Source organism: Schistosoma haematobium, chromosome 1 (assembly GCF_000699445.3).
Source record: "Schistosoma haematobium chromosome 1, whole genome shotgun sequence".
Taxonomy (NCBI): Eukaryota; Metazoa; Platyhelminthes; class Trematoda; order Strigeidida; family Schistosomatidae; genus Schistosoma; species Schistosoma haematobium.
In genome coordinates this window covers 52913950-53052672 of record NC_067196.1, presented here as the reverse complement: position 1 = coordinate 53052672, position 138723 = coordinate 52913950, and the positions used below count along the sequence as shown (strand labels likewise).

Genomic DNA, 138723 nt, shown 5'->3' with positions numbered 1-138723 from the left:
GACTAAACGACGGGCCAAAGTTCATTAATTTTCGTATCCTATGCATTTTTATATCAGACGTATTTGCTTCTTTGAATACTAACGTGGTATCAATGTTTCTCTTCTCTCCATCTACGGTGGTATGACATTGATCTCCACTCTGATTTCAACGAAAGTTTGTACGCCTGTTGTTCGGTCTTGTATATAAGATAGACAATTTTTCTGAGCCTCAGCAGTCATCATCTTTGCTTTAGGTTCCTGAATCTATAGGGTGGTGTATTGTTCGTCTGTACTTGACTGAGATGCTGGTTGATGGTTCGATAGTAAGTTACAGAAGCGGCTTTGGTCACTGCCTCTCCAACGTCGTATGACTTTTCGTGGTTTAGCTCAAATATTACGTAACATATGCAATTCACAGCTTCATCTGGGAATGTGAATTGGCATGATCGAATTCATTTTTTGAAGATGAATACTATTGACCATTAAGTAATTTTTGATTCTGACGAACCAAAGTTGTTGGTCTGAGGCCCTAAAAGCAGGAAAGGAAAGGTTAACAGCACCCATGGACGAAGTATGGCAAAGACCTATCAGCCTTTCAAATATATTTCTATAAATGGTTAATAATACACAAATATATAAATATATATGAAAGAAAGTTCTCTACAGCCAGTAACACTGAGAATGGTAAGTGATACAATATTATAAAATGGAACAGACTTAGCAGATAGCACCAATATATCAATCTTTGGTATAATTTAATTATTTATAATCTTTAATACGAAGAAATTATGTCCAACAGTATTCATGAGGTAATATATGAGTGTAATAGCTACGGCAATGATAATCATCGAACAGTAACAATCTGAATTAGCACGATGTTCACTGATTTTCAATTTTCAACAGTATTATAGAAAGTTGTGTTCTTTTTTATGCTCAACTAACCAATTTCTGTTGAAGAATATCTTTGAGACCATTTCTATACTTCGTAAAATTAACGAAATGAATACACGTTATTAACATAATTTCCAGGAGGAAAAGTAAAGTTGTGGCAACCATCTATTTTAAGCACAACTCACATCGAATATATATTGCTGCAGGTTAAAATAAAACTGTCTTTTCCCTGTAGGTCGATTGGAGGGCTTAGTAAATTTGAACCTTTACAAACTCAAGTGAGAATTAGATACCATTATGGAAATTTGTTTACTCAGTTTTCTGCTAAATAATCGAATGTAACATTGTTTCAAATAAACAAAGATGGATCTTTGCTTATAATGCATATGACTTAATTCAATACGCACAGTATGCACATATACCAATAGGAGACTGATCAATTGCAGTCCTAAAAATCAATGAGAAGATTCAAGAAAATAACACCATGTTTCAAATATTTGTATCTTTTATAATAATGCATTGTACTACTTATTCAATATGCATAGTACAATTACTAATTACGCAATTTTGTTGTAATATTTTTCCAATGCAATATTTCATCTTATGATCACCCAATTTGTTACACGACATTGAATGTAAAATCTTGACGTAAAAATTCTGTGACTATTTTAAAGTATTTAGTAATAAAAAGTTATCTTATTATGGCCTAACAAGATACCACATTCTAATATTACATTCCATGATGTTTTTTGTCAATGTACACTGATATTTTTTCTTGTTTGGACATTTTCATAGGATCCTCTTATTCGAATGAATATATGCAGTTTATGGCTATGAATGTCGAAAAAGATGAATGGGAAATAGAATAGTGACTAACTATTATTTAATAGATGAATTTTAGCATTTAAGTATTCAACGAAAAGCATAGATAATTATTTTGTTATCTTGAATGACAAATTCTTCGATTTTAATTTACATATTAACTGTTAATTATCTTTGTATAGTGGTGACAAATTATTCTATATTCAGTCAAAAGATTAGAAGGTTTTAATGCAGAAATTTTTCCCCATGATGTCATTTGCTATAGCATTAGGGTCGCATTCATTTTTGGTTTTTATACATTGTAGTGTTTTATGTAACATATGGTATCATTTAACAAATTTATTTATCATTGTATCAGCTCGTATATTAGTCTTCTTACTCGTATGTAGTAACGTGCATTGGTCACCTAAGTCTTATACTTTTCAAACGGATATCCGAGCATTATCTTAATTGGCTATCTAAAATTGGAAATAGAAGTAAATCAGCAGCTCAGTCCTGGAATACCTCGTTAACTCTGGTCATTTACAATCACTGTAATTACATTTTGGTATCATTTTTGAATTCAAAAGTATTGACTTAAAGGGAGGAGGTTTGGGTTAGGAGCTTATGTATGTTTGCGGCTAAAACAATATACTGAACTTTATGTTGGAAAGTGTACAATTAATTGCGAAATAATAGTATTGTTTTACTCGATTTTCACTGATTCTTCAACTGACATTAGTTAATGACGAAAAATTTGTAAAATGTTTATCTAAATTACTGTCCATTTTCTAAATAATCTCTCATATTGGAGTTAAGTTAATGTTTCTAATGCTACATATAGTGAATTGTATACCATAAAATTATTCGCTAAGACTTATATATCAAAGATCCAATTGAACATGTTATGTTGATTGTATAGTAGTATATCTTAGAAATTTAATTAGGAAATTATTTTGACAGAATTAATGAATATATTTTATAAAAGTTATTTGTTTCACACAATGTTTTTATTGGATACTCACTGAGTTTTAATATTTAGTTATTGATTAATCGATGAGACTATAATTTATGGACGATCTTTAAGCCGACACTAAAAAGACCTAGAGATTGTCTACGTACATACTACCGTCAAATCAGGATTATAAACCAGTGTGAGGAATTAGGGTTTATATTTACAATTGATAGTTAGGGTTAGGAATTACATTTAGGATTCCCATCACAAACTGACATCAGCTATAATGCCAAAACTCTATTTCGCCAAATAGATAAATTAAATTTGCGCAAAAATTCAAAACATGTTATCGTAAATCTAATTGGTTCGTCCATAAATATAAGTTTCTCCAATTAATGTTAGGAAACGTTCCATGTGATCACTTCCTTTAATTAGAAAACTATTTAATTTTTCAGTCATAAATGTTTGCGTTTTTAATCCAAAATCTTAATAAATGTCTAAACAAAATAAAGGAAAATGTTATTCATTGTCTGATAGCCTGATATGACATAAATCATTGAAATTATATTTGTTCAAAGTTCAAAATTATTTTGTTCCAAATAATTACAATTAATTAAAATTTATTATATTAGGATTTCTTTCAAGTCCGGTATAAGAAATGAAAAAAACTATAGTTGATTTCACGGAACAACTAACTTGTGTTAAGGAATCTAAAGAAAATATAGTCGAAAGTGAATATGAATGAGGGAGAATCAATGCGATAATAGGGACCAATTTAGTCTAATCGTAAGCGTATCAACAACAAATATAATGGCTACACTTAGGGACTCTATTCTTCATTGAGTCATAGAATATCTTATAGCATTAATACGTAGCAAAAATATACATATACATTTTTATGCAACCTAACATTACAATGAAAAGGCTGTTGAAGGATGCTGATTAGTTTATATGAGGTGGTTTTGTATTTCGCAAAAAAATGTGTATGACATCATGATCAAGCGCTGCACATCGATTGCTTTCAAGAGTTTGGGGCCAAAAGTGGTGATAAGTAAATCGAAAACTAGCTTGAAAGCATGATACAGTCCCCGAGTTGTTTGTTAAAGTTATATTTAACGAACGAATTAAGGTTACTTATCCAATTTTCTTGAAGTAGTACAATTAGCATATACTTCAGATTATTTTTTATGTAAATTATTTCAAGAGGAATTCTGTCACGAGGACCTGAAGGGGCTGGTACAATTTCAAGCCCATATAGGTTATTCTAGCCTCCAGACAGACTAATCTATTCATTCTTCTTAAATAATATTCTTACCTTGTCATTTATTCACTTAATAACCCTACCTATTTTTATTTGAGTGTATATATGTATTAATTACTCACTCTAATCGTGATGTGTCTCTAACCTCCTTTGTGGCACGTTATCTGATTTCATTCGGATCGTATGCTGATTGTCATCGAAATATAAATACCACTAACCCTCATATGATTATTGACCTGAATCGCTTTGGTGAATAACGGAAATAAATAAGTCAAATAATTCTATCTTAGTCATAATTCAGTTCATATTCTGTTTTCAGTGGAAGTGATAACCTTTGTTTCATTGTAACTCAACGATTTTGAACCAATAGCGTGTGATATTCAATTTCATTTAGATATTCGGAAATGTAGTATGGGTAGGACACACTCACACAAATTCATGTATATTCAAATTAGTTAATCTATCAAACCTACGTGTTTGGAAGATAGACTGTTAATGCATAATAATTCGTCTATATTTTCGTATATATGTTCGTGCTTGTATAAATTAGATGTATGGTCTAATACATGAATTAGCTTGTGGACTTTCTTTCTCTTATACGCTTGAATATTAATTTCTTAAATAACTGAGAGCTCATTTATTTGCACTTAAATATTCGTTCAACTAAAATATTTTTCCCATTTCATTTCGGTTTATGGACTTATATTAATAACAGTCATCAGGTCGACTGATGTACATAGTATGAACATAATTACAAAAATATCCTCAAAAGATCAATTTCATTTGATTTTTGGAATCCACAAAGCTAATATAGTGATTTGATTGATATCACTCTTTAAAGTACACTGGAAAAGATAAACTTTTCAATAATATGTTCATTGAAATGTTGATGATCAATAAAGCAATCAGATTAATTTCTAGATATTTAGAATAACATTTTATATATGAAGGACAATAATGAATGAAATAGATAAATTAGTTAAATACGGATGACGATTTACTAATGACAATTATGACGTTTAATATTTGACGCCTCTTTATTACTAATGATAAATAATAATCATTGTAAAATTTCTCAGAACCAGATTTAGAACTCATAGAAATCATTGTTGCTATGCATATTTTTAACAAAAATAAAACTGAAATTTACAAACAAATTTCACTAGTTGAAATCATGAGTCAATTGAAGCTAGACCACCATGGAAAACCAGGAGGCACTGGACGGTCGTCTCACCCTAGTACGGGACTCTTCACCACGATCCCGCTCCCCGCGAGTTCCGAACCCAGGGCCTATCAGTCTCGCGCGCGAGCGCTTACCTATTAGATCACAAAGCCGGCCGGCATTCAACAGTGTTAATGTCTAACTTCAACCAATCCACAAAATTGCGATACCGTCACCATTGTCCTCAGTGAGCTGATATCTCACAACAGACCTGGTTGAACTCCACTGGTCACGGCTTCGCACTAGAAGTCCAGGTTTTTCATGGTGGTCTAGCTTCAACTGACTCATGATTTCAACTTTTGAAATGAATAAAATCTCCACAAAACCCTCTTCTGAAAAAAAGCGTTTTCCAATTTTTCTTTTTTAAAAGCAACTATATTTAACAAACATTTGCATTACATTTGTTATTGAAACTGAATTGAAGTTTCTTCTAAATATTGAATATTAATAATAAACATTATAGACAATCTTGTACTTTAAATTGATATAAAATGCAAATGTTCTTATAGATTAATTAATTAATTATTATTATTAGTTTATTATGGAACTAATTAAAAATTATATTCATTATGTAAACTTGTTTTAAACAACGAAAAGAAAATGCACATTCTTATTTTGTTTATTTAATTTAAATTAATCTGGATAATTAAAATTTAAGGTAAAGTACTAATTATCAATATAGAAAAAAGGAACTCATCAGTTGTTAGTTCTTTTTTTTTCTTTTGTAAAATATTGAATTACTAAGTATATTGTACGCGTATAGATTATGAATGGAGAAAGTGTGTGTGTGTGTGTGTGAGAGAGAGAGAGAGAGACAGAGAAAGATCTTTAACAATCCTGATAGTATATGTAACACTAACTAAAAATAAATAAATTGGTAAATTCATTCTTTAATATTCTTTTTTTTGGTTAACCGTGTCAGATAATGAAGATTGTAATTTTATATAATAACGTAGTTTTCTATCATGGAATACACTAGACAGCTCTAAATCAATTTGAAGATTTGGACTTCGCAGATAACGTGGCCCTTATATCCCATATACATCAATAAATACAGGACAAGATAAACAGTGTAGCAGCAGTCTTTGCAGAAATACATACACAAGAGAAAAAGCGAGATCCTCATATACAATATGGAGAACACCAACCCAATCACACTTCATGGAGAAACTCAGGAGGAGGTGAAAACGTTCACTTACGTTGTCAGGAAGCATCATCGATGAACTTAGGGGATGTGATGTAAACGTAAAGGCGAGGATTGGCAAAACAACAACAGCATTCCCACAGTTGTAGAATATATGGAACTCAAAACGATTGTTAACCAATATCAAAGTCACAATCTTCAATACCAAAATCAAGACAGTTTTACTGTACGGAGATGAATCTTCGAGGACTACCACAATTATCATCAAAACAATACATGTATTTATAAACAATTGTCTACCTAAGATACTGAATGTCCGTTGGCTGAATACCATCGGAAACAACCTTCTGTGGGAAAGGACAACCCAGCTGTTGTCTGAAGAGGAAATTAGGAAAAGACGTTGGAAATGGATAGAATACACATTGTGGAAATCATCAAACTGCATCACGAGGCAATCACTAACTTGTAATCTTGAAGTGAAGCGTAAAAGTGGAAGGACGAAAAACCCACTGCGTCGGGAATTGGAAGAAGGTATAAAAAGGATGGATAGCGACTAGAAACAACTGGAAAGAATTGCCCAGGGCAGAGTTGGATGGAGGATGTTGGTGAGTGGCCTATGCTCCTTCATGAGGGGTAACAGGCATAAGTAAGTAGGTTTCCATAGTTATAGAAGTTGATTAGCAAACCTTAACAGAAAAAGAAACTAGAGTATCAACCATGAAAATAGAAAGATTTTATGCTTTATTCGGTGAATAGATGAAAGATAACTAAATAACTCTGGAATTATTCGATATACATACACATAAAAACTGATATCAAACTAGACTTTAAGTGTCACAATGCATCATGGATTCGTTGTGTCGAATAATTAACTGAACTTACATAATTAATTCATACCATTTGCGTAATGTGATGATAATATCAAAGAATCACAGAATAGACCGAGTTAATCAATGTTCATACGTTCTCGACACAATATTTGAAAACCAAAATACCATATATATGAAACTGAAAGATACTAATACTATGTATGTCACAGACATGGAAATATCAAAACATTACGTAAGAAACCTGATAATGGTGTCACTAATGTACTAAATAGGTAACCAGTGTGAGGATTAAGTAAAAAAAAATCGAAACAGACTGAATTATTTCAACTTCATACAAAGTGTATTTCATCCTATAAATGTGATGTTATTACGTAATACATAGATTAGTAAGAAAATTCAATTACTGAGTGTTGAAAAAACCATGTTTCTATAAATAAACTCGAATGATTATATACGATAAAAAGTCAAAGAGATCGATGACTTCTTTGTATTTCAGTTCAGTTCTTAATAGTAATGATGGAAGGTCTATCGATCCATATTAATCCTTGCAATTTGTAACACTGTGGAGGTCCAATCTCGTTTTGAATGCATCAAGAGAAGGTGCTGATATTACGTGTTCTGACAGAGGATTTGACTACTTGGTACGAGGAACGGAAACCCAGGCGTAAACAATTTGATATCGGCTTTCGAACTTTCTTAGAATGTCCTCTCAGATGGTCAGAACTAGGTAGAAGGAAAATATGAGACACATTTATACCAAGGTCGTCGTTCAGTGTACGATAAACCAATATTAGATCACTCTGTAACTAAGTTGATGTGTCTCAGCCTGTCTTCATAAGATAAACCACAGAGACCTTTAACCATTTTACTGCAAATCATGACAATTTCATTCTATTCCTGACCAGACGATCTATGTAAACTGTTCAAAAATCAAGCATAGTATATAAATAAGTTAATTTTACCAAAAAATATATTTCATTATCTCTTCTTCATTAGACTTAAATATTTCTCAAATAATTTTGGTTTTTCTTGTCACCATAGATTTTACTGTTTGTTTGACAATGCTTTTTTAGTTCACCATTTTTAATCAGAGGGGAGCTTTTTGGATATTATGGCAATTTTAATAATTGAATTCATGAGTCAATTGAACTAAACTACCATGGAAAACCTGGAAGCACTGGACGGCCGTTTCACCCTCAGCAGTGCGCATCCATGATGCCACCTCGTGAGACTCGAACCCAGGACCTATCAGTCACGCGCGCTAACGACTAACTTCTGGACCGCTAAGCCGGCATCCAACCGTGGTAATATCTAATTTCAACTAGTCTTCGAAGTTGCGCCACAGTCCATCATTATCTTCTGTGAGTTATTATCTCACAACAGACCTGGTTGAATTCCACTGGCCATGGTTTCTCACTAAAACTCCAGGAAATACCTATTGGAGACCGTCACTAGTGAGCATATGATTATTATAACCAGAGAGGAGCTTTGTGGATATTATAGCAATTTTATTAGTTTAATACATGAGTCAATTGAATCTAGACCACCGTGGAAAACCATCATTTTTGTTATCTAGAAAATTATTATTTCATTACTTTCAAGTATTCCTAATCTATTTATTTTTCTGTATTCTTTATATGTAGTTTATAACTACCCTAACTAATATTCAATATTAGCATCATTCATTTTCAGTTTTAGATTTTTTTTCAGAACTGCTTTTGAGTGCAATCATTTATTGTCAAGTAGAGCTTATTATTATTAAATATAATGTATTAACATAAATAAATAAATTTCGTGGATTAGTTGAAGTTAGACATTAACACCATTGGATGCCGGCTCAGTCGTCCAGTGGTTAAGTGCTCGCGTGCGAAACCAGTAGGTCCTGGGTTCGAATCTCGCAGGGGGCGAGGTCGTGTATGCGCACTGCTGAGGAGTCCCACAATAGGACGAAACGGCCGTCCAGTGCTTCCAGGTTTCCCATGGTGGTCTAGCTTCAACTGACTCATGATCATAACCATTGAAATAAACAAATAATTCGTTTAAATAAATTATAAACTCTGTTCTTCCAATAATCGCTGTATTACAGATGGATTCCATTAATCCTTCATCTAATTATAAGATTATATCATAATAATTTTCATTGTTTATTCTGTATTTAATAGTAAATTTTTGTGTTAAACATGGTTTTTTTAATTGACAGATAATTCCATTTGAACATTAAAGACTACGAAGTTCAGAGAAGAGGTCTCTTTTCAGGGAGTTTATTATCCAGCTGTACAATCGTATATATATATATATATATATATATATATATATATATATATATATATATATATGAACAAGGAATAGCCAAGATGACGTAATAGATTACGTAATATAAATAATGACAATAGACTTAATAAGTTAGTAACGAATTATAAAGTAAATGTAGTAAGATGATTAAAATGTTTTTGTTGCAATAATTAAAGGTTATTAAAGATCATAGAGGTGTAAAAAATAAATAAAGTGATATCATGAGCAATTATAAATAAAGTAATGAGAATATGAGACATAAGTAAAGGGAGAAATGCAATAGCAACAATAATAATAATTAAGGCCAATGTAACCATAACGATAGAACGCACTTCTTTTGTACGCGTTGTTATGGTTTGAGCTCATGGATGGTAAGAGCTCCGGCTATTTTTAGGAGTTGAATAAGAAGAAATCTAAGTAGATTTGGAAGAATCGTTTATACAACCTTAAAATAAGACTGTGGATCAATAGAATGATTACAGTCGAGTTGATGTTCAAATATAGAACTCCTAACTATTTTCCTCTCAGCCTTGTAGAACTACACTGGGACATGTTCTCGTATCCGAGTTGAAAACGAGCTCTGGCTACGGTCAATGTACCTTGCTCCAAAAGAGCAAATGAACTAGTAGATACACTTATATTACTTCGTCTACATTGTTATCTCAAGTAGAAAATGTTTTAAAATCTAAAACAATTAGTCCCTTTGATAAATTTCGATAATGATATTAGAAGACGAAGATTATCAGAACTATGTGATATATTAGCGCAATACATTTCGAACAATCTGGTCACACATATACTTGTTAAGAGCATTTATATATAAAAATAAAAGGTCAACTAGACAGGAAACGGGGTAAGAGGAGATAAGGATAATGATAAGAGTAATAATAATAATAATAATAATAATAATAATAATAATAATAATAATAATAATGTGAACACAAAGCGAAACCTAATCACTCTGGATAATAAGTCAATATTACCAGGGTAGGTTTAAGGTAAGAACAAACTGTTTTTGAACACATAAAGGGGGTTTGAATTTTCGTATGGCTAAGGCTTCAATGAACCTTAGTGTACGCCCCTTTACACTTTTATACAGCACTACAAAAGCTGAATTTAGATCAATCTTGTGACCTGTTTCAATTATATGTTTAGCAATAGAGGATGATGGATGTTTATCCTCTGCTCTTATTGGGTCACTTGATTGTATTTGTTTCTGAAGCCATTTGGGTAAATGTTCACTCACCCTAATGTTTTAAAATCTGTTTACAAAATACGATTGTTGTTCATTTGAAAATATCCTTGATTACTGTCTATCAGAAGATGGGTTTGTGATAATAAACTTTTTACTGAAATCTTTATCATGTATTTTACAATGTCTAGGGGTGCAATCCAGGATGTATTATGATGTTATAAGTGTTTATCTTCAGAAGAGTTTTATAGAATAGTTGGTCGTTTGTGAAATGTTTTATAGAAGTGAATGACAATGATTTTCAGTGTATATTACAGTGAATGATATTAATTCCTGTTAAATTGTACATGAATCTACTTAGTTTAAAGGAACAAAATCTGTCGAGATTTCACAAGAATATTAGTACTAAATTTCCTTACGACTTGATTAACAACAAATGGAGACTCAACTGATCAGTTTGTAGGAATAAAATATTGAGATATGAGAATCTACATAAAACACATAAAATGTGTAAGTACGTTGGTCTTCATACAATACAGACTACTAATACATATTTCTGTGTGTTTAAAGGTAAGTCCTGAACTTATAGTTTATTATCATCACTGAGATTTTAAATCATGCGTGTTCACCTTTGAAATCTATACAGCAATATTTTAATGCAGTTTCCACTGCGCTTGCACACAGTTGATTATTCAAGATTTGTAAAACACATTTCACTTTTAGATTTCACTGATCTAGTGATTCCAGATATAAATGAGCTCAGTTAGTGGTGACAGTTTGTAATAGTTGTTCGTTATGATGTAGAATATAGTCGTGTTAGTTAACAGATTCTTAGTAAAAACTGAGGTCAGCACCTACAGTTTATAAATTTTAAGCTGTTCATAGATCTCTTCATTGATCTTAGTGCATAAACCAAAAGTGGTCTGAACCTTTAACTTCTTATCTACAAGGATATTTCAAAATCCCCGTTATTGTCTTACACATCATAAAGTTGTAAAACAGGTTTTGTCTCAGGCTATTAAAGGGATACCACCAGTAGGTTATTTTCAACGTGATATATTTATAAGGAATGGTCCTGATAAAGCAACAAAACTCTTGAGAAACTTCAGATAAAAACGAATGGATTTCTGATCAGATATTGTGCAAGCCTTTTAGGTAAATAAAATATAATTTTTTAAATACCAAGTGTTAACCATTTGCTTCTAAAAAAGATAACTTTATAATTTGCAGAATATATATACAAGAAAACAACTTACCGAATGGCAGTTTTTCCCACGAATTTACGTCAATTGAAGAATCAATGAAAATTTGCGAGAACTGAGCAGATGTTTTATCCTGTTGGAGGACTTCTCTATTGGATAGAACCGACGACTTTCAAGTCTCATTAGCCTTATTGTAAAATGTTTGACGTTATTTGTTTACTGGTTTTACGAAGCTATTGATATAATGTTACTTACTTACTTACTTACACCTGTTATTCCCAATCGAGCATAGGCAGCCGACCGGCATTCTCCAACCCACTCTATCCTGGGCCTTCTTCTCTAGTTCCATCCAATTCTTGTTCATTTTTTTCATGTCTATTTCCATTTCTCGGCGTAATGTGTTCTTTGGTCTTCCTCTTTTCCTTTGGCCTTGAGGATTCCATGTGAGGGCTTGTCTTGTAACGCAGTTGGGTGCTTTCCTCAATGTGTGTCCTATCCACTTCCAGCGCTTCTTCCTGATTTCTTCCTCCGCTGGGATCTGGTTTGTCCTCTCCCACAGTACGTTGTTGCTAATAGTGTCCGGCCAATGGATCTGAAGTATTTTGCGTAGACAACTGTTAATAAACACCTGTATCTTCTGGATGATGGATTTCGTAGTTCTCCAGGTTTCTGCCCCATACAGTAGAACTGTCTTGACATTTGTATTGAAAATCCTGACCTTGGTGTTGGTTGACAGTCGCTTTGAGTTCCAGATGTTCCTCAGTTGTAAATATGCTGCTCTTGCTTTACCGATCCGCGCCTTCACATCTGCATCAGATCCACCATGTTCACCAGTGATGCTGCCCAGATATGTAAAGGTTTTTGCATCTTCCAAATCTTCTCCGTCAGTTGTGATTGGATTGTTGCATGCTGTGTTATATTGGAGAATCTTACTTTTCCCTTTGTGTATATTGAGACCTACTGCTGTTGAGGCTGCTGCTACACAGGTCGTCTTCTCCTGCATATGTTGTTGCGTTTGGAATAGAAGGGCCAGATCATCTGCGAAGTCTAGATCATCTAACTGCATCCTAGATGTCCATTGTATCCCGCGCTTTCCTTCAGACGTTGACGTCTTCATGATTCAGTCGATCACCAGGAGAAAGAGAAAGGGTGAGAGTAAGCAACCTTGCCTAACACCGGTCTTCACTTCGAACGACTTTGTCAACTGTCCTCCATGCACAATTTTGCAGTGTAATCCATCATATGAGTTCTGTATGATATTGACTATCTTCTGAGGCACGCCGTAGTGTCGAAGAAGTTTCCATAGTGTTGTTCTGTCCACGCTATCAAATGCCTTTTCGTAGTCAATGAAGTTGATGTAGAGTGATGAATTCCATTCAATTGATTGTTCCACAATGATCCGTAGAGTTGTGATTTGGTCTGTACACGATCTATCCTTACGGAATCCTGCCTGTTGGTCACGAAGTTGGGCGTCTACGCAGTCCTTCATCCTGTTTAACAATACCCTGTTGAAGACTTTTCCCGGTATTGAGAGAAGAGTGATGCCCCTGTAGTTATCACACTTGCTGAGATCGCCTTTCTTCGGTATTTTGATCAGTAGTCCTTCTTTCCAGTCTGTTGGTACTTGTTCCTCATCCCAAATCTTATTGAAGAGAATGTGGAGTATCCTTGCAGTTGCCGCTACGTCTGCTTTTAGTGCCTCTGCTTGAATGTTGTCTGGTCCTGCTGCTTTGCCACTCTTGATTTGTCTGATGGCCATGTTGATTTCTTCAATTGTTGGTGGGCCAACATTGATTGGGAGGTCCGTGGGTGCTGCTTCGATGTTGGGTGGGTTCAGTGGAGCTGATCGATTCAAGAGTTCTTTGAAGTGTTCTACCCACCTGTTTTGTTGCTCTTCAATGTTGGTGATTACCTCGCCTTCCTTGCTTTTCACTGGTCGTTCTGGTTTGCGGCGATTTCCAGAGAGTTTCTTTGTTATGTCATACAATTGTCTCATGTTTCCTTCTCTTGCAGCCTTTTCCGCCGTCGTTGCTAAATCTTCCACACATTTACGTTTGTCGGTTCTGATGCTCCTCTTCACTTGTTTGTTTACTTTTGTGTATTCAGCTTGTGCCTTGGCTTTTTCTGCTATTGTTCGACTGGTATTGATTGCTGCTTTCTTGTTCCTCCCTTCTTGAATCTTATCCAGTGTATCGACAGTGATCCATTCCTTGTGATGGTGCTTCTTGTGGCCCAGAACCTCATTGCATGTTGAAGTGATTGCCTCTTTTATCACCTTCCAGTTGCTCTCCATAGTAGTTCCTTCTCCATTGAGTAGATCATGAAAGGCCTGGAACTTATTGCTTAGGACCATCTAGAATTTGTTGAGTTACTTGTCATAAATCAAGGAATCATTGCACTTTCAAAAATGTATTCTCTGAGTTGTATAGTTTTACTTTCATTGCCGCTCTGTGCAGAATTATTGAAACACTTACTTCAATTTTTCCGCAACTTTAAAAACAGTTCGTTCAGACAATTCAGAAACTCGACACACAGACCAATCAGTAATCGTTAGATTTATTGAGATAGTGAGAAAAAGGAATAACCAAATACAAGGTCATATACAAGGTCCGGTTAAACCATGATTTGAATACAAGTATCAATAGTGACAATACAACAACTGACAGTAAGTGATCACATACAATAAATACATCAAAACCTTCTTGTACTTGTGAATAGGTTCTAGTAGGTTACTTCTTTCTGAAGTTTGTACCGGTAATGTTGTTTAGAAAAATTATAAAAGCATTAAGATTCAGATATCATTCTCATAGAATGTAATACCATATTAACATTATCCATGAAAGTAACCGTAGTTTACGTTTCATAATTCACGTTGGCACTAGCTCTACACAGAACTTTGTCGTAATCAGTACACAGTTTATGTATGGGAACTTTTAATACAAATTATGGCGATATATGATCCAGAATTAATATTTATTTTTTATGATTGACTTTTATTAACATTAATAAAATTTTCAATGTCAGCTTATAATTATTATGACCGAAAACCAAAAAATAAATTCACAGTTTAGGGGTTGTGGAGATTGTTAAGTTTTTGATTGAAATCATGAACCGAGTGATGTTAGATCACCATTGAAAACCTGGAAGCACTGAACGGTCGTTTCGTCCTATTGTGGGTGACCAGTGGAGCTAATCCGTGTCTGGTAGAAATAGGTGACTATCTCAGTACAGTGGAAGATGGTAGCACAACTTCGTGGATTGGTTGAAGTTAGACATTAACACCATTGGATGCCGGCTCAGTCGTCCAGTAGGTTAAGCGTTCGCGTGCGAGTCTGAAGGCCCTTGGTTTGAATCCCGCGAGCGGGACCGTGAGTATTCACTGCTGAGGAGTCCCACAATAATACGAAATGGCCGTCCAGTGCTTCCAGGTCTTCCATATTGGTCTAACATCAATCAGTTCATGATCTTAATCAAAAAATAAATTCACTTATGAGGTCGTTACAAGAAGAAAACCTACAATATATTTTCATATTATTATGTTAATCATGGCTAATGATTTTGATCATTTGAAATTATGAGAATATTCTAGTAAAGGTAGTCGATTATCATCATAATGATACTGCTGAAATTTTCACCGATGTAATATTATAAGACGTATATCTTAAGCTGATAGATATTGTTTGAATATAAAACATTTTAATACTTTTCTCCAAATTTATCGTGAGCTTTAAAAGTAGTTTGAAAATTTCAAGCACGTAAATTTTATGTTTCTGAGTGAAATACAAATAACTTGCATAATAAGTAGAAGTACTCTTGTATACTGCTCAAAACATTTCAAATGATAGTGTAAAGGTATTTTTTGCAGTCATAGAGTACAGATGGTGGTTCTGAACTTACTACATATTTAATTATGCTTCTTTAGATTGTATGTAATAGAGAAATATATACTATTTTTAATCTTTTACTATGAAACCCTAATTCTGAAACAAACCTAAATTTGATGACACCATATTTTATGGATGAGCAAATTAGATAGCGATTCTTATATTTTTGAGAAAAACTCATTCATTCTTATGGCTACAGAGCATTTTAACACATTAGCAGGTGTCTGTTCATGATCAAAATCCATACCTAATACTTCTTATTCTAACCCTAAATACCTAATCCTTATTAGGAACAAATTGAGAACTTTTAAAAATCTGTTTAGGTTCTTTTAAAGGTTCAAGAATACGGACAATACTATCGTTTTCTTTTTTATAAGCTATCCATTTGCACAAGCTATTTTCTGTTGAATAAAACGTAGCTAGAATTTCGTTACTCAATGTATTTCACCAATTTTATGTGCAATATTATTCCTCTTCTTATCTAACATAAACTGATTTTATATGTTTTAATGTAATTCAAACAACATTATTACTTTATAAACTAAGCTGATATTTTATTTTAAACATGAACTACTGATAATTTAATGGTATGTTTTATACTGTACAATTTCATGTAAAAAAATTTTTTAGTTTTATTTCAAAATAAGTAGTGGGTTGTAAGAAACACCGTATTTTTATCACTTACTTGTATAAGTATAATCTAGCTAAACAGTTTATAATATCAGTTTGTTATTTAATCTATGAAAAAATAAGAGTATTTGAAATAAAATTTTAATTATATAAATAATAGTGATTTCATTTTAATTACAAACGCGCTTATTTTATTTCGTTTTTTTTTCTCATCTACTTATCTAAATGATTTAAGTAGTGTGATGGTTAAGGAGAAAAGTGAAAAATTGAAGATATACAGATGGAGTGCAATGACGTGATATGAAATAGTTAAAAGAAAGAGAAAAAAAATGAACACACTAGAAGGTTATAGAGAAATACTATTTTTACTGAATATAAAAAAATACGTTAAGCAAGCTATAAACTTGTGTATAACAAACAAGTGGTAACCAAAAACAATCATATAAATAAAATGATTATTGATTCAGTTTTGATATGAATAGGTATTCATTACCATTGTAAAAAACACCCATTTTTTTGCTAGACATAAGTGCATCTTATCATGTTTACTGATAAAAGACCACCATGAGTTTATTGAGTTTTCTTTTTTTTTTGATCATATATATATTATATATATATATATATATATATTACTTATTAAAATGTTTTTCTACATATATCTTTCAGATTAACAATTGAAATCTCGGATATTTTAAGGTCACTATTCACTTTGAAGATCACAGAGATAGACTACATAGAGACTAGTTATTATTTTAATGAAAATAAAACAGTTGTTTAAATAGTTTTAATAAATGTTTTCATCATAAAAGTGTGATCATTTTGGGGTATTTATGGAAAACAGAAATGATCTCATGATTGTTTTGATCTAAATAGTAATATCTACTTGCATATATAATCTCACAATAGATCAAACAAAGGACATTTAGATTATATAGTGGTAACAACACTTTCAGATAATAAATTGGAACTAATTGGTGTATTAGATATTCAAATTTTAGTTAATTTGCATGATCAGCACAGTTTTGGCTGAATCATCAAAAAACACACAATAGATATTGAATACTGATAATCAGTAATCACTTTCATTAATCGAGCAGTATAAAAAAGGATAATTAATGTAGGGATCACTAAAATAAATGTGTTTGTTGAGTTATTATATAATTTAATAAACAGACACTAAATAAGGAAATTATACATATATTTTTTCACAGATTGAAATCATGAGTCAGTTGAAGCTAGACCACCATTGAAAACCTGGAAGCACTGGATGACCGTTTCGTTCTATAATAGGACCCCTCAGCAGTGCGCATCCACGACCCCGCACCCCGCGGGATTCGAACCCAGGACCTACTGGTTTCGCGCGCGAGCACTTAACCATCAGACCACTGAGCCGGCATCCAATGGTGTTAATGTCTAACTTCAACCAATCCACGAAGTTGCGCCACCATATACCATTGACGAAACGGCCGTCCAGTGCTTTCAGGTTTTCAATGGTGGTCTAACTTCAACTGACTCATGATTTCGATCTGTGAAAATCTCCACAAACCGCTTCTGATATATATATATTCAAATCAGATGAAATATAAACACTTGTTTCAAGAGCAGCTTCAGATTACTCTTAGGATCAATGGGATATATAGAAAAAATGTGATGGCCTGTTTGAATATCTGGACTACCTGTTCCTGTCATCTAAATATTTCAACAAGTTATCTGTTTTCTTGTTTATGTTAACAGATAATTAGGTCAATTAATTCTATAACCTATTCAGGTGCGTTAGTGAAACGTTTACGATCTTTCGCAGTTGTAGTTACAATAACGTACAGTCAAAGAATTCGTGGTTGCTGGTAATATGAATTGAAAACCATAAAAATTACTCAGATGTCGGTTTTTGAATTGCTAACATCTAACTGGTGATCAATAAATATTTATCATCAATATCGATTAGGAAATAACAAACGGAAACTTGCTGAAGTAATTTGTGCTAAGAATTCTATATTGTACAAAAATGTAATATTGAATAGAGCTAATAAATAATAATGATTATATAATAGTTTTTTGGCATTTTTTAGAGAGAATCAAGTGATACTGGCTATTTTCTGGCAGGAAATTTAGTTAGATTTAAAGATTAAAAAAACTTTAATGTACTGCTTGAAGGCCTAGAAGTATATTTGTGTTTTAAATGGGAGACATGCTATTTCAGTCTGATATATTAGTTTCAAGATAGTTTTCATCAAAACCCATTATAAAGTAATGAATCAATACAAACCGAGAGATAAATGTTAACTCTATATTAGTTAAATAAATGCAGAACTTCGTAAAGTAATGGTTATATTAAAATACCTAACTCATCTTTTGTTCAGATAGACTTCATCTAATAAAAACTTTCGTCTAAATTTGATTGAATAGTTTCATAGTATTTGGGCGCCGAGTTGATATGAGACATTAAAGAGGAAAAATATATTTGTAAAATCCCAGCGAGTGGATTTGAAGTAAATCCAACGATTTGCCTGGCAATCTGGTCCAAGTTTTTTTCAAGGAAAAATCTGAAAACGGTAGTTATACCAGTTGTACATTTTCTTCGATAATTTGATGCTATTACAGAACAATAAATAAGAACTTTCGTTTAAATTTGATCGAATAGTTCCACAGTATTTGGGCGCTGATTTGATGTGAGAAATTAAAGGGGAAGGAAAAGCTTGAACCAGATTGCCAACCAAAACGTTGGATTTACTTCGCTGAGATTTTACAAATACGTACTTCCTCTTTAGAGTCCATCTAAGTTTTATTAAATTGAGGCTTATAAACTGTTAGTAATTTTAGCTTACATTATTAAGGCCCTCTCGAATATCAGTCTTCTGTAAGCTGATATACTACTTTATAAAAATTTCTCACTTCACTGTCTTTACTTTTTCTCTTTTCACCATAAATAGTCGTCTATCATATATTTAATCTTTTTAAGTTTCTGTTCGCATAACTGAATTTTTCTTGATCAAAGCCTATTAGAAACAGTATTCATGTACAAAGTAGTCATCCTCAGTGATTAGTGAGAGATTCACGAAATTATGAAACATCAATATTTATATACAACAACTTCAAAACCCTTAACTATAATCTTATTCCGAGCAAATGTTTTTCTTCCCTCAGTTAATTGAAATCCACCTTTGGAAAAGGAGAGACATACTCTGTATTTTTAATACAATCCTATTGTTTATAGATTTATTCATCCTTATGTTTAATATTTACATGATAGACATTTGAAATAACCGTTAACAAGAGGAAAAGATTCATTTACAAACTAGGAAAGATCTTGTACAGTGAATTTATTGAAAACTGAATGTACACCAATACGATCAAATTCAGAAGAAACTGATAAGTGATCAGTATTATTTTTATTTTGCTAATCTGTTCCTTTATTTAAATGAAATTTTTAATAATTGACTCACGGTACAATCACATTTATATAAGTCTTTTCTGTATATATATTATTGTTTTATATGTGTGCATGTATTGTGATTTATGAGATTGTCTTATTTTATTGTCACCAGTGTATACATTTAATAAAGAATGAATTAAGAAAGAATCACAGTTTAAAGATCATTAAGATTATGGATAATAAAGAAGAAAAACAATAACATACAGTAACATATCAAATAAATCCATATTTTTCTTTAGTGATTATTTGTTTTTATGATGTTAAAGGGGTGGGGTGGGGACGATTAATGGATCGGCTGTAACTAACTTTAATCTTCTGAATATTAATAATTTGTATCATGTCCATTATTTTTCACTCAACTGAAATTAATTAGAAATATATTTTACAAAAAAGAATATTGTGAAAAATGTAGGTGAAGAGAAGAAAAAAAAGACTTCGATCTGTTTCAGATAATTATTTAGGTATTTATATACTTGTACATGTTATTATTGTATAAAATAGAAATGTTTTAAAGAAAAGGGATTTAGATAAAGAAACAATTGAATAATAAGAGAAATAAGTGTTCCATGTTCTTTCTATCTATTTATCTATCTATCTATCTCTTATTACCCTTGACTTATTTACGCACTTTTGCTCTCCCTACCTCTTTTTATTTTATTTTCAATTTTATCTTGATTATTAATTTATTACATTTGACAATGAAAACCACAAAAGTAAATATGTTGATCATATAAATCATAAATGTATTTGTAAATTGTATGTTATAATACACCTAAATAAAACTAATTTGACATGTATATTTATGTTTGCTAATTAACATTTTAATGATTATATAATCGTTTTCGTTGACTAAAACTAAGGAATGTATTCTTATTATTCTTATTATTGTTATTATTAACAAAGTATACATTTATATGATGAGTATTGATGATATTCACAGTGTTTCCTTTTTTTTCTTTTTTTACTGTTTTTTCTTTAAAAATAGAAAGTGTTAAAAAAACATGAATGAATAGTCTAAAAATCTATTTGAATCATTTAAGGCGCTTTAATTACTGGTTGATTCTTATCATTTCTATTCCTGAACGTAGTCGTGTTGGTGTTTTTTTTAATCAAGGACTTTAGAAAAAGAAAAGAAGAAACAAAGATGAATGAAGAGAAGGAAATGAATGTTGGATGCATGTTGATAAATGATCTTTCATTAGGTTGAATTAACACTTCCCTTTTTTATTACATAATGAATTATCAAGGAATTGTGTAAATTATTTTGAATAAAATCTGATTCACATCATGATAAAAGAAAACGGATAACAAAAATAAATCATTATGGGAAAGTTGAATGAATTATTTGTCTGTTTTCTTTTTTTCCTTTTCTCCTTTTTTCTCTTTTTTTCTCTCTCTTTTAGGCAACCATTTAAATCTAGTTTGGATGAATTAAGGAAAATGATTTGAATGAAATCAAATTTTATACTTTATCATAATAGGAATTGGTCAACCTATTATTTGTTTCTTTTTCTATTCATAATTAGTAATGATTTGTTTTATAGTAACCATTTGATTAGAATGTGTAATGTAATTTATGCCTTAGTCATATGTTTGATGCATAGAATGATGTATATTTGAATTAGTTCTATCTTTTTTAAATGCTGTCAATTTTGTTTTTGATTGTGTTATGTTATCATTGATATTTGATGAAGTGAATTGATAATAATTAGATGTACTAGTTGATAATGTTGGATAATGTGATTTTCTACGTGCTGCTGGTGCACATATAACATTAATTGGTTTAGACATTTCAGTTACTATTTTATGACATTCATCACCATTATCTAAATGACAAATACATTTACATGTTGATGGTTGATGACCTAAACAAAAAGGAAGAGTCAAATTATTGAAAAGAAATAAACATTCAAGTAAATAAATTAAGTATTTATTTCACACGAATTTTGTGATTTGTTTAATATTTATATTCAGAAGGGGTTTTGTGGAGATTTTTAGAAATTTCACTGGTTGAAATCACGAGTCAATTGAAGCTAGACCAGGTTTTTCATGGTGGTCTAGGTTCAATTGACTCATGATTTCAACCAGTGTAATATTTATACGATAACATAATAAAAAAGTAACTATGGATGAACTATTATTTCTACATTCTTGATTAGAAATGGAACAATGACTCTTATTGAATGTTTAGTTTTAACTCACTGCTATTGTGAAGGAACGATGTAACAATTAAACATGTGATATGATTTCATACAAAATATATCATAGTTACTAATGATACTTTAATGGATAGTTGAACTCATAAAACATATTTTTAGTAAAGAATTACATGAATGCATCTAATGTCTGTTTGGATTTAAAATAACAGACTTAGAATAACGTAGAAGAAATGTGGATGCTGCTTCGTTTAGATAAGACTATTCAAATTTAAAGCATAGACATTCATGCAATAATCGGTATACACAAAGTAAACTTTATAAACACTTGACATCAATCTTCAACGTTTTTTATGCGTGTTAGAGTCTCAAGAAATCAGTTTGTGTTGTCAAAGATTAAACTAACCTAAAACCGATAGTTTACATTAACCGATATTGGAGTTAGTTGTTTTATTTAAATATTATTTTGTTTGGTAAACATCTGAATTACCATTATTTATTCACTAAGAAGTGATCAATATGATATTTGCCTATCCCTCTAAATTCTGACCACACTCTATCAAATAAGTGGCAGTTTGTCAACTATTTCAGGTGACACGATATCGTGTAGATTTTATCGAGATGTTAGATGGTTGGCGGTAGTCAACAGGAAAACATGTCTGACTTGGGCTTCATGCTATTTGGTACTTGGCTTAAATAACTCCCTGATTTCTCTTAAAATGTGAAACTGTGTGACGTAGGTTTGAATTCCCAAGAGGCAATCACTTACCTCAAGATCACAGGAATAAGCTACTGCTAAGTTTCAATTAGTAAGAAACCTAAGTCAAGTAGGATTTTTAGTTAAATAATTTCCATCATCTGACGTCGACCGTACATATATTTTGCATTTAATAAAATAACAAATATTTAACCAGCTTCTGAAAAATGCTATAGAATTCTTATGTTAACAATTTACTTACCAGGAGATGCAGCACATCGCAGTAAATGGTATACAGGATCACCAAATTCCACTGTAATCAATAAACAAGTCATATTTATGTACGTTTAATAATACTATGATATAAAGGAATAAGTTAACTACCAAAATGTTTTCATTAATTAAAAGCTATTTGATGTAATAAACGTTTATTGCTAATAAGAAGGATTTTTATCACTAAACACTGAGTAACACTCCGTCACTTCATATGTAACTATTTACCATGATGTTAATATATATTATACTTCCTAATTAATTATTTTTTAAATAAAATTGCTTCAGACATTTCATTCTATAGTGATACAGTGAAATATATTACTCAATAACTAGTCATGGATATTTGATAAAGTCATAACATTTTGCGAAATACATAGTGAAGTAGAGTGAAAATAGTTAGTGATTTAAGAAAGATAAAACATACAACGACTGATGAAAGCTGATTAAATTAACTTGAGTAAAATTTCTTGTTTTGTTCATTAAAGACATCAAAGCATGTTTTCTATGCCATAGTATGCATTGCTAAAGAAAAACCTCAAATTATGTGATTATCTCTCATATTGTTATTATTATTATTAATGGCTTTATTCAATATCATATATTTGGTACAATATAGAATTCTCAGCAAAAAGTATTTCAACAAGCTCCCTTTTCTTATTTCTTGATCGATCCTGATGATAAATATTGAGTGATCGTTAGTTAGAAGTTAACAGTCCAGTAAATCGATATCAAAATAATGTACATTTTTCGCTGCATATTGTCAACAACCACGATATCTTTGATTAAGTTTTTTGTAACTTGTACAACGACATGTATGCTTTTCAGAAACGCATGTGCATAAGTTATGCAACTGATAGACATAATGATGTATTAAAACAAACAAAAATAGATAGCTTGTTCAAATATCTAGATGTCAGGGACAGGTAGCACAGATGTTCAAGCAGATCGAATTTTCGTTTACATATTGAAATGAAATAATTGTCCAATGCTTCATAGTTTTCATTAATTCACTGATTTTAATTTTTTATTAAAGGTTGAATTTGACTATGTAAATCTCTCTACAAATATATTTTGGAAGGTACAAATGAATAATGAATAATACAGAAACATATTCACATAGTCTATGAACTTACTGCATTCATCTGATCTCTTCATTTGTTTTTTGAATAGCAACTCTTTCTGTTAAAATTATTTAAAAGAAAATAATTATAAAATAAGAATCAACTTCTATTTACATATTTTAATATCTTCTGAAGTGTGAAAATTTTATGTACAAACCATAATGGTTATACAATAAATTGAATTGTATGTCGTTATATATATATATATTGTAATACTTTTTCAGCAATTTGTGTTTGTTTAAGACCTCCCTAATGTAACGGTAAACAAATTCGATGATCATATAAATACTTAGTTTTAATTGTTTATTTAATAAACTGTTTTAACCAGAACCAATAAATTGTCTTGTTATAGAAGATAATTCGTAGTACAAAATTCAATAAAACAAAGACATGGGTTTACAGTGTGGAGTTGTGGAAATGATTGGATTATGAACCCATCAATGTTAGATCACCTTTGGAAACCTAAACGTACTGGACAGGCGTTTCATCCTATTATGGAACTCCTCAGCAGTGAGAATCCACGATCCCACACATGGGGTTGGAACACATTACCTCGAGTCTCACATGAACACTTAATCTCTAGACCACTGAGAAGGCATCTAGCGGTATTGGTATTTAATTTCAATCAGTCCATGATATTTCGTGACCATCTTTCATTGTCTTCGGTGGGTAACTGCCTCATACTTGACACGGTTGAACTCCATTGGTCACGACTTCTTTAAAACTGTGAGAATTACCTCTCAAAGCTAGTCACTAGTGACCAAATGATTATTTTCAGTGTGATATTGAAATCCTAAGTGAGAGTATATGATTCAGGTAATGAGTTTAAATAGTTTCGTATCTTTTGAATTGAATATCCTAAATGTAAAGCTTTTATCGTCATTTAAGATAATATTAACTTTTAATTTTATTAAGGTAAGACAATTTCACCGATTTCAAGGATTCTCAATAAAAAAACAGATACTTCCTGTCTAGGTACAACTTGTAAATACAAGAAATCGAAGATTCATATTTATAAACTGTGTTCTATTATAAACATAAATGTGTATATTTATTTAAAACTGAAAGCAATAGTACAAAGTATATTGGACATAATTTAATTTTTAGTTCTTAATACTTTTAATTAGGAATAACTTTACATCTTTCATTAATCTTCCCTAGTTTACTAGTTGTTAGGTGGCCACTTTCATTTGTGGAACGTGTATGAAATCTAAGAAAAAATCTCGTCTAGAATATTTTCCTTTTTTTCAGACATACTATAAGAAGAAACATCAAAACATCCAAGAATACGTTTCACGGTTAGGTATTTATTAGTTCAAGTAGTTTGTCAGCAGTTAAATTTTGTGATTTACTTAAATCATGGACAGTTTATGTGAGGTTTTAGACTGTGTTAAGTATAGTTTACAACAAACGAATTAGAGAAAGCTTCAATTTGAAAAAAAAGTTACTATTTTCGCAATAGATGTGAATATGTTTATTTTAAGGATTATTTATGAAACTGTCGATAATGCACCTAAAAAATAGGACGAGACTATAATTTATGGACGAACCAATCACGTATAAGATAACAGATCTCGGATTTTGTTGCGAAATTCACTCAACCAATAGGTTAAATAGAGTTTTGGCATTATAGCTGATGTCAGTTTGTGATGAAAACCTGAAATCTAATTCTTAAGCTTAATTATCAACTGTAAATTATAATTCCTCACGCTAGTTTATAACCCTTATTTACTCCTAGTTATTAGATGAAGACTATCAAGGTCAGTTTAGCGTCATTCAAAGATCGTCTATAAATTATAGTCTCATCGATTAATTTGAATTCATGCCAACTAGTTAATAATTAATTTTATAATATGGTGACGTAATCTGGCTAATGTTCATTTTATGTCCCAAACTTATTATTACTATTATTATTATTATCATTATCTTTACACTTGATAACCTTTTGAGGAATTTATTCAATATCCAACCCTAAATCTACTATATCTGACCTAATTCATATTATTTTACATAATACGTAATTTCTGATTTTTATTCCATTATTCTCTCTCTTACCCCATGTTGACCATATTTATTCTGACCATTTATCGCACAATTTCATTTCACTTATAAACTGATTCAAGTTAACAGTTTATATTAAACAGCCCCAACATTAACAATCTGAATTGATTTTATATAACAAACAACAATCCTTAATTCACATATTACAATTCCTAAATGATGTACCCTGCCTTACATCTGGCCAACTTTATGGATTATTAATTTGGATTTATAATTGTAGAACCTGATGAGAAATTATTGAAAAGGGATATTCTTCATTCATACAATTGTGTTTCTAATTCCCTTTTTGTTTAATCTCATTTTTAAGGATCATTTTAGATAATATTTATTCGATTGGTCATTCATTAAATTTTTATTATTATTTAACAACAAAAACAAAGCAAACAGATAATAATAGATGGAATGAACCATTTCTTTAAATAAATAATTTCGATAATATTTCAAATGAAAATAATACAATTCATTTGTTTATTTAAAATATTGTCAAATTTTCAGTGTTTTTTTAATATTTGGCGGGAAATTAGTAGAAATAATTATAACCACTTCAAGTAATTAAATATTGTACTATATATATATATATATATATAATTATGAATAAAGTACACATTATATATAGAATGAACAGTTTTTAATGTCAAAGAGATGTACTTAGCATAGTTTTAATAACCTACTCAGTAAATTATATATGACGCTATATTATGTACTAAAAGGGCACAAATTCATATACTACTTATAAACCTTGATATAAAATAATCTGTTTACATTGGTTAAATGAAGTACAATACAAAAAATGAGAAGTATGGTACTAAATTACTAACATTTAGTCCTGTGAATATATATATATATATATATTTATATATATATGTATATATATGCGTTGTGAAGCAAATGTTCCATCTATTTAAATGATTTACACCAAGTATATCTTAGTTTATCCGCTTAATTAATATATATGATTGTAGTAAAATGAAAATTTATTAGTAAGGTAGGGTTTTAGAAGGAATGTTGATTTAACTCTTTCCTATATATATTTGTTTAGTTAAACGATACTTATTTAATGTTCTATCCACAATTTATTCACAATTTACTTTTATCGTTTAAAAAACAAAAAAAAATTACAAACACAAATCAAAGTGTATATTTGATTTAGTGTAGAATGAGACAAAAATAGAAAAGATATACAGTACTTATTATAATAAAATATACTATAGTATGTATTGTTTTGCTTGTTTTTGATCTGAATAGAAAAGGTTACATTATTTGATATTATGTTCATGAAATGCTGGTAAATGAAACTATTGATTTTATCACATTTTATAAAAGATCATAAATATCTCAATTAATAATTAAAGTGTATATGGTGTACATAATGATATATGAATTAAGAATAAACATATCAAATCTACTTGTATATGAACAGAACATGAATACGTTTAGTTTTATATATTCAGTATATAATCAACTAAATTATTCTACTAGGGAATAGTTTCATGAATCAGTAGATGTAATTGAATTATGCACTTCCATTCTTGAATATATTCATATGCTTTACTCAAGTATAGGATTACTTGATCATATTTCATATGGGAATTTATTAAAAGGATACTTATCAAAATCGAACATCATGTATATTTCTTAAAATGATATATATCCAGGATAATGCTGTCTACAAATTATTAAAATAATTTTGTCAGTACCCTTTCAACCTAAAACTTAGGTGCCAACTTTAAGAGTCTTCTATATTATAATAACTAATGATGTTTTTTTTATACTACTGCTTGGATAAATGAAACGTGTCTACTTTTCTTGACAACGTTTCATTTAATTCAAACTGGAGTCAGTATTTTCAACTAGTTAGGATTAAAGTGACTTTATATCATACGGTTTCGAAATCTATATAGTTATCATAAAAACTTCAGTATTATTTCCAATGATACCAGTTTAAATATATTTTCTCTTTTGAGATTAGATTATTATAAAGTGGATGATATCCCACAATTAACAATTCATAGATTTAGTCCGCTTCTATTTCTCATATTTTATTATTTTTAGACGATAATCACCAATAAATTTACTATTATTGGAAATTTGTTTATGATGTAGACTATACATTGAAATAATGCTTGGAGTAGATTATAAGATATGTCATCATGTATGATTAATATGCTCTGAAATTTAACAATTCACCAGGTCGAATGAAGATTTTATCATAATATACCTAGAATTAGTTAGAAACTAGTTAATAAAATTATATATATATATATATATATATAATTTTTCGTACGATGAGAGTACTGAAAGACCTCATTTCATATATTTTAAATGGAGGTTACATTAAAGGTAAAATATGGAGTACTTATAGTGTCATATCTGTTGAAGAAAAATTATTTTTGATTGGGAAAGATGTGTACTACAATGTTTCTTGAAAGTTAAGTTGAAATAGGAAATCAAATAATTAATAAATGAGAATGCAATTCATAAATGATGGCAACACTGTTGATATTTTATTATTGACGAAGGTAATAAATCATTACTATGCAAAAAACTATAAGTTATGTGGATTCTAATGAATTTGATGGTTTTTTCAAGTATGAAACGTCGATTTCTTTCCAAGAAATCTGTAAGGTATATTTGTTAAGTCAAACTTGTTGAAGTATAATTTATTTATACCTATATAAATCAAAAGAAAATTTCATAAAGCCATAAAAAAGAAAACTTTATATTCTTCATACAGATGTTGTATAATGTCATGCAGTCAGTTGTGATACTGATTAATTCAATTGTCACCGTTGGAAATTTTCATAGAATACAAGTTCAGCAATGAATAAGCTATTCAATATGTATTCAGAATAAATTAAAACATAGGAATCTGTTAACAACTGTCAGTGTGAACTGATTAACTTATTTGGCAGGTTAATGAAGGATAAATAGTGAAAAATAGCAATACGTTTTCCTTCACTTTCCACTAATATTAAATTTGAAAATGCACTTCTCACGGAATATTCATGTATTCATACATAAAACGGTTTTACGGTAGTTTTATACATCAGACTTTATTAAGTCTGATTAGAGGAAAAATAATGAAAGTTTTAGAACAAATAAAGACAATTCATTTTAAGTCAAAGTATCTCACTAGCTACAAAACAGCCCGGGTTTATAAAGAATGACTGGATCAGAAAACAGTGTTTGTCATATTTCGGTAGGTCCCGGATTAGATTATTGCAAGGCGGGATCGTGGATAAGCACTGCTGAGGAGTCCTGTACTAGAACGAAACGGCCGTTCAATGCTTCCAGGTTTTTCATGGTGGTCTAGGTTCAACTGACTCATGATCTCAACCATTGAAATTACTATAATATCTATAAAACCCCTTCTGATATTATTCAACATATGCTCAATAGTGACTGGCTTCAAGAGGTATTTCATGGAGTTCTAATGAGAAGCAGTGACCAGTGGAGTTCAACCAGGTGTGTTGTGAGATAGTAACTCACTGATGACAGTGGTGAATGTGTCGCTCAATTTCGTGGATTAGTTGACGTTATACATCAACACCGTTGGATGCCGGTCGGCTCAGTGGTCTAGTAGTTAGGCACTCGAGTGCGAGACTGGTAGGTCCTGGATTAGAATCTCGCGAGTCGGGATCGTGGATGCGCACTGCTGAGGAGTCCCGTACTAGGACGAAACGGCTGTCCAGTGCTTCCAGGTTTTCCATGGTGGTGTAGTTTTAATTGACTTTAATTGAACTCAACTAATAAATTACTATAATATCCACAAAACCTCCTCTGATCCCAGGTAATAGTTGAACTTATTAAATGAATAATCATGTAATCAGAATTTTATCCATTTATATAACAAAATATTTTGTATATAATCAAGTATTTTGATTATCAGTATTTTTTCTCTGTTCAGCAAGATTGCGCAACCATTATTTTACGTTGTGGTAGTTCTATATTGTCAAGATCGTTACTATGGTCACCTTTTATTCAGTTATACATCGTGAGCTCACTTTACTGATCAGCCGTTACTTTAACATATTTTTCATTCAATGTCGGATTATAAAAACATAAACTTTCTATGAAGGTGTTATTTAAAGTTTATAGAAATCGAAAGGAAAACAGTTTGAATATCATGTTTTCTGTGAGTCAACCAACGTATTATAAACCGTACAAAAGTATGCAAGTATAATAATTTAAAAGTTAAATTAAATAGTACAATTAACATAATTCACTTTTAATTATTAAAACATCTCTAAAGCCAGATGCATAATTCATTGTATATTGTAGAAACTGGCAATGAAGTAGTCAGTTTCGACTTTCGAAATAGTATCGAATTCTTCTTGGGATAGACAATGTGATTGTAAGTGGTAGTTAATTAACATGATAAAAATTTCAAAAATGAACGGTGTATTTTAATTAGTAAAAAATATAGCTGATTATTATCCACATATAAAAATGAGTATTTTGTACAATTGAGATATTTTCAACGTTGAAATTGATATGTGAGATTTTTACTCATTCGATAAAAATTTTTGATTGAGATCATGAGTCGGTCAATGTTAGACCATCACTGAAAACCTGGGAATACTGAACCGTCGTTTCATCCTTGTATTAGACTCCTCAGCACGACTTACCAACTCATTCGTGCTCGAGACCGAATGTCCTAGGTTCGAATCCCGCGTGTGGGATCGTAAATGCGTAGTGCTGAGGAGTGCGATACTAAGACGAAACGACCTTCCAGTGCTTCCAGTTTTTCAATGATGGTGTACCATAATAAATCACAAGAAGTGTTGTACGTATTTATATTATTTTAGAAGATAAAGATGAATAACAAAGTGTCCAATTTGTGTGCATTTACAAACTATCTTTGTTTGCTTGTTTAACTGGTTGTGTAAAAATGTTATATCTAATAGAGTGTGAACAAAAGACATTTAGATTGTGAACAAATGAAGAATCAATGTTATATACAATTACTTCGTCAGTGATAAAAATAAACATAATAGCTTTTAATAGAAAAATATAAAAACTAGGGCAATAACACATTTCATTATCTTTAATATATATATATATATATATAGTAACGTGTAGGAGAAAATGGGACTATAAAAAAATCACCATGAATAAACTTCCCAATATATTGTTGTGTGATGACATTATCAGGAGAGTTAAGAAATTTGCACTGTTCAAACCAATATGCTTATTAGCGAATATAGTGTCATATTATTCATGTTATGCATAAGATCAGCCACATTGATTTTTAGGAGTGTAAAACATCGGGGTGTTCATCACACGCGACTGTGTCGTCGGGTTCACAAGCTGCAAGCTAAATTATTTCAGAAAGTAGTGTGAAATATATCAAGATAACTAAGGGTTTCTAGGCAAAAGGTTTTTGACACAGTGATCATAACGAACGCAATAAGTACTTGTGTACTAATTTCGTGGTGTTCATTTAGATCTGTGATAGGCGTTAAAATTGGTTTCTTCACCGGTCTTGCCGGTCTTAAACCCTGATAAAGGAGGAGGGTTGGGCATGGGGTTAGTGACCCCATCCCGTAAAAAACTAACTCGTTGAAAAACCATCAACGAGAAAAAATAGTCCAAACCATTCAAATTCTGCCCTGGGAGTTAAAAGGTCTACATTTAGAAGAGTTGTGTCGCCTCATGGTGAAAGTCGAGTTCTTTCAAAAGCCACGAGGCTGATACCCCTTCTGACAACCGGAGCAACCATTAATTTAGGTACACGGAATGTTCGTAGAACATGGGAGACTGGGAGAGTCATCCAAGTTGCTGCAGAAATGAAAAGATACAACCTGGATGTTCTTGGAATCTATGAAACACACTGGACGAAATGCTCTCACATGGCTACGTGCATACAACCACGTTCAGGGAAGTCCCACTCACTGCACTCTCGTAGCGGAGATGTTGGTTATGAAGTTCAGAGGACAAAAATTGAATTTCCAGCGATTTAACCGGGTTAATGAATACGGGGGATCTACCTGGAGGAGTTAGAAAACCCTGATTACAAACCAATGATGCCCATTAGCTTCAGGATCCTGAAGGAACAAATGACGTGTGAACCAATCGTTGGTCACTGGCTACCATGGGACTTCGTTTCTTTACGTTGCTCTACTGTCTTGTGGATCAGACCTTCAGGCCGGTCTTCGGGCGTGGCCCCCTGAGCAAACCACCTGAGCACCCGTGCAGCATCATAGCCCACACAAAGATCAAGTGACTTGTGTGGTGCATATGTATTCGGTGCCCCTTTGTACCAATATTTATGTGTTCATATAAATAAATGAATAAATAAATAAATAACTAGATTCTCTACTGAAAAATAAGATCAACTGATTTTAGTTTACTTAAAAGATGAAAGTATTACATTCATAGTAACTCAGTCGATAGATTTTTATAAATCTTTCAATGGTAATACAATCTAATGTGATAATGGAAATATGATAAATATCTTATCATCAATATGAACATAGTCTAGTTCCAAAAAATAGACCACTGCATAAATAATTGGTTGAAATTCTTTTGTTGTTTAAATGTCTTCTACGCGTATAAAAACATGGTTTATTTTATTTCAGAAAATTTTCTACTGATTTGAAATTTCTAAGAAAAATCGAATGGTAGGTAAGGAAATCATATTGCTAATGATACTATATATATCAGTGCAAACATATCGTATATATATGATGTGCCTTCAACAACAATGTTTCAACTAGTTAGACTTTGTCGGTTGAAGTATTTTAAATTTCATGTAGCCGCTGGGTATTCGAAGACTATCGTCATAATAAACATTATAATTAAAGTCTACCTCTCTAATCTCGTTTTGAAACGATTTTAACAGTGCTTTTATCGTTTCATAACTGTTCAAGAGAATCCTTACGCAGCTTTTTTAATAATCTCTCACTCCAAAGTGTATTGTTTTTGATCATGAAAGAAACAGTTTAGAAATATTGATTTGAATTATGTAAATCTTGCTATTCCCGTGACTACCTGTCCATTTGCATGGAAAATTCGATCCTTAAACGTATATTCTAAAACAATTAGATGAATAGGTGATACTTCACAACAAATTTTATGTTTAACTGACTAGTTTTATGGTTTAAAATAGTAATGAACACAAATGCACAATTTTTTGAGCTGGGTGAAATATCTACTATGTGATATTTAATTGTACGTTATGCCATAGAAACAAAAACCAAAGACATAGTGCTTGGACAGAATGATTCTGAAAGGTAATTTAAAAAATAGATCTCATTGATTTTATACATGGTAGAGATTTTCACAAATAACTGGTTAGTCAAAAACCAGGGAACACTGGACTTGTGCTATCCCTGGCTACCGTATAAATGACACAATAAACGCAATCAGTGAATAGAAATATATTGATCCATATTTTTTATTCATGTATTTATTCAGTTTAAACCAGTTACTTACATAATATAACCATAATAGAATGTGATGAAACGGTAACTCAGTAGTAAAAGAAAATGATTTTCAGTCTCTAAGTAGCAGGTTTTCAACCTGCCACCATCAACTTTGCTTTAAGCTACCGGGTAGTTTTAGGAGCTTGAAGTAAACAAGCAAGTGAAGAGGAGCATCAGAACCGACAAATGTAAATATATGGAGGATTTAGCGATGACGGTGAAAGAGGCTGCAAGAGAAGAAAATAGAAGACAATTATATCACACAACAAAGAAACTCGCTGGAAATGATCGCAAACCAGAACGACCTGTGGAAAGCAAGGAGGGCAAAGTAAACCAAACTGTATCTGACAGGTGAGTTCAGTCATCATCTGTTATAGATAAGCATAGAATTCATTCTGCATTCTGTTCATTAGTAACGGAGCTAATTTTTATGATTTTTGATACATTTTCATTTGTTAGTCTAAATTATAATGATCATAGTGCAACTCGACACAAAGAAGTCAGTCACCATTAAAGAAAAGACAAACTTGTCAATGTTTGTTACTCACCAATAAATCAACATAAAATCAGTACTTACGGAAATAACAATCACCTATGGTTGTCACAAGTTACATTATTAAGAACAAATGATCTCAGCACCATGATGACTGAACATAGACAATGCTAATTTCATTGATTATTCAAAAACTAAAGAATTATAACAGGAAAATTTAATTGACCCTTAATGAAGCATGAATAAGTAAAAATTATTTGCATATAAACACTGAGCTAAAAGGGTATCGCTCAAACTTTGACTGTAAATAATTATTAAGTTGTAATGATATACCTTTAATCATAGTGAAATTAAAATGGAATAATAGTTACATAATCTAGGTTCTTTGATCATGAGTAAAATCAATCAAGAAATGAAGTTGTTTGAACTGTGTAAAATCATGAATCAGAAGCTACAATTACATTTAGTCAAGCAAACAAAATTAAAATATTAATATCTAATTAAAGTATTTCATATGAATGATTATTGTTAACAAATAGATCAAGCATAACACATCATGACTAGATACAATTTGTCCAATAATTCACAGTTATTTTGGAGGATATAAACTTTAGAAAAATAAAACCGTCATTGTAGATAGTAAGAGTTCTTGATTAAATTTAAAGTTACTCTTACCAGTACATAGTTTTTGCGAAACTGTTAAACAGTTCGGCGAGACTCTAATTTATGGACGAGCCAAATAGAGGCGTTTTAGAGATTTCAAGGTTACGGCGCCAACTTCAGTGCTTACTGCTAACGTACGATCGGTTCACAGGGAATTTTTTTTACAAAACGTGATAATTGAGCGGCTATAACAAATAAAACGGCGGGACTATAATTTGTGGACGAATCAATCAGGTATAATATAATAGATCTCGGGTTTTAACGCGAAAGCCTTTCATCCATTTGGCTAAATAAATTTCTGGAATTATAGCTGATGTCAGTTCGTGATGAAAACCAAATATATAATTCCTAACTAAGGCAAATTACGACAATTATTGTGAAGTGGATAGTACAAGCACCAGTAACACTGGCTGCAGCCAGGTACTACAATACATACGGATGTTTGGACAGCGTACAGACTCCTACATAGGCATGTTTATGTGCATCGTGTAGTTATCCACAAGTAGCATTTTGTGCACTCAACAACCGGAGTGCACATAATCAATATTGAAGCTATGTGGTCGAGGCTGAAAGAGTTTTTGAGACTTTATCATGGCTCCAGAGGCCGACTATTCTGTAGCCGTATGGATGATTTCCTCTACTGCATGCATTACAATTTTAGAACCTCTGAACCTCTCTCTAACCTTGACAAGTTGTTGAACCACGTATAAGAAATGTATCCACTTTATTTCCATGGTTTTGTATAACATCTTTTTACTCTATACTGGCTGTTTGCTGATTGGCTAATATTTCTCAAGGTTACTTAAGATTCGTTCAAAGGTCGTTCATAAATTAGAGTCTCGCCAACACGTCTATCCAATATGTATAATATATTATTCAAAGATTCATGAACATGGTCAAAAATATCTATATGTGATATTTTTGTTTAAATATTTAGCGGCGAGGCTATAACTTATGAACGAACCGATAAAATATACGATAACAGATCTTGGATTTCAGCACGAAATTCTTCAAATATTTAGCTAAATAGCATTTTAAATTATCTCAGTTAGTGATGAAAACTCTAATTCTAATTCCTAATTCTAACCATCAACCGAATATTATAATCCTTATTCTTGACACAGTTTTAAAACCCTCATTTAGCCCTAGTAAGTAGGTGGACATTCTTAAGGCCAATTCGGTTTCGTTCAAAGGATGTCCATAATTTTTAGTTTTACTTTTTTAGCTGTAACACAAATCTACCTTATAGTAGTTAGTGTTATTTATCAAATGAAATACAGTTTATCCACAATAAGCAATTCAATATACATAAATTTGTTTGTATTTTATGTCCATAATGAATACTTGTATAGTTGATGTTAAAATCCATGAAATGATTTGAAAGTTATTCATTTAGAAGTTACATTCAATTACTTACAGATTTATCATAATTAAAAAAAAATTATGTACAAAGAAAATACAAATTACTTCGTTTTAACAAACAATTCAAGATACAAATAATCAACTTCCTTTTTTTGATTAATATCATGAACCAACTGATGTTAGACCACTATTGAAAACGTGGAAGTACTGGATGGCCGTTTCGTTCTATTATGGGACAGTGCGCATCCACGATCCCGCTCGCGGGATTTGAACCCGGGGTCTTCTGTCTCACGCGCGAACGCTTAATCTCTAAACCACCGAGCCGGCATCTAATGGTGTTAATGTCTAACTTCAACCAACTTCAACGAAATTGTGCGACTATCTTCCATTATACTGAGGTAGATACCTGTCTTAATCTGTTCATAGTCTCAATAAAAAAACCTAATAATCTCCACAACCCCATACTGATAATCAACTTTCTGTTTAGTATTTCTATCATTCTAATTTAAGCTAATATAGTCAAAATCAATAATTTAAGCAAAAATAAATTTAAGGAAAGAAAGAACACAAAGGAATCATTTAACAGCTAATTTGACCAGCTGTTCAACATGTTGTTATCCATGTAGGCAAATAAAGAAGTGTTTGAAAATTGTGCCAAAATTTTTTTGTTTTAAACTTTCTTCTATAGTTGGCTATATATACATAGTATTGTTAAAAGATTACAGGATATCGTCAAGTGTAGCATTATGTTTTAATCTTATTATTACACAATTAATGTGTTGAAATGTATGATAGGCTTTTACAAAAACAACATTGTTTTCTCTTACTATCCTTTATTTTTCAATTGAAATAAAAGAACTTTGATTTTAATTTATGATAATGAGTTTTGAATAAGGAATAATAGTTGAAGAATGAATAAAATTAAGATTAAAAGGGATAAGGATTGTAATATATACAATTAATAAATTGTACATAATTGATTAACATGATTGTAACTTTTGTTCGAAGACAATATCGTCGAATATATTCTGAGGATATAAATCAGTAACAAATGATGGGTTTTATTGAAATGAGATTGATCATGCACCGATTCATCAGTGTATATTTTTTCATAGTTTGACAGTAAATTGAAATCTTATGGTTAGTGTATTTCAAATTTGTTATGAATAGTAGTTCATTGGAATTGTCGCTTATCACAAAATCAATCAAAAAACTTTCAACTTAGGGAATATAAATATAAAATGCCATAATCATTTACATTTAACAAGATATTTCGCTTGTAAATGTACATTTTCATTCATTTAAGTTGCTCATGTTTTCAATAGAAAAGTGTACCGATATTCAGTTTATTAATTCAGTGAATTATTCCGATTATATTAACTACAAGTCTTCAATGGAATGCATCTTATAGTATATTGAATTTGTTTATCACTTGAATAAAGCTAAAACAACAATTGAGGCAGAATAATATAAATTCATCATATTTATCATCCGTTGCTTATCACCACTGAAGTATGACATAATGAAAAACAATTGACATTGATGATGGAAACAATTAGAATAGTAAGGATTATCAATATTGACGTTATATATATCCCAAAGGATTTAAGACTGAGGGGCGCAATGGCTCGGTATTTAATTGATACCTGATATATCATTGACATTCCATAATCCTTCAAAATCATTAGCAGACAAAATTGCGTCTCCAGTGTAATGAAACAATAGCAATAACGTAACTCAAACCTAACTTGTATGTCCAGAAAGAGACAATAATCGACTTGTCCCCACATTGATAAATTATGATTTTATGTTAGTCTTTGTTATTATTTTATTAGTGTTCATTTTGTTATGTAGTCTTTGCCAAACTAAGATTTATTTTATATATACCAAAATTATCTCTTCATTCATCGGTCATTTCATTCACTTAATTCACTGGACTTATGTAAACTGTTCAAAGCCTGTTTAGTTATTACGTAACTCATCGACTTTTTATTCTAGCGCTAACCTCGTGATGCAGTTTGATGGTTTCCTAAATATACGACCAATCCATCATCTTTTATTAATTTCCTTTTCAGCTGGAAGCTGGTTTGTTCTTTCCCACTGTGAGCTGTAGCTCTTCCGGAGTTACCGCTGGTTTCAAGCCCAGGTAGAACCGGAGGGTTGAGCATGGGGTTAACAACCCAATCTCATAGAAAACATCCTTGCTAAAAGTATACTATCCAGAATCAACAAATCAAACCACTTAAATTCTTCCTAGGAAGTTGAAGGATCTTCATTCAGAAAAACTATGGTGAAAGCTGAAATTCTTCAGAAATCAACAACCAGAGAAACATTATATATATATATATATATATATATAATCTTTGCTATTGTAATTGTTTCCGTTATCATTGTCAATTATTTCGCATTATATTATACCTCAATGCCATGTCTTAATGCATAAATGGTTGTAAGCAGCAGATGAGAAACCACGAAATATGATGAATTTATATTATTCTGCCTCAACTGTTATTTGAACTATATTCAAATTCATAAAGGAAAGGGTTGATTTCCTGTTATTTATGATTGCATAATGACTAAAGAAGTATTTGCAATTATAATAAACACCTCCTTCGAAACCTTTCATAACTGATTTCGGGTTACTTACGATCCATTTCAAATTAACTTTTCGTTTAGCATTTAATCTCCAATTAAACAATTATCTTGTAGTCTTATGTTTAATGAGTTTATGAATAGGTCTAAATATATTTTACTCAATATTAACCCTATTTGCTCGTAACTCTGTCAGGTAGTAAGACTTCATCATTCACATATTGTAAAACGTTTAATATGTGATATTTATCAAGGAAGTTATATAAATAGCTTATTACATAATATTTGAAAAAGGAATAAATATGATCATGTATTAGTTTAATATGCCAAATAACAGATTAATGAAAGATAGAAACAGTTTAAAATGAAGTGCATTTATTGATTAATCTTCAACTCCGTATGCACATTATTTTGTTGTCGCATATTTTTAGTTAATAAAGGATATATTTATACAAATAATGTTTGTATAGGTTGTTGTCGGTTTATATATTTTTATCAAAAGACCGACTATACGAAAACTGAATTATATTTATTTTATTAAGTGACTAAAAGAAAAGTATACGTCAATATCTATCAGTTTATGTGATTTTTCGGAGCCGGTTATATTAGTTGTACGAACAAAGCTCTTTTGAAACCTATCTTCGAATAACACCTTGCCTGGTTAATTAAAGAAATCCAGAAGTCTGTTAAAAATCTAATCCTGGAACACCTCATTAGTTTTAATCATGATACTTCACACGCATTCCATTTCAAAAAATCCATATACTTAGAAGATAAATCGAAAACTTGTATTCAGCAGATGATTTAACTGTACACTAATTCAAGTCTAATCTTTATATACAAAATCAGTTTGTCCAGTCTTGTAGACTCAAGGGCTATTTAGATCTTATCATTTTCCATAAGCCAATGAATAACTAACTATATAATTGTCTTGAACTATTTTATTTCTAACAAACTATTCGTCATACAATACCAGTTCAAGCTTTACTGTTACACAAAATCTCTTTATTTAATCACGTACCGTAGTATTCGATATTTGACACTTTGATTATCGTTTGTTTATTTTTTGTTTCTTAATGATACAATACCCTTCTATCTACCTATAAATTATAATTTTAAGTAGATAAATTATCGATAAATATGATTGTATAAATTACTCAAATGAAAGAATTGAAAATCAAAATTGTCTCCGAACAAACGTTCTTATTTCTTCTATAAAAGGGTTACTATGATTAAATGTTTATAGTTTATATAATTTTCGTTTTACTCTAAACATTATTTTGGTAAACTATAGATATCGCTATCGATTTTTAACATGCGAGACCGAAGGTCTTGGGTTCGAATCCTGACGATGTGATCGTGGATGCTCATTGATGTGGAATCCCATAATAGAATGAAACAACCGTCCAGTGCTTCAAGATTTTCAATGATGATCTAACATCAGTCGATTCATGATCTCAATCAAAAAAAGTATATTTCCACACTATTGAATTTCTCATCTAATGATAACAGATTATTATTATTATTACCTGTATATTTAAGTATCATAATGATTATAGTCGTTATAAAACATTCTCAAACAAATACTTTAACTGTTCATGATGTTTGCATTACATGTTTGCATAGATTCATATTATTCAAATGACAGAAATCAGGAATAAAGAATAATATGCTATTCCTGGTCCTACAGTAATCATTTCTTGAACGAACTTGTGGAATCAATTCAATGATTGTCCTTGTAAAAATTAAAAAAATCTATACTTTTGAAGATTTATGAAATATTCATGATAACTGTTTCCACAATATTTGCCTTATAGTTGTTAAGCTGTAAAAATATTCTATACATTTTTGTTTAAGTAAAATGAATCAGTAGTGTTACCATAATGTACTAATAAGAGTTTCTATCAGATTTTTACACATTTTCTGGGTAAATTTTTATTTAATTTGTATAAGTATGCTGTTTTACAAATCATCTTTAAGATCAAAGAGAAAGAATGTATTTGTAAAATATCAGCGAATGAATTCGAAGTAAATTCAACGTATCGACTGGTGATCTGGTCTAAGCTTTTTCAAGGAGAAACATGTACCTAATTATATTTGATAATTTTGATGTTTGATTATATTTTGTTTAAGGAATTATCAGGTGAAACGTTGGTTTTACTTTAAATTCATTCAATGAAACTTTACAAATACATTCTTCCTCTTTAATGTCTCATATGTACTCGGCGCCTAAATACTGTGTAATTATTCGATGAAAGTTCTTAAGATAATTGAATCTTTCAAAATCAGATGGGTTTTGTGGAGACCTCGACCCCTGCGAGGTCGTGGATGTGCACTGCCGAGGAGTCCCACAATAGGACGAAACGGCCATCCAGTGCTTCCAGGTTTTCCATGGTGGTCTAGCTTCAACTGACTCATGATCTTTCTTTTTACTGTTACGAACTCAACAAAATAGAAATAGGAAATATCTTGAAATAATGTAATGAAGAATTAGCTTGAATAAGGTCTTGATGAGATTCAACAAAATGTCTGATTTAATTTATGAAATGAAGTAATATAATGAATTGCAAATTAGTTTTCACACTATATGTATGTTTTATAGATTTTAATGAGGAGAAAGTTGACATAAGAAAAATAATGAAATAGTATGATTTTATAACGAACATATTTTATGTGTGCAGAACCAAACATTTTTAGGGATTTTATTTTTGTTCATCTAGTAGGTGACTGTTGAATATTAGAACGTAATTTTCAGTGAGGATTTCAGTTCAAATTCTAACTTTCAAGTTATTTTCTTTTTGACTTGGCATGCTGATAGAAATCAAGTGTAAGATAGTTTCAGATGATTGAAATCGAATCCCCAGTAGAAATAATACTCTTATATGTAGTGCACGTACATATATTACACACTGCAGAAGGGGATGAATCAATTCAGACAAAAACTGTTTACTTTTACATACGAACAAACTTAACAAATAATCATGAGATAATATCATGAATTATGTTCCATATAACAGATTTATTTTCATTTTCATGTTTGAAGAAAGTTCATTTACACCTGATACCTTAATTTATATAACGTTATACTTTGCTCCGAATATCAGTCAAATATTCGTCTTAGTAATTATTTCATTTATTTGACCTCATAAACTCAAATATGATAATAAACTAATTTCATAAAAGTTAATAATTAGAGTATCATCTTAAAGTAATTGGTGTTAATATAATTACAAAATATAGTTTAGATAATGAATGTAAACAATAACAAAAGTTATCTTACGAAAAGGTACAAATCTTAATAAAAAAAATGAAATCTATTCAATGATAACCATCTTTTACTGTTATGGAGGAAATAAATGACTAGATTACAAGTATCATCTTTATTTCATTTCAATAAATTAATAGTTTACTTGTGTAACCATGATTTAATTGATTAAAATGAGACTGTAATTGTTTATTTGATGGCAAATATGTATTCTGAACAGATTACTTTGATATTGCTGTTACACCACAAATTTTTAAGTAAACATAGTGAATAGTAGTGAGATTCAAGACTCACGTTTCGTCCTAGTCGGGACTAGTTGAATAAACGTACTTCCATACTAGCGTCGTTTTTTATACCAGGACTTCAATTTGTTATACAATCTATTTGATACCTGGATCAAGATAAGTGAATCACCTGTTGGGTGTTCGAAGCGTAAGGTATAAGGTTCAAGTTTCAAAGCAATTATCAACAATGGGATGTAGGTGGATCCAAATGATGAGTAACAAATAAAATTAAAAAAAAGTGTCTTAGATACTAATAATAACCTCTATTCATGTTTAAATTAATATGTTTTGTTGAGAGATTTATGACGACAAGTTTATTTTTTATAATGTAGTGTGATGATAGTAAAACTGAACCTTATTTCAGTTTCATAATGAATTAATTTAATAATTCAAATATGTACGCAAAAATAATGAATGATGAATAATTTACGAATCTTTAAAAGAGGTTCTATAGAAATGAAGTGAGTGAATCAACTTGAAGATATTATTAATTTATGACAATAAATGCAAAGAGATTACTTTGATACACTTTCGAAATTCGAGACTAAACAAAACATAAAACCAGAATATAGTAAGCAGAGATGGATGGTGGATAGCAGTGGAAACCTGGATGCGTGTCTCGTTCTATTTAGGACTCGTCGGCTGCATGTATCTGCATCCCAGAGTTACTGTCCACTTCGGAGCTCGAACTCACTATCGTTCGCTCCAAGCACCATCGTATTATCCACTTAGATACTAAGTCCAGATAGGCACTAGTTTGTGTAATGGGGAAAATTTCACCTCGATCTCGTATCGGTTATTTGGGTCTTCCCATTGACGCAGGAACATCAAGCTGATAAGTACCAAATGGGATGAGACGCACGTCCTGCATTCCACTGTTAGTCACCATCCATATCTGCTAATAATGCTTGTGAACTGAGGTGATATCGAAGCAATCTGCATAGGATGCCTATATACCAATAAGAGAATGATCAATTGAAGTCCTAAATGTCAATCGAAGGATTCAAACAACCATTACAAATATGAAGTACTGACAGTCATTATTTGCTGAAAGTAAAAATGGTAGATTTCAGAGATAAAATGTTTTACGTATAATACATGAACCTACTTTTCCCTTCAATGTGCATAATGCTTCTTTCCAAAATTTCTTCTTTTTTTGATTGTTAACTGGAAGTTCTATTTTACCAGTGGCCATCTATAAAAATTGAAAATTGAAAAAAGAAGTTTATTAGAGAGTAATGAAGAATAGGAATTTTGTAGCGAAAATATCAATTCATCTTGTTCCGGATCATAGAACTAATATATAAATCATTTGAAAAACTATTTTTATGTATAGGACAAAGATATAGTTAGCAAATCTTGAAAATTAACGCACTAATACACATGTATCATGAAAGAATGCGTAATGTCAACTTGTCTAATTGAGTTATATATAATAGAAACAATCCGATTTACATAAGAGCATACATTGTAACAAAAACAGCGGGGGGGGGTTTAATAGAAAAATAAATTCTTTATAATTGTCGAGTTTGTAATTTTTTCTACTGTCACGACTTACGACTTAGTTGCAAGTCGACTAATTTAAAGTGCAAGTTATTATTTATGCTTCTTATCCAGTAAAGTCTTTTCAAAAGTAACTATCGTTCAAAAACTTGGAACGTATGTTTTGTCTGTTTTCATGTTTTAAGTTAAAATAATTCACTTTATAATGGAAGTCATTTATTTTCTACTTTGATCATCACTAATTTTTAAGTATTTTACCTAGTGAGTAAGACATAGAAGCCATTTCTTTGAATGTTTGACGATACAAACAGATAAGGATTTTAACTAAACGGTGAGTTTTCTATGCTTACGAGAATGTTTCTTCAACTATCAACCTACTAAGGTGCAAAATACGTCCAAGATAGGTAAAAACCAAATAAGTCAAACTATACTACTCCTTATATTTAAACAACTGAATGTTCCAAACAAATCCTAGACTATTTCAAGAGAAGGAAACCCATAATAAACATTTGTGTAATGTTGATAAGGCTTGAAGACGACTATATTTAAACAACTTTTTGGGCTTTGATGGAAGGTATACTCGGTCAATGAGAAAATTCTTAGTTATATATGATATTTTTTGCGTATGTGAACTTTCAGTTTAAACTCTGATGAACAGATTTTGTGTGCTCGTCCGTCTACAGGTCACTGGGTTTGTTTCGAGTATCAGTCAAGGACACATGCTTCAACAAGATCTCTCTGTAGACTAGGTTGAATCCTAATATCGGGTTAAAAGATCTGGCTGCAGACAGACATCTATAACTTTGGTTGTATTCCAATCCCTGGAAAATTAGAACTTCTTGGTAAGAGATAAATTTTCATGTTTAACTGAATAATTTTTATTCGTATGAGGTTGTGGATATAGTTAGGTTTTTGATTTAGACCATGAATTGGTCGAGGTTAGGCCATCATGGAAAACCTGGAGGCACTTGACGGCGGTTTTGTTCTAGTATGGGACACTTCAGATACGGGCATTCACGATCCCGCATGCAGGATCCAAACCCGGGGCCTTCGATCTCGGGCGCGACTCATGTGCTCATCGATGACTAGCTTCGTGAGTTCTAGTGAGAAGCCGTGACCAGTGGAGCTAATCCATATCAGGTAGAGACAGGTATCTACTCCAGTACAATGGAAGGTGGTTGCGCAATTTCGTGGATTGTTTGATGTTAGACACTAACACCGTCGGATGCCGGCTCAGTGGTCTAAGGGTTAGGCGTCCATATGAGAGACCGGAGGTCCTGTGTCGTTATCCCGAGTGCGAGATCGTGAAAAGTCTTGGAGTACAGTCATATTTAGGTTCCTTTTATAGCAACGAAAGTCATTTGACAGGTTATTATATTCAAACTTTGTTACGAAAGTAGTCCTTCAATTTTGGTAATCGAATCATAAGGCTGTTAGAAATTTGCACTGAACATCTTTATATGGTGAAAATCATTTACAATAAACTTTAATGTTTGTTATGTAAAAAGCATATCAAAAAATACTTGTGTATTCTACGTGAAAATGGTTAAATTGACTTTTTCTGGCTAGGTTTTTTAGCAAGATTCTCTTCTATGAGCTGGGTTGCTAACTCTATGCCCGACCCTTCTATCGTATTCGCGTTTGGGACTAATAGTAATCTTAGAACGGCTAGTCAGTGGTCTTTGATCAACGAAGGTTAATAACAGTAAGTAAATGAGTTAATGAGAGTATTTTCTTAATAACTATGTTCAATGCATGTTCATTTTCTCTGAAATTTATCTTCATAAATTTCATTTTCAGGTTGTTTTAGCTTAAATTAAATCGTGTTGCCAAAATTCATCGACCCTTTCCAGTTCATTATTTCATGATGATAACATTCAGCAGTTTAAAGATAAAAAAGAAAAAAAGTACATCTTTTAGATTCGGAAAAAATTCATTGATCCTTATTTAACTGCACATGATAATGTGTATTAAAAAGTTAGTTTCATTGTCTTTTTGACTGAAATAATACCAATCAAAAATGTACGGATTAAGTACTATACAATTTATCTAAAGAAAGACTCATTATTTTGAAAACAGATTTTTTTAAACATTAAAATGATAAGTTTACTCAAATTAAAGTAAATCGTAGTCTTATATCAGATGAAATTATTTTTAAAAGTTAAATATTAGGATTTTTCTCAGTATCTATTTCATGAATTTAGTTTCATTTATTATCTTGAAGAGAGAGAGAACAAAGAATTGACCAGAATAATATGAATTCATTTTATTTTGTTAGTTTATCATCAGTTGCTCTTACTTACTTACGCCTGTTACCTCTCATAGAGGAGCATAGGTCTCTCACTAGCATTCTCATCCAATTCTGTCCTGGGCAAGCCCTTCCAGTTGTTTCCAGTCGACATTCATTCTTCTCATGTCTGCTTCCGATTCCCGATGCAGTATGTGTTCTTCGGCATTCCTCTTCTCCGTTTCACTTCACGATTCCAAGTTAGCACACTCCTCTTGATGTAGTTTGATGATTTCCGAAATGTATTTCCTATCCACTTCCAACGTCTTTTCCTAATTTCCTCCTCAACTGGAACCTGATTTGTTCTCTGCCACAGTAGACTGTTGTTGATCATATGCGGTCAATGGACATTAAGTATTTTACGTAGATATTTGTTTATAAATACTTGTACTAAATTGATGATGATTGTGCTAGTTCTCGAAGTTTCATTTGTATGTTGTAGAACTGTCTTGACGTTGGTGTTGAAGATTGTGACTTTGATGTTAGATTGTATACATTTGTTTTGAGTTCCATATATTGTTCAAGTGTAGAAATGCTGTTTCTGTCTTGTCAATACTCTTCTTTACGTCTGCATCATATCTTCCACATTCATCGGTGATGCTACCTGACAAGGCAAGTGAACATTTTCATCTCCTCCAGAGTTTTTCCGTCAAATGTGATTGTGTTAGTGTTTTCCTTATCGTATTTGAGGATCTTGCTTTTCCTCCTGTGTATGTTGAGGCTTACTGCTGCAGAAACTGCTGCTACACTGTTTATCTTCATCTGTATTTGATTATGTGTATGGAATAGAAGGGCCAGGTCATTTGCGAAGTCGATCTTCATCAGGTGCTCACAAGCTATATAATTTTAAAATCACAGTTCTCGTGAAGTGTACGTACTCATAAAAGTAAAAATGAATATATGTCATCATGGTGGATGAGTGAGATTGAAGACACATAAAAAGTGTCCTAAGTAAAAATAGTATGTAAGAGAAGATTCTGCATCATCTGACATAGGAACAAGAGATAATAATGTTGAAATAAACAATTGATTATATGATGAAGAAGATCAACTCAAATTAAAATTAAGTAAGAATAACATAAGTTGCAATCAGTCAGTCAGAAGTGTAATTATGAGTCTGAATAACGTGACGAAATTAAAATAAGAGAGAGAAAATTCTGAGAACGATGAAATAAAATGACGATAGAGTCTCCGTGGTGTAGCTAAGTTAGAAGTCAGTTTGTAGTTAGCCTTCACTTCAGTATTGTTTTAAGATTGTGTTTATTCAGAAACTGAATTAAATAGATTCACCTATATTTTTGCCCCCAAATGCCCTGGTACGGCTGAGAGTGGGGAGAGTCCGCTCTCCCTCTCGAAATGCTCTCACATGGCCACGCGTATATAGCCTCTGCTAGAGAAGTCCTACTCACTGCCTTTTCGTGGCGGGGTGTTGTTTACGAAGATGAGAGGACGAAAAGCGAATGTCCGGCGCTTTAACCGGATTCCAAATCAATGGTGCACATGGGCTCCAGTATCCTGCGGGAACAAATGGCGTATGAACCAATTGTTGGTCACCGGCTTCCGTGAGATTGCATCTCCTCACGATGCTCCACTGCCTTGTGGGTTAGTCCTATAGGTCAAAGGCTCGGGGTGTGGCCCCCTAAGAAAACCACCTGCTTCAGTCTGGGCACCCGGACAGTATCACAGCCCTCACACATATCGAATGAGATTGGTGTGGCACATATGTATTTGGTGCCTCTTTGTACCAATATCTATGTGTTAAAATAAAATTCAAAAAATCTATATTTCTAATAAACGGATAATCTTTGACAACTAGGTTTAATCATAAGTGATATTTTGTCTTCTTGAATAAATAATAAGGACTTATTAAATATTGAAAAAAACTCGTTGTATACTATATTTTAAATGTATACTTTACTTCGAATTAGTGAAACAGTATTAAAGAAGTACCAAATAATTTGTAAATAAGGGGTGTATTTAATGAGATATCGTCAAGTCTAAATTTAACTGATATTAATTTTCAATGTGTATTTATTCTAAAGTTACTGCGAGTAACAAAGCAGGATAAAAAAAGAGTGTTGGGCATGAGCTGAGCAACCCAATCCCGTAGAAAACAACATTATAAAAATGTTGCTCAACAGAAAAAAATATTCAAGCTATTTAAACTCTTCCCACCGAGGAGAAGGACCTTCATTTCGGAAGGTAGAAGACTGGTGCCCCGTCTAACAACATAGGTACATGGAATGTGCGGAACATGTTGTAGACCGGGTGGAGCAATCAAACAGTTGAGAAAACGAGACGATACAATTTGGCGGTTCACGGAACAATTGAAGCCAATTCGACGCGAGATGGACAAAAGAGGTTAGATTCGGGAGAAGTGCTGTAGTATACCAGTCATTAAAAACAAAATGCTCCACACACTCAAGACATTGCTTTGATACTATCTAAATAAACCCGTAAAGCGTTTATCGGATGAGAATCCCATCGATCCAGGATCATAAAACCATCCTTCAAAATAAATATGGACGAGATCAAAATGAATGTTATCCAGCGGTATCCACTACCAATTAAAACAGCGATGTTGATAAAGATCAGCTTTATGGGAGGCTGTGGTCGATCGTAGGGGAATGACCAGGAAAGGACCTGACGATCCTGATGCGAAATATAAACATATACGTCGAAATGGATAACAATGGATCTGATGATATTTTAGGACGAAATAGACTGACTGGGAGAAGGGAACGAGAATGGTAATAGATTTGTAGACTGATTTGCATTCAACGATATGGTTATAAGTGTTACCACATTCCCTCACAAACACATGCAAGAAGCTACACGGGTCTCACCAGGACACACCACAGAGAACCAGATAGATCATATGTGTCTCAATAAAAAAATTCAGAATGGAAATGGAAGACGTGACAACCAAGAGAGGAGCTGACGCTGTTTCATATCACTATCTGGTGGTTGTAAAGATGAAAAGGAAGCTAAAGAAACAATGGACAGCTGGGGAAGGTGCATTGTGAATGTTTAATAAGCCTTCATTCAAAAATCTGAAAAAACTCAACGAATCCAAGATATATCTCAACAACAGGTCCCAAACCTTACAATGTCTGATCAGAGAGAAGGAAACCACTATGGAGTCAAGTGGGAAAGTATCAAAGAAGCACTAATTCCAACATGCAAGGAAATACGTTGATAACCTAGTAATGACAGCGGAAAAAGATGCAAGGTTAGGAAATATGAAACAAATATATGACACGACGAAGGAAGTAACAGGGCAATATAGTAAGCCAGTGAGACTGATCAAGGACAAAGAAAGCAATTCAATCACTGAGATTCAAGAGCAGTAGGACAGGTGGGTAGACCAGTTCGGCGAACTCCTGAATACACCAGAGTCACTGAACTCACCAGACATTGAGGCAGTACTACGGACATTCCTTTAGACGTCATTCCACAAGCGGAAGAAAAAATCAGACTGGTCATTAGATAAATCAACATTGGGAAAGCAACACTACCTGACAACGTACCAAATGTAGTACTGAAGTTAAACACAAGGTTGGCTGTGAAGATATTCCACATTCTCCCCAAAAAGAACCGAACAGAAGAACAAGTGCCACAGACAGACCAAAAGTAGCATACTTTATTATGAAGCTAAAGAATATAGATCTGAGAAATTGTGAGAAATACACAGGCATCACACTACTGTCAGTAGCATGAGATGTTTTCAACAGATTATCGTTGGACCGACTGAAATATTCAGTTGACGCATAACGTCGAGATCAACAGACTGGGTTCCATAAGGATCGGTTGTGCACAGACCAAACCGTGACACTATGGATCACCGTTGAACAATCAATTGAATGGAACTCGTCACTATACACCAACTTCATTGACTATGAGACAGCATTCGACAATGTGTATAGGAGAACCTTATGAAACTTTTTTCGACAATATAGAGTGAGTAACTGAGAACATCATCATCATCCGCAATTCACACGACGGACTACACTGAAAGGTCGTGCATGGAGGACAGCTCACAGATACCTTCCAATTGAAAGTCAGTGTCAGATAATTATGCTTACTCTCGACCTTCCTCTTTCTTCTGGTTTTTTGCAGACCTTGACATCTGAGGGGAAGCACGAATTAAAAAAGGATTTTTTGGATACACGTAGATGATCTGGACTTCACAGATGACCTAGACTTTCTATTCTATACTTGTCAACAAATGTAGGTGAAGACATATCTGGGCAGGATCATCGATGAACGAGGGAATCTGATGCTGATGTGAAGGTAATGATTAGTAAGGCTAGGCAGCATTCTTAAAATTGAAGAACATATGGAACTGAAAACAACTGTCATTGAACATCAAAGGGAAAGAGGAAGACTAAGTAAATTTTTTCGTCGGGAATTTGAAGCATACACAGAGGAATGAATAGTAACTAGAAACAAGTGGAAAGGATTGCCTAGGACAGAGTTCAATGGAGAATGCTGGTGGACAGTCTATGCTCCTCCTTGAGGGTTAACTGAAGTTATGTAATATATTATGATTTGAAATTAAATTATCACCACATATGAAGGTTGGAATTTTGATGATCCAGTGTTATATTTAGAGTATATTAGAATAAAGGTAAAACTATTCTTCATACTATTGTTATTACTCACATAGTTTCATCGTGTTTATCATAATTCGATTAACTATAAATGTATTTTTCATCCAGGTAATACATTCTCACCTACCAGATACAAAAATTTGTCTAATTTGTCTAAACGTTTCAAGAAAATTAGATTTAGGAAGAACATTCTTTCACACTTCATTCAACGATAAAGACATAAACACTTTCCTTCAAACTCGTTTGATTTCTGTATATTAAATAAATTGAATTTTATCCCCATTTGTTAAGTAGCAGCTACCATCAGTTAACTATTCTTACAATACAAGCTATATAAGAGAGAATTTCAGTGTAAGAGACTTATCATGTCTATATCTGATTGTGATCATTACTTAAAGTATAAGAAGAATTACTTACAAACCAAAACTTGTATCTGTATTCAGAATTTAATCATAATTTAGAGTAGAACTTTTTCAGTTTGCAAAAAGTATAAGAATTTTGTCTATACTTCAGTAACAATTCTTGTTGACTTTTTAACCATTATGAGTGTTTCTGTCATTTTACTAGGTTTTATCTTTACAATTAAATGTATAATTAGTGAAGTAAATAGGTGTATATCACAACTGTTATGATTAAACTATCACTTTCTTAGAAAGTAGAATAATATAATGAAGAACATTTCTGACAGACACCGTTACCATCATTATCATAGTGTCCCAATTATATTTTATTCGACATTTAACAAAAATGTGAATTTAGTTCATTTCATAGATTTAACAATTAAAACTAATGTGATTGTAACAGACAAGCTGTCTTAAAATTAGACTAACACTCAGTGAGCAGACACATAATTATCAGGAAATCAAGCAAAAGATATTCAAGCATAGTATCCATGAGTTCATATTTCTTACTTTAGTCAATTCATTATATTACACAATCACAATTTGACTGAATAAACATTTGAGACATTAAAGAGGAAGGATGTATTTGTAAAATCTCATCGAAAGAATTTAAAGTAAATCCAACATTTCACCTGATAATCTGGTCCAATCTATCTCAAAGAAATATAACATTTGGATTCACTTGGTGTGGTTTTACTTGTATCTTCTCATTGTTATTTAGGACTGCGATTGGTCAGTCTCTTAATGACATATGTGCATCCTGTGCGGATGCCTCAATATAGCCTTAAGTCACAGGCTTTTTTAATGAAAGATGGATAGTGGCCAGCAGTGGAATTCAGGACGCGTGTTTCGTCCCATTTGTGACTCGTCGGCTGGACGTACCTGCATCTCAGAGTTAGAACTCTGGGACTCGAACCCAGTACCGTCCGCTTCAAACACCATCTCGTTATCCACTTAGCTACTGAGTTCTGATAGCCATCTGCTTGTACAACTGTGATATGCAGGCACATCCAGCTGACGAGTCCCAAATAGAACGAAACTCGCGTCCTGGATTCCACTGCTAACCGCTACCCATCTTTGCTTACAATATAACATTTGGCTTATATAGTTATACTTTTATTTTATTATCCCATATATTAAATGTATATAGCCATTCTATACATTAGTTCAACTATGGTAATTGTTGGAAAAAAACTAATTAGACTGTTTAATAAAATGTATTCGTACAAGTAAAATATTCTTATTTGGATAAAAATCTCCCTTCTATTACACCATAAATATTATTAATTGGTTTTTGTTCTGGAAAAAAATTATAAAAAGCATTTTATTCAAAAGAATTATTTACTAGATACATAATTCTTTTGGAACAGTTGTCTTAACTTTCAATGATATTTCAGAAATATAAGATTTACCCTATTTATCTGTTTAATGAGAATTTCACTTTGTGGTCACAGGTAAACATGATGGATAAACACAAAACTGATATTATTTTATATATAGAACTATTTGAAAGTATTAAAACGTTTGGTTTGAATTATACATTTGCTTGATATACTAAAGTCTGTATATATATATATACTTATACTTTGGTATGTAATAGTATAATTAGTTCTGTGCTTATAATATCGAATTAGAATTGATGTATTGTATTAAGTAATCTAGTAAACTATGAGAAAACAATCATACAATCAGAGGTAAGTTCAAAGGAAAAAAACTGAATAAACTAATGGCATAAATATTTTGTCGATTTCTATGTCGAAATGTGTTGTTGAAGACCGTAAACTTACGCCTATTACCCCTGATGGAGAAACATCTGTTCTGAGCAATCTTTCCCAGTTGCTTCCAATTGACATTCATTCTTCTCATGTCTGCTTCCGATTCCCGATGCAGTATGTGTTCTTCGGCATTCCTCTTCTCCGTTTCACTTCACGATTCCAAGTTAGCACACTCCTCTTGATGTAGTTTGATGATTTCCGAAATGTATTTCCTATCCACTTCCAACGTCTTTTCCTAATTTCCTCCTCAACTGGAACCTGATTTGTTCTCTGCCACAGTAGACTGTTGTTGATCATATGCGGTCAATGGACATTAAGTATTTTACGTAGATATTTGTTTATAAATACTTGTACTAAATTGATGATGATTGTGCTAGTTCTCGAAGTTTCATTTGTATGTTGTAGAACTGTCTTGACGTTGGTGTTGAAGATTGTGACTTTGATGTTAGATTGTATACATTTGTTTTGAGTTCCATATATTGTTCAAGTGTAGAAATGCTGTTTCTGTCTTGTCAATACTCTTCTTTACGTCTGCATCATATCCTCCACATTCATCGATGATGTTACCTAGATACTGTAAACAATGATCACTAAATCTTACTTCGAATACTTAACCGTTATTTTATTTTTATTCAGTAAGAACTCATTATATTAGTAAATAATGTTTTATTCATGAATTAAACAGTTGAGGTAGTTCTTCCAATAAACATAGACGTATTGCTTATTTCACAAATGAACTTCCATCGACTTACGAAAAATTTGAATTTCTTCTTAAATATATGTTGATCCATGTGAAAAAGCATTGTAGTCAAACAAGTAACAATTAATCTGTTTGAGTCATTTCGATTCTCGTGACTGTAGTGGATTTTTTATACACATCGATCACTGAAAGATTATAATGGTTAGAATCTAAAGTGCATTCTTTAAGAGCTATACTACAAACAGTACGGAAACATGTATCATTCAGTGATCATTCCTGATTGCTAGCTACTATTTAAAAAAATCACATGTTATTATTCCTTAATGAATTAGAGTAAACAAAAATTGGTTAAAATTCTAATGTTCATTATCATTTTATGCTTCAATCAATGTAGTTTTCGATAGTTAAATGTAATGCTTTTTTTCAGTAGATTTGAACTCTGAATGATAAGATATAAAGATAAGTCTCATTCTTCATACGTATATATATGCATGCACCTATATTTGAATGAGTATAAGTATAAATACATATGTATGGATCCATGTATGCTGATCAGTCGGTATGAATATATTCAACCAATTATACATACGTATCAGTGAATAGACATGTTTATGTTTGGATGTATCTAAATGAATTTATGCATGCTTGTATTGACAAATGATTGACAGTACTGTTATAGTCTAATTAACAATATTAGTATTTCTCCACAATATATAAATTTATTATTGATACAGTATGAATGAGGTCAGTATTAGTTATAACATGTATTCAAAAAGTGACACCACAATGTCAAACATATACTTCCAATGAGCAATTATTAAAACGCTAACTATATGTCCTAGTTAATTATAATGATTGTGAAATACTGATATGTATCAGGGTATTAGGGAAAAACACAGTTTCCTTACAGGATATGTAATTTGTTATTTATAATGAGATTCATAAATAACGTTTGCAGATAAAGTTTTTGGTGACGATTGCTATCTGTACTGTTTCATGATAAAGTTGTTCAAATCGTATTCATGATACTTAACTCATATTAATAGATTCACTTAGTATTGTTTACTTGAATCTTTTCGTTGATGTTTAGGACTGTAACTGATCAGTCTGTTATTGGCATATTTGCATACTGTGCGTATTGCCTCGATATTGCTTTAATTTACCCGATTGAACAGGAAAGTGACTATCTGGACTCAGTAGCTAAGTGAACATCAATTCTGAATTGCAGATACATCCAGCTCACATTAATAGTATTTTAAGCTTGTGGTTGTGACAGTAAAGGCTTTAAGAATATTAATTTTTCTATTTCACTTGATCTTTTACTGTTAACTGACTCTACTTAACTGGTTAAACTTGAATCCATTAAGCGCATATAAATAATAATTTAAACACTCAATAAAAATTAGCCACTTCATTGTTCTAGCCTTGTAGACTGATAAACTTAGAAATCCTTCATAATTGTTGGGGTTCGTCGATTCCTAGAAATCACTTGGTGAACGTCTCATTTTTTGTCATTTTATTATGGAAATTTGAATTTCTCATTTTCTCACCAAAAGTGCCCATTTTTACCCTCAGTTTGTATTTTACACATAGAAGGATCCTAATTGTAATTGATTCGTTTCCTCTTTTAGCGTGTGTGACGTTTTCCGAGGACGTTTTTGTATATATATATACATATGAGTTGTGTCAGTGTTCTTCATGCTTCCAGCTGCTTGTGGACTATATACCTTTTCCTGCTGAATCTGGGCTTCCCCCTCTAGTTAACAGGTCTGGAGATCAGTTTAACAGCTTAGCTCGTCCTGTTGTTGTGTTGCTGGCTTTCATTCTGTTCGCTAGTTTCAGGTGATATCGTAATGATTTCATATATAGTAATAATAAAACCTTTTAAACTTGTCATTAGTTTAATCATTTATTTTCGGCATGTAAATGTCGGCTTCTGTATATTCCACTCGATATAGATTTATGTTATATGGACACAATCACAATGGATTTTATTAATCCCATTATGCATGCAAAGTCAAAGCATGATAGACCAATAGAAATAAGCACCTGGAATTACTTTAAATGTTTTCAAGTTAAATCGACCACATTAATATTCACTCGCAACTATTCATAAAGGTATAGTTAATGAGATTCTACTTTCACATTCTAGAGTTATGTATAAATTTCGGCTAAAATATATAGCAGTTATGACTTTGACCGATGAATCCCATGAAGAAACATAACTTTTCAAGAATATTAAGAAGCTGATGTTCTATATATGTTTGAACAAGACAAAAGCGATATAATCTGAAGAATAAAATACGTTATTCAAGTACTGATGTTTTTGAACTGCTACCAAATAGCTTAGAGTTATAAAGAGTAACATTCCTAAGAGATGAAGACTGGCTTCAGGAGAACCTCCTGGAATTCTAGTGAGAAGCCGTCACCAGTGGAGTTCAACCAGGTCTGTTGTGAGATATCAGCTCACTGAAGACAGTGGTGTTCGGTGGCGCAACGTCGTGCATTGGTTGAAGTTAGCCATTAACACCATTGGATGCCGGCTCAGTGGTTTAATGGGTAAGTGCTCGCGCGCGAAGCCAGTAAATCCTGGGTTCGAATCCCGCGGGAGGCGGGTTCGTGGATGCGCACTGCTGAGGAGTCCCATACTAGGACGAAACGGTCGTCCAGTGCTTCCAGGTTTTCAATGGTGGTCTAGCTTCAATTGACTCATGATTTCAACCTGTGAAATTATGAAAATCACAGTTTATTACACGAAAAGATTTTGATGGAGTTTTGTTCTCTGAACTGGATGTTTTGGTCGTAGAGCTTTCATCGTTCTTTTGAACGATATCATCAATACAACATCGAGCTCAAAGAACAAAACTCCATCAAAATCATCCACCTGCACTACAAATCTTCTCCATCTGAAGAAAAGATCACATGATTACGTAATTGATATAGATACACATATATACAAAATCTACTTTTACAACTAAAACGTCACGAGAAATAGAAATTAATTTGTGCTATTAAGTTTGAAATTAGTTAAGAATAATAGAAAGAAGCCATTGAATCAGAAAACAAAATGATGTTTTTTTACTGGAATAATTTATAGCTGGTTGATAACTTAGAGTTTAATCATGTGTTACATTCAATATAAACACTTGCTATTTAGCTTACTAAATTGACAGAATGAAGTTCACATTAAAAAAAACACATTTGAGAATTATTGACCTAATCTTGAACATTTAACTGATTCTTGTTTAATTTACTTTGTTTTTTTCTTATATACCTAAGACGTGTTAACAGACAGATTGATTATTCTTTAAGAATTTCCAATTAGATATTCAAGATTTATTCTTATGTTGTAATAAATAAGCTTCCTGAACTTATTGTTTTGCATATTGAAACTTTTTCTTTTTGTTTAAAATTGCGTTTTGTTTAAGAAAGCATCAACTTCTTCCTTCATTTTTTTTATAAAATTTAATTAATGCATAATATCTGCATGCAATACAGTTACAAAAGGGCTACATTTTACTCAACATTTACTTCCGGCACATATGTAATACTAATAATGATTCAAACAAATTAGGTTAATAATTTTGATTTTATATAAGATCATAAGTTTTAGGTCAAAAGGTTTCAATGTAAACTTAGTTGTTAAATTAGTGATAGAAAAAAAATCAGTCGATATTGATAATAATACGAACAAACAGAGATTGTTTTTCTTATTAAAAAGTTAATCCGTTTCATTGATTCAGATTAAAAACATTTTGTTAATAGTTTTAAAATGAAAACGCTTTTTTTAAATAAAGAAACCATGACGCATGAATTAAAACTAAGTTAAGAATGAGACGTTTGCCTGTCGTTAATATCGAGTACTGGTAATGTGGTGTGTGCTACTTATATCGACATAAGTAGTATATGACGTTAGTCGTGGACAGAATGTCTGGCAACAGAGAGACAAGAGGATCGAACAGTAAAGAATGGAAATAGAATGCGATTTGTATGAAAATTCAAGAACATTGACGTCTGAGTCATTTTGAGACGACTGATGGACATTTTGCAAATTAAGTATTTACTATATGATATTATATATTATATTATTTTATATATTATATTTCCCTTGAAAAGGCTTGGACCATATTGCAGGCGAAACGTTGGACCTACTTCAAATTCTTTCGCTGATATTTTACAAATACATTGTTCCTCTTTAATGTTTTAATATATGATTGTTCAATTTTATTAACAAGTCCTGTAATTTTGTGTCAATCATATTCGATTGTCTCCACTGGTGTTATTGTTCACTACAGTAGCACTATAATAATGAATTTAAATAATTTCTAGGGTGAAATGAAGGACTTCAGTGTAAATGTCAACATGCTGGTCACGGAATTCGGATATATCATACATCATTTCCGATTAAATATTTATAACTGTAAGTGAGGAAAAAACATAATAAGTAATTAGCAGTAAGTGAATAACAAGCCATATGTATTCATTATATGTTAAGGACAGACAAAAACAACAATTTAATATATATATATGGTCAATGTTTATCTTATTTATACATGTGAACTGATTTCAAGGGCATACGCGTCATTATTAATTATCTTCAAGAAGTAGAACTAAATTACTTTGATTAACAGAACGCTCTTCAGGGTAATGAAAGATAGAAATTTTCCTGAACTTATGTTAATAGTTTATTCATTTTAGTCTGTAGAGAAATGAGAATAATGCATTTTGGAAAACTCATTATTGAGATTCTACATTGATTTATAATTCAAGAAGATAAAAATACGCTTAGATATTACTCATTATACACTTCATGATCATAATCTCACGACTAATTCATTGAAATAATTATCATTCCGTTAAATATTTATACATTTTCATAAAGATTCAAAAAAATTTACGAAAACTATGGATGTATTTTTAGCTTCTTTTTTAAATTCTGGTTAGCGTTTTTTAGCGAGTTAGTTTTTTATGGGATGGGGTACCTAAACCCATACCCAACCCTCCTTCTTTACCCGAGCTTGGGACAGGCAGTAACACTGGAAGAGCTACAGGCTACTTATCATCCATTTCATTCAATCTATAGTTTTATTAACAAACATTAAAATTGATCATCAAATTCAATTCAACGATTGACATTAAAGATGGCAAATATAATCGATAAAAATATTTCTCTCCTACTAGGGTTATTATATTTTACATAATCATTCATATTTCCCATTCTTTCACTTTTTTTTAAAAAAAACATACATCGTTGAAATGTACTTCAAATAATTAACGGAGTTTAAGAAACGTTTTAAATAACAAAAAGAAAATACGAGATTTAACATTGATAAGATCTATGAAAGTGAATGAAGCAACAACAAAAAAATAAATAAAAGACAAGATAAATAGAAACTAAACTCTGGAGAAATAAAACAGCAACAAAATTTGTTGAAGTTATAACATTAGAAAGAATTAGAGACGGTATAACAAAAGGGGAAAACATTGAACTAAACTAGAAACTAAACAAAATTACATGACATGTAACCTTTTGTTAAATGTTTATGGTAATAGAAAGAATATAAAATGATAATTCTAGTTATTTAGGTCAGCCTAACTATTCTTAGTTGACCATTTTTATTGTAAATACTAAACTAAATACATAGTGTTTGAAATTTTATATGCGTATATACGTGTATCCTTTTCTTTTTTTAAAATAAAAAAACTGGAGTACATCTTAAAAATAGAAAAAAAAGATTTAGAAAATTTGTCGAGTTTCCGAATAAAATAAATTTAAGCATAACTATTTAATATCAGAAGGGGGTTTGCGCAGTTCAACCGGGTGAGTTGTGAGATAGTAACTCAATGAAGACAATGGTGGATGTGTCGCTCAATTTCGTGGATTAGTTGAAGTTAGATATTAACACCTTTGGATGCCAGCTCAGTGGTGTTATGGCTTTAAGTTGGGTCGATTTTTACCCTGTGCTAATTGTTGTGTCCTTGACTGGAAAATTAGAGAGCAGCGTACTTATTGACCGATTACAGTGACACGTAAACACGAACGGACGGCCTAGAGTCCCGATTGGTCTCGCTTCCCTGTCTAGCCCAGTCAGTTGAGTCCAGAACACAAGCCACAGCCTCGGAGATATGAATCATTATATTTCAAACATACTCTATTTATATACTAACCAAGCATACCACATCGTACCATAAAATAGAAAACAACATTTTGTACAATATTCAACAAGTGAACAGATATCGACCAATAGGAAATGTCCATTTAAAGTCCAAGGACACCATTGGACTTAACATGATAATTATTGGTCTATTCCTCCGCATCCACAACAAGTGGTCTAGTGGTTAAGCGCTTGTATGCGAGACTGATAGGTCCTTTGTTCTAATCCCGCGAGGCGGGGTCGTGGATGCACACTACGGCCGTACAGTGCTTCCAGGTTTTCTATGGTGGTCTAGCTTCAACTTATTCATGATCTCGACTATTGAAATAACTATTTAAACTAAAATTTTATTTATAATAATAAAGTAATTCGATAATGTAATAAAGATCTTTATTTTAAATGTTCCTTACTATAATTACAATTCGTAGAAATAATTATTATATTCTATAAATTAAAACAAAGTTTATGACGTTGTTTAAAATTAATGTGACATTGTATTATTTTGTGATTGCTGTCAACTATTAAGGAAAATCAATAGGCTCTAATCAACACCTAGTTAAGCAGTATAAATGAGATGAATAGATACTCGTTGATAAGAGTTCATTTTATAAAATATAACTTCAATTGTTTTATCAGTTAGCAAATTTAGGAAATATAATAATATTACAAGTCTAGAGGTCTTGGATAAGAAATTGTTAGGAGTAAAGTTTGGACTATTTCTTAAACTGGTCTATCTATACAAGAATATACGGTTACAAGTGTAATGATGTTTGTTGGTAAATGTAGTTGTGTTATAAAAGTTTTTAAAAAAAAACGAATGCGAAGTTAGTTATAATAAAATAAATTTTATTCTAAAAAATACGTTACTAATTCATTATTTAAGGGGTGTATTCATCTCTCTAAAAGTTGATCAAAATTTATTATCTTTAAAGTAAGACCATATGGAAATGATCAGGCTAGATGAATTTCCATCTTCTTGGACGATAAACTTAAATTATAATTCACCGTCAACTTTCATTTGACTACATGATTCATTAATAATGATCGAACTATGACGACTGAATTTTTTGAAGTACGATGTGATGGTGATTAAAACTGAAAGTTTGGAGTATTCTAAAGGGAAAAAATACAACTTGTTAATTAGTACTGACTTTCAAATTTCAAGAAAAACACCAAATCCTAGAGAAAACAATCTTGGTGTTTGTCCATACGATACTCAGATGAATATGGGGTTAATAGACAAGAAACATAGAACGTAGGTACTTCATGAGTAACCTTTATAAGTGTAACGATATATGGCAAAAATTCCATTCTCCGTGGAAACTTTAATTTACATAATGTTTCGAATGAATACGCTGAAAAAATGTTTATAAGTATGATACTACCTTTCCTAAGGAGTTGGGTTTCTTCCTCACAAATGTCTAATGAAGTAATTAAAAAAAAAGTTTGGGCTTAGTAATCATTTTATCAAGAGTTGTGCATAAAGTATGAAGGTTTGGTTAAAGTAGTGATTCAATTGGGAGTACTTTAAAATAATTTTAAATGCTTTTTCCACACAAGAATTTTTGATTTAATATTGACGGCTTACGAATTGTACCGAGAGTACCTTAAGTAGCTAATTATTATTTCCACACATGAGTCCAGAAAAATACCATACTTCTGACCAGTTAGTTATACCTTAATTTACTAGTAATTAAGCTATTTTTTCGCTTTACAGTAAAGATATTCCAATTTCAAGAAAACATAATTTAACTTCTAACTTCAGCCTTAGCTTGCAGTGTATATGATCTCTACGCTCAATGGTAAAAGTATCAAGTTGATGTTTTGAAGTTTTTATCTTCATTGTTTAAAAGATATTTTGAAATTCACATTTGCATTTTGACAATAATTGAATTTTGTTTATGTAGTTAAAAGTGATGTAAATTACTCCTGATTAAAGGGCTTGAAAAATGCTCTAGGATTGACAAGTTAAAGTTATATAGTTTCAAGCATATCTCCAATATATGAAATAGTATTATCATAATGACTCCTGAAATGAAGTAGATATAACAGGTTATAGGGTTGTTACTTATTAGATAAATTAGAATTCTTTAACAAATAAGCCCAAACTCCAATTGAATCCCTTTTAGCTTAATTGAATCAGAAATCTTATTTTTCTTTATATTTTGTCACAATTAACTTCACTCAATTGTGTATACGATGATTTGAAAGGTGATTCTTTAAAAGGAACATTGATAAAATGATAGCCGGAAATAGAAACATTTAGAGAACTAAATTCTTTTTATTAAACAATGAAAAAAACCCACTAGAATAAGAATAGCAGAACTTATTAGTTGTATTGTGTTATACTATGATACAAAATCAGAGGGCCTGAAGAATTTACACTTTTTCAAGAAAAAAATGTGTAAAATGTCAGACTTAAGTGTACAAAAAGTGTCACGTATTTGTTCTATTAGATGATTTTTTCTTCAGTCTTCCAAAAGGTTCAGCGAATAAGATGGCCTATCTTTCCCTACATATATATATATATATATATATATATATATAACGTCGACCGCTATGTTGTTTATGATTTCTGTCTTTGTCAGAAAAAAGATAGTAGTGATATACGCTAATTTTGAAAGTAATTGGAACTAACATTCATTTCATTGTTCAACAACACTTCTAAATGAAAATGAATTTAAAAAAGAGCCTTTTTTAGAAATTATTTTACTTTAAATATGGTTCCATCATAGCTACGTAATTGAAAGTGTATAAATGATTGTATAAATTTCTTTTTTAAAAATTACTAAAATGTAAATTCTCATGTTTATTAAGGTGACCAAAAATCAAATCAGTGGGAGATTCAACCGAAATAAAAAAGTAAACAATGATAAGTTCAAGGTCAACATGGACCGATCAATATCGAGATCTACAAGATAAGCTTTGACCCATATATGGATAAATTCGAACAGTTCACTTCTACCTGAAATTTGTGCCGATGATGTTGTTCAGAAGAATGATGAAAGCTACATTAGAGAACAAAACTCTATCAAGAACATTATGGGCTATTCTACAAATTGAGAGTGGAATGCTTGCAAACAGAAGATTTGATTAAAGAGAACAAAATGGTAAACAGAAAGCGATTGCAATGAAAGAATGAAGGAGTTTGTATAGGAAAATTGAAGGAAGATGTGCAAATAATGTATTTAATGTATGGTTTTGAGGTTTTACGAATATACTCTGTAGTTTTGCATAAAACAATAAATTGGTTTTCACCATCTGAGTTCTCGTTCATTACATTATTATTAATTGTTGAAATAGTTTTGTGTATATTATATAAAATATGAGAATCTGTAAACTGTGTTTATCTCATGCAGTTGGAATTTTAGTATTTAATAGATGAATCCATGAGTTGATTGAAGCTAGACCACCATGAAAAACCTGGAAGCATTGGTTGAAGTTAGACGTTAATACCATTGAATGCCGACTCAGTGGTCTAGAGGTTAGGCGTTCTCGCGCGCGAGACCGAGAGGTCCTGGATTCAAACCCCGCGAATGGGGTCGTGGATGTGCACTGCTGAGAAGTTCAGTACTAGGACGAAACGGCCGTCCAGTGCTTCAGAGTTCTCCATGGTGGTCCAGCTTTAATTGACTCATGAATTCAACTATAAAATTACTAAAATCTTCACAAAACCCATTTCTGATTTTAGTATTTTTTTAGAATGACAACTCTAGAAAACTCAAGATGATTTCGTTAGATTTATAGGATATAATGAAAAATATAGTGAGCTTTGAAACAAAAAGATGTATGAGTTCATTTTTATGGGTTGTGATTACGTGTATTTGAGGATAAAAGGGTCAAAATGTTTAGTTTTCTAAGGTTACCAAGGCCGTTGAAGGATAATCACTAACTCTTTCTGAATAAAAAGGTTACATTTAAGTTTCCTGACTTGGGTCTTTCTAATATAAATAAGCTAGGATTAAACCGTTTATTGATCAGTGTGAATGCGTTGATTTAGTCAAAAGTTTGGTGCATATCTCGTACATGGATTCCAATAAATCTACGAAGGTTATTTTGCCCTCAACGGTATACAATCCTGGGTATATACAAGATAAAAGAAGAAGCATGTTTTTCAAGAATAAGCAGCGATGTGTAATGGATTTATGGTATTCTGCAAATGTTGTTCTTGCTGTGTTGAAACTAATTTTTATGTTTTCATTGAGGAGTAGGAATCTTATTTTTAATGAAGTTCATCTGTAGTCGTTTTACTTAAATCAGTAAAAGAATAGTTAGTTAAGGAGATCTCTTATGGCCGTTAAGGTGAACTCATCATTCAACGTCAAGTCCTAAATGGGTAGAAAAGTATAAATAACAGAAAGTCGTCATGTGTTAATTATGTATAATAAAGGAATTCACTAATCTTATCAAATTATGATCATTAATTCGATTCTTACAAATCATTGTTTTCCACCTGTCAACATCGTGCCTCAGACAGACTCAAGCCAGTTTACCTATCGTTTCTCAATACTTTTCGCTGTTGAATTTGTCTAAGAATGCTGAGCGGCCCCCATTTTTCACAATTAAAAACCTTTAATCAAATTTTATAACATTTACAGATAAATTTGAGTTTCATAACACTTTCTCTTCTCAATCTCTTGATGAGATTATCGTTTCCATGATGTGACAATGTTTGTTTGTTAACAGAACATGTTTTATAGGTAAACATTTACGAAATCCCTACAGTAACAATTTGAAAGATACCAAAATCACTAAATAATGACTTCCTAACTGAATAATTCTCTCCTATCTTATATTTTCACTGATGATTTTCACTTCATCATTCATTAAAAAACTTCCAAATACTTGAAAATACCCTTCATGATCTCTTTTATGATATACTAAAATAACTTCACTCTGAATGTCTTTTTTTGAATCTATTTTATTTGAATTACAGAGAACCAACTAAAATATCCACTTAATATCCTAATTAAGATTTTTGATTGAGATTTTCTATTTATAAACCTGTTTAGTTTTGTTAATCTACCATGATAACAAATACATACATTGAATTACTATTAGAGTTTATCATTAAATTTATGTTCAATGACCTATAAAATGTTTTATTTAATTGTATTACAGTTACAAATTAAATTATGTAACCATTAGTTTTACATTTAAAATTCATATTATATTATGTAAGGGGAGAACTTGAAGGGATCATAAATTTGATTAGAAATGAGCAAACTAATTTTTAAGAAAAGTTATTAAGCCGCCAAAACTTACAACATCTCACATGTGTAAAATTTAAACTTTATGCTTGATTTGAAAAGAAATAATAAGATAAAGGAATATTGAAGTATATTTTCGTTTTGGTCACTGGTTTAATTGTTGTAAACAAGCAGTTTTCTTAACAAACTGAAAAAATATAGAATCATTTAAGAATAAGAAAGAATAGATAGGTTTCTTGTCTTGGTTAAAGACCCTATGTATGTGCATTTACATGATCTCATTCAGTCTAGAGTCTTTATCGTTTCTGCTTCCCGCCTAGCCCTGCCTGTTAAGTTCAGAACATAAATTCTAGCCTCCGCGATATGAATCGTATATTTCAAAAATAATGGGTTTATATACCAACCAAACAGACTACATCGCACCATAAAATAGGAAACAACATTCGTACAAGATTTGGCCAAATGTGGCTGTGAATATGAGAGGTAGTAATTGATAGACCAGACATAACTCAAGAATGGTAAAAGGTAGTAGTTCATAGGTCAAAATAAAGATTATAATAACAGAAACATGAATATGAATAGTTTAGTTATTTAACAATCATGCGATAAAAATATACGTATGGTATTGGTCCACAAATGGATCCCGAAAGTCACCATTCATTATTCTCATCGGGATATAACAAAGATAGAACGTCATTTATTAAACACAGTTGAGTAAATACCTTTAGATAGATATTTACAGATTGAAATCATGAGTCAGTTGAAGCTAGACCACCATTGAAAACCTGGAAGCACTGGACGGCCGTTTCGTCCTAGTATGGGACTCCTCAGCAGTGCGCATCCACGATCCCGCACCACGCGGGGCTCGAACCCAGGACCTACTGGCTTCGCGCGCGAGCACTCAACCACTAGACCACTGAGCCGGCATCCAACGGTGTTAATGTCTAACTTCAACCAATCCACGAAGTTACGCCACCGTACACCATTGTCTTTAGTGTGTTCCTATCTCACAACAGACCTGGTTGAACTCCACTGGTAACGGCTTCTCACTAGAACTTCGGGAGTTTTTCCTGAAGTCAGTCACTAGTGAGCAGTTGATTATTATCAGAATGGGTTTTGTGGAGATTTTAGAAATTTCACAGATTGAAATCATGAGTCAGTTGAAGCTAGATTGAAATCATACCGTTGGATGCCGGTCCAGTGGTCTAGTGGTTAAGTGGTTAAGTGCTCTCACGCGAAGCCAGTAGGTCCTGGGTTCGAGCCCCGCGTGGTACGGGATCGTGGATGCGCACTGCTGAGGAGTCCCATACTAGGACGAAACGGCCGTCCAGTGCTTCCAGGTTTTCAATGGTGGTCTAGCTTCAACTGACTCATGATTTCAATCTGTGAAATTTCTAAAATCTCCACAAAACCCATTCAGATATTACTTAGTTTTATGTCACACGTTGTTGCTTAATCTTTATGCACTAATTTCTAGGCTAAGAAATTAAAATCACATTATAACAGATCCGTGATGGCTTTGATTGATAACTTGATTCATCATTTAATCTTTAATTTCACTATTTTCACTTTGAATATAGAAGTCTCTGTTCGTGTTATCGCTAAACTATTGATGAGTTAGTATTTGCGATTTGAATTTTTTTTAATTTGAGGAACTTAAGTGTAACACGTATTATAAAGGCAGTCAATGAAATATTGTATTAGTCAAAGATATATTCAGTATCTTTAAATCATGAACCGACCAATGTTTGATCACCATTCAGAACTCTAAACCATTGGATATCCTTTTCTGCCTAAGTTTGGGATTCCTCATCAGTGCAAAACCCCAGACACGCACTTAAAAATTGAACCCAGGACCTTCGATCTAACGTTGGTGGGTTCATGATTTCAATGAAACTTATCAATATCCAAAACCCTATACTTACAACCATCATGTGTTCACCAATGACTAGCTTCGAGAAGAAAATTACCGGAGTTGTAGTGAAAATCCATGACTAATGGGGTTCAACTGTATCAGGTGCGAGACAGTTACCTGCAGAAGACAATGAAAAGTGATAGCCTAATTTCGTGGGTTGGTTGAAGTTAGAAATTAACACCGTTATGTACTGGCTCAGTGGACTAGAGGTTAAACGTTCACCTGGGATCGAAGCTCTTGTGTCCAGTTCACATGTTTGGGATAGCAGGTTCGCACTGGTGAGGAGTCCCATACTATGACCAAAAAGCTATCCAATGCTTCCGAGTTTTGAATGGTGATCTAACATTGATCGGTTCATGATCTCAATGAAATTCAATAATCCCCACAACCCTGTACCTTTTTAATACTTTTATTCACTGAATTTCTCGCTTACGTGTACGAGCGTTTTCCTGAACGTATTTGGTCCCGTCTTATGAAGGGAAAGTAAAACATAATTCTGATTGCGCTACTAATTAAATCAAAATGTTTTTAAGACTCAGATAATCCTCTGAAAGCGAAAAAAATTGACTGTGCTACCGCAGTACATATGTAGCAGACTAGTGATATCATTTGGATTTTGATTTGAAAGAAATCAATCAAAGACATTCGTTATCCCACTTATTTTAACAGCTAGTGAGGTAAACAGCTTCACAGATGCTTTTGTAATTTGAGTGTTAGATGGTTTTAAGTTGTCAACAAGAAACCCTAAATCCAGGTTTTATACTTTTATAATTCATAATCACTACTTCAGTTTTTAAGCGAATAAGCATTCAGATTGAAAGTATGATATCGGCATAGTTCATCACTAAATAAATGATAAAATGCTGAGATCTATCAACTAGAAATAGATAGGTAACATATAATCCATAACATACCAAAATTATTTTCTTATAACAAAGAAAGGAAAACTTATTCATTATCATCACTACCCAAGCCATAGAGTGTGTTCAACTGATTTTCTTAAGAATTAACTTAGTATTCTTAAAAATAATCTTTTTAGAAGGTTCATGTATGTATAACGCTGTTTAGAGAAATTACAGAAAAACAACCTTCTAAATTCTAATACACATACAATTAAGTAAGAATCTAAAGATATGGATTTTCAATATAGCTAATTCATAATATAAAATTAACTTAATCTTCAGTTTAGTTTTGTGCATCTATGAATCTTCATTGATTACTATATTCAGAAATCAAGAACGAGTTTACTGAAACACATTATGTTTGACGTAACGCATCAGTCATTAAAAAAAGAAAGAACCCTGAATTTTTAATATGAATAACATTGACGTTTCCTATCGCATACACACGAACAAATGTAGATAAAGACAGCTAGTGCAGCAGCAGTCTCTGCATCAGTAGGCCTCAACATACACAAGGGGAAAAATAAGGTCCTCAAATTCAAAACGGAGAACGACAATCCAATCACACTTGATGGCGAAACTCTGGAAGATGTAGAATTCTTCACATACCTCGGAAGCATCATCGATGAACAAGGAGGTTCAGATACAGACGTGAAGACGAGGATTGGCAAAGCGAGGGCCGCATTCCTACAATTTAAGGACATATGGAACTCAAAACAACTTTCAACCAATATCAAAGTGAGAATCTTCAATACGAACGTCGAGGCAGTTCTACTGTACGGAGTCGAAACTTGGAGAACTACAACAACCACCATCAAGAAGGTTCAAGTATTTATAAATAGCTGTCTACGCAAGATACTCAACATCCATTGGTTGGATACCATCAGCAACAGCCTTTTGTGGGAGAAAACAAACCAGCCTCCAACTGAAGAAGAAATTAGGAAAAGACGATGGAAATGGATAGGATATAGATTGCGAAAATCATCAAACCGCATTATGAGGCAAGCCCTAACTTGGAATCCTGAAGGGAAACGGAAAAGAGGAATGCCAAATAACACACACTACATCGGGAAATGGAAGCAGACATGAGAAGAATGAATAGCAACTGGAAGGGCTTGATCAGGACAGATTTAGATAGAGAATGCTAGTGAGTGGCCTATACTCCTTCACGAGGAGTAACAGGCTGATTCCGTTCCGTCCGTAACAATGACGTTGAAAGCTGTATCCATTTTAAAGATAAGAAAAATAAATTGAAGTAGTAATTCTTCATCAGAACATATATACTTATATATAAACTGTCTTATAGTAGGACATAGTTGAAACTTTTATTATTGACTTTGAAGACTTATCATTAATAAACTATTCATTAATTATATTCTTTCATAAAGTATAATTAATGGATTTCATATATATAGAAACTTTTGATCTTTTGATTTTTTAACTCTGTTTGATTAGTATTATGAGCTGACGTCAGAAACATGCTACATTACTCCTTTAATTTAAATTTTTCTCTTTTGATTTTCTTTTTCTTTTTCTCTTTTTTTTGAAACAAAAAGATCTAAAACTTTAACTTTACAAGTTTTGTGGTACATTCGGGAACATATTTATATGTACACATATATTACATACATGAATATACTTTGGAAAGGCCAAAATACTTTCTAAACGAAATTTTTTTAAAAAAGATTCGATGAAAAGATAAAAATTAAAGACATTCTATTCATACTGCGTTTTTTTTTACTTTCATTTGCTTTTTGACATGTCACAGTGTTCATAATCTCCGCTAATTCTATTGATGACATAAATCATGAGACATAGTAATAACTCTTAAGATAATCATGACGATTTAATAAGAAGAAAAGAAATAGGAAGATACTGAATGCTAAATATCATGATATTGAGTGAAAATTGGATATAAATGAAGATGAAGAAGTACCTGTTAAAATCTGTAAATATTCATTAATTTATTCTTAGAAATATAATTTACTGATTGAAATCACGAGTCGATTGAAGCCAGTCCACTATGGAAAACCTGGAAGCAATGGACGGGCGTTTTCTACTAGTATGGGGCTCCTCAGCGGTGCGTATCCACGATCCAGCACCCCGTGAGATTCGAATCCAGGGCCTGTCAGTCTCGCGCGCGAACGCTTAACCAACTAGTCCACTGAGCCGGCATCCAACGGTGCCAATGTCTAACTTCAACCAATTAACGAAGTTGCGCCACCGTACACCATTGTCTTCAGTGAGTTGATGTCTCACAACAGACCTGGTTGAACTCCACTGGTGATAGCTTCTCACTAGAACTCCAGGATATACCTCTTAAAGCCAGTCACCAGCGAGCATACGTTGATCAATATCAGATGGGTTTTGTGGATATTATAGTAATTTCAATGGTTAAGTTCATGAGTCAATTGAAGCTAGACCACCATATAAAACCTGGAAGCACTGGACGGCCGTTTCGTCCTAGTATGGGACTCCTCAGGGGTGCTCATCCACGATCCCGCCCTCCATGAGGTTCGAACCCTGGCGCGAGACTTATGGGTCCTGGGTTTGAATCTCGCGGGGTACTGGATCGTGGATGAGCGCTGCTGAGGAGCTACACACTAGTACGAAACTGCCGTCCAATGCTTCCAGGTTTTCTATGGTGGTCTAGCTTCAATTGGCTCATGATTTCAATCAGTGAGATTTCTAAAATCTCCACAGAACCCATTCTGAAAATATAATTTACACATAGTAATTGTAATTAATGATTATATATTTGAAATACATATTAGACAATTGAAAATATATGCTGAATCGATCGTTACAAACCAATTGTACATTGAATAGTATTATTTAACCCCTAGTTTAAAACATCATATATCAAAAGTGAGCACCGTTATAAAATTCATTTGAAAGTATCTTAGATTGCATTTTGGTTCAGAAAAAATTGATTGATTAATACCATTGATATGAGAAAGTATAGGATATTTGTTATATTTCGTTAATCCAGACTATTTTGGCCCAATATGCAACTTATATAAACTGATTCATAGAATAAATCTTGTTCGGTAATTGGAGAGCTAACAAATCTTTGCATTTTATGCTAGTTAAAATTAGTTTGATAAGTGTCGGTATGGATAAACGTACTGTAATTATTAACTCCGAAGAAGTAGCTTACATTAAGTTACGAAACATCGGAAATTTAATTTTTCTACTCATTGAGATATAACAAAAATATATTTATTAGTAATGTATTATGTTATTGAACTACAATCCATCGATTTTTATTACTCTCTCTAATATGTTCTAGGTAATGCCTAGATATTCACAACATGGGAATGCTGAATTATAATGTTCACATCAATTATGAAGAGGACCATTCAAGGAAACATTTGAGTAGTTGGGTGTTGTTCATCAAAGAAATCTCATTGCAAATCGGCTAAAAATGGTTAAACTTTATCAGTTGTATGGCAATATCTATTGCATCATTTCATTGTCATTACGTCTGATCAATATTCAATCAGATCGTCCTAAATAATTATGATTAACCTAATTGGATATAGTTTAATGATAAGTTTGTAAGATTAAAATTTAACTTAATATTTACATGATTAATTCAGATTTATTTTTTTCCTACTATTCAATAATAATAACGGATCTATGTAGTTGCTATTTATGTCTTTTGATTTCAATATATGCTGGTCTATCTAGAGTATTTATCTTTCTGTTTGGTATACTTTAATTATTATTCACTTTAATGTCATACCAAATTGTAGCAGTTCCGTATCACTTCATATATTCCATAGTTATATAATTATAGTTTTAACTAACGAATGCGTTGTTTATAGAGAAAAGATTATACATTTCCTTGTTAAATGAATGTAAGTTGTATGAAGTCATGAAAATTATGAATAGAATGGGTATTCGATTATTTGTTTAAATATATTGAAGAATAGAATAATTTCTAAAACAACATTTTAATTCAATGATACTGATTTGTAATTAACAAGTTTATACTGGTGAATAAATATAGATCGTTTATTTCACTTGGTATTGTTTACTTGTATCTTCCCATTGTTGTATAGGACTGCAATTAGTCAGTCTCTTATTGGCATATATACATCCTGTGAGTATTGTCTCGATATTGTCTTAATTCACAAGCATTATAAGCAAAGATGGTTAATGGCCAGCAGTGGAATCCAGGACTCATGTTTCGTCCTATTCACGACTCGTCAGTTGGATGTATCTCAGAGTTGATGTTCACTCTGTGACTCGAACCTAGTACCGTTTGTTTCGAAGATCATCGCATTATCCATTTAGCTACTGAGTCCTGATAACCAGCTGACGAGCCTCAAATAGGACGAAAAGTGCGTCTTGAATTCCACCGCCAGTTTTTATCTATCTTTACTTGGATCATTTATTGTTGGAGTAACATTTAATTTGACATCAATTCCCTTTATGTTTAAAATTGATAAACTTCCTAATAAAGTGCACTGATAAGTATTGTACCAAAAACTAAAGTTTATAGATTCATTGTGAATTGTTAAGAACGAACTATTTATCCTAAATCATTGAATAAAAGTTTATGTCTAACTTAAATTAATTTTGTCTATAGTTTGTATCAATAAATAAATAAAAATGGGATTATAAATGATTGGTAGAACGAAATTATGTTGTTTCTTTGAGTAATAATAATAGTAATAATAATAATAATAATATAGACCAAGAATTTATCAGATAAAAGTTACCCTATCTACTTTTTAAAATTCTTTATGATTAAAACTATTCAACGAAATGTGTTGATCGAAGCTGAAATGCAATTGAATCAATAAACTGTTAGTTTATAAAATATACTATACAACTGACCATTATCTAACTATAATGGGTTCAACAAGGTATTAAAAATAAGAAATATTTAATGAAGAGAAACATTCGTTCATATATATATATATATCATATTGAAAAGTGTAAAGTTCGGAAAGAAAACAAGGGTAGCATTTTAAGTTGAACTGATAAACTACTGGTATTGTATTGTTTTGGATGATGAGCAATGAATAGAGTACTCATATGTCGAATAACTAACTGTTGCGTTACAAATGTTTTGGTTTCAGAGAGAACAGAATGTATTCTCTAAGTATTCTAGATGATTAGTCTAAAAAACATTACTAGACAAATGACAATAAGTACTAAAGAAGAGCTAGAGATTGGTTGGACTTTATACATAGGTTATATATAAGTATATGTATTAGTAAATTAATTTGTCATGCTAAACAATGCTCAACATGATTTTTTGTGTTCAGAGAAGTAGACATTTTCAAACGAAGATGTAAAAGTCAACAAAAAGAGAATAAAGATTTATCAGAAAAATATATTGTGAAGCAAAATTGACACCATTAGAAAATGTAATGAAATTTCAAGGATTTAGAGGACATGAAAAAATCCCCAAATTGTAAATTAGAACAACACATCTACGTGAATAAATTGTTTTCAATTAGATTTTCATTAGGATTAACCCTAATATGAAGTACTATTTATACGCATGTCTCACGTTTGAATCAATGTGTCGTAATAGGAAGTAGATCAAAAATTTGTAAGTACATAGACACAGAAATACCATTTGTTAAAAATGATCAAAATTACGCATGAGGACGGCATAGAATATGTTCGAAAAAGACGTAGAAAGAATAAACAAACCAAGTATAATAATACAAAAATTCGGTTGTCAAACCTTATTTCGCCAAGGAGGAGCTAACTGTGTTACGTATTTCTAATGGATGTGGGTATATAAAAGGAGCTACTTTTCCTTATGGGGATGGACCTTGTCTCTTAAATATAGCAGAGACCATAAGAGTCCAGACCCCTTACTCTAGTTTATATGTTCGGAAGAAATTCATGACAGTCCTGTTCCTTCCTTTTCCGGATATGACTTAATAAATGATTCTACTAATTTTTTATAGCCTTTATTTGGTCGTCATTCTTCATCTCCTTTGGTTTGTATTTTCCACAACCCGATTACGTACATTTGTTATTACCTTATTTTAAAAATAATTTTTAGGCATTTCTCTTTCAATGTCTACTTTCTATGTCAAAATGCTGATAAGACCGTTGATTACTTGATTATTAGAACAACACATATAAGCGAACAGTATTGTTTTCAGCTAGATTCTCATAAGGCCTCACTCTAATATACAGTAATATTTTTATGCATATACGAAATTATTAAACTAATCAAGGCAGTTTATGATTTAATGATAACAGTGCAATAGATTATATAAATAAACGTAATAAGTAAAAAGTACATATTTTTGGTGTGATGACAAGTGTACTAGTTGAATTAAGAATAACAAGGACTTGAATACATGTTGCATAATGGGAAATAGGTCAATGGCTTGAAAAATGTAGATGCTGATATAACACCAATAAAAGGTATAAGATTACGTATTAAGAAGTGTTCAGATAATTGGACTGTGAAACGTATATTTGAAAAAAGGTAAGAGGTGAAGAAAAATGAACGAACAAAGAGTATGGAAAATAATAATAAATAAAATCTTTTATCAAGGTTAATTCGACCAAGGAAGAGATAAAGTTGTTACAAATTTCTTATGAATACAAAGGCTTGGATTGTTGATTCGAATTCCTACAGTTTATACGTCAATGATAACAGTGGAATAGATTATTACAAATGAACGTAATAAGTAAAAAGTTCACATTGATTATGTGATGATAGGTATACTGGTTGATTATTCACGTAACTACTATTACGCCAGTGGTATTATTATCAAATTTACTTATTATGTGCTTTGATACGATCTTTTTCATTGCGATCAATGACTAGCGAAATGTCTGAATCGGTTTAATATTTCCACACATCCATGTAAATATTCCTGTATATTGGCGTAATATCTTATGAACATCTAAATGAGAAATTTTAGTAAAATCGTTTAAAAATTCTTATCTTACATTCGGATATTTAGCCTGTGTAAAATTACACCCAGTAGTTGAAAAGACAATGGTATTCACTCAAATAGTAATTATTTACAAAATATAACATGTTTGGTAGATCTTGCCCTCAAATGCCCTAGTAAGGCCGAGAATGGGAAGAGTCAACTCTCCCTCTCGAAATGCTCTCGCATGGTCACATTCATACAACCACCGCCAGAGAAATCCTACTTACTGCATTTTTGTAGCGGGGGTGTTGTTTACGAAATTGAGAGGATCAAAAGCGAATATCCGGTGCATTAATCGGGTTGGTGGGTATGAAGGATCTACCTAAGGTAGTTGTAAAACCCTAATTCCAAACCAATGGTGCACATGGGCTCTAGTATCTTGAGGGAACATATGGCGTATGAACTAGTCATTGGTCACATGCTACCATGAGACTGCGTCTACTTACGTTGTTCCATTGTCATATGGATCAGACCTTTAAGTCGAAGGCTTCGGGTATGGCCCCTTAGGAAAACCACCTACTTGTGGAGCATATGTATTTGGTGCCCCTTTGTACGTAACCTCATTTGTTATTTATTCTGGAATCCATTTTTTGTGATGCAATCTTTTCTATCCTCCTATAGACATACATTTTCCATATAACTATATATACGAATGTACAACTTAGGTAAATGAGTTCGTCGAAAAGAAAATTTTCTTCGCTGAATTCTCTTTTTCTTATAAAACTATTCTATTTTGTAATCAAACTTCTGAAGTTATTGAAAACGCTAAATCTCACAATTGAAACACCGTTATTCTATCTTAATATACTTTGACCTCATCTTAGTCTATTTTTCTTTCTTATTTTTATTGCAATTCTCATATAAGTACATATTATCCATACTAAAAACAAAAGAACGTTTCTTCATTAAGTTGGTCACCTAATTAACATTTATCAGAATGTGTAGAATTACCTGTTCAAATTACCTATGACCTCGATAAAAACTAATTACCCATAATACACAATCACTGTTTATTGTTTTGCGTTTAGTGTATTCTTCTTTTTTTTGTCATAAAAATATTTACCCTGTTGTTTTAAAAATAAATAAAAGTTCAATAAAGTATGAAATTGATATTTGGCAATTGTTCTTAGTTTGAATGAAGCATATTTATTGTATAAGTTCTATTAACTTCTGAATATCTGTACTCAATCCAATCAACATAGAGTAAATTACAAAAAATAGGATCATTAGTTAAATTATCAAAAGATTTAGATAATATAAAGAAACTTTAAAAGACAATATTCTTTATTGTTAGTATGGTAATTATTGACAACAAATAACCTAATGTTAATCAATTTTTGGATTTAGTTCTGTTGGTTCATTACAAATGCAGAAAACCATGTAACATTTAGATTGTTTGTAAATATTTATTTCTTTGATAGCTGAGTAAATGGATAGATCAATCATAAGAGTTTTATATAATGGCAACTAGATTATTGAAATTCAATCTTCTTGAATGAAATCAGAATCATAGTTCTATATACTTTTGTAACTGTATATATTTCTGATAAAAAGTTTATAATCTAAAAGAATGTAAATGGTAATTAATATTTCGTAATGTTGTGGTATTTAGTGTAGATTTCTTCTAACTTTTACTACATTATCTTGTAACTTTATTATTGTTTAATATGCCTTGTTTTAAACTGTATTTGATAATTCATAGTTTCGCTTTGTGGAAGAGAAGAAAACTATCGTTTGTATATCATTAAGCTATAGAACGTGTTGATATCAACTACTTACTAGCTACAAATTGCACAGCTTTTTTACACTCTTAATGTGTTCTTTTTTGTTATTTTAAGTTTGTTAACCTTTACTTTCTTAACCGTGACCTGAACATCATTCCAACATCTATATAATGGTATGAGTTAGTTGATTTTAATGGAGACTTCATGAAGACTATTCTGCATTACGATACAGGTACACTCAGGTACCACGTTAGTGATTATTCATAAAACAAAGATGTGCATAAAGATTATGATTAGTTAAATACATACTAATGGTTATTAATATATTAATATCTATTTTACCACCAGAACAGAAATAATTTTTTTTAAGTTCAGTACAGTTTTGTAGAACAAATTCCGATATGACTTAAAATTAGAATTTTATATTTGGTAAGAATAAAACAACTCCGCCTGTATCCCGGGTGATAGAGGAGGATTGTGCATGGGGGCAGCAACCACATCCCATAGGAGACATATTTGATGAAAATCTGCTAACCAGATAAAATAACTTTAACCATTTAAATGCATCCCCCAAGTTGAAAGATCTTCATCTAGATGAGTTATGACATCTCGCGATGAAAGCCGATATTATTCAGAAGACAGGAGGGTGATATTCCGTTTAGCAACCAGAGCAACAATATACATGAACAATATACACAATGTGAGAGCTCGGAAGGACAGATCGAACAGCTGCGGAAATGAAGAGATATAGCTTTTCGGTTTTCGAAATAACTGGAACACATTGGACCCAAGCTGAACAGCAAAGGTTATGTACGGGAGAGATACTGCTGTACTCCAGTCAAGAAGATGAAAATGATCCGCAAACGCAGGAAGTTGCTTTGATGCTGTCCAAAGAAGCATGAAAAGCACTAATCGGATGAGAATCTTACGAATCCAGGGTTCTAAAACTATCCTTCAAAATAAAAAAGGGGATCACAAGGAATATTATCCAATGTTATGCACCCACCAATGATAGCAATGACGACATTAAAGATCAATCCTATGAGAGGCTGCAATCAATCATAGAGAAGTGCCCAAGAAAGGACTTCACCATTCTAATGGGAGATCTAAATGCCAAAGTCGGAGTAGACAACACCGGATATGAAGATACCATGGGACGACATGGACTGACTGGGAGATAGAAACGAAAATGGGGAAAGGTTTGCAAATCTGTGTGCATTCAACAAATTGGTCATAGGAGGCACAATACTTCCACACAAACTTATACGCAAAGCTACATGGATCTCACCGGACCACACCACAGAGCACCAGATAGATCATATTTGCATCAATAAAAAGTTCCGAAGGACAATGGAAGGTGTGAGAACCAGGAGAGGAGCTGACATAGCTTCAGATCACCACCTAGTTGTGGCCAAGTTAAAACTGAAGCTTAAGAAGAACTGGACAAACAACACTACAAAGGTTCAATACAGCCTTCCTTCGAGATTCTGACAAACTCAATGAATTCAAGATAGCTCTCAACAACAGGTTCCAAGCCTTACAGGATCTACTGAAAGAAGGAGAAACTACTATCGAGGACAACTGAAAAGGCATCAAAGAAGCATTAACTTCAATGTGTCAAGAGGTTCTGGGCCTCAAGAAGCATCATCATAAGGAATGCATATCTATAGAAACACTGGACTGGATCAAAGAAAGGAAGGACAAGAAGACAGCAATTAACAACAGCCGAACCAGAGCACAGAAAGTCCAAGCACAGGCTGAGTACATAGAAGAAAAAAAGCAAGTGAAGAAGAGCATTAAAGCCGACAAGCAGAAATACCTGGAAGAACTAGCAACGACGGCGGAAAAAGCTGCAAGAGAAGGAAATATGAAACAGCTTTATGATACAACGAAAGAACCAGCAGGGAAATATAGTAAACAAGAGAGACCGGTCAAGGACAAAGAAGGCAGGCCGATCATTGGACTTCAACAACAGTGGGACAGATGGGTAGAGCACTTCGAGGGACTCCTGAATAGGCCGGCTCCAATGAATCCACCGGACATTGAAGCAGCACACACAGATTTTCCTATAGTTGACAATCCACCAACGGCGGAAGAAATCAGAATGGCCATCAGACAGATCAAGAGCGGGGAAGCAGCAGGACCCGACAATATACCAGCTGAAGCACTGAAGTCAGACATCGAAGTAACTACAAACATTCAAAAAGATTTGAGAGGAGGAACAAGTGCCGATGGACTGAAAAGAAGCACACTTCATCAAGATACCAGAGAAAAGAGATTTCAGCAAATATGAGAACCACACAGGCATCACATTACTATTGGTACTAGCAAATGTTTTCAACAGAGTGATGCCTAACCAGATGAAATATTCAATAGACGCCTAATATCCAGATCAAAAGACCAAATCACGACACTGCGGACCATCGTTGAGTGATCAATTGAATGGACCACTTCGCCATACATCAACTTCACTGACTATGAAAACGCATTCGACGGTGTGGATAGAAGGACGTTACAGAAACTTCTTTGACACTATGGAGTGAGTAGCTGTGAACATCGTCAACATCATCCGGATTTTACACGACTGACCACACTGCAACGTCGTGCATGAAGGACAGCTGACAGACGCATTCATAGTGAGAACTGGTGTCAGACAATGACGCTTACTCTCTCCCCTTCTGCTTCTTTTGGTGGTTGACTGAATTATAAAGACCTTCACATCGGAGGGGTAGTGTGGGATATAATGGGAAGCTTTTATGTAACTAGAGACTTTGGACTACGCAGATGATATAGTCTTTCCATCCTATACACAGCAACAAATGTAAGTGAAGGCAGTTGTGTGGCAGTAGTCTCTGCAGCAATAGGTCTTAATATACCCTGGGGAAAAAGCATGCTTTCTAAATACAACACAGAGAACACCAACGTAATCACTCTTTAAGGAGAAGCTTTGGAAGATGTGAGAATTTTCACATAACAGGACAGCATCATTGATGAACAAGGAGGCTCTGTTGCATATGTAAAGGTAAGGATTGGCAAAGCCGTCCCAAATTTTTGTAATCGAAAAAAATGTAGAAGTCAAAACAACTGTCAGCCAAGATCAAAGTCAAAATTTTCAATACAAACACTAAGACAGTTCTACTGTACAGAGCTGAAGCTTAGAGATCAACTCAAGCACTATCAAAAATGTACAGGTATTTATAAATACTCATGACACTTAATGAATACAATCAGCAACAACCTACTGTGACAAAGATCAAATCGGCTTCCTGCTGAAGAAGAAATTAGGAAAAGACGCCAAAGGCGGGTTAGACATACCCTTCAGAAACCATAATACCGAATTACCAAATATGCTGAAAGCTTAAAGAAACGTTGTGGACAATGGAATTTATTGCTCAAGGAATTGAGGCATATATCAAAAGAATACACAACCTTTGAGAACAACTGCAAAGGACTACCTAAGACATAGTTTGTTGTAGAATCCTGATCGACGGCTTATGTTCAACGGTAGATAACAGGCTTAATCTAGTAAACAAGTGAATATAAAACAGTGATAGCTCATATAAAAGTGACCATCTATGAACAAATTATTCAAAGTAGACTTCGATTTTATGTTTTGGTTCAGACGTATTCATCAGCTTGCGCTCCACAATGAACATGTTCCAAAAAGCTTTAGAACAAGAGGAAAAACTACTTTAAACAGCTCAGTTACTAAACATTTTTCGGATACAAGAGATCAGGTCGATACCTTGCAATTTTTCAAGGTGGTTTATAAACAACCAACTCCATACTTCTGACGTTTGCTGAAGTCGTTTTTGTCAGGTGTGCGAAACCTGATGTATATATTCAAAGGAAGATGGTTGTTTATCTTTCTTTGACTTAGTGACACATATTCCTTCATTACATCACAAAACTTTTGTTCAGCTCCTTTCTCCAATTAGTTACATAATTACGACTGTCATCTAGACCAGTAATCTTATTTTAATTAACTGAGCTTTAGTCATTTTACTCTTACATATTACTAGCGTTTGTTTTTTATGTAATCATTTATTCCTGCCCCTTTCGGACTTTCGTTACTAAGTGTGGTTTTTATATGTAACGTATATACTTACAATATTTTATGCAGTCTATTAAATTTATTTATATCCTTACTATAATGTAGTAACGTGTGTTCTAAGTAACTTCCAATTAAACAGTTTCATGAAAGCAATTTAAACCCATTTTGTATTCATGGCTTTTAAATATCATAGGTTGTAAGCGGTTGATGAGAACTAAACGAAATAAAATGAATTCACTCTATTCTGCTCAAATCATTGTTCTTGTTCTTTTCAACTTTCCGATAGTATGAAAACTATAGTTTGATGTGAATATTTCAAAACATATTTTAAAAAAATAAACCTTGGATACTGACGCTGAAAAAATGTTAGTCTATATCAAGGCATTAATAACAGTGAAAGAGATTATATAACTAGTTGTATGAAATAAAAGTAAAGATTGATGATAAGGTTGCTGGTATAGTTTTAAATGGAAGAATAATAAACAGTATGAAAACATGAACAAATTTATAGACATAAGAATTAGGTCAAAACTTGAAGCAGTTATCTTATTAGGATAACAATCGATAAAATAACATAATAAGAAACATATAAATAGTTGTTTGAACTGCACAGATAGTAAGAAAAAGAGGAAAAAAAGAAACAAAGAGTAAAAGGAATTAATTAAATGATCTGTTAGGGTTTTTTGTGACCAAAGAAGAAATGGAAATATTAAAAACCACTTATGAACACAAAACTATGGTTGTTATTCCATATAGTTTAGGCTTTATATGAGAGGCAAGACTGAACCATGCTTGGAAAAATCAAAGGCAAATGACCTATTTGAACTTCACCCCATTGCACAAGCAGGTGGCTATCAGGACTTAGTAGCTGAATGGATAACGCTATGGCGTTTGAAGTGAATGGTACTGAGTTCGAGTCACAGAGTGAACATCAACTCTGGAATACAAGTGCGTCCAGATGAAGAATCTCAAATAGGACGAAATACGCGTCCTAGATTCCACTGTTAGCCACTAACCATCTTTGACTATAATGCTTGTAAATTAAAACAATATCGAGACAATGCGCACAGGATGTATATGTACCAATAAGAGAATGATTAATTGCAGTCCTAAATAACAATGGGAAGATACAATCAATCAACACCAAGTGAATTAAAAGGTTCAGTTTATTTAGTTATAACGTTTCTGATCCATGATTACCTGGAAAATGTATTTTTCAAACTGTTATTAAATCTCATTCAATTCTAGTAAAACATAGAACTACAACATGCATTTTAAGCTTGTTCATCGTTTATTTTTCTTAGTTTCAGAGTTGTATCGTGCTAATTTGAAACTAGTAATTAGTACAAATAATGACATAAGGATATTAAACATTCTATTTACTCGTAACTAAACTATTATTTTTCCTGGTTAGAGTTGGAGAACTACAACAACCACCATCAAGAAGGTGCAAGTATTTATAAATAGCTGTCTACGCAAGATACTCAACATTCATTGGCCGGATACCATCAGCAACAGCCTTTTGTGGGAGAGAACAAACCAGCCTGCAGCTGAAGAAGAAATTATAAAAAGACGATGGAAATGGATAGGAAATACATTACACAAATCACCAAACTGCATCATGAGGTAAGCCCTAACTTGGAATCCTGAAGGAAAACGGAAAAGAGGAAGGCCAAAGAACACATTACGTCGGGAAATAGAAGCAGATATGAAAAAGATGAATAACAGCTGGAAGGAGCTGGAAAGGATTGCCCAGGGCAGGGTTGGATGGAGAATGTTGGTGAGCGGCCTATGCTCCTTCACGAGGAGTAATAGGCGTGAGTAAGTAAGTAAGTAAGTAACTAAACTATACCTACTGAGTAGTTTTTTATAATATGGAGAGTAAATTCATACTGAATTCATTCGAAAGTTGGTTTTTGTCATTAAAAAAATACATCAGCTAGAGGAATATTGAAAACTAGGTAGAATTGTATAGTCTGTACGATATCATTTAGAATTCGTTTGAATTTCAAACCACTTTTTGTACAGAAAATCTTATTGAAGATGCTCAAATGTTAGAGAAGGCACAATAATTTTAAAACACTTATATAGAATACAGTGACCCTTATTTTTCATATTGGTTAGTTCACTTTGGTTAGATCATGTACTAAAATGAGCCAATAACATTGCTCGCAACAATCATCATGAAATATATAAATTACTTGACTGAAAGACTAAATGCTAACTGGTTTATAGGTGTTATATATAATTCACATAATCAAACGCTAAAGGATGGAACCTTTCTCACTACCAAATTCATTTAATTTCACTGAAAAAGTCTGGAGTATAAAACATATTCGAAGCCCGTTTTTTACTTCTAAAAGGTAGATGTGTAATGCAGTTATTATAACAAATAGTTTCTAATAGATAGTGACTGTACTCGGTACATCTACAAACGTTTCTTGTTCAAATGTCGAAGAAGTTAAGTTGTTAAAACAAATCTACTGTCATTGATAATAATATATAATGTAGGTGGAGTTCTAGTGAGAAGTCGTTACCAGTGGAGTTCAACCAGGTCTGTTGTGAGATAGGAACTCACTGAAGACAATGGTGTACGGTGGCGCAACTTCGTGGATTGGTTGAAGTTAGACATTAACACCGCAGAATGCCGGCTCAGTGGTCTAGTGGTTGAGTGCTCGCGCGCGAAGCCAGTAGGCCCTGGGTTCGAATCCCGCGTGGTGCGGGTTCGTGGGTGCGTATTGCCGAGGAGTCCCATACTAGGACGAAACGGCTGTCCAGTGCTTCCAGGTTTTCCATGGTGGTCTAGCTTCAATTGGCTCATGATTTCAACTTGTGAAATAATATATGTACCGTAGGAACCTCCAACATTATAAATTATTTTAAAATACTAGTCACATATATAAAAGCAGGATATAAGAGACAATAGAGAGGTGTAATCGCTTTCATCATTTTATTTATACTAGTTCATCAACTATAAATGAAACATATAAAAGTTTGGTGTAAAAAACAGAAGTAAAAGGTCCCTAAGAACATACACCAAATAAATCTGCAAATGATACAAATCGATTTTTGGTCGATGTATATACTGTATGAATATATCTATCAAAATGATATAAACTATAAGCTAATTATTCAAATATACAAGAAATACCATTAGAGACATGTAAATGAATTGAAATTAATAAACCACACAAAATTATAGTTTAGAAAATAAATAAGATAATCTTAAAGAAAACACCTGTCTATTTGATGTAATTGATAGGCGGTACAAAGGAAAGATAAATTGAAAGGTATACTTTTTAAATAAATAAATAAATAAAGTATGAATAGTGATAAACTTCCCCACATATAATAAACCTTATGGTGTTAAGTAAATTTAAGTGGAGAAATCTGGAGTTTACATTTTCAATTTGTGTGATTTTCTTTGAAATTTGTTTGTGAGAATTAAAATTCAAACGAATGTATAAATATTTTTTAAAAAGTTCCCTTCTTCACATATCATAGAAAATATTCTTGAATAAAGCAAGGTTATATTAATGTACTTGTATTGAATATGAAGAATGGTGTAGAAGTCATTATCATTACATACATTTATAGATATATTATTCAATGATGCATATGTAAAGTTGAAGTAGAACAAATGGAAGCGTTGAGCTAAGGTTTCGTGGTAGATCCTATTCATCAACTAAGCTTACATGTAATTACGAAGGAAAAGCTGTAATACCAAAAAATCATACTTCTCATCATTAATATTTACAGTTATAACATTAATACATTTCGTTGATGGACTCTAACTAGCATGATGTCTAGGCTTATACTTACTAACACATTTGTATTATAATATTGAACAATATCCCGACCGTTGTTGCTACCTTGACGTGGTGGTTGGGCTTGCCTATCGTGATGAAGCAACCGAGCTATACTGTCTGGAACAACTGTTCCTCAAGGTCCTGCCATGTCAGGCAGGTCGGTTGAAGAGCGGTAAGACCAAAAGCAACAAACCCAAGGTCCGAAGGCGAAGTCGTACTGCTGACTGTACAGAGGTGTGACAGCAGTAAGGTGTTTCCTTCAGACATCCAGCATGACAGCGATGCTGCCTTCCCACAAAGAGCGGTGGGGTTAGAAAAGGTCGACCCTAAAAATGTACACCTCACCTTATCCCACGGATATCCGTCTCCGGCGGTAAGGTCTCAACAATTACGGAGCTAACACAAAAATACCTCTAAAAAGATCGTGTGTGACAGACCCCAAGCAGTTGTCCCTTGGGCACTGCGGTCACGCTCTCGGGTCACTAAGACCACCTCTAAATCAATTTCCTTTTCAGGTACCTCCGGTAGAACCCTTCCATGGTGTGGGCAACCGGGAAGTGACAACCGCCCTCATACCGCTAACAGCACTCAAGACCACTGTATTCATAATCAACCTCCCTCTTCAATTCCTATTATTCCTCCTACATCGACTTTCACCTCTAAATTTCCTCTTTCGGCTTCCCCCTCAAGTGTCAACATACCCAACGATTCTAGTGCTCAAAACACTGTCCCAGGTCTACTGAAACCTCGCGCCAAACTGCACATTGGAGCCTACAACGTACGCACCCTATGTCAAATCGGTCAACAGGCTTCCTTGGCTAAAACCCTGAAATCTCGTACCATTGATGTATGCTGTGTCTCTGAAACACGCATACAGGATCCCAGTGTGGTCATTCACTTGACCTCACCTTGACAAAACAGAGAGCCAACGAGATACACCCTCTGTGTATCTGGTGACCCGATGGCCAGTTCTCGTGGACTGGCAGGATTAGGGATAGCACTAAGCATAAGGGCGGAACAAGCACTGTTAGAGTGGATCCCCGTTAACAATCGTTTATGTGCTGTTCGGCTAAACGGCTCCATAAGAACTCGGAAGGATAGGGACACACGTCGTTGCCTTTTCGTCGTTTCTGCCTACGCTCCCACTGACTGCAGCTCAGACGATGCGAAAGATGAATTTTACAGAAAGCTTTCTGAACTTCTTCAGAAAGCTAAACGCTCAGACATAGTACTCATAGGGGGTGACTTTAAAGCCCAGATAGGTAGTTTAAACCAAACAGAAAAGCATTTAGGTGGGTATTTTAGTATTCCGGCACAACGAACAGATAATGGTGATCTGTTGCAACTGTGCTCAGACAATAGTTTATTTTTAGCAAACACAAATTTTAAGCATAAGGAGAGACATCGTCTAACATGGCGACCCTCTTCACCAAACCAACAGTGGACTCAAATAGACCATATTGCCATTAGTCATCGTTAGAGGGGGTCGGTAGAAGATTGTCGCTCATTCTGGAGTACCTGCTTGGACTCCGACCATGCCCTAATACGAGCACGCATCTGCTTGCGCCTCACTGGACGCAAAAAAGCCACAGTAAAAAGACCCATTAGAATTGAATTTGAGTAGCGAGAAAACTAAAAGTAGCTTCCAGGAACAACTGAGGTCACAATTAGGTAGTTCTGAAAACGAGGTTGACCCAGATGTTGCTTGGAAAGATATACAAACAGCTGTGGAAACAGCAGTGACATCTATCAGTGACTTAAACCACAGGGTTACAAAGAACCAATGGATTTACTCAAGGTCTATTGCACTGATGGATTCTCGTAAACTCATCCCATCAGGCTCTGAACACGATGAAGAGCGACAGCAAATCAGATCTAGGTTAAGCAAAAGTCTAAGGAACGACCGTGAGCAATGGTGAGCGACGAAAGCAAAAGAGATGGAAAAGGCGGCGGCTATAAGGAACACAAGACAGCTCTACAGACTAATAAAGGAAACTGAAATTAATAAGTCAAGTGTAAGTCAGACTATTTCGGAAAAAGACGACACCCTCGTCTGCTCTCAGTCCAGACGATGGGCGGAACATTTCAGAGAACAGTTCAGCTGGCCTTCAGCTACTCTACAACTACCCTCCATTCCCAGACAGTGAATGGAACATTGAAGTAGGTCCCCAAATCTAGCAGAAGTTCAAAAGGCTATAGTTAATCCGAAGCAAGGAAGGGCAGCTGGTCCAGATAGATTGGCTCCAGAGGTCTTTAAGGATGGTGGTCCAATTTTAGCGATTAGGTTGATTAATATTTTAGCTAAGATCTGGGAATTAGACGTTATCCCATCTGACTGGTCACAATCACTTATCGTTCCAATATATAAGAGAGGGTTAAAATCATCCTGTGACAACCATAGAGGGATTAGTTTAACTAATATAGTATCTAAAATACTAGCCTCGATAATTATCAGACGCCTAACTAAGACTCGTGAACTGCAAACACGAGAGAATCAAGCTGGCTTCAGACCTGGTCGTGACTGCATCGACCACATATTCACCATTCGTCAGGTTCTAGAACATAGGCATACTTACCGGCGTCCGACAATGGTGGTCTTTCTTGACTTAAAAGCAGCATTTGACTCGGTAGACCGCGAGATTCCGTGGCAGTGTCTATCATTGAAAGGCGTACCCCAGGAGCACATAAACCTTGTAAAGGCTTTTTACTCGAACACTACCAGTCGAGTCAGAGCCTATGGCGAACTGTCATCTGCTTTCGCAACCTCAAGTGATGTCCGTCAAGGCTGTCCACTTTCTCCATTTTTGTTTAACTTCATCATAGACCTGTTGATGGAAATAACATTCTCGTCTACTGAATTCTCGGGTATTGATCTCCTTCCAGGAGGTCCACTTATCGACTTACAATACGCAGATGACATAGTCCTGTTTGGTGAAAACGCTGATAAAACGCAGTCTTGATAGCACTGAGAAATAATGTCAGAATGTTTGGGATGCGCTTTTCCCCCTTCTAAATGCAAGTTGTTGCTTCAGGACTGGTCTGAGTCAACACCTGAACTAAGGATAGGGAGTGAGGTAGTCGAACGAGGTGACAACCTCACTTATCTTGGAAGTGTGATCAGCCCTAATGGGTTGGTGTCTGACGAAATCTCAGCACGGATTCGAAAAGCTCGTTTGGTTCACCTACGGCGAAGGCGAGATATCCATCTATCATTTAAGGGATGAATATGCTGAGCAGCAGTTCGTTCTGTTCTACTTTACGGCTGCGAAGCGTGGCCATTAAGAGTAAAAGATACTCGTAAGCTACTAGTATTTGACCACAGTTGCCTTAGAAATATTGCTGGCATCTGCTGGGATCACCGGGTAAGTAATAGTGAGGTTAGACGCAGGGTATTAGGGAATGATGGTAAATCAGTTGATGAGGTTGTGAATCTTCATCAACTGAGATGGTTGGGTCACGTGTTACGTATGCCTAAACACCGAGTACCACGACGTGCAGTGCTAACCTGTGTTGGGGATGGTTGGAAGAAAGTTAGGGGCGGCCAAACCGAAACGTGGCATCAGTCCTTGAAGACACTAACTTCTAATTTGAGCCATGTTGGTAGATTCAAACTACTTGGTTGGGGTTCGCGTGACTTTCGTAACCAATGGTTGGAGACTCTGTGTGACATGTCTCGGAATCGATCACAATGGCGTAGGTGTATACACTCCCTGTCTTCCCTTAAACTAAGAGATTAAAATCACTTCATATCTTTCTTTCTACGAACTAATTCTTTCTTCCTGTATTGTATCCTTAATGCAATCTTTCTTTTATATATTACCACCTCTGAATTAACTACTTTTATGAGTCCGGTGTCCATCTTGTGTAATTGAGGTATGGCAACTTGGACCGATGCATATATGTGTCTGGTCCTACATTGTAGCTGACTGACTGATTGAACAATAGAAAGCTGTAGTGATTAAATCGTAAACTTAATCGACAGAGGTAGATCAAAACTATGTTTTAATGTATTTTTGTATGACATTAGCTAAGTTTTACCTGTGATAAGAAACTGTCTTAAATTCATGTTTTAACTTTCATTTGTAACTTGCTTAATACTGATTTTTCATACTATGATGAAGATTAAGGAGAAGTAAATACAACTTGATAATTATTTATAAAGAATTATTTTAAAGACACTCAGGCAAGTAAATATTTTTACAATGGCCGCTAGAAAGAATAAATATGTATTAAATAGCTAGTATCAGATAACTTTAAATTATTGCTGGCTTTTTGACTGCAAAATTATAAGTTTCCTCGATTAGAATAAACATAAGAATGTCATACACCTATAAACAAACAATAACGCTCCCATTTATCATCTGCATATTTCGATGGCGTTTTGTTCTCTGAGCTGGATGGTTTGGTCCACATATATATAACTTGATGTATGAAAAATGTCCTTGTTCATAATTAGGTTAATTGAATGAGTCTTAGTAACAGTAATAAAAAATTATATACGTTGATAAAGGTCAACACATAAAATTGTATATTATCCAACATTATTGTTTAAGTGGACCGAAAAAGGAAAAAACAGTAGTTTTTGTTAACAAATATACATACATATGTGTACATGGAAACAAGATCATTATTACCATTTTTCAACTTATTCTCAATAATCATCCATAAATGGATGTAACTTACCTTTTAATTTCACTGGTTGAAATCATGAGTCAATTGAAGCTAGACCATTATGGAAAACCTGGAGGCACTGAACGGCCATCTCACCCTAGTATGGGACTCCTCAACAGTGCGCATCCACGATCCCGCACTCCGTGAGATTGGAACCTAGGAACTATCAATCTCGCGCCAGGCGCCTAACCAACTAGACCTTTGAGCCGACCTGCATCCAGCGGTGTTAATGTCTAACTTTATTCAACCCATGAAGTTGCGCCACTGTACACCATTGTCTTCAGTGGTTGAATTTCACTAGTAACGACTTCTCACTGGAACTCCAGGAGTACCTCTTGAAGTCAGTCACTAGTGAGTAGATAATTATTATCAGAATGGTTTTGTGGAGATTTTTAGGAATTTCACTGGTTGAAATCATGAGTCATTTTAATCATTATACTAAAATTTTATAGATTTAAAATTTAACTCATATATCATAACATGATAAGATAATTTAATATGACAAGTCAAATCATTTTAACAAAAAATAATAAAACGTGTTTACACGCTTTTAAAAGCGGTTTTCAAAACAAAACCAAAAAAAGGGAAAATGTGTTGTTGATTAGATATGGTATTTCTTTTCTTTCTTTTCTCTTTCTTTTTAATAGGAAAGGTTATCAGATCAAATTTTATTAACACCAAGGTGATGAAGGCCAATTTATTTTTTTATGAGGTTAAATATGATCTGAACTAAAAAGATGTTGTAATTCTCTAATTTTAAAGTTATAAAAAAATAAAATACAGTTTTTTATATAAATGAATTTTTAGTTCGGTGAAATTGTATGTTAACTTACCTAACGGAAATACTGATTGAACTGTAAACGTGTAACTAATTTTAAGTAATATTTTAACAGAAGGACATTGAAATATTAATCGGTTAATGTTTTACATTAGTTGACAGATCAAACGGTTTGCTCTAGATTTTACTTTTCATATCATTAAAGAATGTCGTTAAATAAAGACATTTTCTAATGTTTAGTTAATGTAACTTGATCTTTTTTACTTTTGTTCTAAATCTGGTATGTTAAAAACCTGAAATTGTTATCAGTTTGATACCAGTAGAAGGATTATGTGCAAAGAATAGAAGTTTTATCTCGTTTCTTAAGTTACAGACAGTGAATACTTTTAAACCTTATTGTGAATCAAAAAGAGAACCTTTGTGTTTTGTTATGTGTATATACCTAAAACTATTGAACTAGAATGATTTAGGTTCGATCCTTGGTGTATTGAGAAACGTAACAATTGTCAGTTTTTCTTCAGCATCGATTGTCTTGTCTTAGTAAGTCATAAAACAAAAATATTCTGTTAAGGATTATTTTCCATAATCAAATCTTGACTATTTTTGGCACAGATGACATTAATATAAACAATATTAAAGGTAATAGTAAGCGCACTTTCTTTTTCATATTCTACAGTAATATTATTATTATCATATTTATTTTGGTACATAAGATAAGCAATAATGACAAATCATAATCAGTTTAAATACGTTCACCTATAAATCCATAAATGAATATTTACAGTATTATCTAAATTAGTTCAGATAAATAGTTTTACTTATGAAGTATGCAAACCTGAAGATAAATCTTGTTTTATCACTAACAGTTCAATAGCATACTGTATATTTCAAAACTTGAATAAGTTCTAAGTGTTAACCTATCAAAATATTAGCATTCAATATTGATATTAACTGGAGAACAGTTGAAAGACAATGTGTTATAGACACTTGTTTACTTTGTTTATATTATCTTCTAACAGTTTGAATTAGATATTCGGGTTTAATGAGGTTTAATGAATTATTTCATTACCAAATGTGAAATCCTTCTTTGAATTTCAATTCATTCATGATATTATGCAATTATCATTCATGTTCCATTTTTAATTTATTCATTCTGTAGATTATATTTACTTGATGAAGTGTTCAAACACCTGTTCGAAAATGAAGAATCCTACTGAATTATTGTCAATTAGCTTGTTAAGATTAAAGCAGATTCAGATGAAAGTCAGTACATTATCAGTAAGTGATTTAATGACGATAGGGTCGATATCACATCTGAAAATTATATGATCAAGAAAGTAAATTTATTAATTTAAATCTGAGATAAAAATGGTGCTCAATACTTCTTTACGTTAGATACTGTTCTCATAAATGTTAGTTGGTAATTAAAAATTATCCTATCAACTCTAGAAATGTCATTATGCACTTGACAACATGTTTAATATTGTAGGATAATAATGATAATTTCTCATGTTTAATTACTTTGTCCTGGAAGGGATCCGTTTAGAAGACGTGGGTGGTTATTAATGACATTATAGACTTCAAAGACAATTTACTACCTGATAAGTATTAGCTGAAGTACCAAATCAATCATAACACCTTTTTAATAGTTGAATTCATGAGCTGATCTAAGCTAGACCACCAGTGAGAACCTGAAAGCACAAGTGGGCCGTTTTGTTCTAGCATGGAACTCCTTAGCAGTGTGCACCCACGATCCCACTTAGATCATCTCATGAATTCAACTATAAAAATTACTGCAATTTCCACAAATCCTCATCCTGATAATAATTGTGTGCTCATTATTGATTAACTTCAGGAGTTCTAATGAGTTCTAGTAAGAAGCTGTGACCAGTTGAGTCCAACTGGTGTCGGGTGGAAACAGTTAACACTTCAGACAATGGATGAACGTATGTGTAGTATCATGAATCGATTGAAGTCAAAAATTTGCACCACTGGATGTCGGATCAGTGGTCTTAAGCGTTCGCACGTGAGACCCAAGGTCCTGCGTTCGAGTCGTATGTGCAGAAACGTGGATGCGCACAGCTTAGGAGTCCTATACTAGGAGAAAAGGGTCGTCTAATGCTTCCAGGTTTTCCTCATTCTGACAATACTTTTTATTGTGTTTATATTAGGGTCTAGGAAAAAAATTTAACACAGAAAGGTATAGTGGAGAAGATCCAGAGCTCAGATAGATGATTTTGGTAGAGAGAACGAAACTTCAACAAAATTAATTCAAAAGATTTAAATAATAAGAATTGAGGTTATCATTAATATATTAAATAATTCACAATCGTTTACTGAGAACTAGTCTCTACGCATGATTAGTTTTCAGCGTTTATTTCTTTCACATTAACTTGGAATGATAATCTCCAATACTACCCAAAATTTTACTAGGTGAAGAGGAGTATGAATAGGTTGTCCATACCTGAATGTATGTATTATTAAGATTACTTTTGGGGTTGTTATTTGCAGTACATATCTCATTTTAATTACCCATTACATGAAGTTCGCTCCACTTATCGTTATTTTGGAGTGAAAAAAAATTATCTCATCATTAATGGTGGACAACAGAAATGAAGTGAAATTACACTTATTCCAAAAACTGACTTCTTTTTTTCATGTTAACTTGTGATTAATATGAAGCCACTTTGACATCCTTCCACTAGTCATCACTGTCAAATGTCATCCATTTATTTATTATATATGATATTTTGAGGATTTTTTTAATAACTAAAATTGAAATGATGAAAAATAAACAAATCAAAATTCATGCCTTATATTGTATGTTTACTGATATCGAACAATCTATCACAATATGTAATGTTATTTACGTGACATAATTTTACAACAACACTGTTTATCAGAATCAATAAATTACAGTTTATAATAAAAGGTTAAAGAGTGATATTTATAGGTGTTTGGTCATCTGGTCTTATTATGAACCATACACTTTTTTATAATTTTATTGGTTATTTGAAGAGAAAACAAAAACCTTTCTGTCATACATTTTTGTAAAAATTGGACTTTTAACCGTAAAAAAAAGTATTGATGAAGAATGAAATACTAAAAATATCGACCATTTATGTTGTGCATTACTGTTTAGAAAATATAGGATTTATAAAGTTAGGATGAAATACTAGGCGGTTGAAAATAAAGAACAGGAAACTCTTAACATATGTTCTATAACATTTAGTATTCTCTATTAAGGCATACATGTAAACACTAAGAGACTGATACTTTCTGTCGTGTTTGAACATACGTTACCAAGCTTTTACAGGTTGAGACATTATCATTGCTGACTACCTCCAACCACCTAGAATCTGTACATCAGTGGATAGTACAACTAACAGATAACAAGCTAACTGAAATAAATTGAAATGTTAAATGAAAATGCAACATTTGTGTAATTGGGATTGGCCAGTCACAAAGATTCACTTATATCACGAAGTAGTTTTATAGTTTAACTGTAACGATCTATGTATAATATTGCTACACATGATCTTAACCTAGAGAGCTAGGAAGTCGGTTCAATGTTCTAGAGGTCAAGCATCTACGCGCGAGACCGAAAACCTTGAGTTGAAATCCCGCGAGCGGAATCATAAATGGATAATATTATTTATAATTATTCAGTTTGCAAAAATTATGACAATTACAAGTTATATGATGACTTGTAAATAAAAGAAATATTACATTATATTCATTTACTGATATATCAAATATGATTTCTACATTATTTCTAAATGTATAATAGGCAAATTTTATTGATTAAGGGAAAGGATCTCTTTCTCTTTCAATCAATATATGTACACTAGTGTTTTAATCAATCAGTGCCAAGGTTTATATATAAATGACTAACTATAAATTAGTCTTTAAAAATAAATAACATTTTAATTTACTAATTATTAATTATATTTAAGTCACTAATTATTGATTAATTCATATTGAATTATTCACAATAAAGCAAAAATATGCTTAAATTGGGAAATATTTAAAATCAGAAGGGGTTTGTGGAGATTTTAGAAATTTCAGCTCACTAAAGACAATGGTATACGGTGGCGCTACTTTGTGGATTGGTTGAAATTAAACATTAACACTGTTGGATGCCGGCAAAGTGGTCTGACGGTTAAGCGCCCGTGCGCGAGATTGATAGGTCCTGGGTTCGAATCTCGCGGGGTGCGGGATCGTGAATGCTCACTGGTGAGGAGTCCCATACTAGGACGAAACGGCCGTCCAGTGCTTCTAGGTTTTCCATAGTGGACTAGCTTCAATTGACTCATGATTTCAACTATTAAAGTACATTTGACAGAAAAGTCTTTTTTTATTTACTGTTTTACTGACTTTTTATTCATGAATTAAAATACTAAAAGCGGAATTGAACTTAGGTAAAAGCATAATATATTGATTGAAATGATTGCACACATACGTATAGTCACACAGACATTGAGAAAAAAATCACTAATTTGTTGTTAATTATTGTTTGTTGATTTATTAATCTGTTAAATTGCTAGATCCTATATATGTACATGTCTATGTGTATATAACTTCATTATACAACGATATATATATATATCTGTATACCTATAGATTTGTTATTTATCCCAAAAGTTATAGTTAAATATAATAACTGCAACTGTAACTAAAGGAAATCACAAAATTTGTAATTTCTAATGGAAAGATTAAAAAGTACTATGTATGTGAAAAACGTTCTACTAATAATATTAGGTATATTAAAGTCAATTAAGTATCTTGCATCTATTTATTCATTTATATAAGGAGACATAATTCGTCTCTTTATATTCAAATGACAGATAAGGAATAAAATGTTCTAACAGTCTAAGTGTTTCTGATTATGATTTCCAATACTTAACATCACAGTAATCTGTATACTGTTATTATAGAGCATGAATAGGTACAATTAAGGTTCACAAATATTTAGTCTAACACAAATCTAAAGCAGAAAACATCTACACAGTTAGAAAATAGATGTACCAAACAATAAAGTAGGTTACAACATAAAATATATTTACGAGAATTCGTGTTATATCGAATAGAATTTAAGCTTAATAAAATATTCTAAAATTGTTTCATTCATTTATAACTAAACGTGTGTTTTTCTGAATTGTAATTCTTTGCATAACCTAGTGTATTAATGATGTAGTAGCTTGATCGATTGACGGATAATTTTGAATTCGGTTAATTAGGTGTTAGGTTTGTTTTTTTTACAAAGCTAGATAAATCGATCTAGTGTGTTTGTGAAATAATGATACTAAGTTATTGGACCACTTACAAATGAATAACAATATGTAATGGACTGGTTGTCAGTTGTTTAACACATTTACGATGTAATTGCATCAAGATTCTAGGAATTATATTTATTGATTTCTAATCTTTCGAAATTAGTTATGGAATTTCCAGAAATCATGGTCTGCTAAATAGCTTTTCCGTTCTTATTCTTGAGTCTTCCCATCAATGAAAACCTACAATTTTGAGCCAAAAATAACCCCGGTTTTATGGTGCCATAGAAGTAGGCATTAAATAGTCAATATTTTGGTGAGATCATAATTTATGGACGATTTTTGAGCGACGCTAAAGTGAATTTAAGAATATCCACCTACTGACTAGAGCTAAATGAATGTTTTAAACCTGTGTGAAGGATAAAGATTGTGATTTACAATTGATCGTTAGGGATAGACACTAGATTATGGGTTTTCATCACGAACTGACATCAGCTAAAACGTTAAGACTCTATTTAACCAAATGAATAAAGAACTTCATGCTGAAATTCAAGATCTTTTATCGTAAATTTGATTGGTTCGCCCATAAATTATAGTCTCACCGATATCTTTATCACTAACTTCTTAAATAGTTCACTCCAGAATCGTTAAACTCAATCGATTAGGCGGTTTAAATAAAGCGCCCGGTAATTCATTTCAAGGATATTCAAGAATTAGGATTGATTGTACACTGCTAACGGGTCATAAACTTTAAGGAAGAAGCTGTTCATTCATTCTTATTTACTTACGCTTCTTAGACTAATGCTTATCATTGTATTTTTAATATGATCAAATGTTATTTAGATAACTATGTCAACCGATTAAACAGATTGTAATTAATATGTTAATTATTATTAACTAGACCATCAGTATATACTGTAAGATATTTTTTGGTAAAATTCAATTTCATCACATTACATCTCTTGTTGGGATGTGAAAAGTTCAAATGAAATGGATGTATAGTTAGCTAATTATTTGTATGACTCAAAATTTGAAACCAGATTATTACTATTCTTACAAGAACTTTATAATCAGTGTTGTATCCTAGGTGATCCTGTTAAAAAAACAACGCATTATTGAATTAAGTTGTATTAGTAACGTTTAAATCATACTTTTATGAACAGTTAACTTATTGATGTAATAATGTGTTAAAAATGATTGATATAGAACATTAGAATTATTACTGTTTATCCTTTCATTTACTATGTAAGGACTTGCTGAGAAAAAAAACATGAAAACTTTCGATAAAAGTTACAAAACAACTTTTTATGTTCTAAATCTGAAGGGATACTAGAGAAAGTATGACAAAACATTCATAGGAATGTTTACGTTGAAACTAGCATTCGTTAAAGTATAGTCTCGTTCATATGAAAGCTTAGTAAAATACTAATTAATATATGAGGATGTAATGTTAACTATATTACTAGTTTATAGTTGATGTCTATCTATTTTGATTTGTTTAGTTTAACCGGGATGTTTGTGAGTATAAAGCTAAATATACAAGTGTTTTAATACATAAAGACCACTCAATAAATACACGCATAGATAAGATAATATCACAATGGATTAACTTACTTCATAACTGGAACGTCTTACAATATGTTGTTCACTTGGCTTTATTCCCTGGTCATCTGTGTAAAAATTAACTTCAGTACTTCTGTATAACTTATCTTCCTTTTTATTTTGTTCAAGTAGTCGTGAACCACCTGATGTGTATGGACTACCACCGGAACTAGTTACACTAGGCATGCTTATTGAGGAATCATGTGACTCTGTTGATTTTTGATGCACTAATCCTAATAAAACATCATCACTTATATTTGATGTTAATGCTGATGCTGATGTCATTACAGAGGATGTCATCGGAATAAAAATTTTTCCCGTCATTTGAGGACTTTTGATGAGCTCAGATTTAGTATTTAATAGACCTTTCGGTTTAACTCTATTATTAGTAGTGTAGGTTTCACGCGAATGTTTGTCACTTGTATCCTTATTTATATGGTAGTCTGGATTTATGGAATCATATGAAAAAGCCAAAGGCTGTAAAGATTTATTATAGGGAGGAATTAAAGCATTCGGTGAGCCTACACGTGGAGACGTTGACAGTGCACGCATAGTTGTAGTGACTTGTGTTAAATTCTTTTCAAAATGGGGTGAATAATGTGATTCGGATGGTGATACAGGCATTGATGTTCTAGACTCAATTGAGTCGGTCTTATACATTTTTTTATGACTGAATGCGGATCTTGATGATTGAGGACTAGTAGTTAGTGAATTTTGATCATCGAGTGATATTGTTGGAACAGATGGCTTGGAGAATTGCTTACGTGCATTAAATAATCGTGTATTCACACGAGTAGTTGGAATTTCTTCAGTAATTACTGACTTTTGTTCATATTTTATATCATCCAGTTTGTTAACTGGTTGAGGAGTCATTTTGTTTGTTAAACTGCGGATTTGACCACGTATACTATTCGTTCGACCTTGTCTCCTTAATACAGAAGGAGGGGATTTAAGCAAACCAGACTTATCACTTTCCATAGGTCAACCAATTATTATTTATACAGCTATGGTTACATAAACACTAAAGTACAATTTTAAGTTGTTACATAATTGAACTTTTTTGTTTTTTCGTCATTAAATAAGAATGTAAATTTCGAAATTTATATAATCCAAACAAGCATATCTCATTGTAAATCAAAGTACAGAAATAGATTGTTAATAAGTCTCACATGTCCACTGATGATTATAATCCAAGAGAATATACAATCTGATTCAAGTAAAACCAATTATATGATATAATACATAACACTATTGAGTACATTTATAGATATGGTCTTTAAAAAGGTTGTTGTAGTAGTTGATTACTCAATTTCCAATGTCTAATAATTGTTTAACCAAAAAGTCCAAGCTCTCTTCAAGGTAACATAACTATTAAAATCACAATTACCTTTTATTAATTAATAATTTTCAATGATGATAATCATTATCAATTCTTTATAACAATATTTACATTTGTGTACTATTATATATAAATTTGTTTTAATGAACTAAAATTGAAAGTATCTAACGATTTATGATCGTTAGATATTTGAAGATCATTGGAAAATTCGGAATTGGTAAAATTTCATTCATGTTGTTCATGATCATTAGTTGAATAAAAACAATTTAACAAGACAGAAAAAGACAAGAAGTTAACTTACTTTTTTTTTCTCATATACTTTAGCACAGACACACATTTTTGTGTTTACCAACAAACAAATATACACACAGTCATAGCATTAAATTAGGACACGTAGACATACATATATATATATATATTCTCCAAAAGAAAATACAAACAAGACTTCTGATTGGTATATATATATATGCGACAAACTTCAGTTACCGTGTCCATAGCTTAATACATAATAGTGATTCAGATAGTGCAAATATATATGCACATGTATGCTAAAATTAATGTGCCTATCGAAATTATATTACTGAAAATATCACTTTATAATTTTAAAAGGAGAACAATTATTTTTTAGAAATAACAAAGTACATATTCTTGTTAATTTTTGTCAAAACATTTCTATTCACTTTACAAACAAACGACCTAAGAATGATATAATATAGTCACATAGTCCCATTTATGTTCTAGTTTTGCTCATTACTATTCATGGACTCCAATTTTATAGAATATTAAATTTAATCTGCAATACATAATGATTGTCAACTAATTTGACATGTAAAAAAAAGAATGGGTTTACGATTTTATTGTTGTGTAATTCTGAATATTAGTGAATCAAAATAGAAAAGAACAAGAAGGAATACTTGCTAGGATGTTCTTTTCATAAAATTTCTTCTCATTGATTTGATTGCTAATGTATGTGTCTGACTACTCGAAATGTCAATGTACTTTAACTAATAAAATAGCTCTACTGAAGTTTGGTAATATTTGTTCATAAGTGATTTTGTTTAAGAAAGAAGGCATCATAAAACACATGTTAGTGTAATTGAATTCAAAGGATTCTCTTGTTATAGTGTCATATATCACTTAACTGATTTTACTTTCATTTTCTGAATTTCAAGAGTCTATCAGCTTCAAAATGGTAATATAAATGTTGGCAGTTAGAAGTACAGCGGTGCTTTATTGACATCTCAAATAAATAGAGACAGAGACAGTAATGATTAATTTCGTTTGCAAACTAGTTAGAGGTAAGCAATTTTAACGATATATTCCTGAAATCTTATTGCATTTAGTTCATCATTCACTTTATCAAAATGTGACTCCTAAACCTTAGATTTTAATTTAATTTTCAACCTCATAGTTTTAATAATACAATTAAAACAATGTGTTCATTCACAACTGGTTAGTCATATTTCCCTTATTTAGTCCCATGATCTTACTATTTGTTTGCTTTGTGTTCATTGAACTGATAAAACGTTTACAATTTTAGTGAAGTTACATAGTGCATTACATTTGTTTTTAACCTTAATAGGTTTACTTCATAGGGAAACATCGTTGTGTTTTTTCATAAAGCCTTGATTCTTTGTCTGAATATAAATTTTTTTCTAGATTATTATTTCTCTCCAGATAATCTACAGTCGGGTTTGGAAAATTCATATTTATTACTTCCTTCAAAGATTCTTTATGTAACTCCCATATAACCGATTTCTACATCTAAAAAATTATTAGGTGACTTATGAATATTTCCAAATTTATGCAACATATATTTTTTATATAGAAACTCAGCAATGATTTCCTTATAGAAGTCTATCTGTTAGATTATTTTCTTCAGTCAGTGATTCCAATTATAATGTTCTTGTTAAGTAAGTCAATATAAGGATGTATTTATTAATGGAACTCATAGCTTTTCAAAGGATTTATGAACATTGGTTTGCTTGTAATAGTTATTGAGTCTAAAATCACAACCACATATGAAGTTAAAAATTTATTGGTAGATCAGAATAAATTTATCTTGTCTAAATGAAATGAGATCTGGTTAGTCGGTTGAAATAGACATAAACAGTTTATACGTAAGAATACAATTCCTAGCTTCCGACTATTTCATGAGGATTAAAGCGCATTGAAAATGGAGTGAAATATTTCTATATGTGCTATTTACCCTCGCAAATTTAAATTAAGATTCATAGTTCCTGAAATTTGATAAATTTATGTTACTGTTTTTTATATTCCTAGGCTATATTTTTCTCTTGAAGAAGTCAACATCATCTGACAGATAATTTATTTCTAGTTGCAACGTAAGGTAATCTTCATTGCAATTTAGGATTAACTCATGATTTTGGATAAATTTGAAAACACACATGAATTAGGCTTAATTTAGAAAATAGGTCGTCCTTGCTTTATAACAACACCAACTAGTTAATAAAAGATAATCGTCAGTAATTAGAACATCAGTGAACTAAACAAAACCATAAACAACTGAATTCGAGTCTGATGATTTTCAAATTCAACTTCTATCAATTCTCAATATACAGCTTTAATCAGTTTTCTCTACTTAATATCGTCGTGATTGAACCTTGTTAGCCACAGCTTCGCACTCGAGAATTAAGTCTCGAACTGACTTGTGAGTACATAATTGTAGTTAGATTGATGAGGTTGTGTAGTATATTTTAGTTTACCCTTGTTGTTCGTCGCAGATTGACCTCAGTTGGAGTGTAAACGAAAACCTTGGGATATTAGTAGGGAGCTTTTATCTAGAATGATACTACATGAAAAGTTCATTTGTATTGAATAATACCCGTAAATTAAACTAATATCTACAGAAACCCTTAAATACATTCAATAAGCTTTGATAAATTTAGATTCTGCACAGGTTTTAAAAGTGCTAGTGGCATAACAGTACTTTGTTCTCTGACACTTAAGATATACGTGCGTGTATATTATGAATCAAACAAATAATTAGTCAGAAAAGTGTTTATGTTACTGAAACAATAAATAATGACAAAGTTGTATTTTAATACATATTTTACTCCTATATTATTGTAATAAACCATGATTATGTCCACTGCTTAGATTGAGATGTGTATTACACAAATTGGACTGTGACGTAAACTTCATCAGAAAAAAACAGACATTTACACTCTGTTACTAAACTGTTAACGCCAAGACATTTCTGTTCAGATACCAAGTAAATAAAAAAATACAGAACGTAATTTTACTCACTTCAGAATTTACATACTTATCATGCATATCAGATTTTATATTTACCTTAGGAATAAGTTAACAAGTTATTAAATCGCTAATTAGCAAATTCTTTCAATAGTTATGATAAATAAGAAAATGACAAACATATTCATGAACAAATGGTTTCTAAGCTCGAATAATACGCATTTCATAGAGATAGGAAAAAAAAGAGTGACTGCTCTAATTTAAGGATAACTTTTAATAAACCGTTAAGCATTTTTATTAATTTTCATAAATTTCATACTACTGAGGAAATACATATAATGGATTTAGCAGCAGTTTTATTCTGATTTCGAAGTCCTCAGCAGTAAACATTCATCGTTTGACCATGTATTAAACCAAAGACATTTAAATTTTGAAATGGATGTGCTAACATTAGATCACTGCATCGAAATCCAGCGTTTCACATTTCTGACCTTTGTCATTTTATATATCGAATGAAATAACTTCTATATAATTAGCCAGTCAGCATATAATTCTTTTGGCTTGAATCATTAATTATCTGTATCTACCTCTTTTCCTCGTCCTTTCAAATTGTTATATAAAATACATGCTTTTCTGATGAGTAGTCTGATAATTGTTTGACATATGAATCACTTAATTTCTGACAGTTTATTGCATCATGACATTTCAACTCGCTTAATACAACGTAAGAATATTTGAACCGGAGCAAGTGACATTTTTCCTAACAAGAATGACCTTCGTATTTAAACAAATAGATTCTGAAAAATAGAGCTATTAAATAACTAACTGAAGATACCAAAAAATCAAAGCTGTTAAGCTGATTTTAAAACTACCTATTAAAATAGTAAAAGTAGAAATTGCTCGTTACATAGCAAACAAATTATCAATAATGTAAATACTGGTTAGGATACAGGCAGATATCTTCAATTATTAACTGTTTTGCCACACTAAAATTCATAAGTCAAGAGACATATAATAAAAATCATCAATAAATAAAACCTAAAAATAAGAAGTAGCTCAGACTTTTTAATGGTTTCCTTCCATTTAGTAAATCAATGGAAAAAATTCTTAAAATATATTAAATCTGTATCAGCTAGAGACAGGTATCTACCTCAGACAACGGAAGATGGTCACGCAATTTCGTGGATTGGCTGAAGTTAGACATTACCACCGGTGGATGTCGGATCAGTGGTCTAGATGTTAAGCGTTAGCGCGCGGGACCCAAAGTCCTGAGTTGGAATCTCGTGCGCGGGATCGTGCACGCGCGCTACTGAAGAATCCCATACTACGAGAAAGCGGTCGTTCAGTGCTGCCAGGTTTCCAATCGTGGTCTAGCATTGATCCATTCATGATTTCGATCAAAAACGTAACAATCTCCACAACCCTATAATGATATACAAAATAGTTTTTCACCATAACTTTTAAATTAAATCTTATCAATGATGGAAAAGTACATGCTGAGTAAAACTGTCAAGTATTCTAATTGTGAAGCATACTTCAATCAACACAGATCCTTGAATATGAATATTTGTCCAATATGGTGTATCTATTAGTAGGGGAATATAAACCCGCTTATTTATTTGCATTAAACCTAAGAGACATTCTATATCATTCCGATAAACTATTATGTTTATGAAATAAAGCTCAAGTATTAATTTTTATAATAGAATACTTACTGAAATAAGTATTTAACTGATTTATATAAATTTGAATCAATTTTAACATTTTGATATTTACCGAATACATTTAAACTTGTTAAACGCTTCAATTAGACAAGTTTGTTTTTAAAGGTGGAATGAATAAACCGCATATTATTTAAAGTAATTATGAAGAGTACTGTTAAAGCAGTCCTCGGTTCAAATGAATTAACGGTTACAAATATTTTTCACTCACTAGTCAGTTAATTTATGAATATATGACCATGATAAATGGTTTAAATTGTTTTTTTTTTCCGGTCAGCGTTTTTCTAACGAGTTAATTCTCCACATGATGGGGTCACTAACTCCATGCTAAACTCTCCTACTCTATCCGGGCTTGGAACCGGCAGTAGCCCTAGAGTGGCTTCAAGTGGACAGCTATTATGTAGCTGGACGATCTAGACTTCGCAGATGATCTGTCCCTTCTATCGCACACGCAACAACAAATTCAGAAGACGACCAGTGTAGCAGCAGTAGGTCTTAACATACACATATGGAAAAACTAGATTCTCCGATACAACATAGCATGCAACAATCGAATCACACTTGATGGAGAGGCTTTGGAGGATGTAAAAACCTTTACATATTTGGGCAGCATCATTGATGAATACGGTGGATCTGATACAGATGTGAAGGCGCGGATCGGAAAAACAAGAACAGCATATCTACAATTGAAGAATATCTGGAACTCAAAACAATTGTCAACCAACACCAAGGTCAGAAATTTCAATACAAATGTCAAGACAGTTCCACTATATGGGGCGGAGACCTTAAGAACTACGAAAGCTATCATCCAGAAGATACAAGTGTTTAATAACAATTGTCTGTGGAAAATATTTCGAATCCGTTGGCCAAATGTTGGATATGATGAATCATAATAAATAAAACTGAATCATATGAATGATCCATACTAATGAAGTTATGTTAACACAGTCGGTGCAAAGCTCATGATCAATATACGTTCTAGATGGTAAATGTCAACAATGTGTATCTGCAAGTTTGAAGGAGCTGATATTCACTCTATGACATTCAGATCTGTTTCATTCGTTATCACTGTCAGTAAAGCTATCAAGAAGTTATTCATGCGAAGACTAACCATCTGTATGACTGAACTTTCTACACTGATTTATAGCCAGAAAGTAACCAGCATCACAATATCTATTCCTTGCTTTGATTGAATTTTGTAGGTCGAGTTACAATGTGGCTACTAGGCTAAGTAATTTTGATCTCAGACTATTGGAGGCAATATATACGATATCGGGTCATTAAGTTTAGTGATCATACTGCACCTTGGTCGATAAAATCAAGTCAATACTGAGAAACTGGATAACCTGATATTGGTTACTATTTTAAAATCGTTTTCTTTTCATTGTGTCTTGAGATTTTAGTGTGTGAATTCAATCGATTCCATACATAAATTTTGGATGTGTTGCCACAAATGAACTAAATTTTAAATAATTTCTGACCACAATAACTAAAATTCAACACATTCATTTTCATTATTTTATATTCAGTTTAAATATTTTTACAGCCATAATTGGGTTGTATATCTTCAGAAAAGAGTTGTCATTAGACTCACTGTTCAATTAAATAACACCAAATAATAGCAAATATGTTTGCTTTTGTATATTATTAAATTATGATTGTATGATATGACTTGAATCAGAAGGGGTTTTGTGGAGATTGTAGTAATTTCAACAGTTGAGATCATGAGTCAATTGAAGCTAGACCATTATGGAAAACCTGGAAGTACTGGACGGCCGTGGATGCGCACTGCTGAGGAGTCTTGCAATAGGACGAAACGACCGTCCAGTGCTTCCAGGTTTTCCATCGTGGTCTAGCTTCAATTGACTCATGATCTCAACTGTTGAAATAGCTTGAATCGTTGATTTAAAAATGCTAACAACATGACAATACCATTTTGTTTACCAAAGTTAATCCATATCGAATATATAACAGTAACAGTGATATATGACAAGATGAATAAATCAAGAAACTTCAATAAAGGTTATCTACGTTTATCCAAGCTAAATGTTTTCAATGCACATTAATAAATGTGTATGTGATATTTCTAGACTTAAATCATTAAAATATCAACATTATTTATTCATGAAGATCTATTAGAATAAAATAATGTTTTTGGTGTTGTTTTTAATTGTTTTATTTATATTATATTTTTAGTGATTAAGTTTAGCATATTGTAATAGTTTCGGTATTAGGTTATTATGTTTTATGTTCACTAAACGATACTACTGATACTGTCTTTAATATTAAATTAAATCTATAAGTAGTACTAACTGATTTAGAAAACATTTTTCTAAATGAAGAATGAAAAAACTATTCTGTTAGACAATTCTTCTACTGATTTCGAAAACAGTCCTCAGTAATTCTGTAATTTTTTGTGTTTCATAGTAAATCATAAATCTATCTGATTATTCAAAATCATCTTTCATTGAACCCACTCAGTTTGAGCTGTTAAAGTCTATTTCTAATATAAAAGGTAGTTGCGGGAGTTTTGTACACATGCTGTACAGTACTTTATGCTCTTCCAGTCTTTCAAAATATTTAACCAGTACAATATTAGGCCATGAAACTAATAATTATAACATTTAAAATTTTGCAATAGAAAAATGAATTAGAAAGCGTGATGTTGATACTGACATCTACCTTTTTATTTAGGAACAGCAAGGTCGTTGTAATTTAGTTAAATAAATAAATTAGTTTAATGAATAAATTTATTTTTGATCTTTGTATAGAACAGAAAGTTCGTCGCCAAAATCCTTCGATTACATTATGCCCAGAAAAAAAGAATTGGAAGAATACAACAAATGAATGTTTCATGGCGTCAAATCAAATGATGAATTACCACTTAATGATATTGTGTCTTTTAATGGATATTTTACAATTCCTTATTTTTATGATCACTCACCAATATCAAATCAAAATCCTTCATTATTTTGGATTTCTTTGCTTCGTAACATTCAAGCCTAAGTCCATGTTGGTTAACAGTAATCGAAATCAGGAGCTAACGTTTCGTTTTATCAACTATGAATGTTCTGAAAAAATGTATCGTTCAGTCACTTACTCCTTGCATAAACTATTGTCTCCATTATTTCCCCACAAATGTTTTACTTTCTAGATATATTTTCTAGTCCGTTATTTAGTCATTCAATTGTAGATATCAAAGGCCATTATAAGCCTTCATTATTTCATATATGATCACTTAAATTCACTAATCAGTCTTTCATTTCTTAATTTAAATATACCTGTTAAATCACAAAATAACTATACATTTCTGAGTAACTAACTGTGGGAAAGGAATTGTGAAACATTGGAATTACGTAAGTAATAAGATAGGTAGAACTTAGAATAAACTTCATGAAGTATAAATAATAATTAATAATCTTAAATTTAACGACAATCGGCAATAATAATAAAGTCTTTGAAAAAGAAGATATACATGCCGTTTCCTAGATAACAATCGAAAGTACGTAATAATAAAATAATACTGTGGTGTGTGCTACTGATGTCGACAGATATAAACAGTATGTATCAATCATCGAAAGTGAAATGTTTGGTGGCAGAAAGTTAAGAAGATCGAAGAAAATAGAACGAGGACAGAGAATGATTGATGTGGAAACAAAGAAACAATCAAGTCTGAGACGACTGACTGACACTTTGCAAATGAAGTATTTATTGTATGGTTCTCAGATTTGACTAAGATATTCTGTAACTTTGTGTTCGAATACATTTGGTTACCCCAACCAGTGTAAAAACAGCTGTTTAATAAACTGCTTTTGCGTTCATAACTCTGAATTTGAATAACAAATGGATAAAGATTTTGCTAAAGTATACGAAACGACACTATTTGAAAATAGAACCATGATTATTTGTAAAAGTCCTTAAATTATCGTGATCTGTTTTTAGAATCTTTTGAAAATCATATACGGTTTATTGTGTAATTAATTAATTAATTTTGTAGTAGACAAATCATATCATAGGTACATTTCAAAACTCTGGTAGGAATTATAGACCAGTTATATCAGGTATGTTAGGAATAAGACAGACGCCATTAATGTTGGATGGCCGTACATGAATAAGGCAAATTTATTGAATTATGGACCATTGGATAAAGAATCAGTGATCTAAAATCATTTCTTTCATCATAACACTTGAAGGCTGTATATTATATTAAATAAAATATATTATGTATTGTATATCATATTTTTCGGTGATAAAAATGTCTGTACTATTTTTAGTAACATCAGAAAAAATATAAGTATGTTACAACGTGTTACAACTTTATTTGTAAATGGCAGTAACCTAGACATCAACGATTATTCCCATAAAATTATGTCTGAAAAGCAATAGTTTGATTGGTGAAAAACCCATCAAATTATATGCTGACAGATTTGAACTACACAGATATTCTTTTATTTACACAATTGTTCATTATATTCACAATTGTTGTCATTTATCATTGTATAATAAAGTGAAATAAAGGTTACAAACAAAGAATATCACTATTAAATGTCATTATCATCAAGGTCGGTGTTCGATCGATTATTTTTCTAATTAAAACAAAAGATCTATTCCAGTTATTCGACATGATCTGTAGAGATTAAGTCATATTTCTAAAGGAAATCATGAATAACATTAATATTACAACCTCGACCTCTTCCAGAATATTGCACGTTTATTCTTAGCAGTGCGCGAATAAAGGATAAATTAAGGCTGGAATCAGTACAAAGAGGATTTACACTTCATATTCTTGGAGCTGATTGTACCTTAACTTATAATTCTAAATGTAATAAACTTGGGCTAGACCCTCTATGGAAAAGGGGACTCAAACTAAATTTTATCTTTTTCTTCAAACTACTTAATGAACTGTCCTTTACATCCAATCACGTGATTCAATATGCAGAAACTTCTCATTATGACATCCGTAATTCCTTGGCACTTGTGAAACAAACTTATTCTTAATCATCTCTTTATATGAATTACTTCACCTGTAAATTTTCTGAACTCTGGAATAAGATACCACAATCTATCCGTACGATAAAATCACTCCCATTATTTGTTCGCTGCATCGATGCATACTGTTCCTCTGAAAATGCACTGAATATTCTAGCACCTGTAAGTGTATCTCATTCCACAAGTGATATTATAGGAACTTTAAATGTTTAGCCATTTTTATTAGTACATTCCTTAAGTAAAACGACCTACTTGCTGTCACTTTATGTTAACACCGTCCCCAGAAAGTTTAACTAATTTGAATAACATCAACAGAATATCACTGTGTCACATGACACACGCATTTAGGTAGACCTGATTGACATATTTTGGTAATTACTGCTTTGTTGTTCCGTGCTCTCTGTTTTCGTTTTAATTTCTCTGGTTGTAGATAATTATCATTAATTCTATCTGGCACACGAAATGACCTAAATTACTCCGTTCATAAATCAACAGGCTGTCCATTTAAGAAATATTAAAAATTCCCGGCTGATGCATTGGATCGCTGTAATACATGTACTACCTAAACAACTACTGAACTGGTATACTTAAAACTTTCTTCTATCACATGTTTGTTTTGTACGTCTAATGTTACTATTTATATCAAATTGATCGTGCCTGTAAACTGGCGTGAATTCTGAAATTATTATTTTCAGAATATAAATTATATATATATAAGAAGTGAATACGAAAATAATACCAATTAAATGATGGTAATTCAATGAACTGTAAGTGCTTAAATTTATGTTATTCATGAAAACGATTATAATTTAGGAATAAGGCTAGTTGGAATCCTAATCAATTGGTTAGCTATTAAAACTGATTATTTTTGTAGGAATTATGTAATTAGACAGATGATCAGGGTGTTTAACAGAAATTTAGTTCTAATTACAGTATCATAAATACCAGACAGTTCTTTCTCATAAACATTGTCAGATTAAACAATTTTAGTTTTATAAATTAGATATATAGTTAGTTATTACATATATTGTAATAGAAAGAAGTTGAATAATGTAAATAACTGGTCTACTAAAACCAGTCTCTTATCTATTCTTCTATTTTCTTGTCTTATCTAACATAAATGAAACATTTAGCAACAATAACATTCTCCTCACTTTTCGACTTGATGAAATGACAAGATTAAAAATAAAATTAAAACTAATGCATACTTTTAAATATAAAGGTAAATCGTGATTAAATCCCCAAAATCAGATTAACTTTTTGTACTTTTAACTAACTGCAATAATGTTAACTCATTTCATGATGGAATACTTAAGTGGTTGATTGATTAACCAGTTGACGAACTAAAGTTTTTTCAAAAACCTGTGGATTAATTGGATAGTAATAGATTATAATTTTATGAAGTAAAGAAAAACCAGTTCGATTTCAAACTTATTAGTTATGTAAACTTTCATTTTTTTTATAATGAAAACAATTGTGTTAAGTGAAGTAATTGATCTAATCAAAATCATACCTCTAATCACTTATGAAGTGATTTTATTTCTGACCCAATATATAATAAAATATTAGTTCGATATTAGAAACTTGATCATATTAACTACAATGTAAAATTTTCATGTATCTATTAATAAAATTTCTTCTAATGTTTTAAGGAACCATACAGTCGAATTTCAGTTTAGATATTATTTTTATTGATCATAAATGGCTTATTTGTCTTTTTATTTGAACTATTGTGTTCAAAAAACTCTGGATATGGTTACATTGTAGTGAACAGAACATGGGTGGCGATAATCGGATGTATTTGACACAAAATCTAACAATCAAATAGTAGATACGTAATTTTTGCAAAATGTCCATCAATTGTCTCAAAATGACTCAGACTTCATTGTTCTTGCATTTTCATACAGATCGCATTCTGTTTCCATTCTTTACTGTTCGATCCTCTTGTCTCTGCTGCTAGACCTTCTGTTCACGACTAACATCATATACTACTTATGTCAATATAAGTAACACACACCACAACATGATACAGTAATCTGAGGTTTAGGCAAACTAGTGTCCTAACCACATTTGTTTATGATCGTAACTAACTGTTCGATTTGTTTTGCAAATGTCAATTTTTTTTAGTGAATGTCAGTGAATAGTCTTTTTATTCAGTAATTTTATGGGTTGACTTTTGTATATACATTAAATAACTTGATTTAATTATATAATTCTAATATTTATCTTTCACTATTATTAATGTAACTTATTTATCAAGTACAAGTTTTTTTACTCAGCTTTGAATTGCAATTTGATGACAGAAATCAAAACTGTGATTTACTGGTTGAACGTTGGATGCTTTATAGACAAAAACCACTTCTTAGCCTTAACAAACAACATTCTAGTACAACATTTTATAAAAGGACAACATATCATAATACAAACTTTTTAAAAATATATATATTACTATATTATAAATATAATATTCATGAAAATGTTTTTGATCTCATATATACCATAAATTTCAACACGTTAAAGGTATTTCAATATAGATATCACATTTACAAGATATGCATTTAGGACTCTTCCTTACGTTACTCAAAAAAATACAGCTATTTTTTCGATCATGTAATAAAAAGACGAAGATTATCAGAACTATGTGATAGATTAGCGCAATAACAGCTATATTTGGATATTTATTGTTTTTATTGATGTATAACTAACATTTCTTCAGTTTAGAATTCCTAAGATAACTAATGTCTTCTTCGAATCACATAAAAAAAGTTTTATACATTTTGTACAAATAACACAATTTTGATCTATTTAATATTGAAATAGATGCCAACGTTCAGTACCTCATTACATATAACATTGTCAAATTAATTAATACGTACCTTCATTTAGCCTATTTAAAATATCACAATAACAATGATCTTATAACTGTAGAGTTCGAAGATGTAATCGTCCACTCGCACTATAGTGAAATGGAACACAGGTGAGTTACTTGGTGAAATAGAAAAAGCATACTATAATACTTAATTTGCAAAATGTTCAATAATTGTCTCGGACTTCATTGTTCTTGCATTTCTATACTAATTTCTTTCTATTCCCGTTCTTCCTTTCTTGATCTTCCCAATTTTCTGCTGCCAGATATTACATTCCTGACTCACGTTATGTCAATATAAGTAGCACGCACCACAATACATTCTTCAGTTTTTGAATATTCTATAGGGGTTTTTTAAGCTATAAAAAAATCGTAGTTTTGAAATGTACTTTTTAACTTGAATATGTGAAGAGATATGCCATTATATATAATGAAAATAATCAGTTAATTTCTAAGGAAAATATTTTAGAATGTCGATTTTATTAATATATGGTATGAATGATGTGGAGATAAGTAATACATTAAATTACTATGAGAAAATCTCACTTTCATTTCAACATTATGTTTAGATATTTCAATTACTGCATAACTACAACATTAGAAAATAGGTAAACATGTAGTAATCCATAATTAATTTGTTAATATGGTATTGACAAAAGTATGACCTTAGAATTGTTACGCTGTCAGTAATATGAGAGATTGTAGACAAAAAACAGATTATTCACATTTGACTTTTCATTATTATTACCTTGAACAACATTCTAGTAACAAAAACATTTACTGACCAAATAAATTAGTCATATGAAATCATAAAGAATCGCATAACTTTTTTCAGAAATATAGTGGAAGAATCCTCAAATAACTAAACATTAAACAAGATCATCCTCCGTACAGCAAGCGATAGACTCTTAAAGATAGAAACGAGCTACTAGTCTTATCATTTTCAACTGGTGTAAATCATTAACAACATACTCAGATTCATAGATTAGATTCATGACTAACGATATCAGTATTGGATTGTCAGTTCTATCTTCTCTAGGCTTTAGTATAAATAAACATCATTTCTTCTAACTCAACTTCCATCTGACTGTGATATTGTACGGATGCGAAGCTGTTGCAATCCCGTGGAAAATCATTTACTTAGTTTTTGCTAGACTAAATAAATAAGCAAAATTACGCTAATTGCTAATGTTACTAATGTCTTAATTAAATAAAATTAACATATTGTTTAACCAAGACATCGTAGAGGACTTTTCACACTCAGAGAATATAACGGTTGATCCCTCGTTAAGAAGAGAGATTATGTTGGTTACTATGCTTTATGAACTTTGAAATTACTAAACAATCATAAAAGGAGTTACTGTGTATCAATATCAGGAGTCATCTTTCTTAGTATCGATAGAACTTAAAGAAATCTGGGTACCTTTTTGAGGGGATATGCTTGAGATATTGTCTATATCTCTCATAGTTTCAATTCTTCTTACTATGGAACACTTCGCACGTCTTTTAAGATTGAACTCTAGTTTTTATGCATTACATGCTTCCTTTCACATGCAGCTCAGTGACATAGCTTGACAATGAACTGTCAAAATGGAGATAATGAATAGTATAGCACTTCATGTTCATATATCCTTTGATGCTTCTGAACTGTACAGGTTCTCAGTTTGAAGCCTGCATAAGGGACAAGTTGACTCACTCATTAAGTCAAGTATATTAGGTAATAGCTCAGCATAGAAATTTTTAATTTGTCACCTTTAAGCAGAGTATAGCGATAAATAAATCTCCCAAATAAATAGCTCTGTAAGTTTTCGACATTGGATGCTGACCACATTAGTTTTAATGGACTCACCTAGCTGAAGGGGCACACTCTGCCTGTTAAGTCACGGGTTTTCGCGCACATGTAACATATTGTCGTGGATTTTTTGTGTCGTTATTTCTCAGCTATTAACAGCCTTTTTTCCATCACACGTGAATTTTCGTAATGCTTGTGCTTGCTACATAGTTCTTATTCCAATTTATTAGCAGTTTGACGTATTTCTTGCTCATCACTTAAGTAAATCTGTAGTTAGCGTAATATGGTTATTTTTAACAATACAAAGTCAAACAGGTAAAACTCACAATTTTTCTAGTCAAAAATAGATCACAGATTGAGTTTTCATGAAAATAAGTCGTAAAACTCATTATATATTGTTCACCTCCTTGATTATGGTGACGGTGAACATAGATGTCATGCTATCCAACCAACCCACGGCAATTGAAATACGGAATAACCGCCTCTAGTCAGGCAGTTCAAGGTCGTTGAAGCGAAAGAGCGGGCACATTCGAAGGGACCTAACGTTTAAACCGTGCCGCTGAAGGCTCTCGGTCATGCATCCGCAACAGATCACGAATTGGAACGCCGTGCTCAACAACCCCTGCAATCACTAGTCAGATTAGATCAGACGATCCTCGATATATTGATAACCTATCAAATATATCTTCGAACCTTCTCGCTTCTGTCTTTTGATTTCACTTGGTGGGTACGATTCATATTAGGTGTTACTGGTTAAAGCGTTGTCAAACTCTGTGGCATCTTCGATATCAGTAAATCATTGTAAGATGCTATCTTTAGTCTTTAAGAATATGCCAAGCTCCCCATTAAATAATTCCTGAGAGGTCTCTCAGATTAGCTCAGTCGGCGGCGGATTCCAGATTTTGACCCCTCCTGAGGAGTGGGGTGTGTGCTTACAATTCATTTATCTAGTGTCTTTAATTTCCGGTTACCCCTAATGTTTGTATTGGAAATGAGCTTCAGAAGATATTTAAGGGGATGCCAAGGAGTGGTTAGTATTCTGTAAGTTACTAGAAGGTCACCGTTGAGAAGCATATACTCTCATTCGTTAAAAATTCACCCAAGCCTTGAATATGAGTCCCCGAACTAATTTCGTTGGGTTTTCTTAGTTTGAAAAGTCAACTATGAAGTGATTGTTTCTATCCAACTCTTGGGGATAGAATTGAGATCCCTGATGGACAAAAACACTTCTTTTTCTTTTGACATGTAACTCCTTCATATTTGTCAACGACTTGGTTATTTGTTTTATGTCTAGATCGCACAAGCATTTGCAAGCTCTAGGTTGCCCACCTTTGAATAGACGAATTGTCTGATCACTGTCCCTGACATTTACGAAGTCGGAAACTAATATTTTCACTATTGTATACACAGCCTTATGGAGATCCAAACGTGAAAACTGCATCTAGTCCTCGAGGTCCGGTTTATAAGGTGACTTGTACATCTTGGAAAGAGTACCAAGGGGCAGGTACCCTAGAAATTACAGAACTCTAGGGCTTGCAATACACGGAGTGGTTTGAGCAGTTAAACCTTTTTACTCCGTCCTACTGCAGATCTGATTTTTATGTACAAAATACTAAGAAGCTATTTTTATTCTGATATATCCCCTCTGTTTCTTCTTACTCACAAAACATGGCAGGCGATGGCAGAACCAGTCGCCGATAGTCACCAGTTGGACACCAATCATTGCTGTCCTTTATAAGGACCTTGTGGAAGGAAGATGCCCCTGGAGTTAGCTTGACAGCCGGATAGTTCCTAAGTGTATTATGTCGCCGAATTCGATTTTGGCCAAACTCAGCTCTTCCGGAGATATTCTAAGCGCTTTCGAGGAAACAGGTGGTCCTGTAGTCGTGATGTGGTATGTAACATTGCTGGTTACACACAGCAGTTTTGGTCGCGTTTGGTATTGTCCGAAGTACCTGCTGAGCATCCGTTAATAGTATGGGTCGGTTATGTGACTGAAAATAACCTACAGACACAAGTGGAGGTTATGCTTATTTCCCGTGGACGAAGGGATGCAATGTGATGAGTGTAATAAGTGGTTGTCGCCCGAGCAAAACATTGCTTATCCAGGAAGCAATTAGTCTCCTGGTGTTGGCTAATAAGGAGGTTGATGAGAGCTGTACTAGTAACATTGGTACTGATGGCGAAGATTGCGTTAGTGTCGTGAGTGCTGTCACGGCGCACGCCAGACATCTAACTGTGTGACCTGCAATTGAACCTTCTACCTCGAGACAATCAATGAGCGAAACGTCATTAGATATTGGTGGCCAAGTTGCTACAGCAGCGACCGGTGATCCAGACAAAACAATTACTGTCCCAAGTAGTTCTAATGTAGATGCTACGACTGATGGAATATGGATGACACGGAAACGCAGAAGAGCAGGAAAGATAGCTAAAACTAATGCCCGTTTACTTGATAAGACCTTGGTGGACTCACAGAATAATCTACCAAAGTCCCAGAGTAAAGCATCGTCAAACATTGTTGTGAGACACTTGCTCGACTCACATGACTCTGTTACAATAAAAACTAATCGTAAGATGCCAGTAGTTAATACATAGGATCGAACATCGCGACCAAAAACCGTGAACCCGATTTCAAAAGAAGCTAAACCCCTCCCTAGTTTAATTATTTGGAATCTTGAGGAGTCGAAAGACAATGACCCTGCTAAAAGACATTCACACGATCTGCAGTTAGTGGAATCTGTGATAAGAAACGTATTACCTGAAGAAGTTTCAGGGGTACATATCACGAAAGCAATACGACTCGGTGAATGGGTTGGAGGCGAGACCCAACCACGAAGGATCTTGAAGCTGGTTTTCAGGAATTTTGAAGAACGAGATATATTATTGAAAAACGCACAAAAAACTCATGATTCAAATATTCGTATTCGATCAGATTGGCCGCTTGAGGATTGAATCAAGTAAAAGAATGCCCTTGCGGAGTTAAGAACGCGCAACTTAAATGACGAAACCAACCTCACCTTTAAGGGTTTTCGTGTAGTCAGGTCTTGGAAGCCAATGCTTCCAAGGCCTGTATGGGTAGAACGAATGATTCCCAAAATACCTCAAGTGTGTGCTACACGAACGCTCGTAGTCTTAGAAATAAAACGTCCGAGCTAAGTCTGATGGTGGATGAATTGGGTCCCGATATAATTGTTGTTACAGAAACTTGGTTCACCATAGATATAGAATGTTCTCCCATCATTGCAGGCTATATCTGTATTAGAAGTGATATAGTTTTAAGTCGCAAGGGGGGAGGCATAACGTTATTCGTTAGGAATCACTTTCGTATACAATCAGTCACATCGGAGGCTCATGTTAGTGGTACATGTGAGGTAGCACGTTGTAAGATTAAATCTAGAAATGGGTTAGTGACTACAGGGGGAATATACCATAGTCCGTGTTGTCTTGCTGACGACTCTATCTTAAGACACATCTGTTCTTGGAGTATGGCAGAATGTTGTCTCATCGGTGGGGACTTCAACGCACCGCATATCAACTGGATAGAGCTTACAGCTCCAAGTAGTGGTTTCGATAGCGACTTTTTATCTACCGTTATTCAGTGTGCGCTAGTACAGTGTATCACAAAACCGATTTCAATCATGATCCGTCACTGCTGGACCTCGCCTTCACCCACCACTGTGAGGATGTCCTTGATATTCAGCACCTTCCCCCACTAGTGAACAGTGATCACGTTGTAATTCACTTTAGGTTTAGGACACATGGAATACAATTCGTATCTACTCCACCTCGTCCCAATATCTGGCGAGCTAATATTCCGGAAATTAGAAACTGTGCTATCTCGACTGATTGATCGGTCGACGCGGATGGATTAATCGAAGATGAATGGAATAAGTTTAAGGCAACATTCGAGTCCGTAACGTCGCCGTTTATCCCATGGTCAGCACGTAAGTTATCATATTGCCCTCCATGGATTAATAAGGAAACCCGAAAGCTGTTAAAGCGTAGGAAACATTTCTGGGACTTATTCTTGTTCACAGGTCATTCACCATTTAAGCGTGAGTCCCGAAATTTCCGTAATATCTGTAAGAAAACCATAACCAAATCCCGTACCACTTACGAACAACAGTTAGTATATGATAGCCGTACTTGTCCGAAACGACTGTTCTGATGTTAAACGGCGACTGAAACGTAGTAATGGTATTCCCTCGTTACTGTTACAGGAAAATTCAGATTTACTTACTGAATCAGATCAGACGAAAGCTGAGACTTTTTCAAACTATTTTAGCGAAGTGTACTCTATGTTTTCTGTAACAAATGCTTGTCCCACTCACACCGAGATACCAACCATTGAATCTGTACAGGTGACTGAGGAATCTGTCCCTCCGTTGATAACTAACCTCAAACCTTGTAAGATACCGGGCCCTGACGGGTTACATCCATGTCTGCTGTCATCTCTTGCGGACATTATTTCAAAACCGCTCGCGACACTCTTCAACATCTCTCTTTCACTCACTCAACGCCCTAGAGATTGGAAAGACGCTAAAGTCAGTCCTATATTTAAGGATGGTCAGAGACAGATCGTATCTAAATACCGGCCTGTCAGTATAACTAACATTGTCGTTAAGTTACCTGAAAAGATAATTTGGGTTAGGTTGCTAAGCCGCATAGATTTACACAATCTGTTAGCTCCTGAGCAACCTGGATTTCGTAACAAGCGTTCATGCTTGACTAACTTACTTATGCGAGAGAGGATTGGACAGCAACCTTAGATAAAGGTCTGTCTGTCGATGTGATATTCATAGATTTTGGCAAAGCATTTGACAAGGTTTCACACGTAGGTCTTATGCAGAAGCTCACGAGCTTCGGAATAACAGGTACTGTACATGAGTGGATAAGAAATTTCTTATGTGACCGCAGACAGAGAGTGAGGGTCAAGGGAACGCTATCCGATTGGAAGATGGTCAAAAGTAGTGCATCACAAGGCACCATCTGAGGCCTTCTGCTCTTCCTTCTCTATGCTAACGAGTTGCCGCTGTTGCTTAGGTCGTCGAAATTATTGTTTGTGGATGATGTAAAAATCTGGGGAACAATAAAAAGTGCGGCTGATCATCTGGATCTTCAGGTTGACTTAGACGATTTAGTTAGATGGGCTCGAGAGTGGGGCTTAGAAATCAATGCCAGGAAGAGTGTGCTAATGCACATCGGTCACGGTAATAGTTACCATTATACTACTGAGGTTAAACCTCTTCCTTGCTTTCAAGAGCATAAAGACTTAGGAGTAGTATTAAGTCATGATTTAAAAACAACTACGCATTGCAAAGCAGCCGCTGTCAAAGGTTTTCGTGCGTTATGGTCACTTCGCCGAGCGTTCAAATCTTTTGACGAGGAAACGTTTCGAATTTTATATCCCATATATGTTAGACCACACTTAGAGTACTGTATCCAAGCAGTTAGCCCGTGTCTGGTAAAGGATACTAACTTCCTTGAGCGTGTCTAGCGTGTAGGAACGAAATTAGTGAAGGGTCTTTCTAGACTCCCTTACGATGGGCGTTTAAAACGCCTAAATCTTTTCCCCTTGTTGTATCGTAGGACACGAGGTGACCTTATACTGGCACTTCGTATCTTTAATTATGACTTGGGTGTTAATATGTCTTATCTTTTTGCTCCCTCCAGCACTTATAATCCCCGAGGTCATAGCAAGAAGGTTCATAAACCACGATCTAATAAACTTAAAGTGGGGTTTCGTTTTTCTCATCGAGTAGTCAATCATTGGAACGCCTTACCCGAAGAAGTGGTATCAACCTCATCAGCGAATACTTTCAAGGAGAAGCTGGACTTTCACTGGAAAGCAATTTGTCAGGATTAATACAGGTTCACCAACCTACTATCCTTATTACTGAAGACTGAATACGCAAATCTGAACTTGTGCGTTACATTTGGCCTTTAGGCATAAAGTAAGTCATCTCAATGCCTTCTTGTGAAGTGGTTTCGTTCGACCAAATGAAGATGAACCTATAAAAATAGATAGAAATAAGCACTTTCGGAGATTCATGTAAAAATAAGTGCAATCCCGAGTTCCCAATTTTGGAGAAACTTTGGAATTTTTGTGCCATTTCCCCAAAATTTATTATAGCGGCTTCCCCAAAATGTGCCAAATTTTCGCCAAAACTGGGAGCTCGGGATGTCTTTGAAATTTAATAAATTACAATATCAAGGTTGGATACACTAAGGTTACATGGTTTCTACATTCATCGTTCTGTATTTGTACGGGTTGAAATCATATAATCTCAAGATTTGTACCGTAGATTTCTAGAGAGGTTTACCTGCATTGGCGTTTGTGTGTATGCATTGCTAAGAAGTGGCTGTAACATGAGTGATGGCTATTCAAATTGAGAACTTCCCCGGCTAATGTTTAAAACAGATTCCTCTTACTTGGGAGTCTCCTAGATGTCATTTCTGTCGGTACAATTGACTCCTACACTTGAATGAAGATTGTAGCCTTTACCAATGACTGGTAAATATGAATGTATTTCAAGACTTAGAATTTAGCTTGTCCGCTTAGTGCCAGATAGTACGGAATCTAGGAAATGTCTGTCGAAGTTAATTATTTCGCTCCAGCAAAGGGAATAAAATATTATTGAAAGCAATTTTGACTCACTGTAAAACTGGAGGGGGAAATAACGTCAAGTAGTAAAATAAATGGTTAGTAGGGTTTGGAATGGATTTCCAAACTTTTTTCATGTGCGTTTCTGAAAATGATATGGCCTGTCATCTATCTGATGGTTAGTCCTGCAGAAAGCACCGTGAATTAGTTCAGACTAAGGTATCATAATTAAGTCTCGTACCATTTTCTAGCAGAAACGTTTCAAAGCTAGACACCTAGTGCCTACTTGTGATGTGAATCATGTTTAAAGCGCGATTCAATGGAGACTATATGTTTTCCCATAACGATATGCTAGTAAGTGGTAAATCTTGTACCCCCAACCGGTTTGTTTTTATTTCAACGATCATTCCGATCACATTTCATCTCTGTTTCAACATTTTATGTTATTTTATCATGCTGAGCTACTCTTACCCGATGAATATCTAAGCCATTAACTATCAAACTTTCCTTGTTTTTTAAAAAATTTTTCTAATACCTTTGTTTATTTAACCTCACTGTCACCATGTATATCACAAGTTTATTATCAGTATTATTATCACCCTGTAAAAATAAGTATATATATTTGCGATTGTACAGCTTTGAAAATGAATTCGCCGAAAAGAGAACTCTTCGCTGAACTAATCTTTCTTTCTTAGTAAGTGGTTACACAAGAATTTTGAGGGCTTCATAGAATACATACGTGCCACTGCTACTGACGCTACATCATATCACCTTAAGTCTCCAAACATAATTTTGTTTGTAGATCCAGGTAGTAAACCTACTGACCTACTGTAATAACATGTCCTTATGAATTATAATATATCTGTTTAGCAACACTTACCCATATTTCAATCTAATCATATATTAGCCAGCACAAAGCATCAGAATGCACGTTTGTATCACGTTTCCACATCACTTCATGCATTAGAGGGTTATCACTTCATCAGCAGACTTGTAACTCCTAAAATCGAATGTTTAATTTCATCAATACTCATTGATTAGTTCCATCGTACACGAACAGTTCTGAAAATATCTGTGGTCTGATACTAAGGGACTTACTCATGCTGTTATCTTAAAAGATTGTTGCACTATAGAGAAGTAAACTCGTGGAATATATATTCACCTTTTCATAAATGGGTAGATCTATCCTGTCTTGCGGGTGGCGTAAAGTGGTCAAAATCAAGCGAGGTTTTACATCTCGTATCTCAGTGCATTTTTCAGTGATTTGATGAACTGATATCAGGTCTTTGTTTGGCGGCTCTTAGCTTTCCTCCAAATTACTCCTACACCAATTGATCTTTGAATTAGGCATGCCCAAACCACCCCACTACCTCATCAATCAATTCTCCATATTTTCCTAGATCTCTTATTTGATGCATTTCGGTTTTCCGACAGATTTTACATAATCTGCCATCATTCCGTTGGACGGCAAGCCATAATACCTGGGAATCCAGATTTGATAGAAATGAATGGCGTGAAGGATTTTCCACGATCAAACCCATCCATTCGATCATACACTCTAGAGAAATATCAGATGCTTCGTTTTGAAGTTACTTCACCATCTGGTTTAACTTTGGTTTCTGGTGCTGCTGAAGTTTTTGGTACTGAACTCGTTTGTGGTTGGGAGTTACAGTTATATCCAGGTCAACGAGGAACAGTCGTTACGTTCCATGGCTGCAAACTGATTGTTCAAGACCAGGGAGTTGCTGCCTATATAATCGCCTCATCGGAAGATCAAGAAATTGTGCACGTATATGTGAATATTCACGCTAACCTAGAAGTTTCACGACAAAAAGCTGTAAAGGAACAAAGTAGAGGGCCACGCGTATTAGTATGTGGTCAAGAAAGTGTTGGGAAGTCTACACTTTGTCGCACTTTGGCAAGTTATGCGGCTCGTAGAAAACACAAACCAATAATTGTAGATGTTAACGTTGGACTCAATCAGGTACCGCACTTATTATGTAAAACTTTTTTTATGTAATTTAATTTAGTTTTTTCATAGATTCGCTTTAGTCTTTGTAAAATATCTAATCAACGTGTATCAGGATATCTTTGAAATTATTGACCCTCCAATATCGAGGCTTCACTTTGTGTCAATATTACCATAACCTATATGGAACTCCTAAAAGCCTACAAACCATTTCTCATTAAGTGATGTCTTGTATTCTGGTTTGACTCACCTATGGCTTCATACAAAATTAAATACTTCTAATTGTGCAAGTGCTTTTTTCTTCTAGTTACTATTTCTGCAACTATATGTTCAGTTTTTCAAATATCTCCGTAAAATTAAGTAGTTAATTCGAGTCTATCCATCAAACACATGTCATTTGTGAATTTTGTTTCTTTATTTAGTATGTAGATTTTGTTTACTTTCAATGAAATATTAAATGTTTATTTAACTATAATTGGTATATGTGGCTATCCTTACTCGTCTGTAATTTAGTTCTGGTGGATAACAACAAGATTTTGATTTCTGTAAATGTGAATAGTCTCCTTTGTCAACGACTGCTTAGTCGACTCCTGGGATTCTTCATGATTAATGATAACCTATGACAAAAAACATACTATGGTTTGGATCTAACTTAGTGGGTGATTACAAAATGTCCAGTCGGATTTTTCCATTAAAACACTATCATTTTACAAACTCTGCATTTGAACTTTAAAATGCTTTACAGGGGATATAAATAGGCTATTAAAATTATTTTTATTACATAGGCAAACGGAGATGATGATTAGAAAAATCCATTATCGAATTTAAAGTACTTAAAAAACATGTACTAAAGTGTCACGTCTAAAATCATTGTTCAGTCAACTGGTAATAATCTACAGTTATTTGCGACTAGTCGGTTGAATTTACTCGTCACTTGAGTATGTCTGACACATTAAGATAACTCAACTTAAATATTTGCATCATCATTACATTGGCGATTATCGTATTCTTTGTACCAAAGAGGAATTTACAGTAGAACTTGCAAATAACTTTATTTATCTGCACTAGAATAATTTACAATTCTTGTGACCTTATTTCTGAGCACTTGGTTCGCAATCGCATTTTTGAATGATGTGGTTCAATCGTATTTTTTCCGACATTTTCAATTCTTGCGACTCGTTTTCGAAATTATGTTTTACTGTTTTCAGTGTTGCCGCATTCCTCTTTTATTAACAACTTGGATTTTTATGTATTTTTGTTATATACGTAACAGGTGTGTATACCAACAACTATTGCTGCAATAAGTGTTACCAAACCATATGATTTGATGGAAGGGTGGAGTCTAGAGGAAGATCCACTAGTATTTTGTTTCGGTCACACTGATCCTGCGAGTAACTTAAATCTTTTTCGAGAACAAGTATGTTTAATTACTACTTATCCAGTGTAGCATTTGCCTTTAAATTTATGTATTTGAAAATCTCTACGCGCTTGAGAAGAGGCTACATAGTGTATCATATAAAAAGTTGAATTAATAAGTGAACATGGTTACTTATTATTTATATCTTGTAAAATAGGTCTGTTATATATGGATTTAGTTCCACTAGGTGCTAAAGAGGTTGGTCTGTTTCACCAAATAACTTAGTTTGAATTGTGTTCACTCAGTCATGTACATGGTCTGTTCAGTATACATGCAAACTAAACTACTAAAGTTTCTTCATAAACCCTGAGTAGACCTCAAGAAGTTCATCACATCTTTGGAGTTGTTTGCGCCAATAAACATTTGAAGAAAACAACTTGTTTTCAGCGGATCAATGTGAACTGTAAATACTACAGGGAAAGTTGTCAGGTCAGGACGACTGTCGATCTTTTATGTTGATGAAAATGCAGAATATACGAGACCTTGTATGCTCTCCGGTCACTGATTCGCTGTATACGTGATTTCAAGTAAAGCGAGTTTTTGAAAATTTGCCTAGACGATTCTAAAATAACGCCTAAGGAGTCTAACTTGTCATAATTTTTAGAAGCATTTTCAATACCAAATTTTTGGGAAAAAATAAGATCAGTGAACCCGAAGTTTTGCAAAGTTTTTATCACTTCCATTCTCACTTGCTTTATTTAAAACGATATCACATTTCTAGTAATTCAAGATTTATTTCCAGTTCACTGAACATGCTTTTGTCGACTTTGCCTTTTATATATTCAATTGATTGTAAGGATTTGTTTTAAGTAGTTCTCAAATGCTGTTGGATTTTTATTTGGAACCGGAACGTCATATCGAACCTAGTTAGATCCTTTCATAGAATAGATGGATTTTTGCCCATCACTGGAATCAAAGACACGAGTTTCGTCCTATTACTTGTTGGTTCTACTTAGTTTCGGGAAATTAAATTATTTAACTAGCTTTTGCAATGAACATGCATCAGTCAAGTACATGAACACGTAATTGGGAGGTTAATTTTCGTAATGTATTAAGTAGCTTATATATATATATATATATATATATATATATATATATATATATATAATGATTCCTGGACTACAGGAATAGATTTTGTGGTTTAACTTGTTGATAAGTCTTGCTACCGCTACGCCTAAACTGTATTTTCAGCCGGTTTCGATAAACTTAACTGATTCTACATATCAACCGGGACAATAGAGTCAGGGCGCAGATTGCGGGTAGAAGCCTTACTCCAAGGTTATTTTACAAACAAAAAGAGGGTATTCGTTGAGATACACATTACCTTGTGGTTCTGGAAATTTCTGGAATCATTCTGAATATAATGGCACTATAGGTAAATATCGAATCAAAACTGTGACAGGTGATTCTGAATTTTCTAAATGTTTCTGCAGAGATTTTATTCAACGCTGATTAGGTAACGTGTTTCCGGGCCTCTAGAGACTTTGGTAAGGGATTTTTTGGGACCTTTCCTACACTTGTGTTTATTTACTTATCGATTTTGGGACTGTAATTCGGGTTGCTTTCTTGTTGGCACTGTCTTTTAGGTGAATCGATTAGCCGAACTTATCAATATTCGTTCTGAGAATGATATGAGTATATTCACTAGTGGTTGTATAATCAATATGAGTGGATTTCGTAAAGATGATTCAGATGGTGGGTCAAGTAAAGAAAAGGGTATCCAAGCCATACGAACGACTGCTGCAGCTTTCGAAGTAAGTTAACAACGTATTTTACTACCTCAAAGACTAATCTACTTTTTTCAACACATGGATGATTTTCTTATGATCAAAATTCAAATATTTGATGCAATTTTTTCCATTGATAAATTTGAATAAATCACGAACAATCAACGTAGCAGAATAACATGAATTCAGTTCACTTCGTGATTGCTTATCAGCTACATACATCCCGAACATAATAGTAATAATCACTAGAAATTGGTTTACACAATTTATATCAATATATTAGAAAAGTTTAATTAATTCATCGATACAGTTTTTTTTAAAGCGATAATAAACATTTGATTGAATTCGTAATTGTACTACTATTCTTTTTATCCTATCATACCCATGTTTATTCTGATCATGAATCCTATGATTTCACTTAAGGTGTAAGCTGATTCTTTGCATACGAGTCATCTCAACACTAAAAATCTTGTTTTATTTAACAATCGTCCTAAAAGCCATCTAAACCGTTGAATAATTTTGTGTTAACTGAGATAAAAGTAATAGGAGAAAGTTCTTTTTATGAAAAAAACATAGAGACAAATTAATGAGAATGTTAATTAATAATTCAACTTTGCACAATAATAACAAGAAAACAGATCAGTAAAAATAAGTAAAGTTCAGATAAAACTGAACGAAGTATGGAGAAATTTAGTTATGAAATATATAAACAAAGCTTTGTTATGGAACTACACGTTGGAAGATCAAGCCACCAGGGCAAAGCAAGAGTGAAAACATTATCTTATTGAATACATAAATCTGGTTTAAACCTTTTAATAGCTATGACTTCGACAAAACGCAACAAGTTCAATGTTGTTTGCCTATTAATAATTTCGAATTATTTTAAACTCGGAGAACAAAGAATATTAGAGTGAACTATTTTACTCAATAACTTCATCAAGCTCCACAGTTGCAAGTCTAAAATTATTATGTTACAATAGACAAGATATTTCAACTAAGTTAGTCCATTGCATTAAATGAAAATGGTAGATAGCGAAAGAGATCCATTATGCCATTGACGAAGAAAAAACACAACGAAGAAAATTTTCGTTTCGATGATTTCACTTACCTAAGCTGTACAATCATATTTATAGTTAAGTTCATTTGCTAAAATAGTATTCTGTGGTAAGATAGAATGGTGTTAAATATTCAGATGGTATGTTACCAAGACTTGAAAATCAGGTATTGAAAGGACCCCTCTGATTGTATGTATGACTTTGAAGGAGGGTTCTGGTAAAGCGAAGTGACCGGAATCGACTAGATTCTCCAAGATTAAGTTTTTGACTGACTTCTGTAATCCTTTGGAGAGACAGGCATGGTAATGTTCAGAGATGCGTTTCTAAAGAGCTCTCTTTGTGCGGCCGATATAACCCGTTCCACATGAGCAAGTAAACTGAAACATACACATTGATTTAGCCCAAAATTTCACTTCAGTGAAGTAAGTCTTAAATGCTACAAAATACTTACACAACAAAATTCATACGAATATTTGTCAATATTTGAATGAATAGTTTCACAAAAATTAGTCACCGAGTAAACAAAGCACATTATTTATGAAAATTATATTGGAAATTTAAATAATTCCAATATTTTGTCCAGAAAACTAATGTGGATATCTTCAGGAATAATAATCAAAATCAATATTATCAAAGAATTTCTAACGTTTAACAAGCAAATCTACACTAAGAACTTATCTAATCATATTCTGATGTTAACTTTAGTAAATAGTAATATGTGAATAATGTATAAAATACACAATCTAAATAATAATGAATATAATTAAAATAACCCATAGTGTCATTGAATAAGAAAAAGAGGAATCAGCGAAGAAAATTTTCTTTTCGAAGAAATCATTTACTTAAGCTGTACATTCATATATATAGTTATATGGAAAATATATGTCTATAGAGGGATAGAAAGGACTGTTATCAGAATGGGTTTTGTGGAGATTTTAGAAATTTCACAGATTGAAATCATGAGTGGTTGAAGTTAGACATTAACACCGTTGGATGCCGGCTCAGTGGTCTAGTGGTTAAGTGCTCGCGCGCGAAGCCAGTAGGTCCTGGGTTCGAGCCCCGCGTGGTGCGGGATCGTGGATGCGCACTGCTGAGGAGTCCCATACTAGGACGAAACTGCCGTCCAGTGCTTCCAGGTTTTCAATGGTGGTCTAGCTTCAACTGACTCATGATTTCAATCTGAGAAAGGATTGTATCAGAAAAATGGATTCGAGGATAAATAACAAATGAAGTTAACGTATTAATCAAGGGGTAAGGGAGAATAGAATTTATGAGTCAGATAATAGTCCATTTGACAGATTTGAAGAAAAACGAAAAACAACAAAGGTCATAATAATATCGATAATAATTAAATAAAAGTGCAGAAAAAAACAAAAAAAAACACAGAATCATATCCATTAAGGAAATTAGGGCCAAGGGAGGATGAGAGGTTGGATAAATTGTTTCTGCACGCAAAGTTCAGGCTTGAGTGGATTGCCAATGCCTCTGCGGTGTATAAAATATTGATTCAAACCCCCCTTCGATCCAGTTCCTTTGACTCTGAATGAATATGTATGTGGTTTGTGTAACTTACGTTATTATTGGTTGATATTTAATATGAATCATTTGTTTATTCGAAATTATAAAAAAAAGTACAAGTCGAAAAACATTTTTAAAACATGAATTATATGTAAAATGCAAACTATTGTACTGTTAAAATATTCAAATTAATTTGTTTTTGTCGGAAAAATGGTTGCATATGATATAAACCAGAGTGTATATATAAGTAAGGTCAAATCACGTCTCAGTGATCATTTAACGAGATATTGATCTTTTTTTCATTTGGATAATATGAGCCGATATGATATGAGAAATCTGAATGATGTACGAAATTCACAATGTTAAATACAACAAATATATAATTGTGTAATTTTATGTTATTACTAGTTAATTTTTAGTAAATAAATGTAGTCTCTATCCATTACTATTATGTTTAAGTTGTAAACAGATGATAAAAAAGAGCTATGAAGTAAAATGAATTCATTTTATTTTATTATAATCAGAGAGTGGTTTTGTGTATATTATAGTAATTTAATAGTTGAATTCATAAGTCAATTGAAGCTAGATCACTATGGAAAACATGGAAGCACTGGATGGCCGTTTCATCTTACTTTGTATGGGACTCCTCAACAGTGCGCATCCACTGATAGGTCCTCGATTCGAATCTCGCGAGGCGGGATAGTGGGTGCGCACTGCCGAGGAGTTCAATACTAGGACGAAACGGCCGTCCAGTGCTTCCAGGTTTTCCATAATGGTCTAGCTTCAATTGACTCATGAATTCAACTATTAACTTATTTTATTATGTTTGTTATTGTTCCATCAAAATTAAAATATTTTCACAGGTATATCATCGTGCATGAGAAAAGATGAAGAGGTTTGATATTTACTAAAATTCACCAAAGGCTAAAGTTAACTCACTGTTTCTTGGTAATAAGAAATGTTATATTGCACTCTCCACACTGTTGCTACCTCTGTTCACTTCAGCAGATCTAAATTACAAAGTCTATTCATTACGTTGTCAATGTGTCATACGTATGAACCATTGACTTTATGATTAAAGCAATCGATTTTTAAGCAATGCATTACATATAGATTGATAAAATAATGTATTTGTAATGTTCCGTTTAGTAGAAAAAATTGAATTTCTAAAATCCTGTAACTTATCTTAAGTTACTTCTACAGAGAATGAATGAACAATCAAAGCAAATTAGCTTAGTTCTGTATATTACAGAGGAGCAAATCAAAGTACTTAATACAATAAAAAAAAATCTAATCACGCCAATGCCATCATTTAGGCTAAAGACATATGCACATTCTTGTACATTGAGGTGGCCGTCAAAAATATGAAGGTATAAGGATAATTCATGTGTTTATGCTATCGAACTTGAAGACATCAAATGTGGTTTTTTGAAAAATGGTTAATGGTAAAACTACGGTCTATGGTATTTCATTTGATTTACAACAAAATGTTTCGTGTTAGTGCAGTTTTAATAGTATTCTTGGGAAAATTATTAAATCATAAAATATTTATTACATTATTTTGTTATCTTACGTTTTTAAATAATCCACCAGATGCTATATTTTTTTGACATTATCAAGTTAAACCTTGATATATATATATATATATATATATATATATATATATTCATGAAATTAAAAGCACTTTGTTCTTTAGGTTGACACATTATTGGTCATAGAAGATGGATTTCTAGCTTCGTTCCTGCGTGAAGATCTTCCTCCCGAGGTGACTATAGTAAGATTGCCTAAATCGTCAGGTGCTATAACTAGAAGTCCAGATCAGTGGACACGTCAGCGAGATGCTCGAGTCTGCGCCTATTTACATGGCGAAAACCCCTTGAGACGTCTACATCCACATCAAATAACGCTTAAATCTTCTGAGGTTAGTTTCTTTCTATTGATTCTTCATTGAAATAAGATCTCTGTCAGTCGGGTTTAAGAAATATGAGTGTGTTTGTATGTGTTAGTCGTTAGATTAGAAAGTATAACTTTTTAATCGGCTCGCCTACCAAACACAAGTTTGTATAGTCATCTTTGAACCACTTTGATTATAAGGGTTAATGACATTGTCTGCTCAAACTTACAGTAAGTGCAGTGCGTGGTCTCAACCTGTAAGGTAGTTACTCTCTCGTTTGACGGGTTCTACAGTAAACCTTGTTGCAAAGTTTCGATTTACATGTTCAAGTTTTTTCATCGAGTTCTGCCTTAACCCGGAAAACTTACTTAATACTGTTACCTCTGTTTGGACATAGGCTGCTGACCGATTTTCTCCATATGTTATTTTGACTTACTTTGTAAATGTTTAAGCTTATTTCCGAAGAAGCCTGCTACACCGTATTCATCTAAATTTGTTGTTGTGTGAGATAGAAGAACTAAGTCATCTGCGAAGTCCAAATCGTCCAGCTGCATCCAAGGTATCCACTGTATTCCGTGCTTCTTCTGAGATTTGAAGGTCATGATATTGCAGTCAACAATTAGCAGAAAGAAAAAGGGCAATAATGGTTCAGTGGTTAAAGGGTTTTACCTTCAGGCACTAAATACCAGGTTCAAATCCTGCCCCACCGACTTCCGTTCGAGCAGTCAAGTACTATCACTAGCCCTTACAATTAGTGTGTGGTTTATATAAAAGTATCTTACTTACTTACTTACTTACTTACGCCTGCTACTCCCAATGGAGCATAGGCCGCTGACCAGCATTCTCCAACCCACTCTATCCTGGGCCTTCTTTTCCAGTTCCTTCCAATTCTTGTTCATTTTTCTCATGTCTATCTCCATTTCTCGGCGTAATGTGTTCTTTGGTCTTCCTCTTTTCCTTTGACCTTCAGGATTCCATGTGAGGGCTTGTCTTGTGACGCAGTTGGGTGCTTTCCTCAATGTGTGTCCTATCCACTTCCAGCGCTTCTTCCTGATTTCTTCCTCCACTGGGATCTGGTTTGTTCTCTCCCACAGTACGTTGTTGCTAATAGTGTCCGGCCAATGGATCTGAAGTATTTTGCGTAGACAATTGTTAATAAACACCTGTATTTTCTGGATGATGGCTTTTGTAGTTCTCCAGGTTTCTGCCCCATACAGTAGAACTGTCTTGACATTTGTATTGAAAATCCTGACCTTGGTGTTGGTTGACAGTTGCTTTGAGTTCCAGATGTTCCTCAGTTGTAAATATGCTGCTCTTGCTTTGCCGATCCGCGCCTTCACATCTGCATCAGATCCACCCTGTTCATCAATGATGCTGCCCAAATATGTAAAGGTTTTTACATCCTCCAAATCTTCTCCGTCAATTGTGATTGGATTGGTGCATGCTGTGTTGTATCGGAGAATCCTGCTTTTCCCTTTGTGTATATTGAGACCTATTGCTGCTGAGGCTGCTGCCACACTGTTTGTCTTCTCCTGCATCTGTTGTTCCGTTTGGGATAGAAGGGCCAGATCGTCTGCGAAGTCTAGATCATCCAACTGCATCTTAGATGTCCATTGTATCCCGCGCTTTCCTTCAGACGTTGACGTCTTCATGATCCAGTCGATCACCAGGAGAAAGAGAAAGGGTGAGAGTAAGCAACCTTGCCTAACACCGGTCTTCACTTTGAACGACTTTGTCAACTGTCCTCCATGCACGATTTTGCAGTGTAATCCATCATATGAGTTCTGTATGATATTGACTATCTTCTGAGGCACGCCGTAGTGTCGAAGTTTCCATAGTGTTGTTCTGTCCACGCTATCAAATGCCTTTTCGTAGTCAATGAAGTTGATGTAGAGTGATGAATTCCATCCAATTGATTGTTCCACAATGATCCGTAGAGTTGTGATTTGGTCTGTACACGATCTATCCTTACGGAATCCTGCCTGTTGGTCACGAAGTTGGGCGTCTACGCAGTCCTTCATCCTGTTTAACAATACCCTGTTGAAGATTTTTCCCGGTATTGAGAGAAGAGTGATGCCCCTGTAGTTATCACACTTGCTGAGATCGCCTTTCTTCGGTATTTTGATCAGTAGTCCTTCTTTCCAGTCTGTTGGTACTTGTTCCTCATCCCAAATCTTATTGAAGAGAATGTGGAGTATCCTTGTAGTTGCCACTACGTCTGCTTTTAGTGCCTCTGCTTGAATGTTGTCTGGTCCTGCTGCTTTTCCACTCTTGATTTGTCTGATGGCCATGTTGATTTCTTCAATTGTTGGTGGGCCAACATTGATTGGGAGGTCCGTGGGTGCTGCTTCGATGTTGGGTGGGTTCAGTGGAGCTGATCGATTCAAGAGTTCTTTGAAGTGTTCTACCCACCTGTTTTGTTGCTCTTCAATGTTGGTGATTACCTCGCCTTCCTTGCTTTTCACTGGTCGTTCTGGTTTGCGGCGATTTCCAGAGAGTTTCTTTGTCGTGTCATACAATTGTCTCATGTTTCCTTCTCTTGCAGCCTTTTCCGCCGTCGTTGCTAAATCTTCCACATATTTACGTTTGTCGGTTCTGATGCTCCTCTTCACTTGTTTGTTTATTTCCGTGTATTCAGCTTGTGCCGTGGCTTTTTCTGCTCTTGTTCGGCTGGTATTTATCGCTGCCTTCTTGTTCCTCCTTTCTAGAATCTTATCCAGTGTATCAACAGTGATCCATTCCTTGTGGTGGTGCTTCCTGTGACCCAGGACCTCATGACATGTTGAAGTGATTGCCTCTTTGATCCCCTTCCAGTTGCTCTCCGCAGTAGTTCCTTCTCCATTGAGTAGATCATGAAAGGCCTGGAACTTATTGCTGAGGACTATCTTGAATTCGTTGAGTTTGTTAGTATCCTGAAGAAAGGCCGTATTGAACTTTTGTGATACTGTCTGCCCCGTTGTCCAGTGCTTCTTGAGTTTCAATTTCATCTTGGCGACCAGTAAGTGATGATCTGATGCTATATCAGCTCCTCTCTTGGTTCTCACGTCCTCTATAGTCCTCCTGAACGTTTTGTTGATGCAAATATGGTCGATTTGGTTTTGTGTAGAGTGATCCGGTGAAGTCCATGTGGTTTTGTGTATGCGTTTATGTGGGAATATGGTGCCGCCTATGACCAGCTTATTGAAGGCACATAGATTTGCAAATCTCTCACCATTTTCGTTTCTTTCTCCCAGTCCGTGTCGTCCCATGATGTCTTCATATCCAGTGTTGTCCGTTCCAACCTTGGCGTTGAAATCTCCCATCAGAATGGTCAGGTCCTTTGTTGGGCACTTCTCGACTATTGACTGCAGCCTATTGTAGAATTGATCTTTAGCGTCTTCATTGTAGTCGTTGGTAGGCGCATAGTATTGGATGATGTTCATTGAAATGCCCTCTTTGATGATCCTTGGTCCATGAGATTCCCATCCTATAAGTGCATTTTGCGCTTGTTTGGACAGCATCAATGCAACTCCTTGTGTATGTAGTGCATTTTCTTCTTCATGGCCGGAGTATAACAGGAACTCTCCTGTAGTTAGTCGTTGTTGTCCAACTTGTGTCCAATGTGTTTCACTGATCCCAAGTACCTCTAGGTTGTATCTTCTCATTTCTGCAGCAATCTGGAAGGCTCTTCCGGTGTCCCACATTGTACGAACATTCCATGTACCTAAATAAATGGTCGCTCTGGTTGTCAGAAGGGGCATCGGCCTCGTAACTTCCGAAGGGATTCGGCTTTCATCATGAGGCGTCATAATTCTTCTAAATGAAGATCTTCTGACTCCCAGGGCAGAGTTTAAAAGGTTTGAATAATTTTTTCTGGTTAGCGTTTTTTTAGCGAGTAAGTTTTCTACGGGATGGGGACGCTAACCCCATGCCCAACCCTCCTCCTTTATCCGGGCTTGGGACCGGCAGTAGCCCCTGGAGGGACTCCAGGCGGAGTTATAAAAGTATCTAGTGAAAGAAAAAAGGCGAGAGTAACGAACCTTGTTTAACACTGGTCTTCACTTAGAATGCGTCTCTAAGCTACTCTTCATGCACGACCTTGCAACTCAGTCGCTATTTGGTTGGTACTTGGTCGATCCTTACGAAAACCAGGTTGGTCTATTCAAGAGCTCTTCAAAGTGTCAACTCACTTGTTTCTCTGTTCTTGAATCTGAGTGATTGGTTTTCATTCTATGTCCTTGACCGGTCACTCTGGCTTATCATATTTCTCTGGAAGCTTCTTTGTTGTGTCATACAGTTTCCCCATACTCCTATTGCAGACTTTTCCTCTATCGTTGCTAGGTCTTCCACATATTTTCGCTTGTCAGCTTTCATGCTCCTCTCCATTCTCTCATTTGCTTCTGTGTATTCGGCTTGTGCCTTGACATTCTTTGCTTTTGTTCGGCTGTTGTTGGTTCTTGTCTTGTTGTTCCTTTCTTGGATCTCGCGTAGATTGTCTACAGAGGTCCATCCTTAATAGTGCTGTTTTTTTAGGCTTAGCACTTCCTATAATATTGGAGTCATTGCTTTCTTAATCTCTTCCCAGTTGCACTCTATGTGGCTTCCCCTTCTTTCAGTCACCAACTTCTGGTCTGAGCCATGTTGGTAGATGCAGACTACTTGATTGGGGTCCGCGTGACTATCGTAACCAATGGTTGGAGACTTGGTGACATGGCTCAGAATCGATCACAATGGCGTAGGTGTATACACTCTGTCTTCCGTTAAACTGAGAGATTAAAATCACTTCATATCTTTCTTTCTACGAACTAATTCTTTCTTCCTGTACTATACTTTTATCTGCAATCTTTCTCCTATATATTACCCCCGTTGACGTAACTACTTCTATGAATCCAGTGTTCATCTTGCTGCGCTAATGAGGTATGGCAACTTGGACCGATGCATATATGTGCCTGGTCCTACGTTGTAGCTGACTGAGTAAATCTTTTAAGGCCTGGAACTTTTCATTGAGAGCTATGTTGAATTCACTAAGCTTGTTAGCATCTTGAAGAAATACTATACCAAGCTTTTGTAATCCTGCTTCTTCGGTTGTCCAATCCTTAATCACCACTATGTGGTGGTGATCTGAAGGTATATCAGCTCCTCTTTCTGTTCTTACGTCTTTCCATGGAACTTTTGCAGATGTGATCGATCTAATTTTATATAGCGTGGTCCAGTGGAACCTATGTAGCTTTGTGTGTGTTTGTATGGGAAACGCTCCACTCATAACCATGTTGTTGAAAGGACAGATTTAGTTGTCTCCCACCATTTTCGTTCTTTTCTGTCAGTCGATATCCCCCATAATACATTCATACTCAGTGTTGGCCATCCTAATCTTGGCGTTTAGGTCCTCTATCAGGCTGGTCAGGTGTTCTCCTGGGCACTTCTCTACGGTCGACTGCAGCCTTTTACGGAACTGACCTTCATTGTCTTCGTTGCGATGATTAATAGGCGCATATTACTGAATGACATTTATTATAATCCCTTTCTTTATTTACACTTTGTTACACTTTTTGCAACTAGTAATTTAAATCACCATCACCACCTGTCTTTGTATACTTTATTCTTTACATTTCCAGTATTCAATTTACAAAGTTGGAAGTGAGGCCATTCCCGATGCACTACTTCCACATGGAGCACAAGAAGAGGAGACATGGCGTAATCCCATCCAGGTTTCAGTTAGTCGAGATTTGAAGAATCGTCTGTTGGCAGTTTCTCAAGCTTCAGAACCTTATCAAGTTCCAGAAGCTCCTGTTTATGGATTTATCGTAGTTGTTAATGTTTCCGAGGACAAGTCCGCATTCACCATACTCAGCCCAAGTCCACATCCTCCTCCAAATAATCTATTTTTATTAACCAGTATTTGTTACGTTGATCCTGAATCACTGTAATTTCATATGTAAAAATTGACCAGTGGTCTTGTAAATATATTTCTCTGTTGTACTGTTAAAGCAAACGTTTATTGGATTTTATTAGAATTAAATATCGATAAACTATTCCATCACATATGAGAGCCTTACATACGAATGATTTAAATGGGTACAAAATACATCAAGCTGTTGAAAAAATAACAAGTTCGAATATTTTTAATGCGCGCTACTGAAGAGTTCCACAATAGGACGAAATGGTCGTCCAGTGCTTCCAGGTTTTCACTGGTGGTCTAACACCAATCGGTTCATGATCTCTATCAGAAACTTAATATCGTTTATGACAAACATAAAATTTATGATTGGTGAATGAACAAGATATAGTCATGCAAGGTCAAAGAGAGTTAATGTGGTGGTGGGCGTTTAGTGTTGTCATTAGTGAGTTCGTTTATCGATCATTTCTTTCGTAGGTTGTGTAATAGTTATTTTACATTTAAGCAGTTAACAGAAATTACAGATTGATGAAGACATAAATTTAACGTAGACGGAATGATATGTAGCTAAACGAAGATGGCTCAAATGAAATTATGTTAGTAACAACAATCTGACGCTATACTTTAATGCTTCTGAAACAACTTTCTGAGTGATTTTAACTTAGTGGGGATAATATTCGGATGTTAAACCAAATTAACCGTTAAGTAGATATTTTATAACAGATGTATAAAGCGAGAATATTCTTTAAAGCTGTACAATTGCGAATATATATATACATATTTCTCAGAATGATTATAGTTACAATAAGTGATAGTAAAATTCTGTTAAACATGGTAACAGAGAGGCAGAATAAATAAGGATATTAAAACATCATTTTCTTATCAGGGAAATTATAATCGTGATGACTATTCAAAACCTTAACAATAAAACTATTATTGGTTTCCTAATAAAAATAATATTTTAATTCCTTTGTTTATTCTGCCTCACTGTTACCCATGTTTAACAGAATTTTGTTATCACTACTATTGTAATATTTTTTAAAATATATTATCAATAATTCCTACGGTTATAAATCCAAATTAGCCACTCAAATGAATAACCAATCTAAAGGCAACGTTAGATTGACCTTTTTAAGGAAATATTTGCTCAACTCATCAACTGACACCAGCCTTAAAGCAAAAAGGTTAGCGATAGGTATTAGATCAGCTACAGTTGAGTTTGATTTACAGATTATGGTTACGGTTATCATTACGAACCAGTATCAGCTGTCATGGAGTGATTCCTTACCACCCTTTTGTTTACAAACTTAAGGATTTATATGTTGAGATTGAGAGCCAGAGTGGGAGAATACTGTCTAGGTACACCAAACACCCTTATATATGGATTGAATATTCTAACATACAATCCGTATCGGGAGCAGGTATTTCCTGTGATTTAGACTAAGCATCTTATATTCACTATTTGGTTGCTTAATATATAGTTTTATTACTTTCAAAAACCAGAAATTGCCAATTTTTACCTAAATCATAATAACAAGTTATCTCTCACTGCACTTCCTATTTCGTGCAAAATCCACGACACGCTATCTCAATTCTTACTGGCTCCCTCATGGTCGTTAGTATAGTGCACTTTTACTAAACGTTCTTATGAAATCACTCTAAGTACTATAATTTACTAAATGACTTTGATCCGGTAACTACATTTGTAATATGCATGGTGAAGAAATCTCACTTTGACATGATGTTGCAAATATTAAGACTGTTATGATGACTGGTCAGTAAAAGCAGTAACTAAGCCTTTCCTTTTTTGTTACGGATAATGACATTAATAATAATTTAGTGGGATTGTAGGATGATGATATTTGGGTGCATGAATTCTTCTTATAAACTGTCGATATCCTATGATAAGTATTGTGCACTTGACATTCATTAATCAGTGAATTCAGATTATTTGTAAAACATGTGAATTTCTACAAATATAAATTTTGTAAGTAAATCAAACTAATATTTAGGAAAGTCGGAATTATTATTAAATAGTTTGACCTTCATAAAAATTTTGTGTACACTTTAGCCTTATAATGTTGTTATGAATAATATGACAGGAAAAAACATTATTTGGTGTATGGATAACGTTGACTGGTACCATATTCCATCCAATTAATAATAACCTATATTTCTCATAATTATGAACGCGCCACTAGAAAAATCGGTCATTTCATAGGTTCAACTGCCTAGGCTAGAAAAACATCAAATATGCAGGTTTCGGAGGCGTACGAAAATTCAAAATCGGGACCGCCACACAACAACAAATGCAAGTTAAGACAGCCGGTGTAGTACCAGTTAGTCTTGATATACACAAGGGTAAAAGCAAGATCTTAAAATACAACAAAATGAGGACCATCCAAATAACATTTGATGTATAAACTCTGGAATAGATAGAAAGCTTTACGTAACTAGGCAGCATCATTGATGAACGTGAAGATCTGATGCAGATGTAAATGCACGAACTGGCAAAACAAGGGTGGCATCCCTACAATTAATGAATCTTTGGAACTGTCGCCTAAGATTAGAATTTCCGATAAAAATGTCAAGACAGCTCTGTTGTTGATAAGTCTTGCCGGATTGAACGCTGTATTCGTCTCCTAAGCTATTCGGTAACCTCCAAACTAGAACTATACAGCAACCTGAACACGATAGAGAAGACTCAAAGTATGCGAGAAGTAGTTTACCCCAAGGTTCATTTTAATACAGAAAATACAGGGTTTTTATAATATTTTAAATGTCCTTGGGTCGCTAGAAGATTCTGAAAATGCTACTAAACGTAGTAGCAGTGTAGCAGCCAACCAATCAGAGCCTCTGCATGTGACGTTTCGCTTCCTTGATATTTTTGGCAAAAACTCCAAATGGACGCTGATTGGATGAAATGTATCTTAGTGTTTGCTGATGCTTGCTTGTCTTTTGCAAGCAATTTTCTGGATCACTCCAACAGTTGTCCAGAGTTGAATCTGGGAGAACTACTAAAGCCATGATCAAGAAGGTACAGGTACTTATAAACAGCTGTTTATGAAGGACACTCCAGATCCATTAAATAGCGGCCAACAGTGGGAGATAACAAACAAGCTGCAAACAAGGAGTTGTAGGTAGATAGGTCGAACTTTACGGAAAACAGAGAAACATATCACAAGCAAAGTCCTAGCTTGGAATTTTAAAGGCAGAAGAAATGAAACAGATCAAAGAACACTGTTATAACTGGTTCACTGTGTCCTATTAATGTATAACGCAATGATACCGCCAATTAGAGAACAGTGAATTATCGACCAGACCAATGACGTATAAAACCCGTGCGAGCAGTATAGAGTCTTTACAGGTCCTGCTTTCTGCCTAGCCCCGCCTTCTAAGTTCAAAACACCAATCTCAGCCTCCGCGATATGAATCGTATATCTCAAACATACTGGGTTTATATACCAACCAAACAGACCACATCGTACCATGAAATAGAAAATAACATTGTACAAGATTTAGCCAAAAGTGGCTGTGAATGTGGGATAGACTAGGCATAACTCAAGAATGGTAAATCGTGTAATAATAGTTCATAGGTAAAAATAAAGCTTATAATAAGGGAAACACGAATATATATATATATATATATATATATATATATATATATATATATATATATATATATATATACAATATTTGTGATAACCCAGTGAGTAGAAAAATTAGATTTTCTGACATTTCGTGACTTAGTGTAAGCCACTTTTTCATTATTCTCATCGGGATATAACAAACAAAATGCGCTGTGAATGAGAGACAGACATATCGAGAATGTGTAGAATAGGGGAACAACGGGGAAGCAGAGCCCGGGAAACAGTCAGTCAGGATTTGAATGTGACCAGTTTGGTTTCGTGTGCTGTTACGGGTATGAGGGCTGATATCACTTCCAGCTGCCCACACCGTGGAAAAGTATTTCTTAGGAAACTTGAAAAGGAAGTTAGATTAGTGTCGGTCTCGACCACCTGGGAGCGTGACCGCAGAGCCCAAGGGACAACTGCTTGAGGTCGGTCACGCGTGGCTTTTTTGTAAGAGGCTTTCAACGTGTTAGCTCCAAAGAGCCTTACCGCCAGAGACTGAAATCCGTGAGGTAAGGTGAGGTGTGACATTTTTATGGTCGACATTTTCTAACCTCTTCCTTCCTTGTGAGAAGGCAGCATCGGTGCTTTGCTGGTTGTCGGAGGGAAACACCTCACTGCTCCCACACCCTTCTACAGTCAGCAGAACAACTTCGCCCTCAGACCTTGAGTTACTGCTTTTATTCTTACCG

At 33.2% G+C, this 138723-nt stretch overlaps 3 protein-coding genes across 6 annotated transcripts; 2 read left to right on the top strand and 1 right to left on the bottom strand.

Annotated features, from left to right (window-relative positions):
• Positions 1 to 19043: 19043 nt before the first annotated feature.
• MS3_00001581 (uncharacterized protein) lies at positions 19044 to 98241 on the bottom strand. Of its 3 annotated transcripts, XM_012940559.3 has the most exons (6): positions 97802 to 97873; positions 96427 to 97766; positions 43222 to 43308; positions 23979 to 24024; positions 22832 to 22882; positions 19044 to 21581 (listed from the first exon to the last, which is right to left on the bottom strand). In XM_012940559.3, the coding sequence occupies exons 2-6, from the start codon at positions 97390 to 97392 to the stop codon at positions 21298 to 21300; spliced, it is 1434 nt and encodes a 477-aa protein (XP_012796013.2). In that variant the 5' UTR covers positions 97393 to 97766; positions 97802 to 97873; the 3' UTR covers positions 19044 to 21297. The 3 variants fall into 3 exon arrangements, with proteins under 3 accessions (XP_012796013.2, XP_051074468.1, XP_051074469.1); XM_051209046.1 differs by lacking the exons at positions 96427 to 97766; positions 97802 to 97873 and adding an exon at positions 98055 to 98241; XM_051209047.1 differs by lacking the exons at positions 43222 to 43308; positions 96427 to 97766; positions 97802 to 97873 and adding an exon at positions 34623 to 35019.
• A 47-nt stretch (positions 98242 to 98288) lies between these two features.
• MS3_00001580 (uncharacterized protein) lies at positions 98289 to 107688 on the top strand (the record flags this gene model as incomplete). Its single annotated transcript, XM_035733985.1, has 7 exons — positions 98289 to 98296; positions 99165 to 99205; positions 99413 to 99489; positions 99582 to 99666; positions 105462 to 105706; positions 106691 to 106751; positions 107390 to 107688. 7 exons carry the CDS (start codon positions 98289 to 98291, stop codon positions 107686 to 107688), a joined length of 816 nt encoding a protein of 271 aa, XP_035590193.1.
• Positions 107689 to 117957: 10269 nt separating this feature from the next.
• Positions 117958 to 135142, top strand: CLP1_1 (Cleavage polyadenylation factor subunit clp1; the record flags this gene model as incomplete). 2 transcript variants are annotated; one of them, XM_051209045.1, is made up of 6 exons in its annotated part: positions 117958 to 118294; positions 120379 to 120928; positions 122187 to 122330; positions 123917 to 124084; positions 128327 to 128551; positions 134119 to 135142. In XM_051209045.1, 5 exons carry the CDS (start codon positions 120449 to 120451, stop codon positions 134428 to 134430), a joined length of 1329 nt encoding a protein of 442 aa, XP_051074467.1. The 2 variants fall into 2 exon arrangements, with proteins under 2 accessions (XP_051074467.1, XP_035590195.1); XM_035733987.2 differs by lacking the exon at positions 117958 to 118294 and adding an exon at positions 119059 to 119122 and having other exon boundaries at positions 120345 to 120928; positions 134119 to 134430.
• Positions 135143 to 138723: the final 3581 nt, after the last annotated feature.

Coding starts and splice junctions, on each gene's coding strand:
- MS3_00001581 (XM_012940559.3), bottom strand. CDS start 97,392: ATGGAAAGTGATAAGTCTGGTTTGCTTAAATCCCCTCCTTCTGTATTA. Junction 22,883..23,978: donor GAAGAGATCAGATGAATGCA/GTAAGTTCATAG, acceptor TATTGATTACAG/TGGAATTTGGTGATCCTGTA. Junction 21,582..22,831: donor GCGATGTGCTGCATCTCCTG/GTAAGTAAATTG, acceptor CTTTTTGTTTAG/GTCATCAACCATCAACATGT.